This window comes from Hemitrygon akajei, chromosome 3 (assembly GCF_048418815.1).
Source record: "Hemitrygon akajei chromosome 3, sHemAka1.3, whole genome shotgun sequence".
Classification (NCBI taxonomy): Eukaryota; Metazoa; Chordata; class Chondrichthyes; order Myliobatiformes; family Dasyatidae; genus Hemitrygon; species Hemitrygon akajei.
This window is the reverse complement of record NC_133126.1, coordinates 32658826-32796945: the sequence shown is the minus strand read 5'-3', so window position 1 is coordinate 32796945 and position 138120 is coordinate 32658826. Positions and strand designations below refer to the sequence as shown.

Sequence of the window (138120 nt, the reverse complement as noted above, 5' to 3'; positions counted from 1 at the left end):
CAGGAAATAACTGTGGTAAAGGTCGACAGGCATCAGTTCGAAAAAGAGGCTTTTCATTTCATGTGCCTATGTGTTAACCACCATAGAGGCCATTGAGTAAGGAAGAGTGGAGAACAATCAAAAGAGGGTGATATGCTTCATTGTGTCTTGGCACACCAGGTATTTAGAGGTGAATAAATTCATGAGCGGTCATTACCATAAGACCAAAAGACCATAATAGGAACAGAATGAAGCCATTGAGTCTTCTTCACTGTTTCCTCATGGCTGATCCAATTCCCTCTCAATCCCGATCTCCTGCCTTCACCTGGTCGAATCACATCATCAAGTTCGCCGATGACATGACCGTGAAGGGTCTCATCAGCAAGAACGACGAGTCAGCATACAGAGAGGAGGTGCAGCGGCTAACGGACTGGTGCAGAGCCAACAACCTGTCTCTGAATGTGAACAGAACAAAAGAGATGGTTGTTGACTTCAGGAGAGTATGGAGCAACCACTGTCCGCTGAACATTGACGGCTCCTCCGTTGAGATCATTAAGAGCACCAAATTTCTTGGTGTTTACCTGGCGGAGAATCTCACCTGGTCCCTCAACACCAGCTCCATAGCAAAGAAAGCCCAGCAGCGTCTCTACTTTCTGCGAAGGCTGAGAAAAGTCCATCTCCCACCCCCCATCCTCATCACATTCTACAGAGGATGTATCAAGAGCATCCTGAGCAGCTGCATTACTGCCTGGTTCAGGAATTGCACCGTCTTGGATCGCAAGACCCTGCAGTGGATAGTGAGGTCAGCTGAGAAGTTCATCAGGGTCTCTCTCCCCACTATTATGGCCATTTACACCACACGCTGCACCTGCAAAGCTAACAGTATTGTGAAGGACCCCACGCACCCCTCACACAAACTCTTCTCCCTCCTGCCATCTGGCAAAAGGTACCGAAGCATTCGAGCTCTCACAACCCGACTGTGTAACAGTTTCTTCTCCCAAGCCATCAGACTCCGCAATATTCAGAGTCTAGACTGACATCTACATCATTTATTATTATATTGTAATTTGTCTTCTACTGTGCCTATTGTCTTGTTTATTAATTACTGTACTGCCCTGCACTGTTTTGTGCACTTTATGTAGTCCTGTGCAGGTCTGTAGTCTAGTGTAGTTTTTATGTTGTTTTACATAGTCTAGTGTAGCCTTGTGCTGTCTCACATAGTCTAGTGTATTTTTGTGTTGTTTCATGTAGCACCAGAACCTTTAACCCCCAACTGAAATACATCCAATGACCTGACCTCCACGGCTGCCTGTGGCAACCAATTCCACAGATTCTTCACACTCTGGCTAAAGAAATTCCTCCTCATCTCTGTTCTAAAATGACGCCCCTCTCTCCTGAGGCTGTGTCCTCTGGTCCTAGACTTACCCACCATAAAAAAACATTCTCTCTACAGCCGCTCTATACAGGCCTTTCACCATTCAATAGGTTCTAATGAGTTCCTACCTCAGTCAGTTTATAGCTGCCATCTATGAATTCGCTGATGAAACAACTACTGGTAGAATTTCAGATGCCGACAAGAAGATGTTCAGGAGTGAGATACATTACACCAACTAGTTGAGTGGTGTCGCAACAACAGCCTCGTACTCAACATCATTGTGAACTTCAGAAAGGCTAATTGGGGGAACACACACCTGATCAGAAGTGGAAAGAGTGAGCAGTTTCAAGTTCCTGGGTGTCTCTATCCTAGGCCAACATATTGATGCAGTTACAGAGAAGGCATGACAGCGGCTACATTGAATTAGGAGTTTGAGGAGATTAGGTATGTCACTAAGGCTACGTCCACACTAGACCAGATAATTTTTAAAAGGCCAGTTTCGTGTAAAAACGACAGGCATCCACACTAGGCGTTTTAAAAAATATCTCCATCCACATTAAAACAGATATTTTGGTGAATTCTCTCCTACTGCGCATGCGCAGGACACAGCTACCGAAAACAAGTAACATGTTTGGTGTCGAATCTCGCTGTGAAAGACTTGGTGCGCGTTTGTGCAGTTACAGACTAGAAAAACTTAAACAGTGGACAGCTGTTGGCTCTCGTGCAGGAGGACTTAAAACTAAAAAAAAACACAAATACTGAAGCGTATGGAGGCAACCGACAGGGAGTTCACGGACTGTATGACCCGGCTGACGACAAACATTGAAAAACTGATGAACTCTGTTGCATTAATAAAGCCCCTTGCTAAATATATAAAACATGTCTGCATCAGTTTTACCTTGTATTTCCATACAATGTTACATTAGGCTGTTACACATCTATTGTCAGAGAAGTACTTGCATAAATAGGTAAACCACCTTCATACGAGCAAGGACAGAAAACGGGGCAAAGTCAGTATACTTATTTATTCAGTAAGTTATGGGTCAAAGTATTTGGTGAGTACATCTCTAACTCTTCTGGCTTCAGTCTCGTTGCCGTCTGTTCTGAAATTGTTAGGTTGCGTTCAAGAAAACAATGAAATGCCGCGCTGCCATCACCATCTGTTCTGGCACGTCATAACAGCGTTTTTAGATTTCTTCGGTTACCCCATCCACACTGCTCCGGCCAATCCAGCATATTCAAAATTACACACTCTGGAGGGCGTTTCTGAAAATCTCCATTTTCGGGGGACGAAAATGCTGTTTTAGTGTGGACGGAGGGTAAAAATGAAGAGAAAAAGCTTCGGTTATGGATTTATCCGATGTAGTGTGGACATAGCCTAAAGGCACTCGCGAATTTCTACAGATGTACCATGGAGAGCATTCTAACTGGTTGCATCACCACCTGGTATGGGGGGTGGGGGATCTACTGCACAGGATTGAAAGAAGCTGCAGAAAGCTGTGAACTCAGTAAGCTCCATCATGGGCATTAGCCTCCATAACATCCAGGACATCTTCAAGGAGTGGTGCCTCAAAAAGGTGGCATCCATCATTAACAACCCTATCACCCAGGACATGACTTCTTAAGAGCATAAGACATAGGAGCAGAATTAGGCCATTTGGCCCATGGATTCTGCTCATGGCTGATCCATTTTTCCTCTCAGCCTTCTCCCTGTATCCCTCATGCCCTGACCAATCAAGAATCTATCAACCTCTGCACTAAATATATATAAAGACTTGGCCTCCACAGTTGCCAGTGGCAACGAATTTCACAGTTTCTCCACTCTCTGGCTAAAAAAATTCCTCCTCATCTCTGTTCTAAAAGGACACCCCTCTATTCTGAGACTATGTCCTCTGGTCCTAGTCTCTCCCTCCATAGGAAACATCCTCTGCACATCCACTCTATCAGGTCCTTTCACCATTCAATAGGTTTCAATGAAGTTACCCCTCATTCTTCTGAATTCCAGTGAATACATGCTTCATATCAGTGGATAATATCTTCATATGATAAGACTTTCAATCCCAGAATCATTTTTGTGATCCTATTTTAAACACTCTTTAATGTCAGCACATCCTTCCTCAGATAAGTGGCACAAAACTGCTCACAATACTCCAAGTGAGGCCTCACCAGAGCTTCATAAAGGCTCAAAATTGCATCCCTGCTTTTATATTTTCGTCCTCTTGAATTGAATGCTAACGTTGCATTTGCCTTCCTCACCACAGACTCAAGCTGAAAATTAACCTTTAAGATATCCTGCATGAGGACACCCAAGTCCCTTGCACCCCTTTTTTTTTGTCATAGTCTGTGCTTTTATTTCTTCCACCAAAGTGCATGATCATACACTTCCCAACACCGTATTCCATCTGTCACTTCTTTGTCCATTCTCTTAATCTGTCTAAATTCTTCTATAGACGTTCTGCTTCCTCAACACTACCTGTTCTTTCACCTATCTTTGTATTGTCTGCAAACTTGCCCAGAAAACCACCAATTCATTCATAGAGATTATTGACATGCAACATGCAAACAAGGGGAACACCACTAGTCACCAGCAGCCAATCATAAAATCTCCCTTTATTCCTACTCTTTGCCTTGTGCCAATCATCCATCCATGCTAGAATCATGGGCCCTTACTGTGTTAATCAGCCTCGTGTGTGGCACCTTGTCAAAGGCCTTCTGAAAATCCAAGTACACAACATCCATTGATTCTCATTTGTCTATTCTGCCTGCTATTTCCTCAAAGAATTCCAACAGATTTGTCAGGTAAGATTTTCTCTGAAGGAAACTATGCTGAGTTTGGCCTTTTTTATCATGCGCCTTCAAGCACCTCGAAACCACATCCTTTACAATCAACTCCAACATCTTCCCTACCACTGAAATCAGGCTAACTGACCCAAAATTTCCTTTCTTTTGCATCCCTCTCTTCTTGAAGACTGGAGTGACATTTGGAACTTTCCAGCCCCTGGAATCATTCCAGAATTTAGAGATTCTTGAAGAGTCATTACTAATGCCTCCACAATCTCTTCAGCCACCTCCTTCAGAACCCAAAGATGTACACCATCTGGTCCAGGTGACCTACCTTCTTTCAGCCATGATTCAGTGATGCTTACAACATCATACTTACCAACCTGTAACTATGCTACAGATTTATCTATCTTATTCCATATACTGTGCACATTCAGATACAACACCTTCAGTCCTGTACTCACCTTTTCCGATTTTGGCCATCTTTTGCATTGCAACTCATCCTGTTGACTGCAATTTTGCCCTATCATCAGCCTCCCCTTGCTAGGAGTCTCAATGCACATTGCCTTTGTCTGTAAACCAACTACCTCATGGTCTGCACTAGTGCTCCAGTTCCCATCCCCCAGAAGGATCATCCAAATCCCTCTTCTCATTGTTACCATCAGGAGCCTGAAGGCACACACTCAATGATTCGGGAACATACTTACCGTAATTCAGTTTTTATTATTATGTATTGCATTTTACTGCTGCCTCAAAAACAAATTTCACCACATATGCTGGTCATATTAAACCACATTCTGATTCCCCCTCTTTCTTCAGGATATTGGGCCAAACTACAAACAATAGTCCAAAGTGGGGCCTCACCAGTGCCTTATAAAGCCACAGCATTACATCCTTGCTTTTATATTCTAGTCCTCTTATATTGCATTTGCCTTCCTCACCACAGTCTCAACCTGCAAATTAACCTTTAGGGAATTATGCACAAAGACTCCCATCTTTGATTTTTGAATTTTCTCCCCATTTAGAAAATAGACTGTTCTTTTATTCCTTTTACCAAAGTGCATGACCTTACACTTCCTGACACTATATTCTATTTGCTACTTATTTGCCCATTCTCCCAATCTGTCCAATCATTTTGCAGCCTCTCTGCTTCCTCAACATTACCTGTCCTTTCACCTATCTTTGTATTGTCTGCAAACTTCACCACAAAACCACCAGTTCGTTCATAGAAATCATTGATATACAATGTGAAAAAAGGGGAACAAAACTAGTCACCTGCAGCCAAACAGAAAAGGCTCCCTTTATTCCTACCCTTTACCTCGTGCCAATCAGCCAATGCTCTGTCTATGCTAGAATCATGGGCCCTTACCATGTTAATCAGCCTCATGTGTGGCAACTTGTCAAAGACCTTCTGAAAATCCAAGTACACAACATCCATTGATTCTCATTTGTCTAACCTGCTTGTTATTTCCTCAAAGAATTCCAATAGATTTGTCAGGTAAGATTTTCTCTGAAGGAAACTATGCTGAGTTTGGCCTTTTTTATCATGTGCCTTCAAGCACCTCGAAACCACATCCTTTACAGTTGACTTCAACATTTACCCTACCATTGAACTAACTGACCTATAATTTCCTTTCTTCTGCCTCGCTCCTTTCTTGAAGAGTGCAGCGACATTACAATTTTTCAGTCCCCCAGAACCATTCCAGAATCTATTGATTCTTGAAAGAGCATTACTAATGCCTCCACAATCTCTTCAGTAACCTGTTTTAGAACCCTGGGGTGTAGATAATCTGGTCTAGGCAACTTACCTACTTTCAGACCTTTCAATTTCCTAAGCACCTTCTCCCTAGTAATAGAACCTGCACTCACTTCTGCCCCCTGGCACTCTTGAACTTTGGCATACTGTTAGTGAGTTCCACAGGTAAGACTGATGCAAAATACATATTCATTTTGTCTTCCATTTATTGCCCCCCATTACTACTTCTCCAGCATTATTTTCCGATGGTTCAATATCTACTCTTGCTTCTCTTTTACTCTTTATATATCTGAAAACTTTAGGTATCCTTTTTGATATTGTTGGCTAGCTTTCCTTCATATTTCATCTATTTCCACCCCCATGGCTTTTTTAGTTGTCTTCTGTTGATTTTTAAAAGCATTCCAACTCTCTAACTTCCCATTAATTTTTGCTCTATTATATGCCTTCTCTTTTGCTTTTATCTTAGCTATGACTTTCCTTGTCAGTCACGGTAGTGTCAGCTTGCCTTTAGAATACTTCTTCTTTAGGATGTCTTTATCCTGTGCTTTCTGAGTTGCTCCCAGAAACTCCAGCCATTGCTTTTCTGCCATCATCACTGCTAGTGTCCCCTTCCAATCAGCTTTGGCCAACTCTTCTCTCATGCCTCCGTAATTCCCTTTACTCCACTGTAATACTGATAAGTCTGACTTTAGCTTCTTCCTCTTAAATGGAAGAGTGAATTCTATAATATAATGATCACTTCCTCCTAAGGGTTCCTTTACCTTAAGCTCTCTAATTAAATCTGCTTCATTACACAACACCCAATCCAGAGTAGTTGATCTATAGAGCGAAACTACAAGTTGCTCTAAAAAGCCATCTTGTAAGCATTCTACAAATCTCTCTCTCTTGGGATCCAGCACCAACCTGATTTTCCCAATCCACCTGCATATGAAGTCCCCCATGACTATCGTAACGTTGCCCTTTTAGACATGCCTTTTTTTACCTCCCATTGTAATTTATAGCCCACATCATCACTACTGTTTGGGGATCTGTATATAACTCCCATCAGGGTCTTTTTACCCTTGCAGGTTCTTAACTCTACCCACAAGGATTCTACACATTCTAATCCTACAACTGAGATTGGAAACTTCTTGAAATCCAGATCTCTGATATTTACGAATGTTGATTATGATTATGATCAAATAATTTGATTGAGTAGCTAGAGAAAAATGAAAAGAAACAGTAAAATTCGGAATGAAGGTGATGTAAGACAGCAAATGAAGAAGGTATGATGCTATGCAAGACAAAGAGTTCCAGATGTCTACCACCAATGAATATATTTGGGTCAAATTGCAAAACTGAAATTAATGTATTTTTCCTACGTACAAATAGTATGATGTAGAATTTGAAAGGCAGATGGAGTTAAGCTATTGATCTGCCCTGATCTAAGATATGTGATAGACACGCTCTGCAGAGTTTAATGGCAAACTCCAATTTTTAAGCTGGTATTCAATTTTCTCTGATAGATTTAACTTTCTTGCTAATATGAAAGTTCATTGTTTCCAGATGAATCAGTGGTTTAATACAGAACATGTTGCCACAAATCTGTAAGTTCTCATGTTCGATTCCTGGCCTTTTGTCTGGGGAGAATGAGGCTACTGCAGTTAGCCTCATTCCCAGGCCTGGTGAAGGATAGTAGATAAAGTGGTGGTGAAAACAAAAATGAGTGCTCCTGACAGCTATTACTAAATGTAGACCTATCCACAGGTTTTGATTTTCCTACCTTTATTGAGATTTTTTTTGCTCCACCATGATACCAACAAAGTGCAGGCTACAATTGCCTGGCTGTGCACATTACAAACCTCCTAATCTAAAATATTTGGTTTCTTCTATCCAGATAATTACTGTTCACTTGCCATGATTCTGCTCTGCCACATTCTCCTTCCCCCAGCTTCCCCCCTGATGCACCATCAATAACTCACGCTGAGACTTAGGAAGTGAGATATCGGCTTTTATTGACTGGAAGAACAACACTACATCCTGGGAAAATGAGGGAGAGCAGCAGACCACAGTCGCCTTTATACGGGGGTCTGTGGGAGGAGCCACAGTAGCAGTCAGCAGGGTCTGTGGGAGGAGCCACAGGGGCAGTCAGACAGGTATATCTAGTTCACCACACCCCCCCACCCTCCACACACCACCTTTATGCTTCTGTAATCCTTGGCTAGATTTCTACTCCTATGCTGTGAGGAATTTCATTTAATAGTTTCTGTAAAAGTAGAGTGTCCTGCGAGGAGAATGCTTAGGTTTCGGCTGAAGGTAAGGGGCCATGTTGTTCAATTTAGGAATGCTGTGTCAGTCAACCAGGATAGTGGGATCGGGAGAAGGTTCTAGAGAGAGCTGAGTGGAGAGAGATTTGTGATGGACAGTGGTCAGGTTCGTGGTCTTTTGGCAGAAGATGTGGAGAAGAGAGGATCGGGGATTCGATTTGATGGGAAGATGCTATTGCAAGGAGTCCAAGATGGGAAGTTCTACCGGTAATTGGTGATGAGAATTCAGTGCTGTGGGTAACGGTTACACCCAGCTTTTGCATGAGATGAGCTCCAATGGTCAAGTGCACACTTAGGCTTGTCTAACTGCAATGGGCCTGTTTGTTTCTTTTTTGCTTTCTCTTGATAAAGCTTAAACTGGTAAATATACTTTCTTTATAATTTAATGTTGGTGTATGATTCATCATTTCTTGGCGACCAGTAATTCTGTATGGGCAGTATTTACACAGCATTCACTTAAATCAAGATTCTGTTAATTGGCACTTCTCAAATTTCCTGTTTGGTTGAACCTTAAGTCGTACCAACTCTAGACGTATATTGTTATAAAAGAGGCCTTCTCACTGCTGAGTCATGTGGCTGTTAGTCAAGTTGCATATGAGCCCAGTGAGAGGGTTACACTTCAATAACTTGTTAGTGTAGAGAATACAACTTGTACAATTACACAAAATTACAAAACTGAACTGAGTAGAAAAGCTATGCATCAAATACATAACACTGCAAATTATTTCTTTGTAACAAAACAATAGTCCCTTGAAAATAATGTAATATACAAATTTATCCATGAATGCCTGTGACAAAGGCACTTCAAAATATATTGCTCATTCTATTTGCCCTGGGAATATTGAATCCAGCTCCTAAGGGTGCTGAATTGACATTACATGCTGATCAGGCCACAAGTAAACTCCCTCATTAGGAAACCGGTTCACTCTTTATCAAAATATGGAAGTTTTCATAGTTAATTATTCAGAATAGTATCTCTTCTATTATCTGATAAATTTAACTCAGTTTAAAAAATTTGGAAAGTGACAATTGAACCCTTTATCTCAGGGTGCAGTGTTACAATCACTAGGCTATCATTGTTACAGTATCACTTGGAATTAAATTTGAGATACACCCAAACAACTAACCAGCAACGAATTTTACAAAGTTCTGAGCATTTTGAAAAATAAAGTGCTACATGCTATTCTGTTTTATCCTTATGAACAGTATTTTTAAAATTAGTATGTAAGCATAAATACATTTTAATACATGGAAAATTTGACTGGGCTTTTATTACTTAACCACTGGAAAATAGAGCTCAGATCAGTAAAATCCATACAAAAACTTGACATAATACCAGTCTAGATAAAAGAATCTGATGTCAGCTTGGATTAGTTGTTCAAATAGAGTTTGTTCTACTTTATGTAATTTAATATTTTATACTTGTGTCCTTTGGTGTGATGTTAAAAAATGCAAAGTAAATTGTAGGATCTGGAACTTGCATACTATGCATAACACACATTAAACATATGTGATAACCTCATAGGAACTCTCTATTAGTGTGATTAAATCCCAGTGAAAAGTTCATCATACAAACAGAATAAATGTCTAAATTATATTTAAGCCATCAATAAGCTTTTGTCAAAGTTTAATTGAATGCAAATTCTTGTCAGTTCTTTCTCTAATTCATTCAGTTGGGTCATGCTTGGAAGGATTTTCAGAAGGTAAAGTGGCACAGTTAAAGGTTTAACATTGGACGTCTTGTGGCTTTATTCCATAAATAATTCCAAAATTCAACAGCAAATGTTACTTGCATCAGAGTAAGCAATTTTCCCCTATGCAGTAACATTTATGATTGAAATTCAAAGTATATTGCAGTTCATCCAAATCAGCAAAATGGAGGACAGTTGGGGCTGGTATATTTTTGTGTCAACCTTTTCCTCTTTCTAAATTGAATTATCTGATGTCAGATAATGTCAAATAATACTACATGTACATCTACAGGAAATGCTGTCGTAGAAAAGCAGCATCCTTCATCAGAGATCCTCACCACCCAGGCCAGGCACTTTTCTCGCTGCTGTCATCAGGTAGAAGATACAAGAGCCTCAGGACTTGCACCACTGGGTTCAAGAACAGTTACTACCCCTCAACCATCAGGCTCTTGAACAAAGGGGTTAACTATATTCACCTGCCCAACCATTGAGATGTTCCCACAACCAATGATCTCACTTTCTTTATCTGCCTGGAGGTCGGTGACTAGTGGAGTGCCGCGGGGATCTGTCCTGGGACCCCTGCTATTTGTGATTTTTATAAATGACCTGGATGTAGAGGCGGAAGGATGGGTGAGTAAGTTTGCGGATGACGCTAAGTTTGGAGGAGTTGTGGATGGATCTGCAGGTTGTCGAAGGTTACAAGAGGATATAGACAGGCTGCAGAGTTGGGCAGAAAAATGGTGGATGGAGTTCAATCCGGACAAGTGTGAGGTGATGCATTTTGGAAGGACAAACCAGAAGACTGAGTACAGGATTAATGATCAGTTACTTAAGAGTGTAGATGAACAAAGGGACCTTGGGGTTCAAATCCATACATCCCTCAAGGTCGCTGCACAGGTTGGGTTATGGAGGGTTTTGGAGGGTTATGGGGTAGTATGGGTCTAGTACTTTTTTTTAAGGATTATATGGGTCGGCACAACATGGAGGACTGAAGGGCCTGTACTGTGCTGTAGGGTTCTATGTTTATCACGTGTTCTTGACATTTATTGCTGTTTACATATGCGTTTGCACTTTGTTGTCTTCGGCACTCTGGTTGATCTTTCACTGATCCTGTCATAGTTACTATTCTATTGATTTGCTGAGTATGCCCACAGGAAAATGAATCTCAGGGTTGTAATGGTGACATACATGTACTTTGATAATAAAACTTATTTTGAACTTTGAACATGTACTTAATTATATTAGTTAGGGACTAAAAATGAAAGATCATTGGGATAGGTGTTCATCTTGAGCAGAAGTACATTATCTGGCAATGTCCTATTAATTGGTGTCTCTTAGATTCATTGATTGATGTTCAGAGTTTCACATTGTATGAATTGAAGAACCTTACATGGTCTGTTTATTGGAAAGCTGATGTAATACTAACTAATTTGCAAGTAAGAATATCCTTTGACATACACAAAGTGAAATTCAACATAACTGTTGTCTTTGGCATCAACGGAGTACTAGTAGTAGTGGAGGTGCAATCACTTGAATTGAGTATGATGTTCTCCCAAGGGGTTGACTATTGGTGGGTCCTCAGGTGGCTGTAGAGGTCAATCCAGGATCCACATATTCTGGTGCAGTGTGGGCAAGGATAAGCGGAGGCTATGGTTCGTGTTTGGGTCTTTTGATTGTTCAGTCACTCTTTCTACAGCTGCTGCTCGTTCTCTGTGATACGGCTGATTCACTTCCCTCTCTGCGCCAACCTCCTGCCTTCTCCCTGGATCCCTTCATGTCCTGAGTAATCAAGATTCTGTCAACTTCTGCCTTAAATATAACAATGATTTGACCTCCACAGCCAACTGTGGCAACAAATTCCACAGATTCAACACTCTCTCACTGAAGTAATTCCCCCTCATTTCTTCCAAATGGACATTACTCTATTCTGAGGCTGCACCCTCTGGTCTTAGACTCCCCCACCATAGGAAACATCCTCTCCACATCATTCAATAGGTTTCATTGAGATTCCACCTGATTCTTCTGAATTCCAATGAGCACAGGCCCAGAACCATCAAACATCATAAGCCCTTCAATCTTGGGATCATTTTCGTGAACATCCTTTGACTCTCTCTCCAACGTCAGCACATCCTTTCTTAGATAAAGGGCCCAAAGCTGCTCACAATACTCATGTGAGACCTCTCCAGAGTCTTATAAAGCCTCAACATCACATCCTTGCTTTTATATTCTAGTCCTCTTGAAATGAATGCTAACATCGCCTTTGGCTTCCTCACCACCCACTCAACCTGCAAATTAACCTTTAGGGAATCCTGCATGAGGACTCCCAAGTCCCTTTGCACATTGGATTTTTGAATATTCTGCCTGTTTAGAAAATGGTCTATGCTATTGTTTCTTCTATCAAAGTCCATGACCATACACTTTCTGACATTGTATTCCAGCTGCCATTCTCCTAATCTGTCTAAGTCCTCTGTAGCCTCTTTGCTTCTTCAACACTACCTGCCCCCACCTATCTTTGCACCGTCTGCCAACATGGCCACAAAACCATCAACTCAGTCATCCAAATTATTGACATATAGCATAAAAAGCGGTCCCAACACAGACCCCTGTGGAACACCACTAGTCACCAGCAGCCAGCCAGAAAAAGCTCCCTTTCTTCCCACTCTTTGCCTCCTGCCAATCAGCCAAAGTTCTATCCATGCTAGTACCTTTTCTGCAATACCATGGGCTCATCTTGTTAAGCAGCCTCATGTGCAACACCTTGTCAAAGACCTTGTCCAACTACACAACATACACAGATTGTCCTTTGCCAATCCTGCTTGTTATTTCTTCAAAGAATTCCAGAAGATTTGCCGGCAAGATTTTCTCTTAAGGAAACTATGCTGACTGCGGCCTATTTTATCATGTGCCTCCAAGTACCTAGAAACCACTGAGGTTAGATTAACTGACCTACGATTTCCTTGCTTCTGCCTCTTTCCCTTCTTGGAGTGACATTTACAATTGTCCCGTCTTCCGGAATCTAGTGATTCCTGAAAGATCATCACTAATCCCTTCAGAATCTCTTCAGCCACCCCTGTCCAAATCCTAGCATGTAGTTTATCTGGTCCAGGAGACTTACCTACCTTCAGACCTTTCACTTTTCCAAATACTTTCTCCCTAGTAATGGCAACTTCACACACTTCTGCCCCCTGACACTCTCAAAATACTGCTAGTGTTTTCTACAGTGAAGACTGATGCAAAATATTCATTGAGTTCATTTACCATTTCCTTGTCCTCCATGACAATCTCTCCTGCATTATTTTCTAGCAGTCTGTTATCTACTCTCACCTCTATTAAACTTAATATATCTAAAGAAACTTTTGGTATCCTCCTTAATATGATTCCATCTTTTCCTTCTTTATGACTTTTTTAGTTGTCTTCTGTTGGTTTTTAAAAGCTTCCCAAATCCTCTAACTTCCCACTAATTTTTGCTCTATTATATGCCCTCTCTTTGGCTTTTGTAAGACCATAAGAGCAGAATTAAGCACCATCGAGTTTGCTCAGCCATTCCATCATGGCTGATTTATTATCTCTCTCAACCCCTTTCTCCTGCCTTTTCCCCATAATCTTTGGCAGCCTGACTTATCAAGAACCTATCAACCTCCACTTTAAATATACCCAATGATTTGGTCTTCACAGCTGTCTGTTACAATGAATTCCAAGATTCACCACCCTCTGGCTAAAAAAATTCCTCATTTCTGCTCTAAATGGATATCCCTCTATTCTGAGGCTGAGTTCTAGAACCTCCCATTATAGAAAACATCCTCTCTACATCCCCTCTATCTAGGCCTTGGATAGGTTTCAATGAGATCCCTCCACATTCTGCTGAACTCCAATGAGTACAGCCCCAGAACTATCAAATGCCCCTCATTTGTTACTCCTTTCATTCTTGGAATCAATGCCTCCTCTGGACCCTCTCCAATGTCAGCACGTACTTTCTTAGATAAGAAGCCCAAAACTGCTCACAACTCTCCAAGTAGGAAGGAAGATTATTGGCAGTTTAAGAGGGGTAGGCAACATGAAGTTCAAAGTAAATTTATTAGCAATGTATGTATATATTACATTGGCTTTGATTTCTCTTGTCAGCCACGGTTGTGTCATCCTGTCTTTAAGCTTCTTTTTTTGGTATGTATTTCTCTCCTACACCTTCTGAATTGCCCCCAGAAATTCCAGCCATTGCTGCTCTGCTGTCATCCCTGCCAATCAATTTTGGCCAGCCCCGCTCTCATGCATCTTTACTCCACTTATAATCCTGATACATCTGACTTCAGCTTCCTCCCAAATTGCAGGATAAATTCTATCATATTATGATCACTGATCCTTAAAGGTTCCTTTACCTCAGCTCTCGAATCAATTCCATTCATTGCGCAACCCAATCCAGAGCTGCTGATCCCCTGGTGTGCTCAACCACAACAACTTCCCTCTCTTGGGATCCAGTACTAACCTGATTTTCCCAATCTACCTACATATGGAAATCTTACTGCGACATTACCTTTTTTCTATCACTCATTGTAATTTGGATAGCACATTCTGGCTACTGTTCAGAGGCCTGTATGTATCTCCCATCAGGGTCTTTTTACTCTTGCACTTTCTTAGTTCTACACCTTCTGATCCTATGTCAGCTCTTTCTAATGACTTGATATCATTTTTTACCAAAAGAGCCACCACATCCCTTCAGTTTATGTGCCTATCCTTTTTGATACAATGAATATCCTTGGATGTTAAGCTTCCAGCTATAATCTTCTTTCAGCCATGATTCAGTGATGCCCACAACGTCATATGTGCCAATCTTTAACTGTGCTGCAAGTTCATCGACCTTATTCCACATACTGCATGCATTCAAATGTAACACTTTCAATCTCATATTCATCACCCCTTTTTGATTTACATTGCAACTTATCCTGTTGACTGCAATTTTGCTTTATCATCAGCCTGTCCTTGTTAACAGTCTCACTACCCACTGCCTCTGTTTGTAAACCAACTGCCCCATCCATAGTCCTATCACTTCAGTTTCTACCCCCCTGCCAAACTAGTAAACCTGCCCACAAGGATATTGGGCCCTCTCGTGTTCAGGCGCAACCCACCCCTTTTGTATCTTCTCCAGAACAGATCCCAATGATCCTGAAATCTGAACCCTGACCCCTGCACTAGTTCCTCAGTGGTGCATTCATCTGCCATATCATCCTATTCTTACCTCACCGGCAGGTGACGCAGGCAGCAATCCAGAGGTTACTATTCCTGTTATTCAACTTTCTATCTGGCTCTCTAAAAACTCTCTTTCAGGACCTCCTCACCTTTCCTACATCCGTCATTGATGCCAATATATACCAAGACTTCAGGTTGCTCATCCTCCCCCTTTAAAATGCTGTGGATCGAGCTGATCAGAGGCATCCCTGACCCTGGCATATGGGAGGCAATATACCATCCGGGTGTCTCTATCGCTTCCACAGAATCTCTATTCTTCTAATGATGAATCAGTACTGCAGTCCTCTCTTCTGAGCCACAGTGCCAGACTCAATGTCACTGCGGCTCCCCCGGTAGGTCGTCCCCCTCAACAGTATCCAAAGTGGTATGCTTATTACTGAGGGGAACAGCCACAGGGGTACTCTGCACTGGCCTCCTATTTCCCTTCCTTCTCCTAACAGTCACCCCATTTACCTGCCTCCTGCAACCTAGGGGTGACAATCTCCCTGACGTTCCTATCTATCACCTCCCCAGTCTCCCCTATGAGCCAAAGGTCATCAGGTTGCAGCTCGGTCCTGTTCTCTGAGGAGCTGCAGCTCGTTCCAGTTCTCCGAGAAGCTGCAGCTCGGTGCACCTGGTGCAGATGTAGTTATCCAGGAGGCTGGAGGTCTCCCAGAACACCCACATCTCACACATGGAACAAAACAGTGCGCTGCAGCCATTCTCACTGCACTAACTGTGCCCTAACAGACTATTCAGTTGGACTGTGAATGATCTGTAATCAGATAACATTCACTAATTTATTGCCAACTCCTGTTCCACCCCTTGCCTCTACCTGGCTCTCCCCTCTATCAGTCCAGATTGAGGATCTTGAACCCAAAATAAAAATAATTTCCCTCCATAGATGCCACTCCTTCAGTGCACAGATTCCAACATCTGCAATCTTTGGAGTCAACATCAGCATATTAATTAATTGAAACATAATAATTGTTTTGAATCTGTGTTAGATAATGATATCTAACATTTTATAAGGATTCAGAATCAGAAAAAATGTAAATATAGTATTATTTAACTATTGTTATTTTTTATAAGATGTGATTAAGCTAGAGAGGGTGCAGAAAAGATTCATAAGGATGTTGCTAGGACTGGACAGGTTGGGACTATTTTCCCTGCAATAAGGGTGGTCGACAGTAAAATCATGAAGGGCATAAATCAGGTAGGTGGTAAGTCTTTATCCCCAGGGTAGGGTAAGGACTGAGAGAGGACCAGAGGAGTATTTTCATTCTGCACACAGACTATGGTACGTAAACAATCATTGGTGTGACAAAATATTTTTGAAAAATCTGTTGTGTTTACAGCTGTACTGGAAATTGTCACCAAATGGCAGACAGTGGATGTACAGACACCCTGTTATCTTTAAGACAGAATTTCACATTTAAAACATGAACGTATACCCATTCTGCTTATCAGTTCATTACGTCAACACGGTCCCTGTGTTGACTGAACATGACTCATTCAGGAACTGACGACATAATATCAAGACAGACACGTAATTCCGAAACCAAAATGTAGTTTTATTCGATACACAGCCATATGAGTACTATTTAGAGACCAACAAATCTTCATCTCCAGTGTGCACATGGAACAAAAAAGCTTTGCAAAGTACAGATAACCATATTTTGTCATCTGTCTCTTTGCCAAAATAAAACAAAAAAATAAAACAAAGGCAGCAAGATATTATTTCATTTAACATTCTTTACCATTTTGCCTTAATCTTTAAAAAAAAGCCTGCATTGAAATAGAAATTTGATTCTACAGTTAACTCCTCGAACTTGGAGAAATTGAAGTCCAAACTTCAGTACACATAATTAACAGAGGCACTGCAACTGTTTCATACTCATTTCAATTAAAAAAAACATGTAGAAAGAGAATAATATTGAAATTATAGTAGTTTCAGGTAATGCTAATAATTCTAAGGAAACTGTTAAAAACATAGTAAAACCAAAATACTAGCAAGTTCTGTATCTCACTTCCCATTCAAGCCTCTCTCAAAAACACCGACTATAACTGATAATGTTCTCAGACACTGATCATCCTGCTTCATTGCACAAGAGATTACTCTTCACATGAGCCTAGATGCTGTCAACTGGCCATTCCTACATCAATGCCAATTAATAGCACGGAAGGTCAAGCCAGTAATCAGATGTAGAAAGCGTATTTGGATACTACAAGTATAAGGAGGGACAATTGTTATAACGCTCTCCACCCAACAGGGGTACAGTAACTGTTTCCAAACAACTGAAACTGACCCTTCCGCATTTCTCACATTCAGGTTTAAGATAGTTGAGGTAAGATTTAATAGATTATAAGCAGACTTTATAAGTTAGTTGAGAGAGAACCTTCTTAAAATTTGAGGTGGAGCTGTGGAAGTCTCTTCAAATAAGCTATTGAGCAATGGTTGGATTTTAAAATAAGATCTGTGGCATTCTTTTTTCATTTTAGAAATCAATGTTTTAGCACAAGGCTTGATATGCTGAAAGGCATTAAATATTCATACTGTATTCCTGGACATCAAGGAGTAAATTGATCTTATTTAAGGCGAGGATGGGATTCCTACAAACAAATCCTCCTGATGCATGATGAACGGTGGCAATGGGATGACAGGAAAATAAAATCACCTTTTCTATCCATTACCAAATGCTCTTGCTTAAGAAGGTGTGCTTTCTATTTAAATAATAGAAGTCAGTTACTATTTCATAATTCCACTCTTTCATCCTGTCATCCAGATGCCAACCACTGCTATGTCACAATAACCACTTTACAATACTTTTTAGTCCAGGAACAGAGAGGAATGTTACTGACACAATGGTGACAAGTGACTGACAGTGCCTAATAAACCTTACTCTATCAAGTTCAAATTTTTGGACTAAGATAGAGCAATGAGGGAAAGTAACAAATACTTCGCACTTTTTAAAGTTATGTTGTTAGTTTCAACAAAGAAGTTATTTTATAAGTTAACCAGAATTATTCCTAGAACATAGGCAACAAAACTAAGCAATATTCATTGCTCATTTTAGCTGCCACACAAACTTTAAGAGTAGTTTAGTTTGTAGTCAAGTGCACATCAGGCTGAAGGTACAATCTATGATTAATAAATGAATTAATTTATGCTAATCCAGGAATTTACATGGTCAAGTATTCCTGGTTAGCTGTTTTATTGAACATAATTTAAAAACCTCCTTGAGCAATGTTTATTCTCTTATCTTTGGACCTAGTAGTCAACTACTAAGCTACAGCATTTTGCAGACTATGGAGAAATAACCACTCTCATTTGCAAAGATCAATTTGCAACTAGTTATAATATGTTATATTGGTCCACGTTGACAAACACATGATCCTTGTATATAATATTGTGATATAAGTACCATGACATTTCAATGGATAACAAATCTGAGTTCATATTTTTCCAATCATAGGAAAACAGAGCAATGCCAGAAATAAGCAGTGGCACATCTATTCAGATATCTAAAACCTGATAGGAAGCTGCACTATTTAAACAGAAGTCCAAATGGGCATCAGATTAAATTATTCCACTACAGTTTGTCTTACTTGCTGTAATTCCACATTCTTCTATGTTCCCAGACTTGTCCGTTAAAGTTAAATGGACAAAACAGACATTCAAACATATAAATAGAACCTGCATAATTCAGTACAACACAGTAAACATAAAGGTGATTTATTTTAGAGCAACTAAAAGGCATTTAAAAGCCAGCACAAGATCAATACCCAAATATAAACAATCCAAAAAGCTTTCAATATTGATAAAACCTCAAACCACCAGCATTTTCTGCATATATTTCTTGACACCTCCAAAATTATATGATCTTGATTTTCAGAAATGTACCAGGCGAAAGGTATAAAACATGTATAATAGTTTTAAAAAGCAAAGAACTTAACATTTTCAATTTTTGTCTTCCAAGATCCAGTTGCACAATTGAACCATGAACTGGTTGACCAGTTACCTTTTTCTCCAAAAGACAAATGTTTATCAATGGGTGCAAAATATTTTCACGCTTCCCCTGCAATTTACGTAACTAGGATGTGCATAAAGAAGGTTTTTCAGCAGATAAGGTGCTACAATTGAAGACCAAAAACTTGTAGTTCTGTACAGCAAATGATCCCATTCAACAACCACAAAAAATGCATTAGCATCAAGTGAACATTATCTTTGTTGTCTCCGAAAATATCTGCATATTTTTCTATGTGGCTGATGTACAAGAAGAGTACAATTCACGCAGATCAGACAGTTGTTACTAATGTGTTTGTTCTCAAATTAACTTCTTTCCCCTTTTGAATTATTATTGGCAGCAGTTTCCAGTGGTTTCAACACATCTGCTTGAGGCAATTCTCCTTCAGTCACGTTAGCTATAGATAAGAAAGATAGAAGAACTTGTTGGTTCTACATGTCTTAATTCATTGATGGAAGTAAACCCACAAGAAAATAATACTCTTTTCAGGTTCTGTATTGTTAACATAATTGGCAATATTTGCAGTCCTCTCCTTAAAACTATGACTGACACCAACTCTGTACACTTTCCCTTAAAAAAGCTAACATGATAAAAACTCCTAGCTATTCAAGGTTGCCTGGGTTTTCTAATGAGGATACTGCTTTTAATTGAAAGTATTTATATTTTCATCCCATTAGATAGCCTTGGATTGAACACCAAAGCTATCTATTTAACAACTCACATCTCCCTGTGATAAGCTGGCAGGGAACTGGTTATCTTAAGTCACAAACATGAGCAAATCTGCAGATGCGGGAAATCCAAAGCAACACACACAAAATGCTGGAGAAACTCGGCAGGCCGGGCAGCATCTATGGGGCAGAGTAAAAGTTGACATTTTGGGCCAAGACAGGTCCCTGATGAAGGATCTCGGCCCAAAACGTCGACTGTTTACTCTTTTCCATAGATGCTGCCTGGCCTGCTGAGTTCCTCCAGCATTTTGTGTGTGTTGCTTTGGTTATCGTTAAGTTACTGCTTTGTGTAAGCAAATAGCAAAATAAAATCAGAGGGCAGTTGATGGATATGTGGGAGAGAGGTTGTGGCAGGGGCAAGGAAAAATAAGGAGAGGGAGCCCTAACTGATGGGAACTAGCATTAGCTGAATGGGCTGAATAGCTTCCTTCTATGTCTTTAGAAGTAAGTAAGTAAGTAGGATTCTCAGTAATCTGGCCACAGGCAATTCATTCCCTTTAATCCACACATTGGATTAGATTTCTACAAAAAAAAAGTAATTTTTTTCCCTGTCTATCAGATCAGATTTTATACAATCTACCACTACAATATGAAGAATGGAAGATTCTTTGAGATAGGAATCACTTAAACAATCATCCCACCCTGAGCAGGAAATAAAACTAAAGCTCTGCTGATTTAGTGCTTGTGCACAGGATGTTATTAGAAAGGATTACGATCAGCACAAAACACATAGTTATGGTTGGGCAGCACATAAGGAAACATACACATTTTAGAAGTAGTACTGTTTATTCAATAAGATTAACACGATCAGACTGGGAAACGGACCTGAATTGGCTTCTCGTGCACCACAACTCTGTTTTGCTGGATGATCTGAATTTTCCAGCTGTAATTCTTTCCTGGTAGAAACAACAGATATGCAAAATCAAACCAACAGTAATTACATTGTAATTTTACTTGCTATGCCTAAATGTCACTAATTTTGTCTGTGGCGATATATTATCGGGAACAATATTATTATTTTAATATGCATGAAGTCATGAGTGTAAACAATGAACTCCAAAATGTGAATGGTTTTATTTATTTAATAATAACTTTTATATTATGGTCATGCAAACACAGCCTAGATAGAGAATTTTCATGTGATCAGGGTTCTGGAAACACTGCTTTCTCATTTTCTGTTTACACACTCTAAACTTACTCAAACAGGCCCGTGGTCAATCCAAGCCAGTCAAAGCTCAAAGTTAATTTTATTTTTAAAGTACATATATGTCACCATATACAAGCCTGAGATTCATGCTCTTGTGGACAAACTCAACAAATCTATAGAATAGTAACCATAACATAATGAATGAAAGACTGCCCAACAAGGGTGTTTAACCAGAGTGCAGAAGACAATGATCAGTGCAAATGCAAATATAAATGCATAGCAATAAATATCGAGAACATGAGATGAAGAGTCATTGAAAGTAAGCCCATTGGTTGTCGGAGCATTTCAATGATGGGGCAAGAGTTTTGACCAGCAGCCAATCCAAGGCATTGGGAGTTTTGAGAGGAGGGGATGTCAATCAGGTCCACTGCTGAGTACAAAAGGCAGCAGCAGGTCACTATAGTGAAAAAGAGCTTTGTCCAGTGACTGACCAATCACAGTTTGAGATTGATTAGCAACAGTAAATAAAAGGAAGGCAGGGGCAAGCGCAGCGATCATCGTCACGATGGCCAAGGTTGTGCATAGGGAGTTCAGGGAGTTGCTAAGTCAAAGGGCAGAACCTCCAGGGTTGTGATCTCAGGGTTGCTACCCATGCAATGTGGTAGTGAGGCCAGAACTTGGAAGGTTATACAGTTTAACACTTGGCTAAGGAGTTGGTGTAGGAGGGAGGGCATAAGATTTTTGAATCACTGGGCTTTCTTCCAGGGAAGGTGGGATGTGTACAGAAGGAACGGTTTGCACCTGAACTGAAGGAGGATCCTAGTGGGAAGGTTTGTTAATGCTGCACGGTGGGGTTTAAACTAGAGTTGCAGAAGGATGGGAAGCAGAGTGCCAGAACAGTTAGTGGAGAGGTTATTAAGACCTCAGACAGAGTTAGGAATCAAAAGTATGAGCATGGTGCGATTAGTGTCCTGAGCTGTATATATTTCAATGCTAGAAGTGTCGTAGGAAAGGTGGATAATAGTGCTGAAGATGAAGTAGCTGGTTTACAAACAGAGGCAATGTGTAGTGAGGAGAGGCTTTGATAGGGCAAAAATGATGATCTGCAATGTAAAAGGTGGACAAAATTGAAAAGGGTGAATACAGGACTGGAAGTGTTATATCTGAATGCTTCAGCTTACGGAATAAGGTAGATGAACTCGCAGCACAGTTGCAGACTGGCAGGTATGTTGTTGTAGGCATCACTGACAGAAGATTATAGCTGAGAACTTAATGTCCAAGGATACAGATTGTATCGAAAGGACAGGCAGGAAGACAGAGGCAGCGTTGCTCTGTTGGTAAAGAATGAAGTCAAATTATCAGAAAGAGGTGACAGGGTCAGAAGGTATTGAAACATTGTGGATAGAGCTAAGGAACTGCAAGGATAGAAACACCCTGATGGGAGTTGTATACAGACTCCCAAACAGTAGACAGAATGTGGCCAACAAATTACAACAGGAGATAGAAAATGCATCCCAAGAGGGCAATGTTACAATGGTCATGGGGGATTTCAATATGCAGGTAGATTGGGAAAATCAGGTTGGAGCTGAATCCCAGGAGCAGGAATTTCAAGATGGCTTTTGTGAGCAGCTCATGGTTGAGCCCACTAAGGGATCAGCTATTCTGGATTGAGTGCTATGCAATGAACTGGAATTGATTAGAGAGCTTAGGGATCCATATGATCAAATTCACCCCTAAAATTTGAATAGGAGAAGCTAAAGTCAGTTGTATCAGCATTACAGTAGAGTAAAAGAAACTACAGAAGCTTGAGAGAGGAGTTGGCCAGAATTGATTGGAAAAGAACACTGGCAAGGATGATGGCAGAGCAGCAATGGCAGGAATTTCTGGAAGCAATTTAGAAGGCACACAATATATACATCCCAAAGAAGAAGTATCCAAAAGGAAAGATGACACATTCATGGCTAATAAGAGAAGTCAAAGCCAACATAAAAGACAAAGAAAGGGCATATAATAAATCAAAAATTAGTGGTTAGTTAGAGGATTGTGAAGCTTTTAAAAACCAACAGAAGGCAACTAAAAAGTAATTATGAAGGTAAAAATGGAATATGAACGTAAGCTAGCATATAATATTAACGAGGGTACCAAGTTTCCTCAGATGTATAAAGTGTGAAAGAAAGGCAAGCGTGGATATTGGACCGCTGGAAAACGATGGTGGAAAGGTTGTAAGGGGGGTCAAGGAAGTGGCAGATGAACTGACAAGTACTTTGCATCTGTCTTCACTGTGGAAGACACTAGTATGGTGGAAGTTCCAGGTGTCAGAAGTCATGAAGTGTGTTAAGTAACCATAATTAGAGAGTAGGATCTTGGGAAACCGAAAGGTCTGAAGGTAGAAAAGTCACCTAGACCAGATGGTGTACACCCCAGGGTTCTGAAAGAGGTGGCTGAAGAGATTGTGGAGGCATTAGATCTGTCAAGAATCACTAGATTCTGGAATGGTTCCAGAAGATTTGAAAATGGCAAATATCATTCCACTCTTTAAGAGGGAAGAGAGAGGCAGAAGAAAGGAAACTATAGGCCAGTTAGTCTGACCTCAGTGGCTGGCCCCATGGTAGCAGCAGAGATACCGAGGAGCAGATTGGGAGGCAGATTTTGGAAAGGTGCAAAAATAACAGGGTTGTTATCATGGGTGACTTTAACTTCCCTAATATCGATTGGCACCTGATTAGTTCCAAGGGTTTGGATGGGGCAGAGTTTGTTAAGTATGTCCAGGATGGATTCCTGTCACAGTATGTTGACAGGCCGACTAGGGGAAATGCCATACTAGATCTAGTATTAGGTAACGAACCGGGTCAGGTCACAGATATCTCAGTGGGTGAGCAGCTGGGGGACAGTGATCACCGCTCCCTGACCTTTAGCATTATCATGGAAAAGGATAGAATCAGAGAGGACAGGAAAATTTTTAATTGGGGAAGGGCAAATTATGAGGCTATAAGGCTAGAACTTGCGGGTGTGAATTGGGATGATGTTTTTGCAGGGAAATGTACTATGGATATGTGGTCGTTGAAAAAGGATCTCTTGCAGGATGTTAGGGATAAATTTGTCCTGGTGAGAAAGATAAAGAATGGTAAGGGGAAGGAACCATGGGTGACAAGTGAGGTGGAAAATCTAGTCGGATGGAAGAAGGCAGCATACATGAGGTTTAGGAAGCACGGATCAGATGGGTCTATTGAGGAATATAGGGTAACAAGAAAGGAGCTTAAGAAGGGGCTGAGGAGAGCAAGAAGGGGGCATGAGAAGGCCTTGCCGAGTAGGGTAAAGGAAAACCCCAAGGCATTCTTCAATTATGTGAAGAACAAAAGGATGACAGGAGTAAAGGTAGGACCGATTAGAGATAAAAGAGGGAAGATGTGCCTGGAGGCTGTGGAAGTGAGCAAGGTCCTCAATGAATACTTTTTTTCGGTATTCACCAATAAGAGGAAACTAGATGACAATGAGGACAATATGAGTGAGGATGACGTTCTGGAGCATGTTGGAGTTGTTAAAATACATTAGGATGGATAAGTCCCCGGGGCCTGATGGAATATTCCCCAGGCTGCTCCACAAGGCGAGGGAAGAGACTGCTGAGCCTCTGGCTAGGATCTTTATGTCCTCGTTGTCCACGGGAATGGTACCGGAGGATTGGAGGGAGGCGAACGTTGTCCCCTTGTTCAAAAAAGGTAGTAGGGATAGTCTGGGTAATTACAGACCAGTGAGCCTTACGTCTGTGGTGGGAAAGCTGTTGGAAAAGATCTTAGAGATAGGATCTATGGGCATTTAGAGAATCATGGTCTGAAGACATGAGTTCAGTGGAACAGACAAGAGGCCCCTCTGAACAGTCCGGTTTGTGGATCTTGGGTAGGAGCAGAAGCAAGCAGTGTGGGGTAAGGGAACTAAGAGTTTAATGATAGTGGATGGGAGTTCTCCAGAGTCAAAGAAACTTAGAAAACCCATAGCACAGTACGGGCCCTACAGTCCACAATGCTGTGCTGAACATGTCCTTATTTAGAAATTACCTAGGGTTGCCCATAGCCCTCTATTTTTCTAAGCTCCATGTACCTATTCAGGAGCCTCTTAAAACGCCTCCAGTTCCATACATACTTTTCCACTGTCACACTTGATTGGTCCTATCCTCTCACATCTTATCCTCTTGCTCTTCACATACTTGTTGAATGCCTTGAGGCTTTCCTAATCTCATTCGTCAGCTCCTTCCTGCTAGCCTTATAATCTTCTAGATCTCTATCATTATCTAGATTTTTGAACCTTTCATAAGCTTTCTGTTTCTTCTTGACTAGATTTTCAACAGCCTTTGAACACCACGGTTCCTATACCCTACCATCCTTTCTCTGTCTCATTGGAACGTACCTATGCTGAATGCCACGCAAATATCCCCTGAACATTTGCCACATTTCTGCTGTACATTACCCTGAGAACATGTTCCCAATGTACGCTTCTGAGTTCCTGCCTGAAAGCTTCATATTTTCCCTTACTCCAATTAAATGCTTTCTTAACTTGTCTGTTCTTAAACCTCTCCAATGCTATGGTAAAGGAGATAGAATTATGATCACATATCTCCAAAATGCTCTCCCACTAAGAGATCTGACACCTGACCAGGTTCATTTCCCAATGTCAAGCCTCTCCTCTTGTAGGCATATCTACATATTGTGCCAGGAAACCTTCCTGAACACATCTAACAACTCCACCGCATCTAAACCCCTTGCTCTCGGGAGGTTCAATCAATATTTGGGAAATTAAAATCTCCCACCATGACAACCCTGTTATTATTATTCCTTTCCAGAATCTGTCTCCCTATCTGCTCCTCGATGTCCTTGTTACTATTGGGTGGTCTATAAAATCACCCAGTAGAGTTATTGACCCCTTCCTCTTCCTAACTTCCACCCACAGAGACTCCGTTGACAATCCCTCCATGACTTCCTCCTTCTCTGCAGCTGTGACACTATCTCTGATCAGCAGTGCCACACCCCCACCTCTTTTGCCTCCCTCCCTGTCCTTTCTGAAACATCTAAAGCCTGGCACTCTAAGTAACCATTCCTGCCCCTGAGCCATCCAAGTCTCTGTAATGGCCACAGTATCATAGCTCCAAGTACTATCCATGCTCTAAGCTCATCCGCTTTGTTCATGATGCTTCTTGCATTAAAATAGACACATCTCAATCCATCAGTCTGAGCGCGTTCCTTCTCTGTCACCTGCCTATCCTCCCTCTTGTCTCCAAGCTTTCTCTATTTGTGAGCCAATAGCCCCTTCTTCCGTCTCTTGATGGCGATGGTGTTGGAGACAGTTGGAGACTGATGGTCCAGAGAGGGGTCCTCTTCAATAGGTAAATATGAAGAGGTGTCTAAGAGTTGCTTTCTCATACTGAATGCCGCAGCAGTACAAGTTTATGGTTTGCTAACCTTTCAAAGTATACTTGTCTCCGTCTTCGGAGTTCCTCCACTGTGGGAGTTTCAGCTACAATGGTTCTTGAAGTATCTGTAGTTTCCTTTTGGGATGAGGCCACTTCTGAATTTTCTGCTCCTTGTACAAATCCTAAAATAAAATCAATATTATATTGTTAAAACATATCCAAAATGTTTAAAATTATATTCATCAATCCATAAAGTGGATTTCCCCCTCCCCCATTATTTCCTTCTACTGTTTTTATTTTGTATGTTTTCATCTTCCTTTGTAAAATTCCCACCTGCAGAGTGTGTTGATTATAAGTGCTGATAGATGTGATGAGCAGATCTAAACAGTCTTTCCTTGCGCTGCATTGAACAAGTAAGGCAAACTTCAAGGGAAGCTATGCTGGAAAACTTGTTGAAGAGCTGCTGCAATCCACGGCTACCGACTCATGCTCATGCGCCTGCTGAGTGTTGCACTTGTTGCATGGGACTGTTACTTTACTGTGGATTGTCCTTGATATGTTGTGTCATAATGCATATTCTTCCTTCCTGAAAACATTGACTGAATTGAATTATTATGTAGCAAGTGGCAAATGTGATCAAAGCAACACTGTCAATTGTATTTCTGTATCCAAAATGGTGAACTTTTACAGAGGGTGACTAGGTTTGCAACCTGACTGCTCTTTCACTTCCCCATTCAGAGGACCATAACATCAGCCCCAGCTCAGATCACAGGTAATTAAGTGAAGAACTGAAACTAGATTCTTCTTGGTCTGTGAAGTAGCACAAAGTACAATCAGGAAATTCCAAAAATTACTCTAATAACTTACTGAAGTTTACAAGCGTGAAGTAAATACCCCAGAATCCATAGTGAACAATCTCCATGAAGGGGTTAATCCCAAAAAAATGCAGGTACTTTCAAAATCACACAAAGTACTGGAGGAACTCAGCAAGTTGGGCAGCAATGAGGGGAATACAGTCAATGGTTAGGGCTGAGATCCTTCATCAAGACAGGCAAAGTGACTTTGTTTCATATTTCTGCAGATATTTTATCACTTTGTAGACACAGGAGACTGCATATGACAGAATCTAGAGTAATAAAATAAATAGTGAGAATTCAGGATTTTGCTTGACTTGCTGAGTTCATCGAGTAGTGTATTTAGTTACTTTCTCATGACAACAGAGCAGTCTTGATGGATTCCAGTAATTATAGAAAAACAATTGTGCCTACTGAGATTGTGGAACGATTCAAATACATCCCTTTTTTTAAAACCAGAGACTGAAAGGTAGTTGAGTACCCACAATAATGTGGAAAAAGACTAGGTAGTCTATTCATAATGTAACTTAGGATCACTATCATCCCCCTCTGTGGACTGCTGCTCATATTGTCACACAAAGATCACTAAATACTGTTATTAATCAGTCCAATTAAAATGAGTTCATTCAATCTATTCTTGAATTATAAACCTCAGTTACACTTTACACCTTCTGCTTACAGGAGCTGAAACAGGTGATGCAACTGAAGGGCAAAAACAGTTCAAGAATAATCATGTCTCGGCCCGAAACATCGACTGTTTACACTCTTCCATAGATACTACCTGGCCTTCTGAGTTGCTCCAGTATTTTGTGTGTGTTACCGAGAATATTCATACTGTGCTTGCCAAATTTCATCGAATAATAAACAGAATTCCGAGCATAAATTCATAACCAGCATATCCACAATGACAAACTTTGCTTAAAAAAATCTTAATTTTGGGAAGTAGAAAGCGGTGGCAGAATTAAACCGTGAACTCATCCATAATTTTAAAAAATGCACTGAAGCTCCACATCTTTTAAAATCCATAAAATAGTTTTGTTGCCCATTCTTTTGGCCAGAGACCTTGCTTAACACATCACAGCAAAGATGAGTAATGAGCAAACAAATAATTTACAAGACTAATACAACATGGACAGCAGAAGAGTACTCTACCCTGAGCTTTCCTCTGTGATTTTCTTTGGTGCAGTAAATGGGCTGTGGTGACACACTAATTTGATTGCTTAGGCAAATCCATTCGAAAGATGAATTGTAAAGCAAAGTAGTTCCTGTAGGTTTGCAACTTGAGTAAGTACATTGAGACCTGAAGTTCTAGCATTTGTACATAGGCACAAAAGACTGTAATGAACTATGCAAATTATGGACGTACAATTTTCACTCTGTTGGATATTGTAACTAGTCTTAATATATGAAAATAAAAAATGGAGGTAAATTTGCTTTTCTTAGACTATCATTACTGAGGTCCTCTGGTGGTAAAATAAATATATCCATCAAGTTAGAGCCTGAGTTTGTATCAAATTTGCTCATGGTGCAAAAACAGGTGACAGAAGCCAATGCAAAACAGACATCATTTGAGGGACATCAATTACTGTCACTGTAAAACAGAAAATGTGAAGGAATTGCTTCTGAGCGCTCATTACAGGATACAGGAAGAATTTCTTTGTTGTACAACATTTAGAAAAATGTCAATTCCCTCTAAGGTGGTGGGGGAAGGGCATATAATGGCATCGAGAAAAGAACAAACATGCCAGTCTCTGACATTTTGAAATAACTTCCTGCTTTTCTTTGTGGGCAAAACTCAGAGGGCTGCGAGTGTGTGGAAAGAGCTGCTAGTGGAAGTGGTAGATGCGGGTTTGATTTCAACATTTACAAGACATTTGGATAAGTGTATATATGGGAGGAGTATGGAGGGCTATGGTCCAAGTGCAAGTCAATGGGACTAGACAGAATAATAGTTCGGCATAGATTAGATGGGCCAGAGGCCCTTTTTCTGAGCTGTAGTGCTCTAGGAGTCTACATTACAACTACTTGGTAATATATTTGGTTTTCCCAATGAGCTCAGTTTAATAATGAAAATTCAACATAATTTTTAGTGCCCATGTATTTTATCTCCAGCTCTAAAAAAAACAAATGCCATAATCTCTGTATAAATGGCCTTACCAACTTTACTTAAGATACATTCTGCAGATCAACGTACACATTCAAATACTGCCCTCATTCTTCTTACCATGTAATGTTAGACACTCCCTCCGTCTCTGTCTACTGAACAATATACTGTTCACCATGCTCAGCACCAATATTTCTTATTTTACATTTTCTGTTCTTTAGCTTTTGCTTACAGTAATTCTCCATCCCACTTTTGACTTATCTGTCTGTAACCCAACATAAGCGTGTTTTGCTGGGGCACATTGCATCCTTTGGGATTCAGCACTGAATTCTAGACCTTCAAATCATTCTCTTTCCCTGGATCAGACTGACCAGTCCATCTGTAACATTGGTTCAGTTTTCCTCTCCATTAGCCCAGAGTGAACAACCAAGAATGTTAACATAGAAACACAGAAAACCTACAGCACAATACAGGCCCTTTGGCCCACAAAGCTGTGCCAAACATGTCCCTACCTTAGAACTATGTAGGCTTTACCCATAGCCCTCTATTTTTTAAGCTCCAGGTACCTGTCCAGGAGTCTCTTAAAAGACCCTATCATATCCACCTCTACCATCGTTGCCGGCAGCCCATTTCATGCACTCACCACTCTCTGCGTAAAAATACCTACGCCTGACACCTCCTCTGTACCTACTTCCAAGCACCTTAAAACTGTGCCCTCTCGTGCTAGCCATTTCAGCTCTGGGGAAAAGCCTCTGACTATCCACACGATCAATGCCTCTCATTATCTTGTACACCTCTATCAGGTCACCTCTCATCCTCCGTCGCTCCAAGGAGAAAAGGTCAAGTTCACTCAACCTATTCTCATAAGGCATGCTCCCCAATGCTCATCACTTTGCAATTCTTGTTACTTTGTGATCTCACTTTTTAAGCTTCCCTCTTTTCATAGCTTTCATATTCAATCTCTGACCTCTTTCCAGTAATCAGCCCAGTTTGTATATCTGTACAACCCATTACTCAATTTACCAGGGAGATTCCCTTTGCGTATCCATCCCTCTGTAATCTCTCTCCAATTTAAAAACACACTTTTATTCTCTCTTTCCTAGTTCTGAGGAAGAGTCTTTGATCTAAAATGTGAACTCTGTTTTCCTTTTCACAGAAGTGGAATATTTTTGGCATTTTTTTTTGGTTTAAGTATCCCTTGTCTAGTTACTGAGCTTTTGTTTATTCTCTTCAAGAATATCCACTTCTTTGGAATTGAGATCATGTAATATTTGAAAATGTAGAATTTTCATTTAAAATGCTCTAAAATCCAGGTGATTATGATCAGCTGTAAATGTTCCACACACATTGTTATGTAGTGTCAGTAGGTGTCACTGAAGAGTCTAGTGTTGATTGCACTGTGATAAAATTTTATTAACTTGAATATAATAAATCAAGTTGTTACTTACATTTTAAGTTTGCTGAACACGAGGATTAATGTTACAGGAGATTTGCATCATTACCTTTCATGGTTTCCTTTTGTTTCCTATTGCTTGATTAAAATGTTAATATCATTTCAACTATTGCCAAAACTTTAAATGCTTCTCAGCAAAGTGACATTGTGAAACTGTTCCTTTTCAATAGCAAAGCATGAAATGGCCAAGTAATTATATATTTATTAACAAGACCTTAAAAATACTCAACATGTACACATTTTTGTTTGATAATCCAATAGTGCTGGATTTGCAATTTTCACTCTCGCACAAAACATTTCACTGAATTGTTTGAGTGTTGCACTTTTCTGTCCCGTGATTAGGTTAGGGTTAAATAGGTGGGTTTCTGGATGGGGTGGCTCAAAGGGACGAAAGGGCCTATTCTTGCCTATATCTCAATAGATAATTAAAAATACAGTACCCTTTACACTTAATTAAAACATATTTACAATCCACAATTGTTGGAGCACATTTGGCTGTGTGCTACTGCTTAAGCTGTAATTATGCATAAGGAGACAGCCTTTTCTTTTACACCAGTGTACCTTCAAATATTCCAGTATCTTATTGAACATATCAATGCTAAATCTACTACTTTTCTTAACAAGTGAGGAAAATTAATGACTTATCTTACAATATTAGCAAAACATGGAAAATTTATTTTAACTATCTTAATTTTCATTATTTTTAAACTTCACCTATCACACAATAATGCTTTAAGCTTAATAACAGATTTTAAGCTGCAATTGGACTGTAATTAAAGCTTTTTAACAAATTACCATCCAATTGAGGCTGCTCCAGATAACCTCTCACAAACCAAAACTGTAGTCTAAAATCAGAATTGTTCAAAATAATGAAATCTTTTAATCAAAATTATAAATACACTTTAAAAATGTAATTCATTTAAACCATATGTACACACAAAGGAGATGCCTACTGTGTAATTCATCTTGGACGAGAACAATCTTTCTTTTTTAAACCTGGTAACTTAAAACACAAATGTAATCCAATATATTTTATTTCCTATATTCAAAAACAGTAAACCACAATATGAATTGAGCTTCCTTTCAGCACCCGATCACTTATTTGCTTCAGCCTGAAAACAGCTTGTCTGTTTCTGTCAACACACCCCATTCTCTGGGCTTTAGCTATCGGACTTAATGAATTTATAAACATCTCCAGTGCGTTGCATTCTGTTTTTGCTTTCTCCCTGAACTACCTTGATGGACTAACAATAAAATGATTGGTATGGCTGGCATGTAAAACAAATTATTTCACTGTATCTCAGCACGAGGCAATGATAAACCGATTGTATAGCAACTCCTCTGTCCTCTGTGAAAACCTCAGCAAACCGTATGAAAAGACAAACAATGGGGCCAGACACCCGATTAAAAACTCATCAGGATATGTCACCAACAATATTCCCTGGATTCCACATAAAATAAATGGATTTATTTGCAACCCAAAAGAGGGATTGGGAAGGGTTTTGCAAAAATCATACTACTAGCTGCTGTACAATTTCTTTTGTAAGGAAACAATTCAATAACCAACCAATCAAATAATGTCAGGTAAGATGGTCCAGTTCTTGCTTGCGTCTTCCATCACTGTATTACCAACTATCACTTAGAAAACCAAACACAAGCACATCTTTGTATCTTGCATCCCAACCCCCTACAGAAACTGCTTGTCTTTTTCTTCCTTCCTTCATTTCCAATGGAATAAATCTAAATCAGATTTATTATCACTGACATATGACATGAAATCTCTTGTTTTTGCGGCAGCAGTACAGTGCAGGACATAAATAAATAAATTGTGCAAAAGAGAAATAGGAGGGTAGCACTTATGGATCATTCAGAATCTTGCGCCTCCTCCCTGGTGGTTTTAATGAGAAGGCATGTCCTGGAGAACGAGGATCCTCAATAATGAATGCTGCATTCTCGAGGCACCAACTTTTGAAGATGTTCTCAGTGGTGGGGGTTGTGCCCATGATGGAGCTGGCCAGGTCTACAACCCTCTGAAGCTTCTTTGGATCCTGTTCATTGGGACCTCTACACCAGGTGATGATGCAACCACTGCGAAGGCTCTTCACGGTAGATATGTAGAAATTTGCTGGAGACTTTGGTAACATATCAAATCTCCTCAAATACCTAATGAAGTATAGCCATTGGGATGCTTCTTCGTGATTGCATCAAAAGTTGGGCCCAGGGTAAATCATCTGAGATGTTCATGGCCAGGAACTTGAAGCTGCCCACCCCTTCCACCACTAACCCCAAAATGAGGTAAAACTTCAGTAGTAAATGAAGACTGCAGATTAAAGGTGACAACTGTAAAATAAAAATTAACCCCATGTACATATATTTTCCCCTCCCCCAATCCATTTAATTTGATTACTATTTCTTCAAATCACTATCATTCTGGAATTCATCAATCTGAATCTTCTCAATTTCCAATCATCTACCCCAAACACAACCTTTTGTACATCTGCTAACTCCCATCAAATTCCAATCATTCACCACCCCTGTATTTGCTGGCCTATATTGGTCATGCAATGCTTTGACTTTAAAATTCTCATCCTTGTTTACAAATCCTTCCATAGTTTTGCTCCTCCCTATCTCTGTGATCGACTTAACCTCCAATCTTCCTTGATATCTGTTCATCTCTCATTCTGGCCTCTTGTTTGTGCCCATAATTAACTTATTCACTATCAAGTCAAGTTCAAGCTTAATTGTCATTCAGGAACACACATGCATGCAGCTAAGTGAAACAAAGTTCCCCCAGGGCCAAGGAGCAAAACAGTACATACAGTCACAAAATAATATCAGCACAAGCCCCTGAGTGGCATGGCCAGAAGATTGATGGTACATGGGATGTTGCCTGGAGCCATGATCCTGCAAGAACAAGAATGCAGCATTTCCTCATGTCCTGCAGCTGAGCACAATCCAGCTTGTCTTCCAGGGAGCGAGCACTAGAGAGCCTACAACTCAGCATGGATTCCAGCATGCCCACTGCACCTCTATTCGCTTCCACAACACCTCCAGCACCTTCTCCCTGGGTAAGTGTAACAGGTATCACCACGGCACGAGGTCCTGGTCCTTGGGCAAAGATTCCTGCACGCTCGCCGTGCCTCTGTTCACTCCTACACTGCCACTGGGGTCTATTCCATCAGGTGACGGTAACTGGTGACGCTGCGAGATGAGGGCCTGATCCTTGGGCATGAATTCCATTGTCTCTGTTCGCTCTCACAGCTCTTCCCCTGGGTGGCTATAACAGGCAACACCGTGGCATGAGTGCCTGGTACACGCAGCATCTGAGGCTACACAGTTCCCTAGCCGTCATTCTCGCCAATGAACCAGACCTGCAGTATTTGTATTACCAATGTCCACCAAGGTCTAGTGATCACAAAAATATGTGTTTAAGACAAATATTTGCACCTTTTGTTGGACTCAAAGTTCCAAAATCCTTGGTTCTAAAATTTCATCCCCAGAATTTCTCCTCATCTTTTCCTTAAAACTTGCTCTTGCAAAGCACCTTGGGATGCAAAATAAATGGAAGGTGTTTTTGTTGTTAAGTCAGAATTCTTCTCCTTGCTTAAAATGTCAGCTCTATCTCTTCTATTCAGCATTATTCATCAAGAGGAAAAAAAGTTTTCTGTAACTATCAAAATTATTAATTATTTTAAATACCATTGTGGATTTCTGCTCAATTTTTACACTTCAAAGAAATACAAATCAAGTCTGTGCACTTTATTCTTTGTTGAAGTGGAAACCGTAACTGCAAATATTGCCCATACTTAACTCTATCTGCCTTTATCATTTTCCAGTTCTTTAACTGGGCCAGATTCTTTCAATATTACTTCAACTGTCTGTTCCTTTCCACATAATAAAATGTACCTCCAAATCAGTCACACCTATAATTATTCAGTCTTTTATCTGACTCACCAACATGATGATGAAAATAGGGAGCTCTGGAACAATTTCACGAGTGGCACACTTTCCCATCCTGCCCTGTCTCATCTTTGCTAATCACTAATTCATTGTACTCTTACAAATTTGTTAATAATCTTATCAAACCTGCTGGACAAGGAAGTCTTGTATTTACATATTGGTTCTCCTAACTTCAGGACATCCAAAAACATTTTTATGACTTAGTTCTGAGGTGTAATCAATTGCAATTAAGAAATAAATGGTTAATTTTCATATATCAAGCAATGCAATAAGTAGCAATTTATCTGGTATAAATATCAATCAGGGCATTAAGTTAACTTAAGGCATTATTAACAGAAACCTAGAACCATAATGCTGTGGCCTCCTCAACAAAGTGCAACCATATTTTCAAACACAACGGGGCTATCTGAAATCCATGCTGACTCACTGACTCACACTTGCTCAGACTTGATCAAATACTCAGTCATAATGTCTTTGATAGTTTCTGGTAACTGTGCTAGATCCACAGATAGATCTGTGGTCAATTAGTCTCTTCTTCCCTCCTGGAATTAAAAGAAAACTCTGTTGATAAATTAAAGAATATCGTTGGGAAATACAATTTGCTTCACACTTTGTTTAAACTTTGCATTTAGAAGATAACAGCATCTGTTAATCGTAAGCTGGAACAATTTGATTCACACTGGGAAAAATGGTTTAACTACATAATGCCTCATAGGCCTGATTTTATTCTCACAAATCAATGAATCTGTTGTAAAAAAAAGATCACTCCCTACTTGTACATAGTTCTTTCCTTTTGCTTGTTTTTTCTTTCCACTCTTTTCTATAAGTGTATACCCCAGATAAATACTTTGTGGAGATTTGTGATATAGATGATTATATGATATATATGTACAATGTCTGAAATACATCTTATGGAAATGTTTGTTTGATGAACTTCAATAAAAACATAAATTACAAAAAAAAGAAAAATTAGCAGTTTAATTTTACAGTTAAAATAAATTTCAGATTGCCTAATGAATTGAATAACTGAAATGGTATTATTAACTGTATGTTAACTGCTAACTGCATATATAAAATGGCTTCTCTGTAGAGTTATAATGTTTGGGTTATAATTATTGAGAACGGAGCAACTAACCAATGGTAGCAATGTTGTTCTATCTGTATGTGTGGGAACCTGGATTGAGTGCGCAGGTTTTTCGGGAGGAGAACTGAAGAGGAAGGACATGTTGGACGTGCTCTGGTCAATCACCGAGGTTGGTCCCAGGCGGCATGTTGAGGAGGTCCGAAAAGATCGAATAGTGGACCGAAGACTTCGAAATTGAGCTCCAACGGTTGTGCACAAATTGATTGAACTCTGATAAGTTTTGGCGCCTTTTCTTTTCTTTTTATATCGTATCGTTATTAATTACCTAGTTCTATAAAGATTTAAAAAGTGTACTCTGTAAACACACATGGTATGCGGTCTGATATTGTGTGTGCAAGTTTGTATCAGTGTGCATTTCACAGCATCCACGCAAACAGGAGACACGGTTTGGGGGGTGGACGGATTTTCCCCTAGACATACATCAGCTGATAGTGTGGGCGTTACATATGAAACTGTTAACACTTGAAAAACCTAGCTCATTATCATCTACAGGGGGAAGAAGTACAAAAAGCCAAGTCTGATATGCTGAATTCATAATAGAACAATACTTATTTTCAGTGTTATATCCATTGCTCCTGATGTTGATTGCCAGTAAGTATTTAAGAGAGTTCTAACAGGCTTCTGAATTTTTAAGCTGTAATTAACTTACAAGTCCACATGGTATTTGTCCATTTTCAGCTGGATGAAAGTGGATACTTAAGCATTCCTGAATATACCCAAAATTTTGGGACACATATGCCACTGTCAGAATCAGAATCAAGTTTTATATCATGTGCATATGTTGTGTAATCTGTTGTTTTGTGGAAGCAGTACATTGCACTACATAATAAAAGAAAAAGTATAAATTACAGAAATACAGTAGATATAAAAAATTAAATTAAATGAGTAGTGCAAAAAGAGAGCAAAAAATAGTGAGATAGTGTTCATGGGTTTATTGTTCATTCAGAAATCTAAAGGCAGAGGGGAAGAAACTGTTTCTAGAGTGTTAAGTGTGTGTCTTCAGGCTCTCACACCTGCTCCTTGATGGTAGCAATGAGAAGGTGGCATGTCATTGGTGACGTGGGTCCTTAATGATAGATGCCGCCTTTTTGAGGCACTGCCTTCCATAGATGTTCTCAGTGCTGGGGAGGTTAGTACCATGATGGAAACCTGCTGAGTTTGCAACTTTCCGCAGCCTTTCCCAATCCTATACCGCAGCCTTTCCCAATCCTATACCTTGCCCCTCCATACCGCTGGAATGCTCTCCACAGTACATCTGTAGAAATTGCGAGAGTCTTTGGTGACGTACCAAGTCTCCCCAAACTCACAGTGACATGTAGCCACTGTCGTGCTTTCATTGTAATTGCATCATTAGGCTCTGGTGTTGACACCCAGGTACCTGAATCTGCTCACCCTTATCATGCTGATCCCTCAATGTATTCCCCTGACTTCCCTTCCTGAAGCTCACAATTATATATCCGGTGGGTTGAGAGAGACCGAGGCCCAACGTGACCATGATGCCCCTCTCCCTCCATGTTCATCCATTGACCAGACACCCTCAATGCACGCTCTCGTTTTGCTCCCTAATCTCTCGTACAACACCTTACTGAGGCTCTTGGGGTTGAACACAACAGGCAGACTGAGTTCCCCTTTTCCATTCTATCAGTTGCAATTATGGAGCATGTAACAGACTTGTCAGATCTGAAATCACTGGCTATGTAAAGTCCTGTTCTATTGTTGTTATTACAACACCATTCAACCAGCAGATCTATCTCACTCTTGTACCCTCCTCATCACTGTTTGAGCTGTACCTACACATACAGTCGTGGGTAGAAACAGAGCAGAGTAGTGGGCTAAGGACACATCCTTGAGGTGCACCTGTATTGATTGTCAGTGAAGAGCAGATGTTATCTCTGATCTGCACAGACTGCGGTCTCCTGGTGTGGAAGTCAAGGATCCAGTTACAGAGGACGATATAGAGGCCCAGGATTTGGAGGTCATTAATTAGTCCTGAGGGTACGATGGTATGAACTGTAATCAATAAACAGCAGCCTGATGAAGGTATTCCTATTGTCCATTTCATCCAAGGCCAAATGGAGAGCTAGTGAGATTGCTTCAGCTGTAGACCTATTGTGGCGATAGGCAATTTGCAACAGGTCTAGGTCCTTGCTTAGTAAACACAAAGCACACTGCAGATGCTGTGGTCAAATCAACACGTACAAACATGCTGGAGGAACTCAGCAGGTCGGGCAGCATCTGTGGAAACGAACAGTCAATGTTTCGGGCCGAGACCCTTTGTCAGGACTCCTGACGAAGGGTCTCGGCCCAAAACGTTGACTGCTCGTTTCCACGGATGCTGCCCGACCTGCTGAGTTCCTCCAACATGTTTGTACGTGTTGACAGGTCCTTGCTTAGGCAGGAGTTAATTCTGGCCATTACTAACCTCTCAAAGTACTTCATCACCGTAGATGCGATTAGCACTGTTGTTGATGCAGTTCACCCTGCTTTCCTTGGGCACTGGTATGACTGTTGCCCTTCTGAAGCAGGTGGGAACTTCCGACTGCAGCAGTCAGAGACTGAAGATGTGCTTGAACATTCCAGCCAGTTGGTTGGCGCAGGTTTTCAGAGCCCTACCAGGTAGATGATCAGAGCCTAATGCCCTTGCAAAGGTTCACCCTCTTGAAAGATGCTCTGATATCAGCTTCTGTGACAGAGAATACAGCTTCACCTGCTACTGCAGGGATTTGTACAGGTGTAGTTTTATTCTCCCTTACAAAGCATGCATAAAAGATGTTTAGCTCATCTGGGGGCAAAACATCCCAGCCATTCATGATGTTAGGTTTCACCTTGTACGATGTACCGCCCTGCAAACCCGGCCAGAGCTGATGTGCATCCATTTTGTCTCCAACTTCATTCGGAATTGTTTTATCACACTTAAAATAGCCTTCTGTAGGTCGTACCTAGACTTCTTGTATGGTTCTGGATCACTGGTCTTAAGTGTACTCAGCAGACAACAAATCTCCTAGTTCATCCACGGCTTTTGGTTTGGGAATGTCCAATGCGTTCTTGAAGGCACATACACATCTACACAGGTCTTGATGAAATTGGTGACAATTGTGGCGTATTAATTCAGAACTGAAGATGAATTTCTGAATATTTTGTCTAATCCACCAACTCAAAGCAGTCCTTTAAGTGCTCCTCTGCCTCCTTGACACAATAGTGTGTGTTTAACTGCATAAGTTGCATCTTTCAATTGAAATGTTAATCCTTATAAAAAAGCAGCTTACAAGACTGGTCAAATTTAAGGACTGAAAATCTTAAAAATTAAAATGAAGATGATTTTGTAATTTACTTAGGAGAATAGATGACAAAATTGCTGCCATTGTCTTTTAGTTAGGACTAGAGACTTTACTAGGTGCTCAACAATATGGCAGATATTCAAAAGAGATAGGTGATGGGTGGGTCAAAAACTGGAGGGGGAAATTGCAATAATTACTTTTTTTTGGCATTACTTTTATGTTTTAACTACTTTTGCTTTTTTGACGTGTTTTTAATTAAAATTACGTTTTGTTTTAATTAGTTACCACAAGTTGAATACACGTGAATTAAATATTTTAAATTAATTCCAAATATTATTTTTCAGTTGAAAAAAGCCTCCAGCCCAGCCTTACAGTCAGTCAGAGCACTTTGAGGGAGGGCCACTAAGACCATCCACCTTTGGATTTTGGAATGTAGATATTGGTCTCTTACATCAAGACAATTCCCATACAAATTATGAATATTTCAACAAATTCAGCTCGCATTCTTTTGAATTCTAGAGAGAATATACCCAGTCTGCTTAAATTCTCCTCATAGGCACACCTCATCACTCTAGGAATTAATCCGGCAAATGGGTACAGTATATCCGTTTGAGAGTTTTAGAGAGTTCAGAGAAGAGTCACTAGGATGATTCCTGGAGTGCAGGGACTAACATATGAGGAGCGTTTGTCGCCTCTGGGATTGTATTCATTAGAGTATAGAGGAATGAGAGGGGATCTCATAGAAACATTTCGAATGTTGAAAGGGTTGGACAGAGTAGATGTGGAAAGGCTGTTTCCCTTGGTGGGTGAGTCCAGGACAAGAGGTCACAGTCTTAGAATTAGAGGGTACCCATTTAAAACAGAGATGAGGAGAAATATTTTTTTAGCCAGAGGGTCGTGGATTTATGGAATTCATTGCCACATACAGCTGTGGAGGCCCAATCATTGAGGGTGTTTAAGGAGGAGATTGATAGGTATCTTAATTAGTCAGGGTATCAAGGGATATGGGGAAAAAGCCGGAAATTGGAACTAGATGGGAGAATAGTTTAGCTTATGGTGGAGTGGCAGAGCAGACTCGATGGGCTTCTTGTGATATCCCACCTTAGATAGGAAGCACTTCCTGTAAGAAATACTCTAGGTCCTCACTGAGGCCCTGAATAACCGCAGCTCAGTAAGATTTAAAAGAAAACTGCATATTTGTAAAGCATAAGGAAAATATGAACATATTCAAGAGGCCTAAGTACTGTCAGTGGCTGGATTTTTGTAGTGCGTTATTCTACAATTCCAATCCCAACAAATTGTCAATCTATGGTTTGACACCCTCTGACAATTTAATTTTGTCATATGAACTGTTAATTATAGAAGCATTTCAGAAGAGCAATTTCACTCCTTTGTTACCAACCAGCAATTAATTAGATATATAACTCTGTTCTAGAGGAACAGATTTGTTCCTAAGGCAATCATTTTCAGAAGTGCACAATTAGTTTAAAGGGGTTGGTTTCACTGAGTACCCAGAAAAAATATCCTTATATATACATAATTTTTCAACAATGTGAACATTTTATTCTACATTTTTAAAACAGTATATGCAGCTTTTTTTGTAAACTACAAACATAAAAACATGGTTGCCATGTTTTATTTGTAAACCAGTTCTAGAACTTCAGTAATGAAACTTCTCCCTATTGAGATTCTACGTACATACGGTATACAGAACGGCTTTGCTCTGTTTCCAGCCACGCAGGGACGTGAAGTCTATCACCTTCTTTTGTACATTTCTGTTTCAAAGGACAAAAGCTCATTTAATTTTCTATCTATTCAAGTATCAACTGTAGAATATCAGCAATCTAAATTTATTCTCATTAAAAATTGAAAAAAAAAATAGGGCTTGTGGTGACTCATCATATTTTTCTTTCCATTCAAAGAAATGGCAACCGATAATTAGAAACTTGTGTAACCATGACGCCACAGACGAAAAAAAGAGAACCTGCAGGCTCAAGTAGGTTGAGGATCAATTGAAACAGAAAGGTGACACGGGAAAATATGAATGGTGCAAAAGGAGTTGATGGTTTTCCTTTCATAAGTAAAAGAAAGGAACAACTGCATTTTTCTTGAATCTTTCTCAATTTCAGCTTATCCCAAGGTACTATAGTGTCACCTTATAAACATATATTTATAAAAATTGATCTTATGTATATACGGCTACCTTCAGCAAGTTACTTGCATATTGCGTTTTATAGGATTGCTTTTATATTAATATTTATTGTGTTTTGTGCTATTGTTTTTTTTAATGCTGCACTGAAATGCTGAGTAACAATCATTTCATTCTCCTTTACACTCGTGTACTGAAGAATGACAAAAAAACAATCTTGCATCTTGAAAAGTTCTTTTGAGCATAGTCAACAGTATTGTAGGAAATGCAACAGTAAATTTGCATATGGCAACTCTCACAAGCAAAAATCATCTGTTTTAGATAATAATTATGGGAATACCAAGTGAAGACTGCTGCCATTTTGGGTTTATTTATTCAAAGGATTCAAAGTACATTTATTATCAAATTATGTATAAATTATACAACCTTACAGGCAGCCACAAAGCAAGAAACCCAAAAGAACCCAATTGAAAAAAAAAGACCAACACCCAATGCACAGAGAAAGATGAGGAAAGAACACAAATCATGCAAAAATAAAAGCAAGCAACAGCATTCTCCTGAACCAAACCTCGCTCCCAGTCAATAGCTCCACTTTTCTCTACTCTGCTTGGTCCAACTTTGCCTCTGAAGTTCCAACTTCTCCACTTCTCCCCTTGAACATGCCTCAACCTCATTGTGATTCCGTCTTGTACCCGTATGCCTCAACCATCAGATCAACCTTGCCTTTGCTCGGCTCTTCATAGTTTGCGGTGATTGTTTACCACAATTTTCCATATAAAAAGTGTTATTATTAGAATATCTGGTTGAATTCCTTGATTTAAAAGCCACCAGTAAGAAGTCACCTGCCTTCAGTAGCACTACCTTAAACCGCTCATTATTGCACCAAACCGACTTATTGCATCAAATGCAACTTAGCACAAGAATGCCAGTCTCTGGAATAGGATTTTAACCACTGCATTGTGACTCAGGCGACAGACTTAAAAAGATGGGAGGAAATATTTTATGGGATGCAAATTTGAAAAGGTTTTGCAGAGTTTCACAAGCAACCATTATCTCCAGATCCTCCACCCACCACTGAACATTCTGTAATGTCCTCCTGGAAAAGATGGCTCCCATGGTATTGCCATTGAACAATAATTCAATGTTTTCACTTCCAACACTGATAGGCTTGATTGGTTTATGATTGGAGTGCACGAGTAACTGAGGTTTCACCACGAACAGACAGATGTATAATAGCACTTATCTGGAATGTTAATAACCCAGTGCATTCTCCTATTAGAATATCTGTACCAAGTTTGCAAGTCAGTTACTCCAGATTGATGCAAAAGGTTCCGCACGATGCACTGGTGACCCCTTCACCTGTCTCCAACCCTCCTCCTCTTCTTGGACACCTCATTCTGGTACTGCCTGCTCTGGATCTTTTCATCTCAAATTGCTGACAAGAGATCAACTGGCTCGACTTCAGCACTCCTCTCTCCTCCTTGAACCTTATTCCCTTTGAACTCATGGCCCTCCAGTCTCTCCACACCAATTCCAACTTACCGTGCCGAGGCCAGGTAGAAGCTCTCAAGACACCTCCACAGACCTACTCCTGGAAGAGGACCCCACTCTGGACCATCAGAAAACTGACCTCAGCAACTCTGGAGAACTCCACCATCTCCAAAGGGATCCTACCACCAAATATATATTTATCTCCCCTCCTCTCTCCACTTTCTGCAGAGATCCTCTTGTCCATTTGTCCATTCATCCCTCCCAGAGCTTATCCTTGCAAGCAGAAAAAATGCAGCTTCCCAATCACTTCCTTCCTCTCCTCCATTCAGGGACCCAAACACTCATTCCAGGTGGGGCAACATTTCACCTGTGAATCTACTGGGGCCATCTATCTTGTGTTCTGAGCTTCTGATGCAGCCTCCTCTACATTGGTGAGACACGTTGTAAATTGGGGGACTGCTTTGTTGAGCACCTCCACTCCATAATCCAAAGGGGACCTTGCCAGTGGCCAAATATTTTAATTCCCATTCCTGTACCAACACGTTGGTCCATGGCCTCCTCTTGTTCCATGATGAGAGTGAAACGGCAACATCTAATAACCTGTCTGCGTAGCTTCCAACCTGATGGCATGAATATCGATTCCTCTTTTTGGTAAAGAAAATTTTCCCTTGCCCTCCCTTCTTCTATTCCCCACTGTGGCCCCTTACCTCTTCTCATCTGCCTATCACTTCCTCCCGGTCCCCTCCTCATTTCCATTCTCCTACAGTCCACTCTCCTCTCCTATCAGATTCCTTCTTCTCCAGCCCTTTACCTTACCAAGCCTCCTGGCTTCAGCTCTCGCCTTCTAACTAGTCCTCCTTCCCCTCCGCTCCACCCTTTTATTCTGTCGCCCTCCTTTCCAGTCCTGAAGAAGGGTCTCACTCCAAAATGTCAAATTCATTTCCATAGATGCTGCCTGGCCTGCTGAATTCTTCCAGCATCTTGTGTGTGTTGCCTTGGATTTGCAGCACCTGCAGAATTTCTCATGTTTATGTACCTGATCCAGCCCCTTTCACTTCAACTTTTGAGGAAAATGCTGGAGGAACTCAGCAGGTTCAGGTAGGATCTATGGAGGTGATATACGCAGTAGACATTTTAGGCTATGCTTCTTCTTAAGGACTGGAAAAGAAGGGGGAAGAAGCCAGAATAAAAAGGTGGGGGAGAACAAGCTGGTAGGTGACAGCTGAGTCCAGGTGAGGAGGAAGGAGGGCGGCTGACCACTTGCTGTTTTCCAACACAAGTGTATGCCTGTAGAAGGGGCATTTTGTAATAAACAGAGGATTTCCAGTGCAATATGATCGTAGAATTTGGTGTCCTGTGATAAAAGAAAGCTCTGCCATGGACAGCCCCAAGCCCAGCTGCGAAAGGAGAAATGTTGGTCATGGGGCGAGCAACCCCATCCAGAGCAACAGAAACACCAACAGAAGCTCCAAAGACCTCACCCCCAGGAGAGGAAGGATTCTTGGTGGGAACAGCTTGAAGGACTGGTCCAAAGCAGAGAACTCAGGTGAACTGCTGTCGGCGGCCTATGCCCCAGTGGGGATGATGGGCTTAAGAAGAAAAAAAGATAAAGGAAATGTAAAAAGTGTAACCACTTTGTTAAATTCTAGGAGAAATGCTTTTTGTATATTTATGGTTACTTGCTGAAATGCATCAGCACAAACTATTTATATGTGCTGTCCTTTGCAATAAATACAGAGCAATATACACTTCTATGTGTGGATTTATAAACAACTGACAGAAAGTTTCCAACGATGGGAAGGTTTCACAGTTACAATTGCAGCCCATTCTGAAACTACTAAGACTGTCCAGCTGAACAGAAGATCTGGACGTAGCTATAAATTGTTCATGTCATACTTCTGGTTGTATCTCATTAAAGCTCCAACTTTTACCTTGCATGCTGAGGTGAATGGCTCTTCGTAGATCCGCTTCTTCATCTTCCGTCTCCATGTGCTGTCGGCTTAGTGACAATGCTCGCTGCAGACTCTCATCATCCTCATCATCCAAAACATTTGTAATTGACTTGTTCACATCAATCACTTGTTCCCAGTCATTGCTCTGTAACCTTGAGAAAAGTTTCAAAATAATTGGTCAGATCATGCCATTGGTGGATACATAAACCTTCATTACTGTTTGATCCTTTATTTCCTTTACTGATATTCCATGCCTGTAAATACAATACAGGATATTTCCTTCCCAACAATAATTAGACTTTTTAAGTAATTAGGTTACTGTTTATTTTTCACAGAAGGCATTCACATGTCTTTTCTTGAACATTACTTATCTCTGTGGAAATAAATGAAGGAAGTAAGCAATGTTAAATCAATCACCACCAACATTCTTAATCAAATAGAATCAGGATCACTGCCAAAATATTACATAATACCTCAGGACCAGAAGTAACATAGAGCGGGTAAATTATTTCTGAGGTTATTTTACAGAAGAGAATAGAATTTTAGCCTTAAATCCACAGTACCTGCTCCCAATTTCTGTTCGTTGGTTTGCCTCTTCTCCAATTAATTTTGGTCTCTCTAGCTGCACAACTGTCATCTTTTTCAGTAATTCATCAGCTTCACATTCTGGTAGGTCTCCTCTTACTACAAATATTGAATAACCTGGGGAATAAACAACATTAATCTCTTTTTATTTCAAACTAACCAAATTTCCCAAATTTTCACTGAACTCTATCTTACATAAACTCCCTTTGTGCTGAGCATTCACAGCTCATTATAACTTACATGAACTGTGACAGAATGTTGTAAAATACCCTGATGGCTCAGACCAAAAATCAGCAACAATTTAAACTAGCTTCATTGGTGAACAACCAGATGGTCCATATTTTGATTAAAAGCCATATGCATAAGAAAGTCACAATTAAAGATCAAGTACAGTACAGCACTGGACAGGGTAGTAAGCCCGTGATGTGTGGATCTTAATGTTAATTTATTCTAAATTTTCTTCTCCTGTGTATCATCATATAACTTCATTCTCTTCATATTTTGTGTCTATCTGAAAGCTTCTTAAACTCCACCAATATGCCTGCTTCCACTACTAGCCCAGTACCTGTTCCAGGCACCCACTGATCTCTGCGTAAAGATCTTGCCCCTTATATTGCCTCCAAACCCCACCACCACCTCAAAAAATACTGGACTTTTCATTGAGAAGACATTTCTGATATCTGTACCACCTATTAAAGATTCCAAGCATCCATTTTGTCTGTGAAATTCTGATTCTCTATCACTAAAAAAAAAAACAAGTAATCTGTTGCTCTACAATAGAAATGGTTTCACCCCAGACTAATTGCAGAAAGATACAGTATGAACAATAATCAAGCTGGGGCTTTCTGTGAGCCACTTGCTTTTTTGAATTTTCTTGAATTTGAATTTTTTGAATTTCGGTTTATTGTCATTTAGAAACCACAACTGGAATGCAGTTAAAAAATGAAACAATGTTCCTCCAGAATGATATCACAAAAGCACACAACAAAACAGACTACACCAGAAAATCCACATAACATTTGGTAATCCCAAAATCCAGAGTCCGGAGAGGCTGCTGCGTGTTAATATCGTGCTACCATCTTAGCGCGTTCCCCGGAGAGGAGCTCCAAACCCAGCAGACAAAACAAGACTACCCAGACACCCCAAGTCAGGACACCAACTCTACCACCCAACAAACCAAAAACTAAAGCTACAAAACCTACACAAAACCACATAGTTACAACAGTGCAAACAATACCATAATTGATAAAAAACAGACCATGGGCACAGTAAAAAGTCCAAAGATGTTAAAAGACTATAAGTTTGAAAGAAACCACCACACAGTTTCCACAAGTCCTCAGGGTCCTGATAGACTCGTCATCCCACGCCGGCGGCAGAAGGGAATACCCCCGCTATGGACTTCCACGGCGCCGCTGGACTCAGCCTCGCAGACGCAGCACACAATGAAAGCGCCGCTGGACCCAGCCTCGCAGACGCAGCACACAGTGAAGCGCTTCGACTGCAGCGGACTCCGAGTCCGTCGAACCTCCGAGCCTCCGACCATCCCCTACAGCACAGGTTCTCTGAGCACCATCCTCTGCCGAGCGCACTACGACGTCCCCGCCAACGGCCACTGGCAACGCAACCCCGAGGACTGGGGGCCTGTTCTTCCCAGCAGAGACCCCAACCTCACAACAGCAGCAGCAATGAAGAAGGCCTTCCTAGAGATTTCCAGATGTTCCTCCGTGCTCCCACGTCTGTTTTTCATCAGATTAGGATTGTGCACGGCACCCCGCTTGACAAATAACAGGTATCAACTCCAGAGTGGCCACTGCAAACTGCGTCGCGCCGCCATCTTGTCATCATCCACTAACTGTCTGCTGCAAGAGAGTTTAACCACATTTCCTGATGTTCAATGTCATTACCGTAGTTGTATCTCACAGCATGGTCTGCATGATCACTACTGATCAGAAACTTAACTGAACGGTCAAATAAATACCATGCTTACAATAATTTGGATATCTTCAGTAAATGACTCATCTCCTAGCTCTCCAAAACCTTTCTACACTCTACAAGGTAGAATGCAGCACTGGAATAGAATATCTCCGCAATGCTAACATTAAAGTTCAAAGTGAATATTTGTCACCATTTACAACCCTGAGATTCATGTGGGTATTCTTAATAAACCCATATTAGAATAATAAGCATAACAGAATCAATGAAAGACCATGTTAGCTTAGGTTTTCAACCAGTGTATAAACAACAACAAACTGCAAATACAATTAAATAATAATATTAAATAAATAAGTATAAATATCGAGAACAATTTTGATGGTGTCAGAATTGACGTGGCAAATGTAGACTGGGACAGGCTGGTGTACTCTCAAATGTGAAATGTTGAGAGTACAAAGCTTGTAATTGCCTGACAGAATAAAAGGTAAAGAGAATGTGTGGGTAACCTTGATTTTCAAGAGACTTTGTGGCCCTGGTTAAGAGAAAAAAAGGAGGTACAGGCAGGTAGGAACAAATGAGGTGCCTATGGTGTATAAGAAATGTACGAGAACAATTAAGAAAGCAATCAGGGTGGCTAAGTAAGTAAGTAAGTAAGTTAAGTTAAGTTAAGTTAAGTATTGTATGTAATTAGTTTTGCTACAACAAGTGTATGGGACATTGGAAAAAAAGTTGAATTTCCCCATGGGGATGAATAAAGTATCTATCTATCTATCTATCTATCTATCTAAAAGAAGACATGCGGTGGCCTTAGCAGACAAGGTCCAGGAGAATCCCAAGGGATTCTATAGATATGTTAAGAGCAAAAGGATTGCAAGGAACAAAATTGGCCCTCTGGAAGATTAGAATGGTAAACCATGTGTGGGGCTGAAACAGATGGGGGAGAGATCTTAAATTTCTTTTTGCATCTGAATTTACTCAGGAGATGGACACATAGAAGCAAGGCAAAGTAGCAACAACTTCATGGAACCTGTACAGATTGGAGATGAAGATGTGTTTGCTACCTTGAGGCAAATCAGGGTGAATAAATCCCCAGGGCCTAACAAGATGGATACTCTAGAGCATATATGTCAAACTCAAGGCCCGCGGGCCAAATCCAGCCCGCGGTGGAATTATCTTTGGCCCGCGAGATAATATCTAATTACTATTAAAGCTGGCCCCAGTAATCAAAGCACCTATGGCGTATGATATGGCTAATGCTGAATTTATTCAGGTACCAGGTTTTCAGGGTTTTTAGTGTTTATTCGGCAGTCTTCTTCATAAGAAACGGAATTTGTAAAGTGAAACATTTTGTAGTTATAGCAGAGACTGAGACACATGAGAGCAGGGTGAAAAACGGAGGCAACGAAAGCTGCGTTCGCACGCGTCCGACCGATCCGGCCCGCATGAAGCTGCATTTTGCTCAATCCGGCCCGTGACCTAAAATGAGTTTGACACCCCTGCTCTAGAGAGAGTGCAGAGGTGATTTACAAGGATGCTACTTGGATTGGAGAGCATGTCTTATGAGAATAGGTTGAGTGAACTTGGTCTTTTCTCCTTAGAGTGATGGAGGATGAGAGGAGACCTAATAGAGGTGTATAAGATGATGAGAGGCATTGATCATGTAGATAGCCAGAGGCTTTTTCCCAGGGCTGAAATGGGTAACATGAGGGGGGGCATAGTTTTAAGGTGCTTGGAAGTAGCTTCTAGATTAGGTTACATGGTTGGCACAACATTGTGGGCTGAAGGGCCTGCAATGTGCTGTAGATTTTGCACCCCACAGAGTCAAGTGCAGAAATTGACGGGGTCCTAGCGGAGATATTTAAAACATCCTTAGCAACAGGACAGGTACCAGAGGATTGGAGGATAGCCAACATTGTTCTGCTGTTTAAGAAAGGCTCTAAACATAACCAGGAAATTCTAGGCCAGTGAGTCTGACATGAATTGTGGGAAAGTTATTGGAAAGTATTCTAAGGGACCGGATTTATAAGTATTTGCATAGACATGGACCGATCAAGGCATAGCTTTGTGTGGTAGGTTATATCTAACCTATCTTTTTGACCTAACCTTTATGAGGAAGTTGCCTAGAAAGTGGATAAAGACAACGCACTGGATGTTTTCTACATGGACTTTAGCAAGGCGTTTGACAAGGTTCCCCATGGGAGGCTAGTCAAGAAGGTTCAGTGTGGTCAGCATTCAAGATGAGGCAGTGAATTGGATGAGACATTGGCTTTGTGGGAGAAGCCTGAGAATGGTAGTGGATGGTTGCCTCTCTGACTGGAGGCCTGTGACTAGTGGTGTGCCTCAGGGATCGGTGCTGGGTACGTTGTTTGTCATTTATATCAATGATTTAGATAATATGGTTAACTGGATCAGCAAACTTGCAGATGACACCAAGATTGGGGACGTAGTGGACAGTGAGAAAGTTATCATGGCTTGCAGAGGGATCTGCGTCAGCTGAAAAATGGCAGATGGAATTTAATGCAGACAGGTGCAAGGTTTGCACTTTCCTCGTTGGTCTTACTCGGTGAACTAGTAGGGCACTGAGGAGTGTGGTAGAATAACAAAGGGATCTGGGAATACAGGTCCATAATTTATTGAAAGTGATGTCACAGGTAGAAAGGGTCGTAAAGAAAGCTTCTGGCATAGTGGCTTTCATAAATCAATGTATTGAGTACAGGAAATACACACAAAATGTTGGAGGAACTCAGCAGGCCAGGCAACATTAATGGAAAAAAGTTCAGGGGATAGGACGTTGTGTTGAAGTTGTATAAGATGTTGGTGAGGCCTAACTTGGAGTATTGTGCGCAGTCGTGGTCATCTACCTATAGGAAAGATGTAAAGAAGATTTAAAAGAGTATAGAGAAAATTTACATGGATGTTGCTGGGTTCAGAGGACATGAGTTATAAGGAAATATTGAATAGCTTAGGACTTTATTCCTTAGAATGTAGAAAATGGAGATGAGATTTGACAGCAGAAGAAAGCCCTTAACTCCGAGTGGAGTCATCGAGACACTGTCATGACGGCGGTTTTTTTTAGCAGGTTTTCTTGTTTTTACGAAGCCAAGTTGCTAACTCAATCCTCAACCCAGCACCGATGGAAAGCGTGCAAGGGAGCTGGCTGGATTTAATCTCGCAAGCCTTCGCTCTGAAGTCTGGCGCCAATGCCACTACGCCACCAGCCGGCTGATTTGATAGAGGTATACAAAATTATGAGGGGTATAGATAGGGTTTTTCCAGTCAAGAGGACTTTTTCCAGTGAGGTTGAGTAGGACTACAGCCAGAGGTCATGGGTTAAGGGTGAAAGGTGAGAAGTTTAAGGAGAACATAACAGGAAACTTCTTTTTACTCAGAGGGTGGTGAGACTGTGGAATGAGCTGCCAGCACAAGTGGTGCTTGCGAGCTCGATTTCAATGTTTAAGAAAAGTTTGGATAGGTACATAGTAGTGCCATGGTCCTGGTGCAGGTTGATGAGAGTAGGCAGTTTAAATGGTTCAACACAGACTAAATGGGTCAAAGGGCCTGCTTCTGTGTTGTACTTTTCTATGACTCTATACCACGAGATGAACAGTCCTTGAAAGTGAGTCCAAAGGTTCATTCATTTACACTGTGTACATACATCTACTGATGCCTCTGGACACATCATCAGTGATGTTCCTGGAATCATCAGGTGTTTCAGGTCTTTCAACATCATACATCTTCCTCCAGGTGACCCAGCGGGGGCTTATCAGACCCCAGCTTGTGTCCAGATGGCTAGCTACTTATGACTTTACAACTCTGAGATTAGTTTTCTCCAGGCTGCCACAAAACAAAGAAAACTATGGAAATCACTCAAAGAAGAACATCAAACACCCCCTGCACAATAAAAAACTTACAAATCGGCAACAAGAGCACCAACCCCACTCCCCAAGCACAGAAAAACGAAGTGGGTGAACTTTAACAATAAATCTCAACCCCCACCACACAAAAACTTACCAAATACACTAAAATTAAACGGACAAAAGCACAAATATAAAAGTTATAAAACTGCGAAGAGTCAAGTCCAACCAAAAAACTGCAGAATTTTGGTAACATCCTCTTCGAGGGAGAGGGAGGCCACTCGAACGCAGAGGTAGAGTAATGAGGGAGATAGGCCATCACACGCAGACACTATCGAGCGATAGGCAGACACCTTAGTCAGCAGTAACGAGCGATAGGTGGTCACATACAGACATCTCATCCGACAGCAGCTAGAAGCAGGAAGTCGGTGCTGAACACTTGCTCACCTTACGCCTTCGCCTCATTGATTCAATCTTCCCCTGCGCTTTAATCAGTGATTAATGGAGACCTTAACTGGTGAAATGGAGATGATTGTGGGTTTGCAGCCCATCTCTAAGCTTTGCCACGTGGCCTCCGGTCACCTCCCAGAATGTTCTCGAAGACAGCAGAGTTCTAGGTCACTCAATTCAATTCAAACTGTAAATCGTGGGCTTTAACAGTTCCAGAAACACATTTAAAATAAAGAGAAGACAAAAAAGAAGTGAAATAAATAGATTTGCAGACTATCTGGAAAACATTGCTCAAGGTATCAGTGTTCACTGGTGCCATCTTGACTGGAAGTCAAGTGATGGGCAAGTGAAGTTGAGTTATCCCCTCTGGTTCAGGACCCTGATAGTTGGGGGGTAATTACTGTTCCTGGACCCAGTGGTGAGTCCTGAGGCTCCTGTACCTTCTTCCTGATGGCAGTGGTGAGAAGAACCCATGTCCTGGTTGGTGGGAATCCCTGATGATGGATGCCACTTTCCTCTGACAGTGCTCTGTATAGCTGTGCTCAAACGTGGGGAGGGTTTACCTGTGATCGAATGGGCTGTATCCACTATTTAATGTAGGATTTTCTGTTCGAGGGCATTAGTGCTTCTATACCAGTCTGTGATGCAGCTGGTCAGTATACTCTCCACCACACATCTATAGAAGTTTGTCAAAGTTTTATGTTTCATGCTGAATCTCTGCAAACTCCTAAGGAAGTAGAGGCACTATTGTGCTTTCTTTGTAATTGCACTTATGGGCTAGGCCCAGGACAGATCCTCCAAAATAACTCCACCGAGTTATTTAAAGTAACTGACCCTTTCCACCTCTGATTTGCTGATGAAGAGAGGCTCATGGACCTCTGCTTTTCTCTTCTGGAAGTCAATAATCAGCTCCTTGGATTTGCTGACATTGAGTAAGAGCTTGATGTCGTGGTGCCATTCAGCCAGATTTTAAATCTGCCTCCTATATGCTGATTCGTCACCACTTTTGATTTGGCCTATGACAGGCTTGAATACGGCAATGGAGTTGTGCTTAGCCTCACAGTCATAAGTGTAGAGTGAGTAGTGCGCGAGTATATACAACACAATCAATCATGCTCAACATTCAGTAGCTTCTTCTAGAAATGTTGACTCTCATGAGATTAGATCACAAGACATAGGAAGAGAATGACACCATTTGGCCCATCGAGTCTGCTCCGCCATTCAGTCATAGCTGATTGTCCCTCTCAACCCTATTCTCCTGCCTTATCCCCATAACGTTCAACACCTTTATTAATCAAGAACCTATCAGCCTCTGTTTTAAATATACCCAATGATTTGGCCTCCACAGCCATCTGTAGCGGTGAATTCTACAGATTCACCACCCTCTGGCTAAAGAATTTCTTCATCTCTGTTCTAAAGGGACAGCCTTCCATTCTATGGCTGTACCCTCTGTCCAGTACTCCCTCACTGTAGGAATCATCCTCTCCATGTCCACTCTATCTAGGTCTTTCAATGTTCAATAGGTTTCACTAAGATCACCCCCCCACCCCCCACTTCACATTCTTCCAAAGAACAGCAAGTAGAGTTACAGAACATGCTCCTCAGATGTTAACCCTTTTATTGTTAGGATTATTCCCGTGAACCTCCTCTGGACCTTCTCCAATGCCAACACATCTTCCCTCAGATAAGGGGTTTAAAATCGCTCATTATACTCCAAGTGTGGTATCACCAATCCCATTTAAAATGTCAGCATTACAAATCTGCTTTCATATTCTGGTCCTCTCGAAATTAATACTAACTTACTTTCCAGTTCATTGCCTGTTTAGTGTATAGCGTTTTAATGAATAAAATTTAAAGGGAAATGCAAAATTTCACATAAGTACTCTGTTCAAAGTTTGAGAATGGAGCATGGTTCTAGGCCAGAGTAAAGGAAACTTTCCTAAATATTCAAAGAAGCAATGACAGTACAGGAAGAAAATAATGTTGATACCACAGTGGAAACTGCTCCATTTATCAGTGTTTATTAAATTCACACAGAAGCAAAAGGTGGAAAGGAATGGATTAAATTTGTACTTATTTTAATTAAGAGTCATTCCTGCTCACTGTGGATTGAGATTTTGAAAGGCTGTAATTATTTCTGAAGAATCATGCAAGTTACTTTTGCACTTTTATTGCAAGATAATTTAATGTACTAGACCGAGCAGGGATATCCACCTTCAACAACTCTTATATGGAATAACTATGAACTTTATTCTGATCTAACTTTCTATTTCCTTGCCTAATTTTCTGCTGATATTTTCTGAGAGAGCCAGCTTCTTACTTGTCTGTTGTACCTCAGCTTTTTTTGGTATAATTTTCTGCGTTTGTGCCAAACTGAATCCTTAAAACATTGTGAAAGGTAATTTCCATTGCTCATACATGCAAATTTTCATTTGGTTTGGAGAGTTCACTAAAGCAAATGAGTCTTTGTCTTCATTTATGAAAGCAATAGAAAACTGGGTGGTATAATTTGCATAAACTCTAAAAGAATACCTGAAAATTTTACATTTTTAAATTCACCTGAAAGGTCAGCATTAAAAACAAATCTGCTGGAGGAACTCAGAGGACTGAGCAGCAACTGTAGGGTGTGGGTGGTGAGGCGGGGGAAGGACTTGGTGAAGTTTCAGGCTGACTTTCAGTCCTGATGCAGGTTTTTGGCTTGAAATGTCAAATTCCTTTTCCCCTACAGATGCTGCCTGACCCACTGAGATCCCTCAATAGTTTCTTTGTTGAGTCACTTGTGTCTCAATTAGGAGAGTGTTACACACCATATTAAAATCCCTGACAAGATGGCAGTGACTATTAGGCCCCTGAACTGGTGTGGTTAACTCCACTCACCTCAATTCTGAACTACTTCCACAACCTACAAACTCACTTTCAAGGACTCTACACCTCACTACTACGTCGACTCAGGCTTAGGGGGCCGGCGTCGGGCACGATGAAGACTCTCCACTCCTCCCTCTCCCTCATCAGTGTGTTCAGTTCACCTACATTAACCATGCCGCTATCTTCTAGGAGCGTGTTGACCATAGTCTTGGGAGGGCGCCCAGGGTTCATCCTCCCATGCTTGGACTCCCATGTGACGACTAGGCTGCCAGGGAGCTCAGGGTGGCATAGACAGTGTTCTGCTAATTGCACTCTTCTCGCCTCGATTTTAGTAGTGAGCATCGATAGGTCGTCATAAAGCTCGACGTTCGTCATGTGCTGTTGCCAACTCACGTCAAGAGCCATCCGGAGCACTCGTGTACAGCAACCATCTAGTGACTTTCGCATGGTCTTGGTGAGTGTCCACGTCTCGCATCCATACACAAGAATAGACTCTATGACTGCTATGTAGATCCTCTTTCTGAGCCCTCTGGTCAAGTTCAACCTACAGGTTTCCTTCACATCGTTCATAGCCCTCCATGCCAGCGCCTTTTGTATCTTTATGTCCTTCTCCGAACTCATCACTCTTGACCCAAGGTACTTGAAGTTTAAGACTTTCTTAATGGTATCATTCTTTACGGTCTTGAGAGTACCTTCATCGCAGTTGAACGCCATGTACTCTGTTTTTTTAGCGTTTAGGTGAAGTCCAACTTTATTGCACACAATTTCCACTTTTGTCAGTAGCTGTTGTGCTTCCTCCATCTAGTCAGAGAGCAGGACTATGTCATCTGCAAAATCGAGATCTGTGAGCGTAACTGGTCTGACCCTTTTGGTTCATCCTGGTTTTTATGGTAAAACCAAGCTTGTCATGATCTTTGGTAGCTTGACGTAGAACGTAATCAAGGACGATTATAAAGATGTAGGGTGCCAGGGTGTCTCCTTGCAGCACACCAGCTAGGAGCTCGAACACTGCTGTTTCTCCATCTGGTGATACAACTTTCACCATGGTCTCGGTATAGCTGGATTCTACTGCTCTCAGTAGATGGTCTGGCACTCCGTAAGCATTCAGGATCTTCAGCATTTTACCTCGGTGACTGGAATCAAAAGCTTTGTGAAAATCAAAGGAAGTAAGCACGGCTGAGAGGTTGTTCTTCTTGACTTCCTCGATGATTCTGCAGAGAGCAAGTATTTGCATTACTGTTGTGAGCTTCTGCCGAAAACCATTCTGATGGAATCTGAGCTTAGGGTCAATGGTGTTGTGAATCCTGTTCAAGATCATCCGATTGTAGAGCTTTGCTAAGATGCAGGTCAAGCTGATACCGTGGTAGTTATCTGTCTTCGTGAGGGATCCAGACTTGGGTCAGGGATAACATTTGAGAGTGACCACTGTTCTGGTTTGTCGCCTTTCATCAGTGCCATATTACATATGTGCAGCAAGATGTCATCCAGGTCGCAGTTCTTCAGGACATCTGACGGTATTCCATCTGGTCCAGCGCTCCTGCCCTGTTTGAGTACATAGTTGGCCTTCTTCAGTTCCTCAATAGTGAATGGGCTGTCATTGATGTCGACTTGCGTTAGTATCGTGGTTACGTCCTCTTCTTCTTCCGTGATTGTTGAAGGGTTTCCCAGCAGGTTCTTGAAGTGGGTAAACCATGTCTGGACACGGTCCTCTGCAGTTTGACCACTTATTTGACCTGATGGGGACTTCTTCCGTCTGCTGATCTCGTTGACTAGACGCCATGCTTTTCCATGCTGCTTGTCTTCATTAGCAGCCTCTACCCCTCTAATCCTCTCAGCTTGTTCCTCTTCCTTCAGTCGGTCGTAGGTGGCAAAGAGATTCTTCTTTGCTGTCTTGAACTTGTCTCTTCACTCTTCTGTTTTGCTCCTTCTGAGTTCAGCATGACAAGCATTGACCACACTCCTTGCTGCGACGACGTCAGGATGTTTCAAGATCTGGCTCTTTTTGATTCGCTTCACAGTAGGCAGACTCTTTGTTGCGACTCTGTGTGCGTCTATGAGCCGTTGATAGCGGTCGGTGGCAGTCTCTTCCTCCTCCCACTCCAGTGGGCCGAAGCGATTTCTCACTTCCACAGTGTACTGGGCTTGAAGAATAGGTTGTGAAGAGAATGCCTTCTAGTCTATCTCCTTGGGACCTGTGGCTTTGGGTTGCGGCAGGCTCAGTCTCACTTGCTTTGACACTACTCTGTGGTCAGAACTGACCGAGTTGAAAATGCTGCAGGCGTCTGTGTTGATCATACAATTACGCCATTTTGTTCTTTTTTAAAAAATTTTTTTTTATTAGTTTTTCAAAACATTTTACAAAATTAAAAACCCCAAATCCCAATGAGGAGCATTAATACAGAGCAAGGTTAAGCATACAATAACAATATGCTACAGAGGAAGAGACTTTAACAAAAAAGCACCTAAATTAAAGACAAGTGAGCCATTTTGTTCTTATGAGGATGTAGTTGAGATGTTTCCTGTTGAGGGAGGCTCTGTTTTTGCATGTCCACAGTTTACCAGCTCGCTTCTTGAATTGTGTGTTGGCAGCAATGAGACTGTGTTCCTGGATGAAATCAACTAGGTATTGTTCATTTCTGTTGGTAAAGTCACGGTATGAGTATGGAACATCTTCCAGTCCGACCTGGGCATTACCATCGCTGAGCACAGCCAGGAAGTATGTGCTGGTATTGAAATGACAGCTTCGTAAAGTTTACTGTAGAAGGTCTCCACCTCCTTCTCCTCGCTGCAGTTGTGCGGGGAGTAACAGATGATGACTGAGGTCGCCGGGTTTCCGTCGAATTCTGCAGTAAGGATTCTGTCACTGACTGAGATTACGCCCCTCAGTGCCTTCTTCTCCTTGCGGTTCAACACCAGCCCTACTCCGTCTTGTGCTGACATCGTCCTCGGCTCTCTCCTTGCGGACGAGGTGATGAGGTGCATCCCCTCTACCTCTGTGAACTTATCTCTTCCTCTGGGTGTACATGACGTTGTTCTTGGATCCCCAGGATGGAGATCTTGTATCTGCTTGCCTGTGATGCCAGCTCTGTGCATCGAGGCAAGAGGCAGATGGTGTTTGCATTGAAGGTTGAAATGATCGTTTTTACCTTACAGCGCAAAAGAGGCACAGTTCGCTCATCCCCCTTGTCGGACTCAACCCTCCCTGTGGGGTTGTGTCTTCATAGGGTCTGGGCACTCCGCAGAGCTCCTGAGCACAGGAGCTCTGGAAGTACAGGGTTTGCTGGGTTGCCTGTCATCATAATGCGTTACAAGGCATGAAACAAAAGACTGTGTGGCGCGCCATTCCTCACACAGACAGTAGGTGGCCATTGACTCACAATGAGTCCATCCGTCCTTTGGCAGGTTTTGTTTTTAGTCCCTCCTCCCTGGTTAACCAAAGTGCATCACAGGGTGTGCCAGTTGAGTCACTGACAACCCACCTACAACTCAAGTTCTCAGTATTATGAATCTATTTATCTATGTACTTATTTAGCACATTTGTCTTATTTTGCACATGTTGCTTGTCATTTTTATGTATAGTTTTTAATAAATTGTATTTCTTTATTTTTCTGTAAATGCCTGCAAGAAAATAAGAACAGGGTAATATATAGTGACATATGCACTTTGATAATACATTTATTTTCAAGAGAAATTCTGCAGATGCTGGAAATCCAAAGCAACACACACAAAATGCTAGAGGAACTCAGCAGGTCAGACAGCATCAATGAAAATGAATGAACAGTCAAGGTTTTGGGCTGAGATCCTTCTTCAGGACTGAGAAGGAAGGTGGGGGGGGGGGGGGAAGATGCCTGAACAAAAAGGTGAGGGGTTGGGGAAACAGGCTAACTGGAAGGTGCTAAGTGAAGCTAGGTGGGTGGGAAAGGTCAAGGGCTGGAGAAGAAAGAATCTGATTGGAGAGGAGAGTGGGCAAAAAGAGAAAGGGAAAGAGGAGGGGGCCCACTGGGAAGTAATAGGTAGGTGAGAAGAAGTGAGAAGTCAGAGTGAGGAATAGAGAAAAGGGGAGGGAGAATTTCTTCACCAGAGGTAGAAATCGATATTCATACTGTCAATTGGAGGCTACCTAGATGGAATATAAGGTGTTGCTCCTCCACCCTGAAGGTGGCTTCATCTTGGCACAAGACAAGGCCATGGATCGACATTTTGGAACAGGAATGGGAATTAAAATATTTGGCCAATGGGAAGTCCGGCTTGTGGCAGATGGCATGGAAGTGCTCGACGAAGCTGTCCCCCAATTTACGATGGGTCTCACCGATGTAGAAGAGACGGCATTGCATTGGGAGCACCGGACACAATACAGGATCCCAGCAGCTTTGCGGGTGAAATGTCTGCAGAGTCCTGCAATTAAAGGAGGTACAGTTCTCATACTAGGCAGAGATGTAGCCAGTCAGGATGCTCTCCATTGTGGTCAAGAATGCACTTGAGGAGGAATGTGAAGCAGAGGCTGCTTCAACAGAGGCAAAGGTGGATGAAGCAGCAACTGACTTAGACAGTGGTGAGTCTGTAACCAGAATCAGTCATGCTTTGCTGACATAACAGCCAATGCGTTTTACTAAAGAATGTGTCGAAACACATTTTGGATATAAAAAGACAGTGCTCCAGCTCTACAAGAAGCTGTCCACACCACGCGGCCAATATGCCTTTCACATTGTTCAGGTATTGACAGTGAAGGTCTACAACAGCAAAGACCCACAACCCCACCCTTCTACAGTTCCACCACAACAACGACCTCAGTCAAGAGTTGCTACTGATGCCAATCCCATCTGCCCAGACATGGACAGACTGATCTTCCATCCATCCTAGGACACACATTTGGCAAACCAGTCTCCACAATGATCTCATTCAGGAGCTGCAGGTACATTAGATTTGGCTTGGTATCTGGCTCATCAAGATCCAGTCACAGTATGACTAAAGGTGTTCAACAACCAGTCTGCCAGTTATCTGCCCCAAAAGTCAAACTTTTGCAATGTTGTGGAAGGACTAAGTCTCAAATCTAACTAAGAGCTCAACCTTCTTTGTAGGTGGCTTGATGCGGAGTCACTGCAACATGCAAGAAGGGTTAGAGCCATTCACATTAATAATCCAGCTAAAGGTTTACAAATGCTATGGCAGAGGCTGGACAAATGTCTCTCCAGAGGCAATCAAAGAATCTCTCTTCCCATCTGAAGATCTGCAAAAGCTCTATAGAATCTTGATCTTGGCCAGGACGTCCCGCCATGCAGCAAAGTGTGGACCTTGGATAGGACCTCACTACAACACCCTTACTTTCCAGCTCACTGATACCAAAAGACCCTTTGTGCATGGTGGCATGCTATTGACCATCAGCAGCTTATACGACCCTCTTGGATTTGCTGCTCCAGTCACTTCATGTTAACAGAGTTGACCTCAGACACTTGTGGATGGCATGTCCACTCCCTAAAGAGGAACATGAGCAATGTTGCTCTTCCCTTCAGGATCTTATAGGCTTCAAAATTCCAAGAACCTTCAAAACAATTCCACTATCTACAGCACAACAGAATGTGCTTTACAGCTTCTGTGATCCATCAACTAGAGCTACTGCTGCTGTTACATATCTGAAGATCACCAACACTGCTGGATATAGTGAAGTTGGATTCACCCAAGGTTGAGAGGGAAATGGATCACCCATGATGAAATGGCAGAGCAGACCCAATGGCCTGAATGGCCTAATTCTTCTCCTAAATCTTATGGTCATACCAAGGCTTGAACTCTGTGCTGCTGTTCTATCAGTTGAGGTGGCAGAGATGATTACTGAAGATATACTATATGGACACAGAACTAGATGATATCAAGTTCTTTACAGACAGCAAGATTTACTCAGTTATAGATTTAATGAAACAAGGAGATTCTATGTTTATGTACATAATAAGACCCTACATATCAGGCAATTGACTCAGAAGAGCCAATGGACCTATGCTTCTGCTGAACTTAATCTGGCTAATCATGCCACAAGAGGGCTCACCCTCTCCTCATGGTTAACTAACCCAGCATTTCTTGCTGATCTCCACCAGGAACATCATCAAGGCAGGTACTTTTGAACTGAGGACAGTTAAAGACACTACTTTCAAGACCAATCCCCGAGACTATAGTTCTTTTGCTAAAGACTCAGTGATCACTTGACTTTTAGGTTCAATAGTTAAGTTTGACTATTGGATGGCAGGTGGAGAGTGTTCTGGCCTTAAGAGGCACAGTTTATTTTGTATGAACATCACTGCTTGTATGTAAACTGTATTTCACATCGTTTCCTGTGTGGGTTAGTTTTGATTTGATTTGATTTGAAGCACAAGGTGGAAAGATGTTCATCTCTATCCTCTATTTATTTGCCCTTGAAACAGCAATATCTTTTCATAAGTAAGAGATCTCATTAAAAACCCTGAAGAAAGCTTCCATATTGGTTGATTTTTCAGAAGTTGTTTAACTCGCTGCATAGCTGTGTAGAAATGCACTGTAAGGGCAATAGAGGAACTAATTAGGGATTGTGGACAAAGCTTTATGCGTAGTAGTTTGTGTCTAACCAATCTTATAGAGTCTTTTGAGCTGCGTCTGCGAGGCTGGGTCCGACGGAGCTTTCATTGTGTGCTGCGTCTGCGAGGCTGAGTCCGGCAGCGCCTTGGAAGTCCATAGCGGGGGTATTCTCTTCTGCCGCCCGCGTGGGATGACAAGTCTATCGGGACCCTGAGGTCTTGTGGAAACCGTGTGGTGGTTTCTTTCAAACTTATAGTCTTTTAACATCTTTGGACTATTTTTACTGTGCCCATGGTCTGTTTTTTTTTTATCAATTATGGTATTGTCTGCACTGTTGCAATTATATGTTAACTATAACTATATGTAACTATGTGGTTTTGTGTAGGTCTTGTAACTTTAGTTTTTGGTTTGTTGGGTGGTAGAGTTGGTCTCCTGACTTGGTGTGTCTGGGTAGTCTTTGTTTAGTCTGGTGGGTTTGGAGCTCCTTTCCGGGGAATGCGCTAAGATGGTAGCACGATATTAATACGCAGCAGCCTCTCCGGACTCTGGATTTGGGGATTACCAAACGTTATGCGGATTTTCTGGTGTAGTCTGTTTTGTCGTGTGCTTTTGTGAAGTCATTCTGGAGGAACGTTGTCTCATTTTTTAACTGCATTGCATTTGTGGTTTCTAAATGACAATAAACTGAAACTGAACTGAAGTTACCAGGAAAATTGATGAAGGTAAGGCAGTGGATGTTGTCTACATGGACTTTAGCAAGGTCCTTAACAGGAAAGGGTCAGTTGCTCGGCATTCAGGATGAGGTAGTCAATTAGATTAGACATTGGCTTTGTAGGAGAAGCCAGAGAGTGGTAATAGATGACAGCCTCTTTGGTTAGTGGACTATGATTTCTGGAGTGCCGCAGGGTCTGGTGCTGATCCATTGTTGTTTGTCATCTACAGTATATCAATGATCTGGATGATAATGTGGTAACCTGGATCAGCACATTTATGGATAACATCAAGATTGAGGGTGTGGAGGACAGCAAGGAAGACTATCAAAGCTTGCAACGGAAACTGTACCAACTGGAAAAATGACAGATGGAATTTAATTTAGACAAGTGTGAGGCATTGGGAGGACAAACCACGGTGGGACTTAAATGGTGAGCAGTAAGGCACTGAAGAATGCAGTGGAGCAGAGGGATCTGGGAATATAGATTCATAATCCCTTCAAAGTGGCATCACAGGTAGATAGGTTTGTAAAGAAAGCTTTTGCTACATTGTTATTCATAAATCAAAGTATTGAGTACAGGAGTTGGGATGTTATGTTGAAGTTGTATATTACTTTGGAGAGGCCAAATTTGGAGTATTGTGTGCACTTTTGCTCAACTATCATGGGAAAGATGTCAATAAGATTGAACGTGTAGAAAAATTACAAGGCAAGGATGCTTCCAGGACTTGAGCACCTGAGTTATTGGGAGAGGTTGAACAGGTAAGGACTTTATTCCCAAGAGCAAGGGACGATTACATGTCCTAATGGAGTATTAAGGGAAATAGAGGTTGTTGGGGGTGTTCAAGATCCTTGGGAAGGCGGGGGGGGGGGGGGGGGGGGGGAGGTGGAGAGTAAGTGGCATCCTAACTTGAGGTACGAGACCTGACCGACCATTAGTAGAACAGGCACTTCCAAAAAAAGGATGAGATACTAGAACACAGGAAGAACCATAGCTCCACAGACGGTGAAACAGAACCAATCAGTGAGCATGCCAACACCGTGATTTCTCTTGAGATGTTCAAAGCGACCTTGGCTTCATATGTGCGGTCAAGAACCATCTTTGGGGATCATGAGGCCTTACGTGATTGGTCAGTCATGCTAACCAATAGTATAAAAGTAGCTTGCCAAACACCAGCTCTATCTCGACTAACACTCAGACTCCAATCTGAATCCGTCAATGTAATTTTCACTGTTGTAATTGTCTTCATCTTTGCCTCGCTGTTCCTTTGCATGCTGCTCCCATTGTTCCACCCATGTCAACTCACTGCTGTCCTCAACATCCGATAGGCATTCCCAGTTTGTGCTCATTTTAAATTTTAATTTAGTCCCGCTAATGACAGATAATTACGTATGGTGTTATCTCTGTGAGTCTGAAGGTGGTGAAACCTTGAATTCTAATCCTGCTAAGAAACAGAAACTAGAGAAAGTGCGTCAATACAATCCCGGAGTATAGTTTTATTCTGTTCCTGTCAGATCAGTGACACTCATGTGTCCTATTTGTAATACTGTACTAACGAAGCCATGAAACCATCAAGATTGCAGGGACACTTCTATAATAGACACTCTGAAAAGGCTACTTATGGTATGACTCAGTTTCAGAAGATGAAAGAAGCATTTGAAAAGTGTTACACACTCGTTTTATTTATGACCTTGATAGTGGTCTCATTGCTTCTTAGAACATCTCCAAAATGATAGGAAAGTGTGGAAAAGCTCATACAATTAGTGAAAGATGCCTACTGTACCAGAAGTGCTCACCACTGTTCTCAAAATGGATACCAGCATTTTAAAATTAATTCTTCAGAGTAATAATTCTGTAGCTTATTGTATTGACGAAATGAGTGAAGACATTGAGTAACAATTATGCACAGAGCTACAAAAAACAGGATTTGGGACACAGCTGGATGAGTCAATTGTGCAAGACAACAAAACACTGCTAATGGCACATGCACAGTTTATCAAAATTGGAAAAGTTTATGAAGGATTCTCTTTTATAAAAATTTAAAAACAAATATTAATGGAGAATCAATCTACAACAAGCTTAAAATGTATATTGAGGATAAAACTATTCTGATTAGGAACATGATTTCTTGTGCAACAGATGGAGCACTATGTATGACAGGCCACCATGCTGGTTTATTGGTACTTATGAAAAAAGATATTCCAAGTCTGTTTGAAATCCATTGTGTAATTCATCAACATCTCACAACCAAAAACCTCAGCCAGCAACTTTTTTCAAGCATAACTCTTCTAATATCTGCTCTCAACAAAATTAAAGCACATCCATTTTTTTTATTTTAATAGTTTAACAATTTTATTACACATGGCATAGTTAAATTTCAATGTTTATTCACCATCTAGTTTCTATTGTTTTCTATAGACAAAACACATTATCTGACGGACAACAGACCCAACAAACAGAAGTGCCCAAGAAAATTAAGGTCAACAAATACTAGGCTATTTTGAACTGTTTTTAAAAAAAAAACAAATTATCAAGCAAACATTTTTGCATAAGCTGCCTCTTCCTTCTCGTTCTCTTCCTTCTTTTTCTGCTTCACTCAGAGTTTTTCGTTATTTATAGCTTTGTCTTCAGGTGTTATTTCCTGAGCTTTCTTAAGATCACAGTGCCTGGTCATAACCCTCCTTCGCTTGCCAAGCCTGTGCCCTTCTGTAAAGTGCCTTTGTGTTTGATTGATTAATCGTCAAAGCCTCATCAAAGCTTTCAATGGCGCCATCCCAGTCAGAAATTTTCAGCTTGCAGGCAGCTATGTTCAGATGCCAACTTAGTGCAACAGAATCCAGTTTTGTAATCTCTGCTGATTTTTGATTAATTTCATCTCTTAATGTGTCTATATATCTTAAAGCCTTGGAGTATTTCTTGTCTGCCATAATCCAGTTCTGAGATTTAAAGAAGTTGTTCCCAAGATTCTTTTAAGTCTTCTGCAATCCGAAAAACGGTATCAATATCAGTTATATCTTCTTCATTATCTTCTGGAAAGTCTGGGTATGCATCCCCTGATCCATCAGCAGGAGCAAGACCTAAATCATCTCCTTCTTTAAGTTCACCACAGTTTTCTGTAATACATTGCTTTACAGGCTTCTCAGCTTTTACTTCAACATTTTCCAGCATCTTTACCACTCCCAATCCTTTCAATGTCTGACCAAAAACCACATGTTTGTTGTCTAGATGAGGAGTAGGCACTGTAATGATGAAGAACTGCGAGCCATTGGTGTTTAGTCCTGCATTGGCCATACTAAGCAATCCTACTTGGTCATGCTTGTAATGAAAATTTTCATCTTCAAATTTCTCTCCATAGGTACTTTCTCCTCCAATTCCATTGTGATTGGAAAAATCTCCTCCTTGAATCATAAACTTCTTTATAATCCTGTGGAAGGGGCAGCCTTTGAAATGCAGAGGTTTTCCAGTGGTCGGCCCAACTCCCTTCTCTCCAGTGCATAATGCTCAGAAATTTTCAGCTGTTTTAGGACAAACATCGGCAAAGAGTTCCAGAACTATCCGCCCAACTAACTCGCCCACCATGCTCACGTCCAGAAAGACCCACGGGTTCGCCGTATTAACAGGCTTCACTTTGGGAGAAGGATTCACCATTCCGAATGACTGCAGCCACACACACACGGATCTAAAGCGCATCCATTAAATAGCAGGATATGTTATGCCAAGATAACAATAAAGAGTTTGAATACTTGCTTCTTCACACTGAAGTGTGTTGGCCGTCAAAAGGCTGCTGCCTAAAATGTTCCTTAGATCTTTTTGATACTGTGGTTTAATTTTTGCTCAAATTTGACAAGAGCTTGAGAAAGAAGATTGAATACCTATGTGGTGATGTGGCAAACCTAGACGATCTGTATGACAAAATGAATAGTCTAAATATGAAATTGCGGGGTGAGAATTTCAATTTAATCCAGGCAAGAAGTGCAGAAACATTGGGAGAAGAATGTTCTCACAGCTTCCCTGCATGAGAAGAATGTCACTCTCTTTCACAGATGGTGATTTGCAAGAGTACTGTTTACACCTGCAGTCACTGAAGAAGGATGCTTAGAATTGATTCATGGATTTGAACGATTTGGAAATTCCGGACTGGGTAATGACCCCATTTCTTTGCAAGGTGGAAGGACAGGAAGACAGCTTGTAAGAAGAAGATCAAAATTCAGAACGATGAAGAAGCAAAAATGTCAGTTTTTGTGGTATGGGGCCACACTGTCATACAAAATTTCCTGGTCTTTGGAGAAAAGCCAAACCGCTCTTCATTGCATTTCCATCCTCCTACCTTGAAAGGGGCTTCATTACAGTGAACCACTTAGCTACAAAAACGGAAACCTCTTAGGCATTGTTATACGTGGGGACTTAAGGCTTTTGCTGTCACAACGTGAACCAAATATTTCAACTCTTACTAAAAATCAAGCTCAAAGATCACATTGATATCAAAGCTGGTGTACAGTGCCCAGGTACTGTATAAACTAAGCTTAAAGACAAATAAAAAATTAAAGCAGAATCATTTTTCTCATGCTAGCATATGGTAGATTTGTTTTCACACTATGTATATTGAAACTATATTGCGCTGAAGAGGGGCATTGGCAAGTATGAAGGTGTTTTAGGGGGTCTTGGCAAGTATGAAAGTGCATTGGGGGGTGTGGGCTAAAATGGTTGGGAAACACTGTTTTCGAATATAGATGAACGAGGGGAGATTTGATATTTATAAACAAAATTATGAGGGGGATAGAAAGGGTAAATAGAAGCAGGCTTTTTGCATTGAGTTTGGGTGAGACTAGAACTAGAGGTCATGGGTTAAGGGTGAAAGGTGAAATGTTTAAATAGAATACAAGAGGGAACTTCTTCACTCAGAGGCTGGTGAGAGCGCGGAATAAGCAGAAGTATTGGATAAGGATTTGATTTCAACATTCAAGAGATATTTGGATAGGTACGTGGATGGGAGGGGTATGAAGTGCTTTGGTCCGGGTACTGGTTTATGGGCCTATGCCGATGAATAGTTCGGGATGGGCTGGATGGGCTGAAGGGTCTGTTTTGGTGCTGCAGTGCTCTATGACTCTAAGAAGTTGTCCCTAAATCAATGAGTGTGATTCTTCAGGCACCTGCACCTCCTTTCTGACGGTAGAAATAAGAGAGCATGTCCTGAATGTTGAGGGTCCTTAGTGACTACGAAATTACTCACTATAAGTCACTATTCCTTCACTGTTAGAGTCAAAATCAAAATCCACTAGCAGCATTATGAATATAGCCACACCTCAAGAACAGCAGTTCACTATCATTTTATCAAAGGACAATTATGGATGGGTTATCAAATGCAGAGCATGTGTCCGTTGAATTAAAATGGGCCACTACAACCTGCTCTGGTGTTTAGCAATGCAGTGATTGTAAAAGAACATGGGTTTCTTTCCAAGTCACACTTTCCCAGTGATTCTCATGCCCCTTAATTTAAGTTCAGCACCCCTACTGAGGCATTGGCTGCTGCTGCTGACAGCAGCTCGCCAGTGTCCTCTGTCCTGGGCCAGTCTTTCAGGTTGTCCACAGGTGTAGCCCATTTTCAAAGATCCTTCCTCTCTCAGGATGAGGTCTTTGGAGCTTCTGTCGTTCTGGAATTTTACGAGATGGGGTTGTTAGCCCCATGCTCAACCCTCCTCCTTTCGCAGCCGGGCTTGGGACCGTCCATGGCGGAGTTGCCTCTTAATTTGCTTAGTGTTTGGTAATCCACTGATCTCAGCTTGAATGCACTCACTCACCGAGCATCCACATTCCTCTAGGTGAATGAAATGCCTCATCTCTGGCTGGGATCAACTCCTTATTCTGAATATAAACTCCCTATTTCTAGATTTTTTTCAGAAAACACCTTAATATCTATCATATCAATCACTCTAAGAATCAAAGAGATTACACTGCATTCTTCTCAAATAATGTATTTCATTTGTCTGATTTTCAGTCTATATAGACTACAACTGCACACTTATTTTATAGGTAATTTTCTCGCTCAGGAATCAATCTGGCCTATCAAGTATACACCACCTCGAAAGACAAGAGTATCCTTTCTCAAGTAATGAGAGTTAAGCTGCCTACAGTACTCCATATGTGGTATTTACAAAGCATTGAACAACTGCAACAAGACCTCCTTACTTTCATACTCCAAGTCCATTGCATCAAAAGCTAACATACAAAGTGTTTTATACATATTCATAATAAAACAATTTACAAGTATATTGAATGAGGGTTACCTTCTTGCTGCAACTGAGCCAAGAATAGGGCGAGGTAAGTGTCTGAGATCAACTCTGGACCCGTCAATAAAGAATTCAGATTAAACCACTGCCCAGAAAAGAAAGCATTGGTTATTCTTTACATCTATGTATATTAATTGACAGATGCATAATCTTCTCATGAGCTTATTTTAAAGATGTAAATTATTCCTTATCGTTTTATAAATCTAGAGAAAACAAATTGCGCCATCTGGTGGTAAGCTCTGTGAGGTACAATAACATTCCTATCAATTTAGACCTAATTTATTAGTATTTTATGTTGTTTTTCGATGGTGTTAATAGTTTTTGAATATATTTGAGTGATCTTGACTGATTTTAATGAGTTTGACAGTTCTGGATAAGGTAGGGCAGTAGTTTTTATGTTGTTGTCCTGTCACCTGCAATCATCACTAAGTGATGATATGATGTATCAGACAACCCTCTTGACACCTGGTACATTACCACTGTGGATAGGACCAAATTTCCTACAAGGTTGAGGGAGAGATCGGGGAGGGAGAGCGGAATGTGCTGTGGAAGAGTAGTTAGGTAAAGAAAACTGAAGAAATACACACTTTATTTCATTATATAAATGTTTGACTTTCTTACATTGAGCATCATGTATTTATAAAATGTTTTTAAATACAGAAAAGAACCATTCCATGTTGGTTCATAGTAATACAAATAATAAATATTAATTAAAATTATAAATATTCAGGCAATGGGAGTCAGAGGTATGTTTAAGAAGTACATTTAAATAAACAAATACAGTGAACTGGGCAAATTTATATAGGTAATATCAGACTGTGGAACCTAGGTAAAAAACTGAGGCTGAACTAGCTGGATAAATGTAGTCCAAACTGCAAAGGGGCAAATACAGTTAGGGTAGTCAATATACGTGTGGAAGGCAAATAATGTACAGCTCGTGTTAGGAAAAGATGATGGATGGAATGATCAAGAAAGGGCTTAAACAACAGGTTGGAAAGTTCATCTATGAAGCATTGGGAAATTGGTGGTCCAAGTGGTCAGATATAATGGGCACAGGGCTAGCTACTCCATCCCATAAAAATCCAGGGCTACAGAAAATAAAGGGAGTGGAAGGATACACTAAGAAGATGGGCTACACCTGGGAAAACTTGAAAGACTAGCCCAGGACAGAGGAACTCAAGTGAGGTGCTGTCGGTGGCCTATACCCCAGTCAGTCAGGGTGATGGGCCTAAGAAGACAAAATGATGAGAAGTGTAGATTTCAGATAGCAAAAACAGCACTGAACTTGTCAAGGTTGGAGGTGCAAGGCATGAGGGCGAGGGTTGCAGTAACTGATAATCTGATGTAAGTAGTCTATACTAATGATGAGAAAGGGCGTCAGAGAATCAGCCCAGAATCCAATTAGCTGTCAAATTTTCTAATTTGGTTCAATCTGAAGCAGTGGCTTGTGAAGGAGATGGAATTTCTGACAAGGGTACAGAACTTATGAATGTGGACCAAAACAAATTGCTTTGGTCCTTTCAGGAAACTACCTCTTCGACCTCATTCGCCTCAATATTTATTGAGTACATCTCTGTGAACCAGCATGCAAGAGCACTTTATAATTACATGTTACATTGTTCTCGGGAAAATACAGCTTGTTGGATGTTAGACGAAATGTCTTAATGTACCCAGGGAATGGAGGGCTGGGCCCAGAACATCTGGTGCCTATAGCACCAAACAGACTTATCCAGTATGAGATGTAAAAGAGCCAACGATAGATGCTTTGGGGTGGCGGGGGCAAGGTGATATTACTGTTTGGTTCATTTCATATTTAATGGACTCCAGGTCCTCTCCAGGATACATTCAGCCCATATATTCAATCGGCTGGGAACCCAGTGGGATAGATTTGACAAGAGCAATGGGTCTGCACACATCTTCTGCCACCTGGGAACTTGTTTCATGGCCACATTACTGACTTACAGATAGCTCACAGGAACAAAACCCTGCCACAACCTGGGATGAACAGTACAGTGTGGACTTCAAAGGAGTGCAGAACTTATATGTTTGACTATGTCAAAGAGTGCTAAAATTACGTACATGTCAGTTTGGATAAGATTATATTGATGTGTAGAGAGTGAGCAACCTGGCTTAGCAGAAAAAGACAGTCTCCACTTAACATACACTGCAATTCTGTAGCAATATTTTAACATCCTACATCTTCACACCAAACTTTTTTTTAAACACAAGCTCACGCTTTGTTAATTAAGGTTCTTGAGAAAGAAGAAACTGGGACTATGACACACTGCATTAATAGAATACTGAAGAGAATACTTTTAAGAAGTTTCTTGTCCCCAAAAGAGATGAAACAATCATTGGTAATCTTGGAAAAAATTGGTAAAGGGAATGGTTTAATTTCTCTCATACCAAGGAGGTGAGATTCAAACTTCCGTACCAATTCTTTAATGTTAAAGAGTAAACTACCTGATTTCCTAATTTTCGTACTGTAAACCAATGTTCTTTGTAGTTGCATATAAATGCCCTTTCAATTCTGTGGAAACAACAAACACGTGGATAGACCTTAATCTGTTTCACAAGGAATTTGTTGAAAGAATCAATTTAATTTTTCAAAATGCCTAATTCTGAACAAAATGGCTATTGCTCATTTGTGACTGTATTAAGAGTATATTTGAAAAAAAGAGTCCAAAATCTGAAAATTAAGATCCACATAAACAGTAATTATAATTTAAATAAAAATAATGACAACACACTGTATTTATGTATGTATATATAAAATGTGCCTTACACTGGATCAATCCTTAATCGCTGATATTCTGGGCTGTTGAAGAGGGTAATCTCTAAACCCCAGACTCTCAAGGCACTACTAATCACCTGCAGAAATAAAATTTCTTTGAAAGGTCTTTGGATTTTTACAGAGATACAATGGAGCCCATTTAAAATAAATAATTCTACAAGCAATATCTGTTTTTAACATGCAAAAATCTAAGCAGGAATTAAAAATATTTATTAAAAACTTCTATTGGTTTCATATTTTTGGCTACCCTCCTGACCATATAACAACTAGGAAGACAACTTGCCCAGTGTTTGTAGATAATTTCTCTATGGAATTGACCTCATTGCCTTCGATGATCATTCTGCAAACAAACTGCAAATGGTTGGGCCGACAGAGAAGATTTTTAAAATGTACAGACAGTGTAGGTATAAGATTTGCAAACGTATTTTTCAATTCACTTCCCAGTACACCTTCAGTATCCCTTTGTGTACTTGTATGAGTACATAAGAATTGTGTACTGTGATACCCTAAATCCTAATCTTCAACTGATTCAATTTTGCAACGCCTCGATGGAAAGGGGGAAGGGCAGGGAGCAGTAAGAAAAGATCTAAGTTTCTGTCAAGCCTGCACATACAAAAAGTCCCCCTTGTTTTCACTCCTCTAGTGTAATTCTACATTTCAAATCCTGTTCATAAGGCCATGGGAGCAGAATTAGGCCATTTGGCCCATCGAATCTGCTCTGTTATTTCATCATGGCTGATCCAATTTACCTCTCTGTTCCAATCTCCTGCCTTCTCCCCATATCCCTTCATGCTCTGACCAATCAAGAATCTGTCCTCCTATTCTTTTTTTAATACATACACTCATTGGATGTGGACAGCACCAAAAGTACTAGTATCGGTTGTCCATCCAGTTTTTTTATCAGACATTCCAGTGTCAACCATATTGATGGAACAGGGATTACATGTTTACCAAAAGAGGCAAGAATAGCAGAGTTTCTTCTCTGAACATTAATGAACCAGATGGATTTTTATTACAGAATATTTCTCTGGTGATTACCACCCCCTCCACTCTCCCTTCCCTTTTTCCTAACCATGCTTCCAGTCTCCCTCCCCACCACCACTCTCAGACCACAATAGAGACCCGTATCAGAATCAGGTTTATCATCCCTAACATATGTCATGAAATTTATATTCCTTTGTGGCAGCTGTACAGTGCAGTACATAAAATTACTGAAGTATCGTGCAAAAGTCTTAGGAGCCCTAGCTATATATATGTGCCTAAGACTTCTTTCCACAGTACTGTACGTTCACCAGGACCTGAAGTTTCACTGATTTATTTGAATTACTTTTTTGGAATGTGAGCTTCACGAGAAAGGCTAGCTTTTATCACCCATCCTTAACAGCTCTTGAGAAGGAAGTGAGCCACTTTCTTGAACTATTGCAGTCCTTTCCATGAGAGTACTCCCACAAAGCTAATGAGTAGGGAGTTCCAGAATTTGGATAAAGGACTGTAAAATATCTCCAAGTTAGAATGTTGTAAACACAGAGGAGGTGGTGCATTCATCTTAGGGAATGTAATGACACAACATCAAGTCACCATCCATTAGATCATCAAAGCTTTTAAGACTTATTTATAGAAGGTACACTGACACAGTTTAACCCTCTGACTCCAATCAAGAGGATTTAGACATTACAAGAGAGGATAAACAGGAGGACATCAATCTTATGCCTCTGTTATACTTAAATTAAAGAGGTGAAAGCTTGTATTAGATAACGAAGGCAAGTCAGTGATGCCACCTATAAAATCAAGGTACAGGATCGGTGTTTTTCATGGTGAAATGGTACAATAATTTAGCATCAAGACTTTATTTGTAATTGTGGGTGTTAGATTACTATCCATTGTGTCTATAGTAGACCGTGCCAAATCATGGTTTTGCAGATTGATGGAATTCCCTAGATTTTTTCCTGCAATGACTTACTAGAGGTACCTTGGTTGGAGGTTGGAGCAATGTCATGAATATTTCACAGAATAATTTAGCTTAGAACCAGGTCCTTTCTGTCCTCCTTATCCACACAAACCCTGATGTCTGTGGACATCCGCATTACCAGATTGATTTTTTGCAGCCCTATTTATAACATCCAAGATTTTTAAACAGTTGAATGAAAAAATATTTTGAAATCTTCACTGAAATCATCAACAGAATGCCAGAACAATCAGGAATATTGTGGCAGTTTAGGGGGAGAAAAAAGTAACATAAAATAGTGGCATAAAATAGAACTATTTCAGAAAAACCCAATTAGATTCTGAAAGTGCAACACACCAATGACTAGTTGAATCACAGAGTTATGATGGCCAAGGAGTCACAAGACTAATCGTGCATCACTGCACTCACTATGAAATAATCAGCTATTAATAGAAAAGATGCAAATAAAAAAATACACACTGATGATGAGTAGAAAAGTTAAAAAAGGGGAAGTAATTTTACAACTCCAAAAAGCTCAAACTTTGCATTGTTTATTATCAAGAATTCATGTAAAACATTTCAATTGCTTTGAGCTGAAATCTTCAGAATTATACATCATTCTACAGGAGAAGGCAAAATATGATTTTACAGTTCAGTTTGTTTCATTCCAATGATAAATGACCCTGTCAGAGCCTTCAGGTCATTTTAAATTTCCAGCCAGTTTTAATATAGCCTTGAATTTTTTTTCCAAAATACATTGCAATTAGAAATACTGCTTTCCTAAACACAAGTTCAATGTACCTTGGGAAATAACTGAATTGTCAATGTAATAAATGAATGATATCTAAAGAAACAAGTACATTAGGTATTCAGTATATACAACTGGTTTACAATTTTTCTCATTACCATTACTCAGAATGGAGGTCATTGCCTGTGTACCATTTAACTATGCTTAGTCTCAAACTATTCAACAAATCTAGCCATCTGTTATATAGCTATCAGTATAAGAGCTTATAATTGCCAAATAAACATCACCCTACTTTTCCTTTTTTTATGTTTAAGCAAAAAAACTTAGATTCCTGCCAAGTTAAACCATAAAATGTACATAAAAATAGAAAATGCTGGAAACATTCAGGAGGTCACGCGGTATCTGCAGAAAGAAACATGATTAATATTTCAGGGCTGGGATCTTTCATCAGAACTGCAAAAGAGAGAAAACACATTAGTTTAGCTAACAATGAAAGATGATGAAAAATGGGTGGTCCAAAGTGAGTCAAAGTGAATATTTCTGATAGGGGGAGAGTAGATGATCTTAACAGGCAGTTCAAAGCAGATTAAGCTTGTTTGTTTGTGTTGCTAATGAGAAGACTGTAGGACAAGCTCAGCAGGCCAAACTTAGCAAAAATGGAAAAAGGATGACCTGCTATTGAACACAAGAATGTCTGCAGATGCCGGAAATCCAAGCAACACACACGAAATGCTGGGGGAGCTCAGCAGGTCAGGCAGCATCTATGGAAATGAATTACAGTCGATGTTTTGGGATGGGACCCTTCAGGACTCAGAAATGGCTGGTTCAGAGACAAACAGAAAGAAAGAGCGAGTGATCTAAAAGTACAAAATTTACTACTGAGTTCTGCAGACTGCAACTTGCAGAGGATGAGGTGTTGTTCCGCAAGCTTTAGTTGAACCTCATAACAAAGCAAAAGGCCACAAATAGAAAGGCAAGAGTTGGAGTGAGATGGTGAATTATGCTGCAAGGCATCCAGGAAGTCAGGGACTAAGAGGAGGTGTTCTGCAAAATAATTACCTAATCTGCTGTGCAGCTAGTGGAGCCACTCCCTCAAGATGCCAGAGAGCCAGGTTCAATCCGGACCTGGTTTGTGTGGAGTCTGCACATGCTTCACGTGACTGCATGGCTTTCCTCTCACACGTGGAGGAAGGTGAGCCATTATCAATTGTGTCATCTAAGATGTAGTCTAATTGTCTAGAACCTGGTGAGATTTAATGAGATTGCGAAGTGACTGAAAATGCAATTGATGTAGAACTTCCGCCACCTCCTACGTGATCCCACCACCACCCACATCTTCCCCTTCCCCCCACTCTTGGCTTTCCGCAGGGATCGCTCCCTACGCTTCTCCCTTGTCCATTCATCCCCCCCATCCCTCCCCACCGACCTCCCTCCGGGCACATCCCTGCAAATGGAAGAAGTGCTACACCTGCCCCCACACTTCTTCCCTCACCACCATCCTAGGCCCCAGACAGTCATTTCAGGTGAGGCACTAGTTCACCTGCGAGTCAACTGGGGTGATATGCTGTATCCGGTGCTCCCGATGTGGCCATTTATACATTGGGGAGACCCGCCGCAGACTGGGAGACCGTTTCTCCGAACACCGGCACTCAGCCCTCCAGCAGTGGCAGGATCTCCCTGTGGCCACACACTTCAATTCCACAGACCACTCCCACTCCGACATGTCTGTCCATGGCCTCCTCTACCGTCAAGATGAGGCCACACGCAGGTCGATGGAGCAATACCTTATCTCCCGCCTAGGTAGCCTCCTTCCTGCCAGGATGAACATTCAACTCACTGTTGATACCCCTGTCCCACCCCCCTTACCCCCATCCCTATCTATTATTTTAGTCTGGTTCTCTTTCTCTCTCTTTCCCCCCTCACTATAATCTCCCCCCAGTCCTACCTTTCTTTCTCTTTTATTTCCCATAATTCTCCACCTTCCCCCTAGCCCATTTCCCTCCAGCCTATCACTTCCCAGCTCTCTACTTCATCCCTCCCCCCCACTTCTTATCCCCCCTCGACCATCCCATGTTACTTCACTCCTGATGAAGGGTTTCGGCCCAAAACGTCGTCACTACCTCCTCCCATAGATGCTGTCTGGCCTGCTGAATTCTGCCAGCATTTTGTGTTTTTATTTATTTATTTCCAGCATCTGCAGATTCACTCGTGTTGCTATTGATCAGAAATCAGTGTCTTGAACTGGTATAAAGCTGATTTCAATATGGTAAGCCGAGACTTTGCTAAAGTAGACCTGCAGCAATTATTTGCAAGTGAGTGACCAGAGGGAGGCATTCAAAATTGAAATGATGAGTGCTTAAGACCAACATATTCCCATAAAGGTGAAAGTTAATGACAGTAAATCCAACAAATTTGTGTCAGGGGTGTCAAGGGATATCAAGGGATAAAGAAAAAAATTGAGTAGGTATAAAATACCAAAAGTGGAAAAGGCCCTTTGAGAGCTGTGTGTACTACCAAAGCAAGGAAGTTTATAGGAATTGGAAAGATGGACTTGATAGTCAGCATGGGTATGGTTTATTTGAAAGGTCTGTCATTGTGCAACATTAACTCTGAAATGGACTAGTGTAGATATTAAGCTGCCTTTTGCCTTTCCATTGAAGAACATTATTTTTCTTTATTGTTAATTGCAAAACATTAACATCGAGGATAAGGAACAGAGTACTGTCCATGTGGCTATCCATTATTGATCTACCAAATCTGATTAATTCCATTGCATCCCTAGTGTATAAGCATCAAAATATATTTAAGAACAATGAAGAATTACTACCGAGACAACACTAACCACTACAGCAGGAAAGATCAAAACTGCTAACCCCACCCAACCACTTTCAGATCCTTTGGGTTACATTGGGTGCAAGTTGTTTTGAACATTGCATGTACTTAAAGATTATTTACGGTTGAAACTGATAACAAAAGTTAGAAATTCAAATTCTGCAAACATCACTAATACCCTTTAGGAAGTACTGCTAATTTTAGGTTGAAACTGTTATCAGACATTTGATGCAGAAACTGCTAACCATAATGCATGAAGAATATTATGTTGAAAACAGGCCAGGAGTTAAAATAACAAAAATAAAGAATTATGCAAGCAATGAACAAGAGTCAATTAAAGCACAGGGTTAACTTCAACTTGCTAGTTTCTTTTTCTTCTGACAGTATTTAACAAATATATCAATTACAAAAGTTAAAGAATGATAATAATCCTTTCTCATCACTTTCAAATAGTATGCTGAAAATGGGGAGTCGGGGTCAAGAAGGATAACAAATAAAGTTAAATTTACATCGAAAAGTAACAGGTTACATGCTTAAAATAACATACTTACTTGAATTGAAAAGAATCCACTATCATCCATATTCCCTGATGGTTGCTTTAAAATGAAAGAAAAATTGTAAAAATGTGATAATAGAAATGTTCAGAGTACATTGACTAAGAGGCCAAAAATGTCCAGTGATAAAAACATAAAGTTTTATAATGTATTTTACCAACCAGAGCTAAATGCATCAAGATTGGGACATTGTACAAGAATAACACTGTGAAAATAAATCTGCTGATGTCTGAAGTCACTACTGTAATTGAGAATATGTTTCAGGACCATAGTGCACACGTTAAATTTTCACTTTTAAAAATACAAGTTACTCTGAGGAACTCAACTCTCTCTTCAGGTGTTTTTTTAATCAAGGACCTGGCAGCTAGAAGCATTCATTTGAAATAAGACAGTTTTTTTACAATGCTGCCCCCAGTTGACAGAATAATGCAACTTCAGAAAATTATTTATTTTGAGTGTTTAGTGTCAAATAATGACTTAGACTAGGAAGAGACTTAAATCAAATGATCTAGAAACCTCATTCATTTGTGAGAATGGCAAAAAAAAAGCCCCAATACTCTGCACTGCAAAGTGGTGAGGACATTTTCTCTTTCTACAAGCCCTCCCTACGTAATGTATTCCTGATCTCAGTTGCTTCGCAGAGGAGACTTGGAGAAGCAGGAGGATAAAAGCCATATGATGTACACATAATTACCTATTACAGATGGCTATAAGGATATTGCTAAGAGTTAGTTGAGTAATAAAACATTGTGTTCAGGACACCTGAAGACCACAGAATCTCTTTTAGTAGTGTTCTAGAATCTGATACATCCAACTCCAAAAGTGCCTTTACACTGGAGATTCAATAACATTTAATTTCCTTGCAGCATTGTTAAAGCACTGTTACTTTCTTAACAGCGTTTATGTAAATTAAAGTTACTTTCTCAAGTTCATGGACCAAGGCTCATACCCACAACTACATGACTTGGAAGTGAGTTGCCTCAACCAAATTATTGAAAAGGCCTATAAGGAGCAATTGAAGTAAACACAATTTAAGCTGCAGATTTTACCTGTAAAAATATTCTGTATTCCTCTGTGGTAGTTCCTCCTTCTGCCATCCTTACTCGCTCTTCTTCATCCAATTGCTGTGCAATTGTAGACAGGTCTATAGGGCTGAAGTACTCGCCCTGAAGCAAATTGTTGAGGCAATGCTGAGCACAGAGGGACCCTTCTTGCTGCAGGAGCAATCAAAACAGTTAATTCTTTATGTAAACTTGGTGACAGCCTCTCTTGTACTGTTGTGAAAATGTCAATATTCAATTGTTGATGTATATCACGAAGTGGGCTTTTCAGGACTTTCCAGCTGTGCTGCCAGCAATCCCCCAATTTAATCCTAGCCTAATCACAGGACAATTTACAATAACCAATTAACCTACTAACTGGTTCACCTTTGGACTGTGGGAGGAAACCAGAGCACCCGGAGGAATCTCACGTGGTGATGGGGAGAATGTACAAACTCCTTATAGGCAGCAGCAGGAATTGAACCCAGGTTGCTAGTAGTGTAAAGCATTGTGTTAACCACTACGCTACCATTTCCCAAAAAAACCTCATTACTCAGTGATTGAAAATGCATACAAGTTTTGCTCTAATTCCCGCAGTGGAGATTGAATAGCCATATTGCAACCTGACCCTCTTGCAAAGATGGATTGAAGCAAAACTGTATACTTTCTATGACCCACATGCTGAGAAGTATTCCAATCTTCCTCAAAGATCAACATTCCCATGGACTCGTAGGAATATCTGACCCGTGACTGCTCAAACTGTCTTAAAGCCATAAAGTTATAGAGTTATACAAGAGTGAAACTGGCCCTTCAGCCCAACATATTATGCCAACCAAGGTGCATTCCTGAGCTAGCACCCCCACCCCCCCGAATTTGGCTCACATTCCTCCTGTGGAGAAACCTACACGATGAAATTAATAACTCAGAAAACTATGCATCAGGAACACCTAGAAATCCTTAATAATCAGAGAAAACCAAGTCAAAGTCAATGCGTATTTATTATACTCTATGCTTACCAACCTGAAGGACACAGAGTCTATGGAAGTGAGGCAATACAACAGTGAGTCATGGACAGTATACAGATTAGAGGATGAGGTGTTTACTGTCTTGAGGCAAATTAGGGTGATTATTTCCTCGGACCTCGTGGGAAGCGACTGCAGAAATTACAAAATTACAGGAACCCTAGCAGAGATATTTAAAACCTCCTTAGCAAGGCACGGGGCGGCGGAGGATTGGATCTTCTGTTGTCGAAGAAAGGCTTTAAGAATAAAGTGGGAAATTAGGGGTCCAGTGAGTCTGACTTCAGTAGTGGGTAGTTTAAAGGCATGTACTCTTAAGGGACCAGATGTATAGGTATTTGGATAGACAGGGAACTGATTAGGGATGCTTTTTTGCGTGGTAGATCATGTCTTTAGCAAGGCCTTAGCCAAGGTCCTCTTAGTCACTTGGCATTCAGGTTGAGGTCATAAACTGGATTACACATTAGCTTCATGAGAGAAGTCAGAGAGTGGTAGTAGATGGATGCCTGTGACTAGTGGTATGCCACAGGGAAGGGTGCTGGGTCACTGTTGTTTGTCATCTATTTCAACGACCTAGATGATGTTGTAGTAAGCTGGATCAGCAAATTTGTGGCTGATACCAAGATTGGGGGTGTAGTGGACAGTGAGGAAAGCTATCAAAGGTTACAGTGGGATCGGCACCAGCTGGAAAAATGGGCTGAACAACGGTAGATGGAACTTAATGGGAAATTAAAGCTGGCGCAGGTCTTGTACAGTGAGTGGTAGGGCACTGAAGAATGCAGGAGAATAGAGGGATCTGAGAATACAGGTCCATAATTCCTTGAAAGTGGCATCACAGGTAGATAGTGCCATAAGGAGAGCTTTTGGCACACTGGACTTTGTAAATCAAAGTACTAAATACAAGAGTTGGATGTTATGTTGAAGTTGTATAAGATGTTGGTGAGGTCTAATTTGGAATATTGTGTGCAGTTCTGACCTCTTATCAACAAGATTGAAAAAGTGCAGAGAATTAGCAAGGACATTGCCAGGACTTGAGAACCTGAGTTATGGGGAAAGGTTGAATAAGTTAGGACTTTATTTTCTGGAGCATAAACGAACGAGGGGAGATTTGAGAGAGGTATACAAAATTATGAGAGGCATAGATATGGTAGATGCAAGTAAGCTTTCTAACTGAGATTGGGTGAGACGAGAACTAGAGGTCATAGATTACAGGTGACTGGTCAAACGTTTAAGGGGCACATGAAAGGGAACTTCTTCACTCAGAGTGTGGAACAAGCTGCCAGTGGAATTGGTGGATGCAAGTTCGATTTCAACATTTAAGTGAAATTTGGATAGGTAAATGGATGGGAGGATTATGGATTATTATCCAGATTATGGACTATTATCCAGGTGCAGGTCAACGAAACTCGGCAGATTATAAGTTTAGCACAAACTAGATAGGACGAAGGGCTTGTGTCTGTGCTGTAGTGTCTATGGCACTAATATCGAAGTACATATATGTCACAATATACTACTTTGAAATTCATTTTCTTGTAGGCATTTACAGGAAAATAAATCAATACAACAGAATTTATGAAAAACTATACATAAACAAAGACCATCAAACAATCAATGAGCAAAAGATGACAAATTATGCAAATAAAAAAATAAATAACACTGAGATCATATGCTATAGAGTCCTTGAAAGTGGTATTGTAAGTTGTTCAGAGTTATGGTGAGTGAAGTTATCCACGCCGATTTAGGAGTCTGATAATTGTAGGGTAATAACTGTTCCTGAACCTGATGGTGTGGGACCCAAGGCTCCAGCAGCTCTTGCTTGATGGTAGTAGTGAGAAGAGAGCAGGGCCTAGATGATGGACGCTGCTTTCTTGTGACAGCGCTCCATGTCAATGTGCTGAGTGGTGGGGAGGACTTTGTCTGGGATGGACTGTGAGTGAGCACACTCCCTCACTAACTGCTCACAGGCCTTCCCACCAGGCACCTCCTGCCCATCTTTGGAACAGTCTCCATGTCCCAGAGTTGTAGTCCATTCAGAACACACAGAAACTGAGGAAAACAAGCCTTTCTCATTTCAATGGGGCAAGCTAAGGACAACGACAACAACTCTGGCATTCTGTGCTAATTATGTGGAATAGCAGATTGCATGATGAAATATTACTCCTTATATTTTTAGGGCATGTACTAGATGTAGCTGAAGCACTAGTCTGATGAACTACGTACATCAGCCCATTCCACTAATTCATTATTTAATAGAATAATTACAAAGGAAATTAGCAATGAAATTACAGAACAGACATTATCCTTGGTACATTAGCCAGCTCTCTGATCCAAATAAAAATAACTGTTTTGCGATTCCCTAAATCTTGTTAATAGTAATTATTCATTTTAGGTTATTGCACGTGAACTGTAAGCACAGTAGAGGTGAATTAAACCACAAAGGCGAGGCTAACTAGTGAATTAAGCAAACCAAAGTAATGTTAACAACTGTCATTCCTTTCCCTGTCTGTGCTGACTCTACGAACAGAATTGGCAAACAAACCAATCAATCTCATTGATAATCCTACATTTCCAGATTAAAACAAATCTTTCCCCTCAAACAAGAACCAGCAATTCAGACACCCTAGATAAAAGCTAAAGTTATCTGCAATATCATTAATATTATTTGGTAGTAAACTTAGCAGTACCATTTGAGGAGGTTCTGACAAAGTTTCCAATTAACAATCAGTATAAATAGAATCTAGCCAGCTCCATTTAGATCTGCCTCCTACAGAGTGGTTCCAGAGGGTTGCCTCTCTGACTGGAGGCCAGTGACTAATGAGTGCTGAAGAGATCGGTGCTGGGTCTGTTGATGCTTGTCATCTATATCAATGTGCTGGATGATAATGTGGTTAACTGGATCAGCAAATTTGTGGATGACACCAAGACAGGGGGTGTAGTGGACAGCAAGAAAAGCTATCATGGTTTGCAGAGGGATCTGGACCAGCTGGAAAAATGGGCTGAAAAATGGCAGATGGAATTTAATGCAGACAAGTGCGAGGTGTGGCACTTCGGTTGGACCAACCAAGGTAGGTCTTACACAGTGAACGGTTGGACACTGAGGAGTAAGGTAGAGCAAAGGGATCTAGGAATACAGGTCCATAATTCACTGAAATGGTCGTAAAGAAAGCTTTTGGCACACTGGCCTTCATAAATATAAGTACTGAGTACAGGAGATGGGATGCATGTTAAAGTTTATCAAAACGTTGGTGAGGCCTAATTTGGAGTATTGTGTGCAGTTTTGGTCACCTACCTACAGGAAACATATAAATAAAGTGGAAAAAGTACAGAAAAAATTGACAAGGATGTAGCCGGGTCCAGGTGACCTGAGTTATAAGGAAAAATTGAATAGGTTAAGACTTTATTCATTAGAAAGCAGAAGATTGTGAGGAGATTTGATAGAGGTATGCAAAATTATGAGCATAGATAGGGTAAATGCAAGCAGGCTTTTTCCACTGAGGTTGAGTGGGACTACAACTGGAGGTCATGGGTTAAGGGTGAAAGGTGAAAGATTAAGGGGAACATGAGGATGTGGAAACTTCTTCATTCAGAGGGTCATCAGAGTGTGGAACAAGCTGTCAGCACAAGTGGTCCATGGCTCTGGTCCTGGTGCAGGTCAATGGGAGTAAACAGTTTAAATGGTTCACCACAGATTAGATGGGCTGAAGGGCCTGTTTCTGTGCTGTACTTTTCTATGACTCTGTGACTTGTTGCAGGGTCTAATTAGACCAATGTTACATGCATTAAGGTGGTTATGGACCTCAAATTTAGAACATATAAGTTACAGGTCTTGGATGAAAAAGATATTTGCCAGAAAGATTAACTCTGTCTCTGTCTCCATAAATGCTAACTGACCTGGTCTGTATCTTTGACCCTTTCTATTTTATTTCAGATTTCCAGCATCAGTTTCATTTTGCTTTTGGAAAAAAATTGTCCTAATTGGTGCTGAAGACCACATGTTGAACTTTGGAAAAATGAAATGCAGTATTGAAAATGGTTAAATACTTTTTATTTTATTTTATACAATGTGGAACAGGCCTTTGTGGCTCTTCAAGCCATACTGCTCAGCAATCCCCCGATTTAAACCTAGCCTAATCATGGGACAGTTTACAATGACCAATTAACTGTGGGAGGAAACTGGAGTACCTAGAGGAAACCCACATGGTCACAGGGAGAATGTACAAACTTCTTACAGGCAATGGCAGGAATTGAATCGGAGTCACCTGTACTGTAAAGTGTTGAGCTAACCACTATGCTACCATGCATTTTAACAAAGAACTCAATATACAACATAGAAATGGGTCACTTAGTCCAACCAGTCTGGGCCACATTCTGTAGTTCTCTAATAAAACATTGTAATACTCCTGAGTCATAAAATGCTGCATTGTGACAACTGATCTAATTTGCTTTGCACATGTCCTTCTAGCTTGCAAATGTCCAATCATGTAAAACCCATACATACAAATAAACAACACACACAAAATGCTGGAGGAACTCAGCAGGCCAGGCAGTATCTATGGAAAAGAGTGCAGTCGACGTTTTGGGCCGAAACACTTCGGCAAGACTGTTGCTTAGATTTCCAGCATCTGCCGATCCTCTCGTTTGTCATACAAATAAACATTTGGGAGACTCGTAGATGAACTTGCCAAGTTCTGAGGGTTGGAAACATGGTTCAAGGCCACGTTTCCAGCTTGTGAACAGCTCAGGTTATGAACAATTCACAGGAACAGAACCATGTCATTAGCTGGGGAGAACCTGTATTCCAATGCGTGCTGTAGCGTTTGGGCAAACAAAGCAACAACTGAAATGTTTCTCTTGGAGAAAGTGGCCTTTCAAATAGTATGATACTTTTTGTGTGTATTGTGCAAAGGGGCAATCAGGGACTTAGCAATCAGACTCTGGAGAAAACACCAACCCATGACGGAGGTAAATTACTCTGCAAATAGTGGGAGGACTTCTTCCGCTTCACCATACCTGCTACTTTGAATAATGTTAAACTCGCTCTGGCTGTATGCTTCTGTTTGACCACTTGTTCAGGTTGAAATAAAAATCATAAGTGGCCTGCTTCAAAAAGCTAAGGTTCAAACCTATGTCTTGTCCATAACTGTGGAAATTGATTTTCATCACTGTCTATATCTACACTGATCATCAGATGAAACTTTATTTACTTACCGATATAACCCTTTGAGCCTTGTTGCCCCAGCACTCCTACAACCCCGATTAACCCTAGCCTAATCATGGGCCAACTTACAATGACCAGTTGGCCTACATGGTATTTCTTTGGACTGTGGGAGGAGACCAGAGCATCCAGAGAAAACACACACATTTCACGGGGAGGATGTGTAGAAACTCCTTACAGAACAGTGCCAGAATTGAACTCTGAACCCTGAAGTGTTACAGTTACAGATACCGCAACCTGCCTGGATTGTAGGAGTGCTGTACAGGTGAGAGCTCCACCTGTTGTCCCCATCTCTCACAGTTGTGGGCGAGTGCCCAGTTTGTGGCAAAGCTCTCTCTGGTCTGCTCTGCAATGTTGTCTATCTATTTCTTCCTCTGTCTGCCCATTTTTCTTTTCCCCTTGCACTGTTCCCTGAAGAATGGTCTTTGAGAGTCCACTTGATCTTGTTATATGGCCATACTATCTCAGTTTCCTTTTCGTTACTGTGGACAGTAGATTTTCATATTGTCTCATGTGCTGGGTGATGGTTCTGTTTTCTTCATCGTTTGAGACATGGTCAGTATAGGAGATGCTGAGGAGCCTTCTGAAGCATCTCATTTCCATTGCCTGGATCTTCTTTTGCAGTTCTGCTGTCAAAGTCCATAATTCACAAGTATACAAAAAGATGGAGAGCACAGGTGTGTGCAGGAGTTTCAACTTGGATCTGAGAGTGATATTGTTGTCTCTCCAGATTGGTTTTCGGTTAGCCAGCGTTGCTGGTGTTTGGACTGCCCTTGGAAGGACTTCAGGCTTTGATTCTTCTTGGTTGATGGTGGTGCCAAGGTACTTGAACTGTTTGACTCTCTCTACTTCTTGTCCACTGACTTGTGATTTTTGCCATGATTAGATCCTCACTGTTTCTCATCAGCTTGGTTTTCTCTGTGCTAATCTCCATGCCATATCTGCTAGGTGTATCGTCCAGATGGTTCACAAGGCAGGCCAATTCATCCTCACTCCCTGCCAGCCCCCAATGTCATCAGAGAACCTGAGGTTGGTTATAATCTGTCCTGTAATGCTGACTGTGCTGACATGGTCTTCCAGGGCATCCGTCGTTACTTGCTCCAAGAAAATCTTGAACAATGTGGGTGAAAGGAGGCAGCCTTGTCGGACTCCAACTGATGTGTGGAACCACTCTCCACCTGTGCTTTACTGCACTAACAAGAGAAAATCTGCAAATGCTGTAGATTCAAGCAGCATACACAAAATGCTGGAGGAACTCAGCAGGCCAGGCAGCATCTATGGAAAAAAAGTACAGTCAATGTTTTGGGTCGAGACTCTTCGGCAGTACTGCACTGTAGCTTTGGTGTAGAGCTGCTTTATGGTTTGGATCAGCTTCTGGCCCAGGTTGTATCTCTTCATTGTGGCCCAGGGTGCATCATGCCACACACTATCGAATGCATTCTTGAAGTCTATGAACACGTGGAAGATGTCCTGCTGATGTTGGCTGTATTTCTCGCACAGTTCTTAGAGGCTGAATAAGTCCGGAACACCCAAAGCCATTGTAGCATCTCGCTAATGGCTCTGCTACCGTGGCGCCCAAACTTCTTCCAGTACACTCCTTGTAGGCGCTCTTCACCCGTCCCAACTCAAAACTAATTGAAATTCTATTACCTCTTCTCCACATTTATTACTCATAATAATTGAAGAGTAATTCTACTGCAAGGATGTAACATCTTCACAACCATACATACAAGTGCTCTCATTCACAAAGATTTCTCCTGCATCCCGCCACACCCCAGTTCCCTCTCTCATTCTGCCTTCCTTCCAGTCCCACTCTCTGCTCAGCCCATTCTTCTCTCAACTCTTTCTTTAACTCAACCACCCTCTCTTAGGTTTCTGCCCCCTCCTATTCCTTCTCCAATTCCTTGTCCAGTGCTCTCTCCTAGATCTTCAGCCACCAATTATTCACTCTCTCCTGAGGTAAGGCTACTTCATCCCTTTAACTATCACCGCATTTTACTGATCAGCCAGAAGTAAATGTTAATGCTACATATATAAAATGAGGAATTCTCTATCATCACAGAATGAATGATGGAGAGAAGGGATAAAGGGATTGTGTTAAAAAGGCTTTACTAAATAATATAGTAAAAATGAGTTGAATGGCCCATTCCAGCTTTGATTTCTTATGCTCTTTTTAAGTGTTCTATACTATCTCTAAAAGAAAATTGAGCTTAGCCAAATTGCACGTTTATTAGAGAATTTCTTATTCACATAAGCTGTTACTGTAACACAACCTGGGTGATAAAAGTACATGTTTGGCTTTAAGTGCTTTGTACAGTGGCAATGAAAGTAAAACTCCAATTCTGTCACTGAAGCTGTTTTTTAAAGTGTAGGAATTGATTTATTTCAGGATTGTGGCAACATTGTCAAATGGAGTAATGATACGTTCCAATTTCAAGGCAATTGTAGCATAAACTTCCGAGCTAAGTATAAAACCAAAAATATCACTCAGGTCAAGGCCAATTTTCCTTCTACAACATGAAAAATCTGCACTCAGTTCCACACCACAGCAGTGCAAGTAATATCAGGAACCCTACTGCAAAAAAAACTTCCAAAAGGACTAACTAATTAACTATCACTGACTATGACTTGAGCCAAAGGATTCAGCAAAAATAAAGCTCAAAGTACATTTATTATCAATTCATATATATGCCACCATATTCAACCCTGAGATTCATCTCCTCATGGGTATACCCAATAAATCGACAGAATCTAATAACCATAACAAAATGAATGAAAGACTGCCCAACTTGGACATTCAATCAGACTGCAGAAGACAACAAACTGTGCAAATAAAAAGAAATAATAAATAAGCGATAAATATCAAAAACATGAGATGAAGAGTCCTTGAGAGTGAGTCCGTTGGTTGTGGGAACATTTCGATGATGGGCCAAGTGAAGGTGAGTGAACTTATCCCCACTGGTTCAAGAACTGAAGGTTGAGGGTAATAACTGATCCTGAATCTGGTGGTGTGAGTCCTGTACCTTCTTCCGGAATGCAGAAGTGAGATGAGAGCAAGACCTGGGTGCTGGGAGTACCTGATGATGGATGCTGCTTTCCTGTGACAGCATTTCATGTAGCTGTGCTCAATGATGGGAGGGCTTTACCCGTGATGGACTGGGCCATATCCACTACTTTTTTCATTCAAGGGTATTAGCGTCGCCGTACCAGGCTGTGATGCAGCCAGTCATTATACTCTCCAGTACACATCAATAGAAGTTAGTCAAAGTTTTAGGTATCATGCCGAATCTCCGCAAACTCTTAAGGAAGTAGAGGCACTGCCATGCTTTCTTCACTCTTGCACTTAGGTGCTGGGCCTAGGACAGGTTCTCCGAAATAATAACACAGAGGAATTTAAAGTTGCTGACCTTCTCCACCTCTGATGATGACTGGTTTGTGGATTTCTGGTTTCCTTCTCCTGAAGTCAATAATCAGCTCCTCGGTCTTGCTGATATTGAGTAAGAGCTTTATTGTTATGGTACCACTCAGCCAAACTTTCAGTCTCCCTTCTGTATGCTGATTCGTCACCATCTTTGATTCGGCTTACGACAATGGTGTCGGCAGCAAACTTGAATATGGCATTGGAGCTGTGCTCAGCACCTGTGCTTATGGAGGTTGTGGAGGACATGTTGACAATCCAAACTGAATGGGATCTGCAAGTGAGGAAATTGAAGATCTAATTGCACAAGGAGGTATTGAGGTCTTGGAGCTTATTGGTTAGTTTTTGGTATTGATGCTGTAGTTGATAAAGGGCATCCTGATATATGCATCTTTGTTGTTCCAGGGTTGAGTGAAGAGCCAATGAGATGGCATCTGCTGCTGACCTATTGCTCTGGTAGGCAAATTGGAGCAGATCCAAGTCACTTCTCAGGCAGGAGGTGGTATGTTTCATCACCAACTTCTCAAAACACCATGACTCAGGATGTAACTGTTACTTGGCTATAGCCATTGAGGCAGAATTGAGGAAAATCAAGCAAATATGGTAAATCCTTGAGCTAGATTTCCAAACCTACATTTAAAAAAAATGCAGACAGTGGAAATCTGAATTAAAAGCAGAAAAATCTGGAAAAAAATCTTGGCATTTTGGAAAAAGAAATAATTAACAGTTCAGGTCAATAATCCCTCCTTAATTATTTATTTTCACAGGTGCTGCCTGACCTGCCAAATTTTCCCAGCATTTCTACTTTTTTTAATTCAAAAGATGTGGCTTTGATTTGTAGTAATATAGATAGTAGATAAAAAATATTTCAAGTTATTTTATTAAAATAATTCCTCTGAATATATAGCACAATTTACAATATTTATTGGGATTGTGCATATAGTAGAAGTTGCCTGCTAGACATGTTGATCTCACAAAGAAATTTAAAACAATTGCTTGGAGCTCCTCCCAGCATGGTTTCCAGCAAGTAGATCATGATAGAACAAAGTCACATAGTCTCCAGAGGCCTATCAGAATGCGCATGTTCCCCTCAGCCCCTAGAATAAAACTATATGTCCTAAAAATGCAAAGGATAGGAGGGCGTGCTTTCTGCTTCTGACTTTTGACAAGCAACAGCTGGAATTCAGGCCGATTACTTATCCTTTAGTACTGATGCTGCTTGAATTTCACCCCAAGCACCAGGAAACGCCATCGGAGCATGATAAAACAAAATCTGACACCTCAATGGAAACCCTAGGGGAAATGACCTAAAGCTTGATTAAATAACATGTTACATGAGCAGAGCAGAGAAGTGGAGAGGTTTTCAGTAGAAATTCCAGAAATTACCACAGGTCAGTGGTAGAGCAACCAAGAATGCAGAATCTAAGGTGCACAATTATCTCTGAGGGTTATAGAAGTGTAGGAAATTAGCGATAGACAAGGATGACCAAGGAGGGTATGCAAACAAGAAAGAGAATTTTTAAATCAACAGATTGCTTAACTGGAAAGCAACGTACGTCAATAAGCAGTGGCATGATAATTAAACACAACTTGGTGAAAGGCAGCCATTCTTGTGTCACGGACCCCTACTATTAACCAGGGGTCCGTGGACCCCAGGTTGGGAACCTCTGATTTGGGATGTGAGATGAACTCGTATGAAACCCTTGCAGCAACATGTGGATTGAGCAACCACCACAATGACAGCACCAGATGTCAGGATCAAACTCTTGTAACTGGAAGCAACTCCACTGCCAACACCACCAGTGTTTCAAATGATCATCTAACTATGCCTGAAATACTATAAGAGTACCTGTCTCTATTACCCTCAATCAAGTGTTCCACATTTCACTTATCATCTGACATATTTCTCAAACCACCTGTAATCTCATATCCATTACTTGAAGCCCTCTGCCAAGGAGAAATGTTTTTCACTTTGTACTTTATGGCCCTCGTAACTTTGTATACCTCAAGCATGTTTTCCCCCCTCCCAACCAGCTTTCTCCATTCCAAAGAAAAGAAACACAACCTGTCCAGCCTCTCCTCTTGGCTGAAATAGTCCATACCAAGCAATATCCTGGCGAACCTCCTCTGCTCCCCTTCAGTTCAATCATATCCTTCCTTAGCTCTGCAGACACTTCACTATATGTGCCTAAGTGTTTTATAAAATTATACCATCCGCTTTCTGATCTAGCTATTGAAGGCAAGTATCATATTTTGCTTGTCTTGCTGTCTTCAGTGATATTTGCTATCATACACCACGTTTCTTGTTCTTTATTACTTCCTGAGTTCTACAATTCATACTATATAATGTAACCTTATTAGTCCTCTAAAAGCATATCACCTCACGTCATCCATTGCTCAGCCCATCCTACCCCATAAACTTTTTACAGCACCAATCTTAATGTCGTCTACTGATTTACTAATCAGACCTCCTCCATCAACATCTAGATTTTGTGTCAGTAACAAAGAACATCCCACCGTTGATCTCTGTAATACACCATAACCAACATATTTTTAAATCACAAAATCAACCCTCAACCGATACCCCGTCACCAAGCCAAACCACCCTGTATTCACTGGGTTCTATCCTTTTCCTCAGTCTCCCATGAGAGATCTTGACTAGAGTCCATTTAGATTCTATCAACCATATGACCCTCAATGACACACTTTGTGACCTCCGAGGAAAAAAAATCAATTAAACCATTCATTCAGGACAATCTTTAACACAATCTCAACAACTTATCTGCGCCTCTCTGAAAGCAGATTAGTCTTTCTCTTCAGAACTGTTTCCACTATTCCCCCCCCCCCCACTTACATTAGACTAAATTGGGTCAACTCTACTGCAGTTTTTGAACAGAGGTACCAACTTTGCTGGTCCTGTCATCTGGCATTTCATCCATGGTCAGAGAAGATCTGAAATTTTCACTCTGAGCCCCAGAGATTTATTTCCTTGCTTTTCATTCACTGATACATCTCATCAGGCCCTTGCGATTTATCCACCTTTAAGTTTGCTATACATACAGAATCCCTTCTGTTTCAATGCTAATTTGTTCCAGAATTCCCCCTCCAAATTTTCCAACTGCTATGTACTCCACAGTAAATTCAAATCTCTGTAGAAAATACAGATGAGAAATTCGCCTTTGAGACCTTCTGGCTCCAAGCACAAATTGTGATTATGATTTCTAATAACATATATGGCCAGTACAGCACAGGAATAGGTCCCTTGGCTCACAACATCTGTGCCAATTACAATACCAATTCAAACTAATCCCATCTGCCTGCACACGTGCTTGTCTAGTGCCAGTCAGCCTTCTCCCAAATCAGGACCTTAACCTCCAATATATACTTGCTGTTCACAAGGACCTTCTCTGTAACTTGATTACACGACTGCACTTCCAACTACTACTAACTATCTGGAAACTGATGGTATACCACCATGTTTGTTTCTGAACTCCGTCCCGATAGTGTCTAGAAATATCCTCTCTCCTTAATCCAATAATGGACTTCTTGTTCAACATTGCAATTAATCTTCCTCATTAGCATATCATCTTCCCCACTAAGTTTCTAAACCATGTAACGTTGTATTGCTAAATCTGTTAACATACCTATAATAATCCTCCGTTCATTAGCCAGATTCTGTTATAATGGATGAAATCCAGCTTTCTACTCACCCCATAAGCTTGAAACTTAGCTTCCCTTCTACATCTGGCTGTTTCTTACCTCCTACTCTGTATCCTACTTACCTGCCAAATTAGTTTTAAATTTCCACTTTGTCCCCTCCCCTCTCGATATTGAACCCATTCCAAATCAGGTGCATCCATTCTGGTTTGCACATTCCCTTTGTCTCACTACTATTTTTACCCTGATTTTTCAGACACTTCTTAAAACCTCTTTGATCATTCATTTGACCATTTATTCTGCATTTCCGGGTGTCGAACCTTCCAAATTAGCTTCCCAGCCTATTCTGCTTTAAACCCGTTTCACTGTTTTTTTTCATTCTGACCACCTTGGAAAAATGAAGTTACTATCCTGCAAGCAAAGCACAAAGGCGTTGGAAAAATCTCAGCGGAGCAGGCAGTATCTGTGGAGGGAAATGGACAATCGATGTTCAGGGTCGAGACCCTTCAATATGGACCTTATCTGGACTACAGAGGAAGGATCTCGACCGTCCATTTCCCTCCACAGATGCATTCGGTGTATTGCTCCAGGTTCCAGCATCTGCAGCCTCCTCTTGTCTCCTTATTGTCCTGCAAATCCAGACTTTAAACACCAGGTACCAGACACCCACTTCCCGATAAGAAGCCCTGAAATACAGGACTTCACTACATTACTAAGCTATAGTTCTGTTCCTCGCTATCAGCGGGTCTAGAGCTGCTTCACAGCAACCACCTTTCACTCTAACGCCACAGGATATTGCCGCCGCACCTCTCCGCCACTGCCGTCGACATTTTAAAATACAATTTCCGTATCAACTTACTTTCTCATGAAATATCGCCTCCATGGTAGATAATGGACCATCGTCCTGCGCGGCGTGATCCCGCCGGGTCAAACCCCACGAACCAATCAGCGGCCAGGACACACACATTGGCGTCCTGACTACGTAAACAGAGTTAAAGAAGAGATGGGAAGCGGGTCTCCGCGCTGGGGACACGGTCAGCGATGGGAGGACCAAGCTCCGCGCTGGGGACACGGTCAGGGATGGGCGGACCGAGCTCCGCGATGGGGACACGATCGGAGATGGGAGGACCGAGCTCCGCTCTGGGAACACTGTAGGCGGCGGGTGGGGAAACCGAGCCCCACAATGGGGCCATTATCGTGATAAAAGCAGAGTTATGGCCTGTTTGGCGATGAGGACAGGATTCTGCCTTGGGAACACTCTCATTGATAGGAGAGATGAGCTCCGTAAATTTAAAAGTTTTACCGGATATATTATTATTCCAGAGATTCTCCGAAGGAAATGCGGTTTCAATAGTTTTGCAAGATTTGATTTGAACCCGTAAAACTCGAACCATATTTGCAAATGATTGTCAATGTAAGGTGTCAAATGTGAATGAATTCTTCTAATTATGTCATAATTCAACCTTCCATCGAGGCGAGATAATTGTAAATACCATATTTTTGAAAGACTGAGAACTATAACTAGGCTGGCATGCCAAAACACAGCGTGTCCTACCTACAGTACTGGAGTTCCTGATTTTCTTCAGCTAAGATACTAAGTCTCAGTTTCAGATTTTTTTGTGGTAAAGACTATGATTTCTCCCTAATATTCTAGTCAGTATTGATCTCTCAAATATATTAATTGTTTTATTGCCGACTGTATAACCGTCCTCTGTGCAAAATGATTGTCCCATTTTATAGTTGCCCATTATAAATTTATTACGAGGTAAAATATTTAAATACTTCTTCAAATCCTTTTGAGATTCTCATAAGCACTTTCTCCTTCCATGCACTTTCACCCCTTTCAGCTTTGCTTACTTCAGTCAAATGTAAACAGGAGGTAAATTTGATAAATAGAAAGTATGCTATTTACCGAATTTTTATATAAACAATGCCTGGTACACATTTCCTGTTAAGAAGGAATCTGATAGGAGAGAGTGGACCATGGGAGAAAGGGGTACCAGAGGAGAAGTGGTAAGAGACCAGTGTGGGGAATGGGAGGAGAAAGAAAAAAAAAGGAAAAGGAGAAATCAACACTTGAAGGCTACCTGGACGGAATATGAGGTGTTGCCCCTCCACTCATTTCGAGAGGACTGGAGTATAAAAGCAAGGATGTAATGTTGAGCCTTTATAAGGCACTGCTGAGGCCTCACTTGGAGTATTGTGAGCAGTTCTGGGTCAATTAATCTAAGAAAGGATGTGCTCATATTGGAGGGGTTTCAAAGGAGGTTCATGAAAATGATCCCAGGATTGAAAGGCTCATCATCTGAGGAGCATTTGATGGCTCTGGGCCTGTACTCACTGAAATTCAGAAGAATAAGGGGGAAATTTTATAGAAATCTATCGAATGTTGAAAGGCCTCGATAGAGTGGACGTGGAGAGGATGTTTCCTATTTTGGGAAAGACCAGAGGGCATTGCCTCAGAATGGAGGGACATCCATTTAGAACAGAGATAAGAAGGAATTTCTTTAACAGAGAGTGGTGACTCAGTGGAATTCATTGCCACAGGTGGCTGTGGAGGCCAAGTCATTGATATATTTAAAGCAAAGGTTGAAAGATTTTTGATTGGTCAGGGCATGAAGGGATATGGGGAGTAGGTGTAAGATTGGGGCTGAGAGGGAAATGGATCAGACTCGATGGGCCAAGTGGCCTAATTCTGCTCCTACATCTTATGGGCACCCTGAGGGTGGCCTCATCAAGGCAGAAAGGAGGGCATGGATTGACATGTCAGAGCAGGAGTGGGATAGGAAATAAAATGGTTGGCCACCACCAAAAGCAAAATTTCCCAGTGGCCAAGCATTTTAATCAATGTCCCCATTCTGACTCATCAACTGTTCATTCATTTTCATTGATGCTGCCTGACCTGCTGAGTTTCTCCACCATTTTGTGTGTTGCTCTGAATTTCCAGCATCTGCAGAATCTCGTGTTCTTGATACAGAAGCTACTTTGTTAAATACTTATCCTGACCTACTTGCTTTAAAAGCAATTAAATAGACCTCATCTAATACTTACTGAACATTGGAAGAAATTAGTTTTACCTTAGCAGCATAATGTTATGTTTGGCTTTAAATAAAATATGTGAACATCTGTACCTCACTGTGATCCAACATCACAGGTGGCTTATAAACATAAACCATCTAGACTTTTCAAGTTTCACTTTTTAAAACTCATCTCAAGAGTATTTTAAAAATCACAGAGTTAGTAGGATTCTCAAAGATCGATAACTGGGTAAAAAACTACAAGATCTAAAAGGTTATCAACATTTAAAGTCAACTAAATATCATACTGAAATTGGGCAGGACAGCACATTCCATTCACAGATTTTTGAAATTAAATGATTTGCAATGTATGCCTAGATCCAGAATTTCAAAACCCCAAAATCTTTCTCAACCAATCCAATTTTAGGACAATAAGAAGTCCAAATGAAGATTAGAGTATCTACAAACATAATAAGATGACTTTTAACCTTTCATCAAAACAGTCTATCAACGTATGCAAAAATCAAAGGGTTACAGATGAAATGAATAAGATTACAAAGCTGTTTGTAGACAATTCAGACCTGAAGTTAACCCATTGCAAGTGACTGTTTCATCAGTAATCCTTTAACTTAAGAAGCATTTCCTTTATTTAGTTAGGCTTGTATGCTTTATCAATAAAGTGTCTTACAAGTAAAACTCCTGACCTTTAAGAACAGAATAATTTAATATAGGAAACCACAGATCATCGAAAGTAAAAAGCTATCCTAATAAAACACATCAACCATTCTCCATCATCACCACCACTGTGATCATTTGGAAATGATTTCTTAAATAAATATATTTTCCCCTGCAAGTGAATGGAAAGTGCAATTACTTAACATTTCACTAAAATTAAAAGTGAGGATCAAAAATATTGTGCAATGTATAAGTGTTATACAGCAATGTACATGTTCAATTTACTGAAGTGATAAGTACAAAGAAATGTTCACCATGTTTTCCTACATTTTATCATCCAGTGAAGGGAGAAGAAAATGTTGTGAATTCTAAACTACTTATTATCTGTCACATAAACTGTAGATATTTCTAGTGATGGATCAAAATACCGATGGAACAACAGTGGCACTTTTAAATACACTTTAATTGAATTTTTAATTGAAAATTGAACAAGACTAAACTTCTGCGGTGACAATTTTAACGTTCATTTTCTCAGCAAAACAGTGATTCTCACTTCCAGGTCACTTCTTCACCTGGTTTCAGTTCCCTAAAATGGAAAGATAACAAATAATTTAAATACTAGACATTTTAACGATAGAAGTAGATAAGTATTAAATGAAATATCTTTCTACTCTCTTAACAATTTTAACTTTGTAATTGATTGCTAAAGCTAGTAGAGTAGCTCAATTTGACATTGAGTAGCGCATTTAATTTGGGTGGCTGCAAAATCAAAATGTTAAATCTTATACTCACCGTCGATACAGTAAGCTTTTGTTTCTGAATGCTGTAAGCTTTTCATCATTCCTTCTGTCAAAATAACATCCCAATACAAAACCCAGAGGGACAAGGATATTATACCAGTGATCACGTACAATGCCAACCAGGTTCATTGTGCTGAGGGGAAAAAAATAAATTACTAATGACAAAACATCCAATGATGTACTCCTAAATACATACCTGAATTCTCCTTTCTAAAACAAAAGATAATTTGATCTAAGAAAAATTGGGTATACAAACTTTACTCATAGGAGCCAAAGTAATCTTAGCTAGATTATTTGAGAGTAAACTGTATCTGCACAAGTGCTATCATTCAAAAATATTATAGAAAAAAACCAAGGAAGTCAATTTTAAATAAAACAATACAGGCCATTTTTGGGTTCCATTTTTCAAAGCCAAGTTTACTGTCATATGCACAAATGCAATGAAAAAAAACAGCATCACAAGCACATATCATACAAAGGTTCATTTATTAACAAAGTATACAACTCTAAAATTCTTCAATTCTCTGCGTAGCTATGAAACCAAGAAAAGAAAGGCAGCAGGAAAAGCAGCATTCACTAGAAAAATTAAATACAAATTATACACAATTTTTTCAGGAAACCATAATTAGAACAAAAAGAAGTTCATTTTAGATCTCAGTAGCCATAATGTCGCAAAACTATAGTGACATGGGTTTTGCAGGTTAGTTCATGAGTTGATTTTTGTCCACAAATTGGAAAATACACAAAGATCACATCTTCACAGTTTTGTAGTAACATAAGGCTTAATGAGAACAATTGCTAGAACAATTATGTAAACTAGTACTGTTATCTTGAGGAATGAACCATTTCTGGATTTTTGTATTTAATATCATGGGAGCCTATTAGTATGCAGGAGTGACCATAAGTCAGGTGTTCATAACCCAGGGAGACAGTTTCTAGTAAACTATAATTACATACTGAATTATGGCACAACTACTAGAGTTATAGCTTTATGGTTCCAGCAACCAAGATTCAATCCTGACCTCCAGTGGTATCTATTTGGAATTTAATCATTCTTTCCATTACTGTATTAGTGTCCAAACTGCTCCGCCTTTTCCCACATCCTGCTTAATAAATCACTGTAAAATTCCCCTTTAAAGTAGGTGAATGGTAGAACCTGGGGATAAAGTTGGCTGCTTACATCACAGCCTGGTATAGAAACACCAATGCCCCTGAACAGAAAATCCTACAAGAACTAGTGGATACTGCCTGGTCCATCACAAGTAAAACTTACCCCACCAATGAGCACATCTACATCGAGCACTGTCACAGGAAAGCAGCGTCCATCATCAGGGCCGCCCACTACCCAGGTCATGCTCTCTTCGTGCTGCTGCCTTCAGGAAGAAGGAACAGGAGCCACAGGTCTCACAGCACCTGATTTAGGAACAGTTATAACCCCCTCAACCATCAGGCTCTTGAACCAAAAGGGATAACTTCACTCAACTTCACTTGACCCATTGCTGAACTGTTCTCATAACCACTTTTAAAGACCTCATGTTCTCAATATTTATTAATCATTATTTTTATTATTATTATTCTTTTTTCTATTTTTGTATTTTCAGTTTGCTATCTTCTGCACACTGTTGGTGTAATCCTTCATTGATTCTATGATGTTATTGAATTTATTGAGTTTGCCTGCAAGAAAACGAATCTCAGGGTTATATATGGCAACATATATGTATTATGATAATAAATTTACTTTGAACTTTTTGAATGTTGAACTTGATGGGAATGTATGGAAGAATAGAGAATAATGCATAATTGGCATGATTGCATGTTTTACTGTCGGCACAGAGTCAATGGGCTGAAGGGACTGTTTCAGTGCTCTACAACTCTGACTAATTACAGAAATCCTGGCATGAGGGGAAGGACAGGAGGAAAGAAGACAAATTGTAAATACAAAGTCAGATAACATCATCAGATGGGAAGGCAAATAGAGGAAGAGTTGAAGGAATAGGAGGGACATTGTTTAATTTGGATTTAACTGCCTGCATAATCAAGCTTATTAGTTTTAAGTATTCTACAAATTACTTGGAAGTTTAATGAGTTGTCTCCTGTAAAGACCTATTCATTTATTTAAATGTCACCATCAACAACATGCACAGCAAAAGGCAGGTGCCCAGAATGCACTGCCTGGCAGGGCAGCGGAGGCTGATACAATAGGAACAATTTTAGAAAGCACATTGATGTATGAAAAATGGAGCATTATGGGTTGTGTAGGAGGGAAGGGTTAGATTCATTGTACAGTAGGTTTATACAGGTCAGAAAAACAGCATGCGTTAAAGGGCTGCATTCTATGTTCTATGCCATCTTAAAAATAAAAATCACATTACACAACTTAGAGCAGCTTGTACTTGAGCCTACTCAGGGAAAAGCAATCTTAAGATTGGGTGTGGTGTAATAATCTAGATCTTATTAGGGAGCTTAATGTAAAGGGACCCTTCGGAGACAGTGATCATATGATTGAATTCATACTGCAATTTGAGAGGGGGAAGCACAAGTCACATGCATCAGTGTCGCAAAGGATTAAGGTAGCAAAAGTGAGTGGAAGTTGGATGATTGGGAAGCTTTTAAAATCCAAGAAAAGCAACTAAAAAAGCTATAAGAAGGGAAAAGATGAACAACGAGAACAAACTAGCCAATAATATAAAGCAGGACACTAAAAGTTTTCTTGGCCATATAAAGAGTAAAAGGGAGGTGAGAGTTGATATTTGACCACTGGAAAATGATGCTGGTGAGGTAGTAATGGGGGACAAAGAAATGGCAGATGAACATAACGGGTACTTTGCATCATTCTACATGGTGAAAGACACTAGCAGTGTTTCACAGGTCCGTGAGTGTCAGGGAGCAGTAGTGCTGAGGAAGCAATGCGATCGCAGCAGGACTTAAACAAATTGGAAGAATGGACAAAAAAGTGGCAGATGGAATACAGCATTGGAAAATGTATGATAATGTATTTTGGTAAAATAGTGTGAACTATTATCTCAATGGGGAGAAGGTTCAAACATCAGAGGTGCAGAGGGACTTTAGGAGTCCCCGTGTAAAACTTCAGGAAGGTTAATTTACAGGTAAATACTGTGGTAAATAAGGCAAATGCAATGTTGGCATTCATTTTAAGGAGAATAGAATATAAAAGCAAGGAGATAATGCTGAGGCTTTATAAGACACTAGTTAGGCCACACTTGGAATATTGTCACAGTTTTGGCCCCATATCTCAGAAAGGATGTGTTGTCATTGAGAGAGTCCAGAGGAGGTTCACGAGGCTGATTCCAGGAATGAAGGGGTTAACATGAGGAGCCTTTGGCATCTTTGGGTGTGCATTCACTGGAATTTAGAATGTGGGGGTGGGGGGGGGAATCTCATTGAAACCTACCGAATATTGAAAGGACGAGATAAGGTTGATGTGGAGAGGATGTTTCCTATGGAGGGGGTATCCAGAACTAGAGGACGCAGCCTCAAACTGAGAGGTGACCTTTTAGAACAGAGGTAAGGAGGAATATTTTTAACAAGAGAATAGTGAATCTGTGCAATGCTGTGCCATAGACTGCAGTGGAGGCCAAGTCCATGCATATATTTAAAGCAAAAAGTGATTGTTTCCTGATCGGTCAGGGCATCAAAATATATGGCAAGAAGGCAGGTGTATGGGGTTGAGTGGGATCTGGGATCAGCCATGATGGAATGGCGGAGCAGACTTGACGGGCTGAATGGCCTAATTCTGCTCCTAGGTCTTATGGTCTATATCTCTGAACCTTCATTATCACAAAATAACAGTTAATCTAAAAAGTAGTTGTGCAGACCAGCAGGATTTCAGACATAGATACGATTAGGTCAAGCAGCAAGCATACAATGCAGGTAAAAAAAAATCTGTCATATATTCTGCATCTTCCATACACCAGAATAGTGAAACTACTTTCCCGACCGACAGTGTGTGGAAAATCTCTGCAACATCTCAATGATAACGAACAATAATGAACAGTAAACTGGCTGTACCTCGTAAATGAATCTCATAATCAACATAAATGCTGCATTAAAGGTCAATGTGATGCCCCTTTACTTTCCATATTTTACTCTCCCTTACAGTTATTGCTTCACGTTAAATGTCAAGACACTTAGTTTCCTATCTATTGCGATTATAACCTCACGCCGCCCCCCCCACTCCCACCCCGAAGCTGGAATCTGTAGCAACAACAATCTGCTGGAGGCACTCGGCAAAATCTGTGGGAGAAACGAACTTTTTTGATGCCCTGTATTTAAAGTCCCGGTTGTTTTATCATCACCATGCCTACTTTAACCAAATCCTGTCCTGACGGCATCGTCCCCGAGCTGACCTTTAGCGGCAGGGCCAAGCACCAGGTCAGACAGCGGGAGACGAGCGGCAAGGAGAACGCAGTCACCGGGACTCGTTAATGTTGGAAGAGCCGGCGAAGGAACCGCCGAGCTCATCTCCCGGGCACCCCGACCCAAAGGACGCCCTCCCTCCCGGCAAGGCTGGGCCGTGATCACACCCATCTGTCCGGTTAGCGTTGGCTCGCCGTCACACTCCATGATAACCCACCTGAAGGACCAAATCGCCCCCTCTGCACCGACCCAGGACGCGGAGCCTCCGACTACTACCGGGGCAAAGGGCAACGGACCTCCTTACTATCGTGGAGGGGGGGGGTGAATGATAAATGCCATACAGATAAACCTGGGATTTAACCATTGATACAGCACTTGGCTGCCTTTTGACACGAATTCCATTCTGAGAACTAATTATTTCCGGGGAACCGGAATGGGAAAAGGACGGTGTGGGTGGGGAGCGAATGGTGGAGTCCGTGACCCGGTGACCCGGTGACGCAGCGCTCGGCGCGCGGGTGCTGGGCCTGCCAGCTGATGTGAGGCGGTCGGTTTCCCGGCTGCTGCGAGCTCCCTGTCCCGGCCTCGGCCTCAGCCTCAGCCGGCGTGTCTGTGGTGAGGATCCCCGCACTCTCCGTTGTACTAGGGCCCAGGATGGGGTGCAACAGGGAGGTTGGGGTTTGAAGCGTGAGGGGAACGAGCCACCCAGTTACTACGCCGGATCATCTTTGTTGCCGACGGTGGCTGTTGGACTGAAAACAGATTAACCTGACTGAAGGGAAGCGTTAGCGACGTCAAAGGGTCCTGTTGACAAGGTTTCGACCCAAAGCGGCGACGATTCCTTCCTTTCCCACAGATGCTGCTCGATCTGCTGGGGGTTTGTCGTTACATAGTTGGGTCAGTTTAATGTCCCTTCTGGAAATGGGATTGTCGAACCTTCCTCCCCTCCTCCAACTTTGTAATTCATTTTCTTTCTGTCTAACTCTATCCGCCATTCACATTCCACTGCTCCTTTCCCATACCTGGTACGACTTACTTGTCATCCGACACCCCACCTCAGCCCACTAATCACCCTAGAATGCCGGAGGACCTCAGCAGGCCAGGCAGCATCTATGGAAATGAATACACAGTCGACGTTTTGGGCCGCGACCCTTCATCAGGATTGGAAAGGTAGGGGGAGACGCCAGAATAAAAAGGTGGCGGGAGGAGGATAGACAGAAAGCGATAGGTGAAGCCAGGTGGGTAGGAAAGGTACAGGGCTGGAGAGGAGAGTGTGGACCCTAGGAGAAAGGGAAGGAGGAGTGGATCCAGGGGCAGTTGAGAAGAGATAAGAAGCCAGCAGGGAATAGAAGAAGAGAGGAGGGGAGTGATTTTTTTTTTAACTATAAGGAAAAATCAATATTCCTGCCAGCAGGTTGTAGGCTACCCAGGTGGAATATAAGGTGCTGCTTGGCCACCCTAAGGATGGCCTCATTGTGGCACAAGAGGAAGTCATGAACTGACATGTTGGAATGCGAGTGGGAATCAAATGAAAATGTTTGGCTGCTCTGCTTTCCCACTTGTTGCAGATGGAGCAGAGGCACTTAATGAAGTGGTGAGCTAATTTACAACAGGTAAAGGAGGCTGCCTCAAGAGCACTGGGCACCCTAGCAGATTTGCAACTGAAGTGTTGCCTCACCTGGAAGAGCTGTATGGGGCCCTGAAATGAAGCGAATAGGCAGGTTTAGCACTTCTTCCACTTGTAGGGATAATTGCCAGGAGGGAGATGAGTGGGGAAGGACAAATGGCCGAGAGAATCGTGGAGGGAGCAATCCCAGCAGAAAGCAGAGCAAGGGGGGCGAGGTAAAGATGTGTTTGGTGGTAGAAACCCTTGGAGATGGCCGAAATTGTGGGGAATGATGTGTTGGATGTAGAGCCTTATGGGTTGGTAGATAAGGACAAGAGGAAATGTATCACTGTTATGGGGGTGGGACAACACAATGAGCACAGATGTTCAGGAAATAGAAGAAAGCATCAATGATGGAGGAAGGGAAACCATGTTCTTTAAAGAAGGGCATCTCTGATGTCCTGGAAAGGAGAGGGGCATCGTGGAAACAGATAACGATGGAGATGAAGGAACTGAGAAAGGGGAATAGCATTTTTACAGGAGACAGGGTTGGAAGAGCTATACTCAACTGTGGGGGTCGGTAGATTTATAAAGATATTGGTCATCTGTTGGTCTCCAGAGATGGAGACGAGATCGAGAAAGGAGAGGGTGGTGTCAGAAATGGGACAGATGAATTTAAGGGCAGAGTGGAAGTTAGGGGTAAAGTTAATAAAATTGGAGCTCGAAATGAAGCAGTGACAGTGCAGTTGTCAGGTAGTGGAAGAGGAGTTGGGGAGCATTATCAAGAAAGGTTTGGAGCATGGACGGTACTACATAGCCAATGAAAAGGCAGGCATAGTGTATGCCCATGGCTAAAGTTGGAGGAGTCAAAGGAAAAGTTTTTGAGGACGAGGACTAGTGCTGCCAGTCTGACGAGGGTGGTGGTGGAGGGGAACTGGTTGGTAAAGGATATCCATGGTGAAAATGAGGCAGTCTGGACCAAGGAATTGAAAATTGGGAGGAGATTGAGAGCATGAGAATTGTTGTGGATATAGGCAAGAAGGTACTGAACTAAGGGGGATAGAATGGAATCGAGGTATGGGGCAGGAGCAGGGAGAGACAATGGGCCTACACGGGCAGTCAGGTTTGTAGATCTTGGGTAGGAAGTACAGGGTAAGGGAACTATGAATTTGGCAGTGGATGGGTGTTCTCCAGATTTGGTGAGGTCAGTGATGGTGTTGGAGATAGTTTTCTGATGGTCTGGAGTGGTCCTCTTCAAGGGGTAGGTATGAGGGGGTCTGAGAGTTGCTGCTTGGCCTCAGCAAGGTAGAGGTCAGTGTGCCACACAAGAACACCTCTGTTGTTTGTAGATTTGATGGTATGGTTGGTATTGGTGCGGAGAGAGCGGAGGGCAGTGCATTTAGAGGGAGTAAGGTTCGAGGAGGAGAGAGGAGTGCTGAAGTGGAGATGGGTCCCTTTGAGCCTCCGCATCCAACACATCATTGTCCGCAACTTCTACCATCTCCATAGGGACCCTACCACCAACCGTATTACCTTCCTCCCCCTCCCTACTTTCTGCGGGGATTCCTCCCTCCTGATACCCTTGTCTGTTTGTCCCTTCCCACTAATCTTCCTCCCGACACTTATTCCTACAGGCGGAAGAAGTGCTACACCTGCCTATTCACCTTTTCTCTCGCCTCCATTTAGGACACCAAACAGTCCTTCCAGGTGAGGGCAGATTCACCTGTGAGTCTGCTGGGGTCATCTGTTCTGTCCGGTGCTTCCGATGCGGCCTCCTCTACATTGGTGAGCCCCACTGTAAATTGTGGGACCACTTCATGCACCCCTGCTCTGTCTGCCTAATGCAGAACATCCTTGTGCCCAAACATTTTAAATCAGATTCCAATTCCCGTTCCGATATGTCAGTCCATGGCCTCCTCTTCTGCCATGATGAGGGTGGAGGAGCAACCCCTTATATTCTCTCTGGGTAGCCTGCAACCTGATGGCATGAAAATTGATTTTCTGGTAAAAAAAAATTTCCCTCCTCCCCTCCCTTCTTCTCTTCCCCACTCTGGCCTATTACCTCTATCACCTCCTTTGGGTCTCCTCCTCCTATGGTCAACTTTCCTCCCTATCACATTCCTTCCTCTCCAGCCCTTTATGTTTTCTACCACACAGGCTTCACCTATCACCTATCCTCCTTCCCCACCTTTTTATTCTGGCATCTTCTTCCTTTCCAGTCCTGAAGGGTCTCAGCCAAAGCGTAGACTGTTAATTTGTAGATGCTGCCTGACAGCTGAGTTCCTCTAGCACATATATGTCAAACTCAAGGCCTGCGGGCCAAATCCGGCCCGCGGTGGAATTATCTTTGGCCCGCAAGATCATATCTAATTACTATTAAAGCTGGCCCCAGTAATCGAAGCGCCTATGGCGTATGATATGGCTAATGCTGAGTTTATTCAGGTACCAGGTTTTCAGGGTTTTTACTGTTTATTTGGCAGTCTTGCTTGGCAGTCTTCTTCATAAGAAACGGAATTTGTAAAGTGAAACACTTTGTAGTTATAGCAGAGACTGAGACACATGAGAGCAGGTTGAAAAAACGGAGGCAACGAAAGCTGCGTTCGCACGCGTCCGACTGATCCGGCCCGCATGAAGCTGCATTTTGCTCAATCCGGCCCGTGACCTAAAATGAGTTTGACAGCCCTACTCTAGCATTTTGTATTTGTTACTTTGGATTTCCAGCATCTGTGGAATTTCTCGTGTTTATCAATCACCTTGGACTCACTTTTCACCAGGCCTCTTCTCTTGGTCTTAGCCATCTCACCTTACCAGTCTTGGTCCTGATGCAGGATTTTGACCTGAAACAGTGACAATTCCTTTCTTCATGCTTTTCAAACTTCTGAGTTCATCCAGCAAATTAGTCCACCTGAAAGACCAAGTTCATACAGCACAGAAGCTCCATGAGAGAGGGATCAATAGTCTGAAACCCATTGCATTTAATTACAGTCGGCCCTCCTTATCCGCGGGTTCAACCAACCGCGGATCAGGAAAACCCGGAAGTTTTCTCTTCAGCACTCATTGTTTGAGCGTAGTTTGCCTCCCGTCTCTGTACACTTTTTTCCTTGTTATTCCCAAAACAATGCAGTACAGATAGTCCCTGAGTTAAGAACGTCCGACTTACGGACAACTCGTACTTACGAACCAAGGAAGGAGAACACTGTCCGCCATTTTAAGTCGGATCACGATGCCGTCCGCCATTTTAAGTTGTTGCCGTTGACACTGTGTTGAGTGTATAACTTTGTGTTTGGCTTAAATTTTTCTTAGTAAGATTCACCTTGACCCTCCTCCCCCTCTCCCCAGGTTCCGGTCGGCTGGTGGCGCAGTCAGTTCAGCACTGGGTTAGAGACCGGAGGTTCCCAAGTTCGATTTAGTGACAGACCACTCCTGTGCCAGGTTGATGACGAGCTCGCAACTCGACATCGTAAAAAAAATACTGCCACCTCCAGTTTAAATTCCCATGCGGAATATTGTGGAGGATCAAATACCCAAACCCAGCACAGCCCCACTTGTCCCATTTAACCTGTCTCAGTGCAGTTTAGGACCCGGGGAATGCAGTGCTGTGGTACTTAGGACCCAGCGGACCTCGGGAGCCAGCGCAGTTCGGGACCCGCCGCCCGCAGTGTTTCTGTTCCATTGACGGGAAGCGATCATGATTGAAAATGAAGTGGAAATAAAGCGTTTGGAAAGAGGTGAAACACTATCGGTCATTGGAAAAGCGTTAGGCTACAGTCGGTCAACGATCGGAACAATTTTAAAGGATAACGGATAAAGTGAGAATAATGGCGCATGTGAAAGGCCCTGGATGAAAGCTACAATTATTACTAAGCAATGCAGTGGTTTAATTATTGGAATACATACGTTTTTTAAGTGTTTTATATGCATAGAAAGATAAAATATATACTATATACTAAGACAAACGTTTGACTAACTGTCGCTAAATAATACCGGATGTACTTGTTCCAACTTAAGTACAAATCCAACTTAAAGACAGACTCAGGAATGGAACTCGTACGTAACCCGGGGACTGCCTGTATAACAACTATTTACATAGCATTTACATTGTATTAGGTATTGTAAGTAATCTAGAGATGATTTAAAGTATACAGGAGGATGTGCGTAGGTTATATACAAATACTATGCCATTTTATATAAGGGACTTGAGCATCCGTGATATTTGGTATCCGCGGGGGGGGTTCCCGGAGCCAATCCCCCGCGGTCAAGGAGGGTGGACTGCAGTTAATGGTCATTTTTGGAGTTAGGTCCTGTCTGTAAGCTTTTCAAATGAACAATTATAATAGCATTTTGTGCTTTTTAAACTATATAAAATTATGATTTTGTATACTGGTCTTTTTTATTTTGTCAGTGGTCTTTGTTTATTTGAAAACCAACAATGACGTCTATCATAAAGCTGACCGCCATTTCTGGAGTACAGGAGGAATCTGCCCTCTGCTATTTGCTGCAGGTGGATGAATTCCGCTTTCTGCTTGATTGTGGCTGGGATGAAAGCTTCTCCATGGACATAATAGATGCCCTGAAAAAGTAAGTGAAAAATTATCTGTAAAACTTGTTTTAGAGCTAGATAAATGAAGGTGAGGCAGCTGTGGTAGAATGATATGGAAGATAACAAGAATTGGGGAAGTGTTTGAAGATCTTGCAGGTTTAACTGAATGATGGGGAAAACTCATAAAGTGGAATGGGCTATTTTAATCCCATTGTGTTGACTGATTAAAGTAATGTCTAATATCCTATCTAAAAGCTACTTGACTTGTCCACCATCTATTGATATATCATTTATTCCAGTGTTGGTTTATTTTCCATGCAAAAATATTATGTTACGAGTCAGCGATGAGCAAGAACCATTCTATTCAATGACTTTCAACCCTCTCACATATATTTGCTTTTCCTTCTTGGAGCAAGGTAGGATGAGAGGTGACCTGATAGAGGTGTATAAGATGATGAGAAGCATTGATCGTGTGGATAGTCAGAGGCTTTTCCCCAGGGCTGAAATGGCTAACATGAGAGGACACAGTTTTAAGGTGCTTGGAAGTAGGTACAGAGGAGATGTCGGGTTAAGTTTTTTTACGCAGAGAGTGGTGAGTGTGTGGAATGGGCTGCTGGCAACGGTGGTAGAGGCAGATAAAATAGGGTCTTTTAAGAGGCTCCTGGATGAGTACATTGAGCTTAGAAAAATGGAGGGCTATGGGTAACCTGTGGTAATTTTTAAAGTAAGTACATGTTCGGCACTGTATTGTGGGCCAAAGGGCCTGTATTGTGCTGTAGGTGTTCTGTTTCTATGTTAAACATGGAGTGTTATATTGTATTTTCAATAGCACAATGTTTTTGTATCTATCATCTTGCTTGTTAGCCTATTATAAGTATTTGCAACTTTCAAGTCAGTATGTTTGCTGGTACTGATGAAGGGGCTCGACCTGAAACATCGACTCTTTATTCCTTTCCATAGATGCTGCCTGGTCTGCTAAGTTCCTCCAGCATTTTGTGTGTGCTTGTTAGTAGATGTGTTTTAAGGTTGATTTTCAACTGTTATTAGAAGGATTGGTTGTAGGAGGTAGAACATTTATCAGTGTATGGGATCTTGGTGAGACTGCGTGTGGAATAAGGATGTACTTGCCATTCAGGGAGTGTAGTGCAGTGAAGATTCACCTAACTGTTCCAGAGACGGTAGGCTTGGTGCATGAAAAAAGATTGAGTAGTCTGGGACTGTATTGTTTAGAGATTAGGAAAATGAAAATTGATCACACTGAAACTTAAATTTTTCTTAAAGGGTCACTGTAGGGAGTGCCTTTCCTCTGTCCTAAGGAGTTGAAGACTGGGGAATATTTTGAGAATTAGGGATCGGTTATTCAAGACTAAGAAGAGAATTTATGCCTGAAGGAATTATTTCCTTGGATTAATTTGAAGTCTTAAATTTGTCTATTATTGAATATACTTTATCGAGGTTCTGATCCAGGTTAAAATAATGTGTATACTTAAGTAATCTCCAATTCCAGGATCCACAACCTGGAATTTCACAGTGGTATTCACTGGATTGTTGTGTTGTATATTAAGCCATGAACTTTAAATCATAAATATTTCCCAAACTCTTGTGGGGTTTTCATTTCATTATTCTTAGAGATTGAGTTTTGCACCTCAGTGTTGAGGCAGAGTCAAAGATAAGCTGATTGACTGGTACTGGCATATCTAACTTCTCACTCCTTTTTGTCTGCCGCAAGTTGCGGGCCAGCATTCACTTCAGCCAGGTCACCGACCCTGAGTAAAAGTGCAGGGAATTAGTTTGTTTATTTTCTCTTTATTTTGCTTCTTAAATGCTTTTAATTGACAGACTGTTTATTCATTCCAATAGATGCTGCTGAGTTCCTCCAGCATTTTATGTGTGTTGCTTTGGATTTTTGAAGACTGTTTATGACCTGTACTGTCTGATCCAGTTAGTTTTTAAGATAATTACTTGTCGCTGTGTTATAATGATTTGCATTATTTTTGGTTGCAGATATGTTCATTTGGTTGATGCAATCCTACTTTCTCACCCTGATCCCCTACATCTGGGAGCACTCCCTTATGCTGTTGGAAGACTAGGTTTAAACTGCTCAATTTATGCCACTATTCCTGTTTACAAGATGGGGCAGATGTTTATGTATGATCTCTATCAAGTAAGTTTATTGGTAGCAACCTGTCATCTTAAATATATCACTAAGAATGTAATTCATATTAAATATTTCAACCTTAGTAGCAGCAGCTAGCAATGACTAAATGTAAAGGATTGAGTCTTCGAATGGTTTATTGTAAATTATTTTTGAATAAAGTATATTTTGTTAATAAAAAAGTACTAATATAGGTTAATAGATTAATAATGAAACTCAATAGGGTATAATTTCCTACTGTGAAGTTGTAAATCTATGTAATTTCTTTTTACAAGTCACGGCACAATACCGAAGAGTTCTCCCTATTTACTTTGGATGATGTGGATGCAGCATTTGACAAGATTCAGCAACTGAAATACTCTCAGATTGTCAACTTAAAAGGTGTGATCTCAAGAACTGCAGAATGACCCTCGTACAATTTATTAACATGAAGCAAATGATGGAATTTTTGATGGATATAATAAAATGGCATCAAGTTAGATTTATGACTCCAAGTCATCTGTAACAGATCTTAAATCTCAAATGAATTGATTGGAGATGTATCTTATGAAGACAGTTTCCTTCATCTGAAAATTTGCATGTATGTCATTCTTTAAGCAAACTTGATGTACCAAAGAATTTTATAGTTAACAAATTAAATCAGAATTGCAGTTACTGTAGTAATCTAGAAATCTTTGGAGATCTGGGTGGAAGAAGCTGTATGTTATTAATGCAAAATATCTCAGTTTCTCTGAGCCTTGTCTTTTGAGTTTGGAGTATTTTGGTGTAATGCATTTAGTCATGTGACCAACACGACTGCAACAAATTATGAATTGAATGTATTTAAGATATAGTGAGCTACTTACTTGCACTTAATCGTTGAACTTTTTATTTTTTTGTCTTGTATTTAGGTAAAGGACATGGTCTATCCATAACTCCGTTACCTGCAGGTCACATGATTGGAGGAACAATTTGGAAAATTGTGAAAGATGGTGAAGAGGAGATTGTGTATGCAGTTGACTTTAACCATAAGAGAGAAATGTGAGTAACACTTAAAAATTCATCTTTACCTGATTATGTAAAATGCGTAGAGCATCAATTACCGTAGATTCCGGATTTTAAGCCGCTACTTTTTTCCCACATTTTGAACAGCTTTGAACTCTGCGGCCTTTAATACGGAGCGGCTAATACATGGTTTTTTTTCATGCCGCCAAAAACATTTTGCCTCGTAACAGTAGACCAATAAAATTGATGAGTAGTTCACAGAGGTCCAATGAAATTGTACGATAAATCAAGCGCACTTTCACAATTAAATTATTGTAAATCAGTCATTTGTACTCACCCTCATCAACATGGAAAACACTCGAAGAAAAGCATTGTGCTGCCTTTATGGCAGTTATTTAGTTTATAATATTTTCGCTTAGTAATTCATTTGTTAGTTAAAGTTAGAAGTGTTTTAACTATATTTGTTTTCTGTACTACATCGCGGGATGCTATGACGTCACACCCGGTTTCGCCGCGTCTTGTGGGATACCGGTTTGCGATAAACGGGAAGGAGGGGGGCGAGCGGCGGAGCGAAAACGCTGCTTTTAAGTTAAAGGCGATCAATAACTTTTCCTGGTAGGCTGCAGTATATATATTTTTTACCAGTCGTTAGGAGATATTGGAATGTTGTTCAGTAAAGAAGTATACGCAACGTATATTTAAAAGTAGCCGCGTTACAGGCACGGTTCGAAAAAAAGCATTTGCAATATGTATTTGTTTATGTTACCATATGGATTTAATTAAAAGTTAAAAAATCCTCACGTGTAATATCTTTCTGTGTAAATATCTCATATTACAACGTGGGACACCTGCGGCCGAAAATCCGGTGCAACCTGTACAAGTAAAAAATTGATTTTATTTCTAAAATTAGAGCCAGCGGCTTTTAATCAGGTGCGCTCTGTAGTCCGGAATCTACGGTAAATATTAAGTCATCTCTAGATATAAATATACAGTAGCTATTTGTAGGGAAATGTATTTTTAATATTAAATAATTGTTGTTCAAGTTCCTACATTTGGATCCCTAGTAAGATCAGTTTCAAAACTGATTTTTGTAGGTTGAGCTTCTGAGTTAATTATCTATTTTACTTCTTAGCCATCTGAATGGATGTTCGCTGGAAATGATTAGCCGGCCTTCAGTACTCATCACCGATTCTTTCAATGCCACCTATGTTCAACCTCGAAGGAAACAACGTGATGAACAATTGCTTAGTATGTACTTTTTAACAATGTATAATATCAAAATCAGAATTGGAGAGACTTTACCAAAACCAGTGCAGTTGTCATATTCAAATTGCAGTTAGTCTGTTTTAGAACAATTTCCATATTTCTTTGCTTTTAAATTAAAATTTGGAGGCTAACAAGGGAATATTATTAAGCTTTACATTTTCACCCACTTCTGTATTTCTGAATCATTATTCTGTTAACATTCACTGTGAAGAAACTGTTGATTTGCATCAAAGCTTGTTTCTTTAACCATAAAATTGATGATCTTGCAATGTATGCCAGCCATCCTTGATCTGTACTCCAGTAAAATGTAGTACTATTGTTCAGAAATTGTGAATCCAATAACCCTTACTTGCTAGTTGTTATTCTAGCCAAGTAGTTACACAAGCTTTTTTTTCCAGAGTAAAACAAGGAAGAGGAACTTCTAAGGAATGGGATAATTTCTTTGAATTAGACAGAATTCTAATTATCCTTGTATTCATTGCTATTTTTTGCAATCTTCGAAGTAGCTACACTGGCCTATTAGTATTGGTCTTTAATTAAAACCCATACCCTGATTTGATTTTACCATTGCTTTCATTATTTATTGGCACTGTCGCATTTCACTTTATACTTCGTAGTAACCAGTAATAGTTTTACTGGATTGAACTATTGAACTATATGTTTAAAGTATGGTAATGTTCTGATAGTCCAGAAGCCTAGGGATTCTGTTAGTGCAAGACTAAGGGATTTTCTGGACTGTTGCTTGTTACTTCTATTAATATCCTTAACAACTTGTGAACTTTTTTTTTACATATTGCATAGTAATATGTATTGCAGTGAACCTGGTGAGTTTCAGGTTTAAGTGAAACTGAGCCATAATGAGTTGAAAGAGAGTAGGCAATAGAACTAGGTGAGTTTCAACCTGTAAGCTATATCAGGTCAAAACAAACTGAAAAGTACAAGCACTTTGGATCCCAGTTTTGACCCCTGCATTCCAGACCCCAGCTCTGACCACACATCTAACCCATACTCGACTTGCATTCTGGACACTTGGCACACACTTCTAACTAACGAGTAAGCCAGATGCTGAAACATTGAGATTTCCAAATAATCAGATACTAGAAGATTGACGTTTTGCTGTAATGAGCCAACCATAATCAATGGCTATGTGCTAATGACAAGTCTAACATTATTGTGCTAAAATTTGGTAGAGGTTATTTTAAAACTTCCAAAATTAAAGTTTAAACATTCTATCATAATAATATAGAATTCTATTGTGACGAATGCTTACTTTGATTAAAGTCTCGCATTTTGGTACTCCCCTTTGAAAGTCATGTTCTTTTGCATGGTGATACAAAATAAGCCTGTAGAGATGAAAAACATGTAAATCTTAAATTAGTGAAACATCTTGCAATTTTTTGAAAGACCATTCCTCTTTTTAAAAATATCCTAATTGGTGGTAGAGAATAAAGAAACTAATCAGAGTGGCATCAGAAGAGTGGACAGCAAATACAAAGAAACTATGTCATAAAAACACAAAATGCTGGCAGAAGTCAGCAGGCCAGACAGCATCTATGGGAGGAGGTCGTGATGAAGTTTCAGGCCGAAACCTAGTTCTGTGGATTCTTTTAGGGGAAAAAGAGCTTTTTTGGCCCTCAATAGAGTTGAAGTACATGGATACGGTCTGAGGCGGATTAAGAATATGCACTTAGCAGAAGTGCGATTTTTATTTTTGCAAGTTGGTGTGTCAGAACGTATAACAGTATAGCACAGTACAGGCCCTTTGGCCCACAACGTTGTGCTGACCTTTTAACCTACTGCGAGATCAATCTAATGCTTCCCTCCCACATAGCCATCCATTTTTCTTTCATTCAAATACCTATCTTGGAGTCTTTAAATGTCTTTAATGTATCTGCCTCTACCACCAACCCCTGTCAATTTAAGTACTGTCAAAGCTTCTTTTAACTTCGGTGGTTTTGTCTTGCCAGCCAATGTCCTGGAGACCTTGCGTGGCGATGGAAATGTGCTGATTGCTCTGGATACAGCTGGCAGAGTGCTGGAACTAGCTCAACTTTTGGACCAAATCTGGAGGACAAAGGATGCAGGGTTGAGCGTGTACTCTCTTGCTTTACTCAATAATGTTAGCTATAACGTGGTGGAGTTTTCAAAATCTCAGGTTTGTCTGAAATCTTTCATTGACCAGGTTTGATCAGAGTACTGCTTCTGTTACTTTCTATTTAAGTTTCAAGCACGATTACATCGAAGGTTATCATATTTTCAGAAAGGGAAGAGTATATGCCATTGCAACGTTTTATATAAAATTCTTTTTCTCTTTTTACTGCTACCTTTCCCAACATTTCAAGTGAGAGTAGTTTATACACCTTAAGCCTCAGAAAAATGAGTGGTTTGAATTTCAGGACAAAATCATTCAGCTAGCTTTAGTGCAGATCTCTTGGTGAATAAGATCATTGTACTTCCAGCCAAAAAATAGGCAAAGGAGGATTTTGAAATGTCCAGTACATGGTTAGAATGGCTTGATTATAATGGAAGAAAAACAATCAATTATTGTTCATAACTGATGAGATTTTTCTTCCAAGTTTATTCCCTTCATCCTTCAAATGGAATTAATATATAAATGTAGAGGAGGTTTTTCTTTGACAACCATATACAAGTTGATTTAATGCTTGTTACTAAATGCTAACAAAATAAATTTTGCTCTTAGACATCCACTTGTTATTTACTAATTATAAAATGACCAGTTTTGTTTCAATTATGTAACACTTTGCAAATCAGTAACTTTATTTTGAAATAAAGTCAAAATTTTAACATTTTTAAAAACGTTTTAATGGGAATGTTCACTTGTATGTTTATAAATATTCTAAAATTGAAATTCAATGTAGCTTCAATGGGTGTTTTTTTAAAAAAACTTTAGTGTAGAATATGTTGAGTTGGCACTAAGATGCAATAAGAGATTGTCTTAATTATTCCATTAATTTTAGGTAGAATGGATGAGTGACAAGTTAATGAGATGCTTTGAAGACAAGCGAAACAACCCCTTTCAATTTCGACACCTTTCTTTGTGCCACAGTCTTTCGGATTTGGCTCGAGTGCCTAGTCCAAAAGTGGTGCTTGCTAGTCAGTCTGATATGGAGTGTGGATTTTCACGTGACCTTTTCATACAGTGGTGTCAGGATCCAAAGAATTCTGTGATTCTCACGTACAGAACATCACCAGGTACACTGGCCAGATATTTGATAGACAATCCTCACACCAAAAAAATGGAAATAGAGGTAAGGCTGCTGATTGGAATTAGTGTTGTTATTCTTTTGGTTAATGAGAAGTTCTGAATTGTAATATAAGCATTGTAAATGAGTGTAGGCAGTTTAAATTGATAATGAAATATAATTTCAATAAAATCAAATACCCCTGGGTCTTGCAAGCATGTGATATCTACTGCCTTAGAGACAGGAATGCAATCAAACTCCCAGGCATCCACATTCACAAAAATAAGTGATAGAATTTTTCTTATATTTCCTCTTCCACAGGAGAAATAACTTTTTTTTAAACTCTCTGGTTCCACTTGATGGTGGAAATTCACAGGAGGAGTGTTGCTGTCACAATCTACGTTATCAAATGATGCCTTATGGCATCCAGTAGAAGTGTTTTTTATTGCATTAATAATAACTGTATAATTTCATCTTTAAATTCTTAAGTACATGTATATTACTTTAAGTACCTTAAGTTATTTAGACACCGTTTGAGAAACTTGCATGATGATATTTGGTGTCTAAGTAAGGGCAAATTAAATAATATATGTTTAATCAAATTTTGCAGAATTAATTTTCTGTTAAGTTGTTAATATAGCTATAGTTCCTCATAAATAAAACTCCATGTATCTTGCTTGGTATATGCTAGAATTTTTTTCTCATAGTTTGAAATAGTTTGCTGTTTTTGTGACATTTTATTCTCTTAACTATCAAAATGTTTTGCTAATAGATTAGACGTCGTGTAAAATTGGAAGGGAAAGAATTAGAAGAGTATTTGGAGAAAGAAAAGCTCAAGAAAGAGGCAGCTAAAAAACAGGAACAAGAGAAAGAGTAAGTGGAAAGGATCTTTAACCTAATAACATTGTGCTTTAGATTTTTCTCTGCTTTAGTTGGATGTAGTGTCCTGAAAACAGTAACTTGTTCCTGGAACTTGGGTTGAATTTTGCTGGAACAGCATTGAAGAGCAACAACAGAGTGGTAATAGGAAGGTGAAAATAACTTGCAACTGAAAACTCGGATCTGGCGGTGGGTTCCAAGTGTCCCAACAGTAGAGCTATCTGACAGACCTGGCTTACAGAATTTGTCACTAAGTCTGGAACTTTTGCTTTTGATAGTGGGGAAGTTCTGGACTTTTTTTTTTCAGTGACAAAATGAGGACATTTTCATTCTATTTCTTCATAAGATAAACACACTTTTCTAATTATAGACTCATGACTATCGGGTTTTGTTAGAAATAAGATAACTGCAACAAATTGGGCTCATGCACATCCAGAGTTCAGGTGGATAATTTGTAATTTACAATTTTATTGTCTGATTAAATTTCTCATGTATCATTATAGTTTAAGCAATGTGTTACATTACATTGCTGCTAAAAATTACGTTAATAGAATCTCTGATTGTAATTTCCTTGCAGACGAGATGTTGACTCTAGTGACGAGAGTGACGTTGAAGAAGACTTGGACCAACCGCTGACTGGAAAAGCCAAACATGATCTCATGATGAAAAGTGAGAGTAGCCGCAAAGGAAGTTTCTTCAAACAAGCTAAAAAATCATATCCCATGTTCCCAGCCACAGAAGAGAGAGTGAAGTGGGATGAATATGGAGAAATAATACGGTATATCCCATTGATGACATCTCATGTAACAAACTGCCCAAGTCAATTCTACCTTTTGTTGAGATTCACAGCTTTGAATGTTCCATCCGTGCTGGGAGATTGTGTTTTATGTTTGTTCTTGAGTGGCTTTGGAACCAATGGATGTTATCTCTGGATTTGTGACACTTGTACTGTACAGTCTTTATTTTTGGTGTTTAAAGGATTGTTCCGCCACAACCCTGTTTGATTCTCTTGCTTTAGCCACAGCTTTTTTGGACCTTTAAGGTTTTTTAGACTTTAAGAATTTTTCGACCTTTAAGATGCATAAAATAAACACCAGTATTTTTCATGTAGTCAGGTAATACTTGCACCATAAACTTAGTATTTCACCTTCAAAATGCACAAACTATTCTTCCAGCAGCTCCTAGTGAGGATTTGTCATTCCTCATTATGTTTATTTTACAAATGTCTTTACAGCATCTTTCATGTGAGTTTGTCTGCAGATCCTGTGAGTGGTAATTACTTGAAAACTGTTACTGTGGTAGCCTGATCTAACATTAAGCATTCTAGTCGAAGTAGTAGTATAAAGGACAGTGAGAGCATCTGCTATTAGGCTGGTATCCAACTCCTGGTGATGGAATTGTTTTATTTTTTTTAATGTGTCAGCACTTGAGTCCATTGAGTGGGTAGGACAAACAAACATAAAGCTTTTTACCTACTCATTGAGAGAGAAGAAGCATTTTCTATTGATAAATTAATTGAGGAGAAATTTATATCAAAAGTAGTGTCAGCATTGGGGTTACTTCCTGCTGAGTCTTTGTAGCAAGTTGTGCTGTATATTCAGCAGGATAGTGTGTAATTTCATTCATAAGCTGGATCAAGTATATTTTATTTAAAGGGATATTTTAAAGTTTACATTGAGTTTAATCATTTAGCTGCCCCATTAGGCCCCAGCTCTCTAATCCTCCAAACAATACACCCTCCTCCATTTAGCCTGCCTTTCCCCTGGATTGAAAATCTAATAAAATTGGAAATGCTGTCAATCTGAAATAAAAATTAGGAAAGACCAGAAAAAAATAACAAGTGTAGAAAGAGAAACAGAGTTAACATTTCTAAAGACACTACATTAGTACTGGGAAAGTTAATTTACAGTAGCAAGGAGGATAGATGAGGAATGGCCGGAACAAAAGGCGCATCTCTAATAGGGGAGTAAGTTAATGTGGCAGTTAGATACACATTGTGCTTCTTTGCCTATATCACGTGTTGTTACTAGCAGGGCTAAGGGATGTTCTGAGCAGGTCATTTTATACTAATGGAGAGGAAATAAAACTGAGCCAACAACTCCTTGTTCTTGCCTTGTTAAAGATTTTCTCTTCATTCTACCCTGTTTATCAGTGAACCTCCTATCCCGAATCCCATGCTGGGTGGCAGTGAAAGTCATTCTTTGTCACTTGGTGGATCATCTTCCACAGAATTCTGTAGTTGATTCTCTTTATCCTTGTAAGCTGCATCTGCTGTTCCTATTTCTCTTTCCTCTCCATGCATCCGTTCCTGCGAGCACAAAATCACAAATTATATTGTATCAACACACACAAAATGCTGGTGGAACACAGCAGGCCAGGCAGCATCTATAGGGAGAAGCACTGTCAACGTTTCGGGCCGAGACCCTTCGCCTATGATTATTTACATGTTGTACTGTCTCTCCTTCACCTTTTTGAACCATGTGAGATCTTTGACAGTCTTTTGGCTTTTTGACCAAGCCCTTAATTATTTTCTCCTTTGAGTATGTTGCATTAGACTGTGCTTGTATGAATGATGTTATTTTCTTGTCAAAAAATGTCTATAAATACATGTTTAATGTAGGAAGCCCTATAAAAGAAAAAAAGAGAAAATCTTTGCAGGAAACAAATTATCCATTCCTCCTCCTCGATGATGTATGTAGTGATCTTTTATACATGAACTGTTAAACCTTTTAACTGTAAATGCACTATGGTAAATGCACTATGCTGGAAGCCTCATTGATTTGAAAGAGTATTGATATTGCCCAAGGTTATTGATTGAACCTCCTGGAGTTTCACCTCAACTATCATTTTTCTCATTGTACATAATTTCTTTCCCTAAAGACATTTTTTGCAACAACTTTTCTTTATTCTATATGATATCTATACAGATCCAAAAAATTAACTTCCTTTTTCTGTGGCTTCTTATTTGTGTTAATTGTTGTTTTATTTTAGAGCTGAGGACTTTTTAGTTCCAGAGCTGCAGGCAACAGAAGAAGAAAAAAGCAAACTTGATTCTGGTCTGACTAATGGAGAAGAACCTATGGATCAGGATCTATCTGATGTTCCAACCAAGTGTGTTTCAGCAACAGAAACCATAGATATCAGGTTAGTGAGGCCCTAATGTTTGAAAGTAATATATTCATTCTGAATTGAAAATCTGATTATTTTTCTCCTAAATTGAAATTGAATGAGTTCATCAAATAATTTGCTTTCCTCAAACAGGGCAAGAGTGACGTATATTGATTACGAAGGACGTTCAGATGGTGACTCTATCAAAAAAATAATTAATCAAATGAAACCCCGTCAGTTAATTATTGTTCATGGGCCCCCAGAGTCCAGCCAAGACCTTGCTGAATCATGCAAAGCAATTGGTGGAAAGGACATTAAAATTTATACACCAAAGCTTCAAGAAACAATAGATGCTACAAGTGAAACTCATATTTACCAGGTATTGCAACTTGAAGGTTAATGTGTTAGATGGATTGTAATAACTTCCTGTAAGCTAGCTAGTGGAGTAGCGGCATCCACACTGGACTTTGGGGGTGAGTCTTCCCATGTTCGAATCCAACCGGTTGCTTACATGCTTTTCCATCTGCCTGGGTTGAGCGTTGAGCTAGCATCTCAGCCTCGTAAAACAGACAAATGCTAAAGGTTGCTGCCTGATGCACCAGTGAGGCATGGGAGGATATTATTATTTAATACATAGGCTTCTTGCCTCGATTTAAAATGATATGCTGAATAGCAAACTTCAAGATTGATGCTCCAATACATAAGACTTCAATACATAATATAGGCATAATTAGTCCATTGCTGAGATATGACATAAAGGAAAGTTTTTGGCCTTCATAGGTGGGACAATAGTATATAAAGGTAAAAAACACAAAATGCTGGCAGAACTGAGCAGGCCTGACAGCATCTATGGGAGGAGGTAGTGACGATGTTACGGGCCGAAACTCTTCATCAGGAGTGAAGTAACATGGGATGGTCGAGGGGGGATAAGAAGTGGGGGGAGGAATGAAGTAGAGAGCTGGGAAGTGATAGGCTGGAGGGAAATGGGCTGGGGGAAGGTGGAGAATATGGGAAATAAAAGAGAAAGAAAAGTAGGGCTGGGGGGAGATTATAGTGAAGGGGGAAAAAGAGAGAGAAAGAGAACCAGACTAAAATTATAGATAGGGATGGGGTAAGGGGGGGTAGGGGTATCAACGGAGGTCTGTGAGTTGAATGTTCATGCCGGCAGGTAGGAGGCTACCTAGGCGGGAGATAAGGTTATTGCTCCATCGACCTGCATGTGGCCTCATCTTGACGGTAGAGGAGGCCATGGACAGACGTATCGGAGTGGGAGTGGTCTGTGGAATTGAGGTGTGTGGTCACAGGGAGATCCCGTCACTGCTGGAGGACTGAGCGCCGGTGTTCAGCGAAACGGTTTCCCAGTCTGTGGCGGGTCTCCCCAATGTATAAATGGCCACATCGGAAGCACCGGATACAGTATATCACCCCAGTTGACTCACAGGTGAAGTGGTGCCTCACCTGAAAGGACTGTCTGGGGCCTAGGATGGTGATGAGGGAAGAAGTGTGGGGGCAGGTGTAGCACTTCTTCTGTTTGCAGGGATAAGTGCCTGGAGGGAGGTCGGTGGGGAGGGATGGGGGGGATGAATGGACAAGGGAGTCGCGTAGGGAGCGATCCCTGCAGAAAGCCAAGAGTGGGGGGGGAGGGGAAGATGTGGTTGGTGGTCGGATCCCGTAGGAGGTGGCGGAAGTTGCGGAGGATTATACGTTGGATCTGTAGGCTGGTAGGGTGATAGGTGAGGACCAGGGGGATTCTATCCCTCATGGGCTGGCGGGTGGATGGGGTGAGGGCAGAGGTGCGTGAAATACGGGAGACGCGATGGAGGGCAGAGTTGATAGTGGATGAAGGGAAGCCCCTTTCTTTAAAAAAGGAAGACATCTCCTTTGACCTAGAATGAAAGGCCTCATCCTGAGGGCAGCGGCAGAGGAATTGAGAGAAAGGGATAGCATTTTTGCAGGAGACAGGGTGGGAGGAGGAATAGTCTAGGTAGCTGTGGGAGTCTAGGTTTGTAGTAGACATTGGTGGATAGGCTGTCTCCAGAGATAGAAACAGAAAGATCCAGAAAGGGGAGGGAGGTGTCGGAAATAGACCAGGTGAATTTGAGGGCGGGGTGAAAGTTGGAGGCGAAGTTAATGAAGTCTTCTATTTTTGTAAGGTGGCTTGTAGGTAAGATTTTTTGAAATAGGAATTGCCATTAATTTGCAGCTTGAAACAACTCATCTGTTTGCAGATATTACATTTGTGAATTTAACACCATCTTATTGTTTGACCTTCGAGTCTGTGATCATGAGCCAGAATCTTTGCATAAATGGAGCTACAGTGCTTATAAAAAGTATTCACCCCCTTGGAAGTTTTCATGCTTTATTGTTTTACAACATTGAATCACAGTGGATGAATTTTGGCTGGCTTTTTTGACACTGATCAACAGAAAAGACTCTTTCATGTCAAAGTGAAAACAAATTTTTACAAATGGTTTAAATTTATTACATTATTAAACACAAAATAATTGATTGCATAATTACTCACCCCTTCAAGTCATTATTTAGTAGATGTACCTTCGGCAGCAATTACAGCGTTGAGTCTTTGTGGCTAGGTCGCTATCAGCTTTACACATCTGGACACTGTAATTTTTCCCTATTCTTCTTTACAAAGCTGCTCAAACTCTGTCAGATTGCATGGGATGGTGAATGAACAGCCTTTTAAGTCCACCCACAAATTCTCAATTGGATTGACGTCTGGACTCTGACTCGGCCACTCTAGGACATTAACTTTGTTGTTTTTAAGCCAGCTTCATGCTTGGGGTCTTTGTCTTGCTAGAAAACAAATCTTCTCCCAAGTTGCAGATCTCTTGCAGACTGCATCAGGTTTTCATCCAGGATTTCCCTGTATTTTGCTGCATTTATTTTACCCTCTACCTTCACGATCCTTCCAAGGCCTGCTGCAGTGAAGCATTCCCACAGCTTGATGCAGCCACCACCTTGCTTCACGGTGGGGTTGGTGTGTTTTTGATAATGTGTGGTGTTTTAGCATTTAGTCTGATGGTCAAAAAGCTCAATTTTGTTTTTATCAGACCATAGAACCTTCTTCCAGTGACTTCAGTCTCCCACACCTAGGTGAGATTTCATGTGAGTTGTTTATTCAACAGTGGTTTTCTCTTTGCCACTCTCCTGTAAAGCTGTGACTGGTGAAGCATCTGGGCAACAGGATCAGAGTCAGGTTTATTATCACTGTCATGTGATGTGAAATTTGTTAACTTAGCAGCAGCAGTTCAATGCAATACATAATCTAGCAGAGAGAAAAATATAATAATAAATAAAACTAAAATAATAATGAATAAATAATAGTAAATTTTAAAAGTAAATCAATTATGTATATTGAATAGATTTTTTTTTAAGTGCAAAAACAGAAATACTGTATATTTTTTAAAAAGGTGAGGTGTAGTGTCCAAAGATTCAATGTCCATTTAGGAATCGAATGGCAGAGGGGAAGAAGCTGTTCCTGAATCGCTGAGTGTGTGCCTTCAGGCTTCTGTACCTCCTACCTGATGGTAACAGTGAGAAAAGTGCATGCCCTGGGTGCTGGAGGTTCTTAATAATGGACACTACCTTTCTGAGACACCGCTCCCTAAAGGTGTCCTGGCTACTTTGTAGGCTAGTACCCAAGATGGAGCTGACTAGATTTACAACCTTCTGCAGCTTCTTTCAGTCCTGTGCAGTAGCCCCTCCATACTAGACAGTGATGCAGCCTGTCAGAATGCTCTCCATGGTACAACTATAGAAGTCTTTGAGTGTATTTGTTGACATGCCAAATCTCTTCAAACTCCTAAAATAGCCGCTGTCTTGCCTTCTTTATAACTACGTCGAAATGTTGGGACCAGATTAGATCCTCAGAGATCTTGACAGCCAGAAACTTGAAACTGCTTACTCTCTCCACTTCCGATCTCTCTGAGGATTGGTATGTGTTTCTTTGTCTTACCCTTCCTGAAGTCCACAATCAGCTCTTTCGTCTTACTGACGTTGAGTGCCAGGTTGTTGCTGCAGTACCACTCCACTAGTTGGCATATCTCACTCTTGTACGCCCTCTCAGCAACACCTGAGATTCTACCAACAATGGTTGTATCATCAGCAAATTTATAGATGGCATTTGAGCTATGCCTAGCCACACAGTCATGTGTTATATATAGAGAGTAGAGCAGTGGGCTAAGCACACACCCCTGAGGTGCGCCAGTGTTGATTATCAGCGAGGAGGAGATGTTATCACCAATCCGCACAGATTGTGGTCTTCCGATTAGAAATTCAAGGATCCAATTGCAGAGGGAGGTACAGAGGCCCAGGTTCTGCAACTTCTCAATCAGGATTGTGGGAATGATAATGTTAAATGCTGAGCTATAGTTGATGAACAGCATCCTGACACAGGTGTTTGTGTTGTCCAAGTGGTCTAAAGCCGTGTGGAGAGCCATTGAGATTGCGTCTGCTGTTGACTTATTGTAGTGATAGGCAAATTGCAATGGGTCCAGGTCCTTGCTGAGGCAGGAGTTCGGTCTAGTCATACCAACCTCTCAAAGCATTTCATCACTGTTGATGTGAGTGCTATCGGGCAATAGTCATTAGGCAGCCCACATTATTTTTCTTAGGCACTGGTATAATTATTGCCTTTTTGAAGCAAATGGGAACTCTGCCTGTAACAGTAAAAAGTTGAAAATGTCCCGTGGGTTGGTTGGCACAGATTTTCAAAGCCTTACCAGGTACTCCATTGGGACCTCACGCCTTGCGAGGGTTCGCTATCTTTAAGGACAGCCTAACATCGGCCTCTGAGATGGAGATCATAGGGCCATCTGGTGCAGGGACTTTCACAGCTAAAGCTGTTGTCTGTGTACTCTCTCCCATCTCGGCCACTGAAGCTTGTAACTCCTCCTGAGTTGTCATAGGTCTCTTGGTGGCCTCCCTCATTAGCACCTACCTTGCATGGTCACTCAGTTTTTGAAGATGGCCTGCTCTAAGCAGATATGCAGCTGTGCCATATTCTTTACATTGCTTGATGATTAACTTAACTGTACTCCAAGGGAAATTCAGTGACTTGGAAAATTTCTTGTATCCATCTCCTGACTTGTGCTTTTCAATAACATTTTTGCAGTTGTTTGGAGTGTTTTTTTTGTCGTCTTGGTGTAGTTTTTGCCAGGATACTGACTCACCAGCAGTTGGATCTTCCAGATACAGGTGAATTTTACTACAATCAATTGAAACACCTTGACTGTACGCAGGTCTCCAAAAACAGATCTCCGTTTAACTAATTATGTGACTTATAAAACCAATTGGCTGCACCAGTGATGATTTGGTGTATCATATTAATGTGGATGAATACTTATGCAATCAATTATTTTGTGTTTTATTTTTGTAATTAATTTAGATCAGTTTGTAGAGATCTGTTTTCACTTTAACACGAAAGAGTCTTTTTCTGTTGATTAGGGCAAAAAAAAGCCGAATTAAATCCACTGTGATTCAATGTTTTAAGTCAACAAAACATGAAAGCTTCCAAGGGGGTTGAATACTTTTTTTAAGCACTGTAAATCTGATGCTTTCCAGAACAAATTAGAGTGACAAAACAATAAATTGCTTACTTAGCAATTGAGAAAATTGTAGCTTGAGGAGAAATAGCACCAAAAGAAATCTCTTCAGTGAGAAAGATATTATGATTAGCTGAAAGTATAAATGAGAGGAGAAAAGCACAGACTAATTTCTTGGAGCTATATTACAACATCTTGATAAAACTGATTAATAGGAAAAAACATTCAGTAATGCATTTTGAAAAGTTTTCTCAACAGACATTAATAAAAATAACTTTTTAAAATCTCCACAAACCTACTCAATGCCAGCTTTTGAATATTTTTCAAAAATTGCTGACAGCATATTCACTGCCATATGAATTTTAAATACTTGGCCTCCTGAGCCTGCTTCATGGTGTAATAAGATGATTTATATAACCTGGACTCTGCATACTAGTTTACTTATTTTTGGGAACCTTTTAACCTTTCCATATTGAGAGCCTTTGCCTTAAAAATATTTAACAGCTTTGCTTCCTTAGCCCTTTGAGGAAGAGAGTTCAGACTTCTGACCCTGTCAGAAAGGAAACACGTTATCTTTAATTGGAAACCCCTTAATTAAAACATTGACCTTTATATTTAATTTGTGTCTTTGGTATTGTATATTAAAACATTAAAGAGCCTAGTTGTTATGATAAACCTCTTTAGTTGTCTGTGCGTAATTATTCTCTGTTTATCATTACATAATTTACTAATATTTACATTTTTAATTCTCACAGGTTAGACTGAAGGATTCTTTGGTCAGTTCTCTTCAGTTCTGCAAAGCAAAGGATGCAGAATTAGCTTGGATAGATGGTATCTTGGACATGCGGGTATCAAAAGTTGATACAGGGGTCATTCTGGAAGAGGGGGAGTTAAGAGAGGACGAAGAAGGGGAAATGCAGGTCGATGCTCCTTCATCAGGTTCAGATCAAGTTGCGGCTCAACAAAAGGCAATGAAGAGCCTTTTCGATGATGATGAAAAAGAGACCAATGAAGATATTGATGTAATTCCCACACTGGAACCACTGTCACCCAATGAGGTATGGAAATAATGTTGTCCACTCATTGTTTGGAAGCTTGTATTTTCATACATGTTAAACCACTAGAGAGCTTGATTTGACTTTAGAACTAGTAGAAATTATTGCAGTTTTATATTAGTAGTGCCCTCTGGGTTAAACCATTTAGAAAGAAAAAATTCCTACTTAACAATACAAATTTTTTTATCTTGTTTCTGTTTTAATACAAATGTTGCGTTATTGTTATTCTGAATCACAAGGTAATTTCTTACTACACAAAAAATTGTGAAACATACACCTGTTTGTTTTCAAGAAAAGAAATACATCTTTTTTTTTAGATCAAATTTGAGATTCTCACATCTTTGAACCTTAGTCATTTCATACCAATAAAATATTTGGCTGAATAAGTTGGGGATGATGTCTCTTTAGCAGTGGACTTGGTTACCTAGCTGATGCAAAAATAAAATTATATTTAAAGTTAAGTTTCAAGGCCTGCATGGTTAGAAATTCACTTTCAGTAGCAGTCCTGTGTATATTATGTAGCAACAACTAATTGCATATTGACTCCAAAATTCAATTCCATTAATTACAAAAGCAGGATACGTCACACTGCTGTTAGTAAAGTGACAGGGATCATGGTTTAGGCAAGGTTATTTTTCAAAAGACTTTGATATCAAAAGCCTCTTATAGCTTATCTTGTTTTTTTTTCTCTTCAGCATGTAATTAAGTTGAGTGTTTGAACACAATTGATTAAATCTTGCAGATGAAATCTCCAAACTTTGATAGTTTGTAATGTGAACTTAATTAAAATTTAAGTATTAATTATTGTTCAGTCTGTGCCCTTGCCAGAAGTCAAAAATATTTTATTGGGAGGGAGAAGGAATGTAGGAACCTTGATGATATCAAATTACTTTTTTTTAATATTATGAATGTCTTATGTACATGTTATTCCTTATTTGTGAAATATAAATATTTCTACTTATGATAAATGGTAATATGCTCCAGTTGGTTGAGCGCAACTATCAGCAAACAAGCCTGACAAGTTTTTTTTAAAGCTTAAAATGAATGATACAGTTTTGTACAGTGAGATTTATTCTCTGCTGTTCTGTTGGGAAGTTTAATCTTAATCCCGTTATCTGGAAGTAGTGAGGTATGTATTTAAGGGCTATAAACAACTTTCAAACGTAACTAGTGAATTCTTCATTAGGTCTAAAAACGGACAACAGCAAAGCAGCGAGCAATGTAATAATTGTACAAGCAATGATCTAAAATACAAGACATTCTGCAGATGCTGGAAGTCTTGAGCAACACACAAAATGCTGGAGGAACTCAGCAATTCAGGCAGCATCGTGGGGGACAATAAACAATCAATGTTTCGGGCAGTCCTTGCAACCAGTCACCAATAACCTGCTTGTTGATGCTCAGTTTGAATTCTTGCAAAACATCTCAGCTTTTGGCACCATTGCAGCCTGACTTCTGGAAGAGAACTGAGGCATCTTAACTGTTTGCAGCATCAAGAGATTTAGCAGAACTAAGACATTATACTCCTGACCCACAAGAAAACAGTTATTGCAGCCCTGGGGCATAGCTACCAGTTGCTCAGAACAGCATGCTTGATATGCTAGTCTTTAGCTATATCTTCAATAAGTATGTCTGTACTTAAAAGTCAGGTGGGCCTATTTGGGAATCATTGTACATGTTCCTTTTCATTCACAACAATGGAGCCATGTGTCAGTCTGCAGCATGCTATGTATAGAAGGAACTGAAAAAGGACTAGAAATATTCATGCCTCTAAAAGCATGTGGTCGTCATCATCTTCAGCAAGAAATTAGCCAGTCATCTGTGCTTGATCTGCAATGGCACCGGTTTACGTTGAACAGGAGTAAGCATCCGCTAAATGTATCAAAGCAACAGCTATAAAATTCAAGTCAAATGATCTTACGATATACTCCTTACAGAACTAGATGGGGCAGCCACAGCAACATTTTAGAAGCTCAACATGATCAAAGACAAACAGCTCTTGTTTAACTGTTCATCTGTTTCTCCACCTTCCTTTTTTTTGAGTAGCTCAAAAACACTGATCAAAATTTTGATCACCTGTCCTGACATTGGTCATTGTCATTTTTGAAAATTAATATGTAATGTGGGTGTTACCATATAAACGCTGCATAAATACAAGATGCTATTGTATTGCTTAAATTATTAGCCATCCCATATATCTTTGAGACACTATGCACAATCTGCTGTTTACAATTTGCATGTTTACTATTCCTGATTTGATATCAGTTTCCAGCACCCCTGACGCCTACTACCCAGAAAGAAAGCAACAATTTTCAACAGGAGAATCATCTCTAGCAATCCCTTCCTGAGCTGTACTCCACTGCAACTAATGCTGCTGCTTTCACTGGAGTGAAATGTTTATTTTCTCTATCTACTACCGCTGATAGCATGCGATGTAGATTAATTATTTCTATTAGATCTGAGATAAGAGTGATAAGTAATAAATGTTGTTTAGGATGGTGGTGAATATTGGTAGCTTGGGTTGAGGCATTTGATGTTGCGGTGTTTGCCGAGCTTAGCAGATAGCTTACAGACGTTTCATTACCAGGTGAGAGAACATCCTCAGTGTGCAGTTGTTGGTGTTTCTCTCTGGGAGTGCTTGTGCTTATGTAGACCCCCCACTCCCCCTGTTCACTTGCCTCATTCCTGAGTGACTACCTTTTCAGCTGACCTTTGAATTTTATTGGCTAGTGTTTCTTTGGCTCTTAGGGGTTCGTAGATGGCATCTATTTCGATAATGTGATGAGATGTTTGCAAGCTAATTGTCAAGCTTGAGGAACACCACAACATTAAGTGTTGTCCTGTTCGCATCACCCATATGTTGAGAATAAATATTGAGAATAAGGTGGTGAAATGAACTGTTTAGAGTCAAACCTAATGAGCCCCATTGCTCCAAAACCTATGGACCAAAGCTGTAATAGTAAGTAAAGTTTTCATAAATATTGAGCAAGTCAAACAGCATCTATGCAAAGTGGAAATGGGACTAACATTTCAGATTGATGATTTATTCCCGATAGCTGATCTTCATGTGATTTCAGTTGAGAAGCATGACATGAACAACAAGAATAACTAAACAGTCAAGTAACTGTAGCTCCATGTCTGATAGTTATAAGGGCCGTTTATTTCACCAGTCGTAATAATCTGGCGACCTCATACTGAATGTGATAATTAAAGAATGTAAAAGTCCATTCCTTCAGCAGTAATTAATATTTTTAATTCTTTATTTTAGGTTCCTGGTCATCAAGCAGTCTTTATTAATGAGCCAAGATTATCTGATTTTAAACAAGTTCTTTTGCGGGAAGGTATCCAGGCAGAATTTGTTGGAGGTGTACTTGTCTGCAACAATATGGTAGCTGTTCGAAGAGTAAGTATCTTCATCTAGTCTGTTAACGCATTTAAAGACCATCAGCAAAATGTGATTATCAAGAGTTCATCTTGTATTAGTGGACTATTCAATCATCTTATAACAGCTGTCCTTAAGCCTGGTGATACATGCTTTTAGGCTTTGTTATCTTCCTTCTGCCAGTTGAGTGGGAGACAGCATGTATGAGGTAGGTGAGTTGGCTGTCCTACTGAGGGAGTGAGAAATATTGACAAGTCTGTGGAGGGGAGGCTGGTGTATGTCACTTGCTAAGCTGTGTCCGCATGTCTCTGCAGTTTCTTGCTATCATAGGCAGACCACTTGCCATACCAAGCCATGATGCGTCAATAAAAATTGGTGAGGTCAAAGGGGACATCCCAAATTTCTTTAACTTCCTGAGGAAATAGCGTTGCTCGTAAGTTTTCTTGGCCATGACTTCTGAATGGTTGGATCACTCAGGACAGACTATTGGTAACGTTAACTTCCAGCTGAAACCTCTCAACCTCAGCACTGTGGATGTAAGCACTATACCCCTTCCAGAAGTCAATGACCAGCTCTTTTGTTTTGCTGACATTGAGAGGAAGGTTGTTGTCATGACACTGTCACTAGGCTCTGTACCTCTTTCCTGTATTCTCTGACTGGTCATTATTTGAGAAATGGCCCACTAGTGTGGAATCATTTGCAAACTTGTAAAGGAGTTAGAGCAGAATCGGATCATACATCATGAGTGTACAGGGAGTGGAGTATGAGGCTGAGGAACCAGTGTTGAGAATGGATGTGGCAGTGGTTAGTTGCTGGTCCTTGCTGATTGAAGTTTGTTGGTCAGAAAGTAAAGGATCATTTGCAAAGGAGTTTTTGTTTACTTGAGATGCAAAATGTGCATTTGTGTGCTAGAATGATTAATATTTGCCCATAATATTGTTAATGCCATCAGACATAGAACAGTACAGCATTAGACCAGGCCTTTTGGCTAATGATGTTGTGCCAAGCTAATTTAATTTAGTAATAAAATGCCTAACTGAACTAATCCCTTCTGCCTACACAGTGACCATATATCCCTGCATTCTCTACACATTCATGTGCCTAAGAGCCCCTTAAATACTTCTGTTGTATTTGCCTCCCCTACTATCCCCAGCAGCAAGTTCCAGGCACCCACTACTCTCTTTATAAATAAAACAAGAGCTTGCTCTGCCCTTCTCCTTTGAACTTAGTCCCTCTCACCTTAAATGCATGCCCTTTAGCATTAGCCATTTTGTCCCTGAGAAAAAGACACAGGATGTCTGCCTATGCCTCTCATAATCTTAAAAAGGTTTCTGTTAAGACTTCCAACATCCTCCATGACTCCAGAGAAGTGAACCCACTTTTGTTCAACCCCTCTTAGAGGAGCACCTGCTCTTAAATCCAGGCAACATTGTGGTAAGTATCTTCTGCACTGTTTCCATAGCTTCTACATCCTTCCTATAATTGGATAACCAAGGTTGAAGGCAATACTCCAGATGAAGCCTAACTAGATAGAGTTTATAAAGCTGCAACATTACTTCCTTGATTTAAAAAGGTTTGGAAGGAGATTGACCAAACTTCTGAATATCTGTCCATCACTGCATTGTCATTTTGGCTTAGAGTATCATTTATAATGTCCAAGTATATTAAAAAAATAGTATTTTATGTATGCTTTTAAGTTACATATTGATATTAAATAGAAAATGCATTTATAATTTAAAACGTGATGTACTTTCTTTCTTAGATCTATCTTTAAATTCTTCCTGCCCTTTTATTTGCAGACTGAGACAGGACGCATTGGATTGGAAGGATGCTTGTGTGAAGATTATTATAAAATAAGGGACCTTTTATATCAACAGTATGCAATTGTATAATTACACATGGAATTCTCTTCAAAAACTCAATTCTCATTACGAGGAGTCTTCTAAATCACTGGAAGGCATAGATGTGATGTGAAAAATCGGGAGATTTTTTTTCTATCTACAATGCTAGTTCTTTGAATCTTGCATTTAGTTTTCTTCTCTCGTGTCACTGAAGGGAATTTGAAATCAAATTTGTATTTGTGCATCTCAAGTCAGCTCTGTTAAACATAAGATTACGTTCTCAACAGTTTACTGTAGAAATTTGGTAATGACGTACAGTTCATTTGATGGCTTACAGAGACTGTGAACAAATGTATTTGCAATACTTACCGTAGTTCACCTGTTTACATGATTATAGAAGTGCAGCTTGAGCTTTGAAACACTGTCATTTTATCAAGCTGTGTAAAACTAACTTAACCTATAGAAGAGAAAAAAAAGTGACCTTTCAACCAAGAGGAGTTTGAAGCATTTTGAAAGTTTTAATTTTTTTCAAACTACTAAGATGCGTTTTGGTGGGGATATTGGTTAACTCACCCTATACAATAAAATACTATTAAAGTTGGTTATCAGGCTTTTATAAAGTTATATAAATGCAGGACGCATTGACACACAGATGTTGTAAATAGTTACGTTGAGTTTGTAAAGAAGAAAATGCAATGCGAAATTGTTACAAATAAATTGTAACTTAGTTTTGAAATACAAGAATATTAAATTGTTTATAAAACTTCACCATTAACTTTCCTTGTTGCAAATTCTTACTGAAACAGCAATCTTACAGACAGTGTTCCAGGAGATCATTTAAGCAATCCTTGGCTTAAACGATCCTTGAAAAGGATTTAAGCAATCCTTGAAAAACAAAATCAAAGTTGAGTTTATTGTCATGTGTATAAGTACGTTGCCAAAGCTGGAAATCGGCAATAAAAACTGAACATGCTGGAGTCACTCAGCAATACAGGCAGCATCTGTTGAAAGAAAACTGGTTTAAAAATTCAGTTCTAATTCTGGGCCTTGCACCTCTAAACTCTTTTTCACATTCCACAAATGTTAAACTACAGGACCATAAGACATGGGAGCAGAATTAGGCCATTTGGTCCATCAAGCCTGTTCCACCAATACATCATTGGTGAATTAGTATCCATCTCAACCCTATTCTCCTGACTTCTACCCATAGCCCCTACAAATCAAGAACCTATCAACTTCTGCTTTAAATATACCCATATGACATGGCTTCCACAGCTGTCTGTGGCAATAAATTCCATTGATTCGCCACCCTCTGTCTGAAGAAATTTCTCCTCACCTCTGTTCTAACAGGACTTCCTTGTGTTCTGAGGCTGTGCTGTCTGATCCTAGACTCCCTCACTATAGGAAAGATCCTCTCCATGTCCACTCTATCTAGGCCTTTCAATATTCACTAAGTTTCAATGAGCTCCCCACCCCCCTCATTCTTCAGAACTCCAGTGAGTACAGGCCCAGAGCCATCAAATGCTCTTCATACATTAACCCTTTCATTCCTGAACTCTTTCTTGTGAACCTCTCTGAACCCTCTCTAATGCCAGCACATTTTGTCTTAGATAACGGACCCCAAAACTGCTCTAAGAGCTGTCTGACCAGTGCCTTAAAATCTCAGCATTGCATCCTTGTTTTAGTATTCTAGTCCTCTCGAAATGAATAGTAACATTGCATTTGCCTTTCTTACCACTGACTCAGCCTGTAAGATAATATTTAATCCTTTGAGTTTTCTCTGTTTAGAAAATAGTCTATGCCTTCTACCAAAATGCAAGATTTCCATACACTATATTCCATCTGGCACTCATTTGCCCATTCTCCCAAGCTGTCTTCAGTCTTGCAAACTCACTTTTCCTCAAAGTACCTGCCCCTCCACCTATCTTCGTATCATCTGCAAACTTGGCTATAGTACATTTACCTTCCTTGCCAATGACTCAACCTGCAAGTTAACCTTTTAATTGCCTAACCAGCTGAGTGTTTCCAGTATTTTCTGTTTTTATTTCTTGATTGTGTGTGTTGGACTGAATCTCCCTTAACTCACATCTGGTAGGTATTGTTGGACAATAAATAGTGGGGAACTTAAGCAAAAATTCCCAAAATGAAATGTTATTGTTTCCCTTCTACTGGCATGGCAGTGATCAACTAAAGTGCATTGAAAAGTAAGAATTTCATGCAAATATATTGCAATTATATTCATACATATTATTGTGTCCTTGCAGGTTTAATATAAACATCGAAGTTATTTTCTGTGACTTGATAGTGTTTTTCTTCTAGCAGATCTACACTGCAGATCGTTAAAAAGGGTGCAGTCTTCTGGTTAGTAGTACCATCAGTCTAAAGTATTCCCATCAATCATGCACTTTCTGGGAAAGCTAAGCGGGGAGAGTCCTCTTTATCTTAGCATGACAATTGCATTTTAATTAAAAACCTTACTATGTCAGCACTGCTGGTGTAGTTGGTCGGGGTGGTGGTTAGAGGACAGTTTAATGATGCTTTTACCTCTTGAGACCTGTTTATTTTTCCCTGCATCTTTGACTAGTCCTTGTTAGAATTGTTGAATCTTGGGGGGGGGTGGGGGGGGGGTGCTGGGGAAGAAAATACCTTTATAAAAGTCACATTCCGAGGTTAATAAAACAAATGGGAGAATTAAAGTTTTCCAGTGCTCTTACAATATGTAATTTTTTTTTTACAATATTTCATTTTGCTTGGTTTACATTTTCAGAGTATTTCAAGTTTTACAATAGTATCCAAAATGAAATTCTTTAGCATTGTGGATATCACTATGAAAGCCTTGTTTGCTTTGTGAAGAGAGTACCGAATCATCTTGCATGCAGCTTGTCTGTTCCTACAGTGCTGTTTAAATTTTGAGCTCCAGAATAATTTCCTGCATTCCCATTTAGAATTTTTTTCGTGCAAATCTTGGCGCTGTCAGTAGCAAGTATGATGAAAGGTTTCACCTGAACATTGCAGTCATGGAGAAGTGGTCTCAGTCAGGGCAGCCGGAATCAGTGCTGGCTGATTATCAAACACATAAGCAAGAAGCCTCAGACACTGAGTACAAGCAAAGATCATCAACAAATCATTTTTAGCTTGAACTATTACAAAGCTTCAGCACCATTATGCAATTAAACACAAATTCACTAAAAGTTAATTTCTTGATTCTCCAAATTCCTACATGATATAAGTAGTCTGAAATTATATTTGTGTAGAGCTTCAAGCAGTCTATCAGAACCACAAAAGAATTCTGACAAAGCAACACTTTCATGAAAAATTGTTGTCCTTTGTAAATGTTCTTGATCCTGGTGGTGTGGGACCCGAGGCTCCTCCACCTCCTTCAGGAAATGAGTGACTTCATGAAATTGACTCAAAATTTTGAATTGCTCTGGTAACCATAATATGGCTGGTCCATCCAGTTTAAAATTTTGCCAGTGGCAATCCTCTGATGTTGCTTTTGGCAGACTCTGTATCTGTGGTTTAGTTAACCATCAAGGAACAGTGACTAGACCTCCTTGGTCTAGGTTGCCTAGTATGTGTATTGCAAATTTAACTTGCCAATTATCTTTGTCCAGATTCTAAACAGAGCTAATGTATTTTCTAATTAGTGACTGATGGGTACATAGTGACGTGGTTTGCTCAAATCAGAATTTCTGGCCTTACATTTAAGTTACTGAACTGCTTTTTTTAGGCAAATGTGAAGGCCTTCTGTATAAATTTCAACACACTTGTTTTCACTTTAAATAAAAATTGTTATTGAAAATAAAGACTATTTGTGTAGGGTTAAAACTTGCTTTCACATGTCATTGATTTTAATAATTCACAATAGTTTTGAACAGCTTTAGTGTTTGAATCACGTTTGTATCATTTTCTGGTTCCATATCAGACAGTTGGCTACAAAATGGGCCCCATTCCAAACATATGGTTCTGTAGGCATTTTGAATTAACAAGGTTCAGCTCATCTGTTTTATTTTTGTTATTCCGTAGATCCCTTTGCCATTAATGTTGCAGGAAGCAAAATTAGTTGATATGAAATGTTACCTTATTCTGATTTAAGAAGTGCTGGCATGAGCTTGTCAGATTTGCATAGATATATATGATGGGCATATATTAATATACGTATTTCTATTGGCTCTTTATCTGCTCAGCAGTAAGGATCTTTTCAACTATATCAGTCCAAGAAATGGAAAAAAAAAATCCCTGTATATTTAGCTATCCAACACAAGCCATCAAAAATATAAACAATTAGATATGAATAATTCCCATTACACTTCATGTACAAAATAACAACCTCACAAGAACACTCTGCATTAGAACAGCCCTTCAACAGATAAGGAGCTAAAAGAGACCTATTAACCCTCTATACTGATAACAGAAACTTGACAAATTCCAGCCAACATTGCACACTGCCCAGAGTGCTGTGAATAACAGATGCAGGATCTGTTTTGTTTTAATATTTTAATGATTTACACTAGACTGCACGAGAAACTCAGTTGTATCCTGTTCAAAAAAGCTGGGTGGCAATTAATTAAAGATAACAGACTACACTTAAATGTTTTGAAAGAAGTCTGAAGAATAATAGGGCTTTGTTCCAAGGCTATATTTTATGGTGGTAGCCAGAGGGTGGTGAATCTGGAATTCAATGCCACAGACAGATCATGGAGGCCAAGTTATTGGGAATATTTAAAGCAAAGTTGAAAGGTTCTTGATTAGAAAGGGTGTCAAAGATTACAGGGAGAAGGCAGGAGAATGGGGTTGAGGGGGGATAATAAATCAGCCAAGATGGAATGGCAGAGTAAACTCGATGGGCTGAATGGTCTAATTTTGCTCCTATGTCTTCTGGCAAAGTTGTTACAAAAATATGGGTATGCTAACAAATAATTGTTACGGACAGATGTGTATTAAGTATGTTTAACATAACCTACCACAGCTGTTCAAAGTTAAACCTGCACCCAATACACCAGTAAATTCACTGGCCATACTGAAATAAAACAGCCTATTGCCATAATTGCCTATGGATGCAACTGGTTATTTGGAATAGATCTCTTAGTTGTTGCAGAATGTTACCCAAGAACTTATTTCAATGGTTCCATTTAACATCAGAGAATGTATACAATATACAACCTGAAATTCTTACTCTCCGCAGATATCCACAAAATAGAAGAGAAACTCCAAAGAATGAATGACAGAAAAAATGCAGGAACCCCAAAGTCCTCCCTCCCCACTCCCACTCACAAGGGGTAGCAAAAGTATCATCCCTCCCCCCACTTATTCCAGCACAGCACTCCCCCACCACCCACCATGTAAACAACAGTAAAGCCTGCAAAGCGAGACCATGATCTACAGTGCATTAAAAGCCACTTCACCAAACAGTTCAACGTGCCACAGGCTCGCTCTCTCAAGGTGGCACCAGAAGGTGACTTCGTATTTGTGTAATGAAATTATAATGGAGAGAATTGAAACGATGTTAAGTGTATGGTTAGAAGATCAGAAACAAGAGTGCGTGCATCAAGTTTGATGATAATTCAGGAGAAATTGAGACTGTTACTGCAAGATTTGAAAGACCATTGAAGGTATGATGAACTTTCTGGAAGTCTTGATAAAGCAAAGCCAGGCCACCTCTGGTATGAATGCTTCAAGAGTGATGCAACTCGGCATAATATTCATCTTGCAAGGAGGTAGCAAGTGCAGAAATGCAGGCACAGACAATTTTCCAAAAGAATTGCAACATGTTGAGAGTAACAATTTGTGAGGGAAAAAAAACTGCATACACTTCTAATCCAAATCAAATCTTGTCAGTGGAAGAAAGTTATGGACATGTACTGTAGTTCCATTTCAGTCACTTATCCCATTATAGGCTTCAATAGCAGGGTCAGTCATGCATGCTTTATCTTGCAACAACATTGTCATTATATTCAGCCTTTATTCAGTCACTGGATCTGGTTATCACAGGCAAGGCCAGCATCTATTGACCCTTTCCTATATGCCCTTGAGAAAACAGATGTGCGATATCTTGGAATTTCTGAAGGGGGTTTAAAACCAATCTCATGTCAGATTTGATGATTTGAAGGATGACATAAATTATGATAGTCATGTGCACCAGTTGCTGATGTATGGGAAGTATTCTGGAAGGAGCCTTGTAGAGTGCTTAGTGCTCCTTACAGACAGTACTCACTTGGGCCGTGATGGGTTGATATTGGTGGTGGTGGAAGGGTTGACGGTGAATGTGACACAACAGGGAAAATAAGATTATAGGAATATCAAACATTCATATTCTTTCATGGTAATCACAATTCTGTATGTGGAGAGTGATAGTGAGTGAATGTGACAGAGACATAAGATTTAGCTTTTTCAAAATTTAAAACAAATTTTAAGTGACACTTCAGATTAAGGTATCAGAATATATGGTGTAGTTAGTTGAGTGACATACATGGACTGAATGATGAGATACATTGCATTTCACTTAAATCTGCAAAAGATGGCACTGTTTCACCTTTGTATATGATGCAGGTATCATCTCTTAGTTGGAGAAGGCTGTTAATAACAGCACTTTTCAAAAATAATCTATTAAATATCTAATCTAATACATCTGATCTTTCTCCCTGTTCAAGGCATCATTATGACTTTAATTTATTTGTGCTTTTTCTAAAGAGTCAGTGAAACATGTGAATGTGAAGCATGGCAGCTGTTAATGATTTTCAATTATGAAGCTCCAGATTGTCTAAGTATATGAATTAGGTTCATCCAATTGCAGGTGCAATGTGTCCCCTGAAGCTAAAGTTTTTAATAAATATGTTCTGATATCTTTCTATCTTGAACTGTTTCAAACACAACTCATGCTTACAAGGTGATTTTAGAAATAATGGCTTGGATTACAAACTTATATGTATATTTAAATGATACACAGTAGATATGAGGCAAATTACATCTATGGGTTGAAGAGGACACCAGCAGTTTGATGTGGAATTGATTAAGGAATAGAAAGCAGAATAGGGGTGAACACTTGTTTTAACTGGCTGGATGAAGTGTGCAATGATACGTACCAGGTATCAGTGTCAGTAACACTCTCTCTTGATAATCTATTATTGACTTGCAGAAAAATTTCAAGTTGTGCAGATGACAAGAAACTTGAAAACGCAGTTAACAAGTAGTTCATTACTTAGGAGCATGTGGGTACTTGGTAACATGGAGGATGAATGTGAATGAAATTAAAAGCAGGAAAGTGTGAAGAGATGGGCAATATGGACTGAGTGGTGCGTAAAGAATGCTGGAATGTAAAAACAAACTGGGCTGCAAATCGAATATGCTAAATGCAGAAAATGGAGGAGATACAGAGCAAGTCAAGTCATACCTGTGAATGGAGAAATAGTTAATGCTTTCAGACCAAAGACACCTCCTTATTTTTGCCTTTGATTCATCCAGAAAAAGAAATTGTAAATGGCCAATAACATAAAGTGTCCTGATACTTCAAGTGGAACTTGCCTTGGTATAAGGGGGATAATGAGATTTATTTTCTTGTGGGCGTACTCAACAAATCCATAATAGAATAATAACTATGTATAATAGAACCAATGAAAGACTGCACCAACTTGGGTGTTCAACCAGTGTGCAAAAACAAAAATAAAAACATATTAATAATAATAAATAAGCAATAAATATGTCGGCCTTTCCATTCATGGGCATTAGTGTTTCCATACCAGGCAGTGATGTAACCAGTCAGGATACTCTCTATAGAATGCATCTATAGAACTTTTGTCAAAGTTTTAGATAACATTCCAAATCTGTGCAAACTTCCAAGAAAGTAGAGGCACTGCCATATCTTCTTTATGCGTTAGTCCCAGACTGGAGAGATTTGATGCTTCATTCCTTCACTATTTTAATTGACTCAGCATTATCCAAGGACACTGTGGCCTATATTTTCAATGGAACATGGTACCTATTGTTGGTTAAATGTGGCAGTTAACATGAAAATTTGTCCTAAATAATTCAGACCATTGTGATTTTGATTGCTTGGGTGAGCTTCAGGAATTAAAAATGCATCAGCTAATTTGCAATTGGAACCAGTTTTCTGCTGCTTATTTTAAATGCCGGGAGAAACTTTACTCAAAACACATTTTCTTCAAGTGACCACAAACGCCTGGACTGCCCAAAATGCTTTAAAATTCCATGTGATAACTTGGGTCATTTTACCATTTTAAAGAAAATATTTTTACCTGTTGTTCCCATTACAGATGTTGCTAGATAATTTTACTATAGGATTTAAACTTCTTGCTACCTGGGGAGAAAATATCAGAGCCTTTTTTTAAAACTGGAACTCGCCTAATGATCTAATTTGAAAGAGCAGAAATTTTCCTAAGTTTTTCCTCAATTAAACATAAGTGAAATTGGGCATA

General features: G+C 40.4%; 3 protein-coding genes and 1 pseudogene across 5 annotated transcripts; 1 reads left to right on the top strand and 3 right to left on the bottom strand.

Moving 5' to 3' along the window:
- Positions 1–16661: 16661 nt before the first annotated feature.
- Positions 16662–92163, bottom strand: atxn3 (ataxin 3). The gene is made up of 11 exons (XM_073039510.1): positions 92102–92163; positions 77943–78107; positions 76891–76935; positions 70806–70891; positions 70484–70550; positions 68018–68105; positions 45361–45499; positions 44777–44949; positions 26462–26594; positions 20690–20760; positions 16662–19533 (listed from the first exon to the last, which is right to left on the bottom strand). The coding sequence occupies exons 1-11, from the start codon at positions 92123–92125 to the stop codon at positions 19442–19444; spliced, it is 1083 nt and encodes a 360-aa protein (XP_072895611.1). The 5' UTR covers positions 92126–92163; the 3' UTR covers positions 16662–19441.
- Positions 64131–65381, bottom strand: LOC140723191 (peptidyl-prolyl cis-trans isomerase D pseudogene; annotated as a pseudogene).
- A 3216-nt stretch (positions 92164–95379) lies between the features above and the next one.
- Positions 95380–100470, bottom strand: LOC140724835 (NADH dehydrogenase [ubiquinone] 1 beta subcomplex subunit 1). 2 transcript variants are annotated; one of them, XM_073039503.1, is made up of 3 exons: positions 100329–100470; positions 95727–95867; positions 95380–95520 (listed from the first exon to the last, which is right to left on the bottom strand). In XM_073039503.1, the coding sequence occupies exons 2-3, from the start codon at positions 95861–95863 to the stop codon at positions 95484–95486; spliced, it is 174 nt and encodes a 57-aa protein (XP_072895604.1). In that variant the 5' UTR covers positions 95864–95867; positions 100329–100470; the 3' UTR covers positions 95380–95483. The 2 variants fall into 2 exon arrangements, with proteins under 2 accessions (XP_072895604.1, XP_072895603.1); XM_073039502.1 differs by lacking the exon at positions 100329–100470 and adding an exon at positions 97008–97039.
- A 144-nt stretch (positions 100471–100614) lies between these two features.
- cpsf2 (cleavage and polyadenylation specific factor 2) lies at positions 100615–130456 on the top strand. 2 transcript variants are annotated; one of them, XM_073039500.1, is made up of 15 exons: positions 100615–100723; positions 106117–106292; positions 108259–108418; positions 108685–108790; positions 109300–109429; positions 110526–110641; positions 112627–112814; positions 113638–113928; positions 114635–114735; positions 115319–115519; positions 117733–117885; positions 118003–118228; positions 124166–124468; positions 127734–127868; positions 129647–130456. In XM_073039500.1, exons 2-15 carry the CDS (start codon positions 106144–106146, stop codon positions 129737–129739), a joined length of 2352 nt encoding a protein of 783 aa, XP_072895601.1. In that variant the 5' UTR covers positions 100615–100723; positions 106117–106143; the 3' UTR covers positions 129740–130456. The 2 variants fall into 2 exon arrangements, with proteins under 2 accessions (XP_072895601.1, XP_072895602.1); XM_073039501.1 differs by lacking the exon at positions 100615–100723 and adding an exon at positions 100822–101005.
- The last annotated feature ends 7664 nt before the right edge of the window (positions 130457–138120 follow it).

Coding starts and splice junctions, on each gene's coding strand:
- atxn3 (XM_073039510.1), bottom strand. CDS start 92,125: ATGGAGGCGATATTTCATGAGAAA. Junction 76,936..77,942: donor AATACAGAATATTTTTACAG/GTAAAATCTGCA, acceptor TTCATTTTAAAG/CAACCATCAGGGAATATGGA. Junction 70,892..76,890: donor GTGGATTCTTTTCAATTCAA/GTAAGTATGTTA, acceptor TTATTTCTGCAG/GTGATTAGTAGTGCCTTGAG.
- cpsf2 (XM_073039500.1), top strand. CDS start 106,144: ATGACGTCTATCATAAAGCTGACCGCCATTTCTGGAGTACAGGAGGAA. Junction 124,469..127,733: donor AACCACTGTCACCCAATGAG/GTATGGAAATAA, acceptor TCTTTATTTTAG/GTTCCTGGTCATCAAGCAGT. Junction 127,869..129,646: donor ATATGGTAGCTGTTCGAAGA/GTAAGTATCTTC, acceptor TTTTATTTGCAG/ACTGAGACAGGACGCATTGG.
- LOC140724835 (XM_073039502.1), bottom strand. Junction 95,521..95,726: donor AAAAGCTTACTGTATCGACG/GTGAGTATAAGA, acceptor TTTCCATTTTAG/GGAACTGAAACCAGGTGAAG.